Here is a 144,179-nt window from a genome sequence, read left to right as displayed (position 1 = left end):
GAAAGCAAGAGGTGACGGGTGACTTTTCCAAGTACATTTTTACTTCCTTGTGAGGCATATTTTACATTCTACATATAAAACTCAAATGTGAGAACATATAAAATTCTTTTAATACAGTTATCTCAGTTGTTGCAAAGTACTGGCTTCAGTCAAATTTTTAGCATAGTTTTGCAAGTACTGAGAAGGCACTTGCTCACTGAGAATAAAATCACTACGGCAGGGACACCGACAATCTGTAATACAAATCATTTTATAAAGGCAAAGTGGTCCAGCCTCAAGTCTTTGTTACTAAACTCATACATATGCTTTTCAGGCATCTGAGGCTACTTCTTGGGAAAGATGATATTGGATAAATCCATGATTAGAGCCTTTGTAATGTTAACCATCCCTACTGCGCTGGAATTGATTACACCCATTTGGTGAAAGGCAATTTGAATGGTAAGTCACTTAGTCATATTCTTGTTTTCACACACCATTCAGCTTCCTACTGTCCTCCTGCTCATTCCTTTCTCTTTTCTCACAGCAGTATGCACAGCATGTCCCCACCATTGTTCAGCATAGTTTAAGATGGCGTTAAGATAGAAAGATCAGTGTAAACACACGGAAGAAAGTTCCCAGTGAAATATCCAGTCTTCTCTGATGGCCACACTGCCACAGCCTCCTTGTGCCTCCAAGGAAAATGGAGAAATTGGTAGCATTTACTGGCAAGGTGAACTAATCGATGAAAAAAAGATCAAAGCTGGGTCCCACAAGTGGCTGTACTAGTGAATCTGAGGGAACGGAGCACACTCAACAGCTGTATCTTACAATTCACCACTTACCTAAAGAAACTCTGTTTCTTGTTATCTTTGGGGTTGAAAATTAACCTGAAATTACAATTGGACCAAAACAGAAACCAGACTGCAAGTTTAAAGCTATATCAAATTTCTTGTTTTAACCATTAGATTAAATATCTGTGTGAGCAGGGTGAAGTATGAACTTTTCCAGATTGTAGAAAGATTTCATTCTCTTTTCACAAATAGCAGTGTCATAGTAATAATCAAATCTCAACAGATCTTCATCCACTAAATCAAGCTCCATGGTTTTCTCTTGATTCTGGGGGCCTTAACTACGGTTAACAAACACTAGGATTGCTTGGTTTTGTTTAAAATCAGATTCACTGAAATGCATGGCTGCTCTTACACATAGCTGCCCAGAGCCATGGTTGTAGCATCTTTGAGCTCTTTCTGTAATGGTAGAGCTGCACTGTGGAAGATGGGGAAAAACACCTGTAGCTCACAGCTCACAGGTCTTGATTAGAAGTATTTAGCCAGAGTCTGAAGCTGCTAAGTAAGTAATGTATTCCTCAATACATGTGAGGTGTAACAGTGTGGCCCAATGCAGTTCTGAAGTATGAAATGTGAGCTGCTAAGATGCCTTAAGGACCAGCAGTACTACACTAAGCTTTGAACTGGCTTTAAAAACCCGTATTTCTTGTAGAATTAATGCTTGGCCAGCTGAGCTACATGGCCCAGTTTAAAATGCACCTGACGAAGAGCCACTGAAGGTACAAAAACCCAAGGTGATAGCGTGCAGCAAAACGGAGGGGAAGGCAGCACTGCAGAAATATTAGCTCATAACTTTGGCCTTATTAACATGAAACTGGTCCCAGGCCCACACCTGATCCTTGGAGCTGAAGATCTCATTTACAACTACATTGTGTAGTCCTGCTGGTCTCTTAGGCCTGTGGCAGCCAGCAATAAAATTTCAGTTGATTTAACACTGGTTAGTGTTAGTACTGTACTGACGTTTGGGAGCAGAGACACCAAAGAATCTCCAAAACACCTCAGAAAATCAGGATCTTCAGAAGCTGTAACCCTGCAGGAGGTAAAACTGCTGGGATCTTAACAGGCTGCACGTCAGAGAACTGTAGAGAAAAGCTGAAGGGACCTTTGTTTTCTCTTCTTGTACAACACAGGTCAGAATTTCCCCAGTTATCCTGGGTTTATTCCATCTGTCAAGTGGTCAACACATAACATGAGAGGGACAATTGTAAATAATATACTTCCTATGTGATACCCACCAAAGGCCAGATTTCCACAGTATGTGGGGCTCTATATTTGCTGTCTTTTACAGGTATATTTAAAAAGATCTAAACAACCATTGTCCATCCAATGAATCTACCTTTTAGAAATGCCTCAGAAAGGTTTGAAATAACTTCTGTCTAGACTGAAGTGTGTACATTATCTCTTCTTCCCTGCCTCTGTGCTGGGCAGCATTCCCTAGCATTCCTTCTTTCCTGTAAATAAATTCGTGCATAAATAAGACCCTAAAAATAATTTCTCTTTGATAAATATTTTAGTTACTATTCCTGCTTGCACAGGGCTCTCTTTGGTTCCCCTGAAGCCAGATCTGGCCCACATACAGTGAAAATGAGGCTGTCTGATCAACGGGCAAAACTCCTTGATGTGCAAGCTAAACAGTAAGCATCAAGTAAAAGGAAAAGGACTTTTTCTGTCTTTGTCTTCCAGCAGTGTTAGCTTAGACAGCCACCAGCACATGATCATTTACATAAGGAGGGAACTGCAGAGCTGCTGCCAACTGCCCATAGTGCCTGCCAAAAACAGATGTTAGATGCTAATGTGAGAATAATGTCTTCTTCAGCTTGACATGTGAGCACTGCAATCTTTATTTAAAAGGAAGAGGAAAAAATATGGTTGAATTAATGAAAGGAAGCACACAACATACGGTCTGAAAAAATTATATTGTAAGGGAAAGTGCTAATGGTCCAATTGCCTAAGAATGCTAAAACTCAGCTGGGTGGATTTCACACAGATAACTGTAACGGAGGTGGACCTGGTGACCTAGTAGGTTTGTTGTATTTTAACATTTTTACTCCCATGCCTTCCCATCAATTTTTAAATAGTTCCCAAAAGGCAGTAGTTAGAACTGTAAAGCTCTATATTGACCAGGACGGTGCTAAACCCAGAATTCTTTGTTACAAAAAAAATCTACATTTTAGGTATCTGGCAGTCTTATCACAAAACTGTGCTTGGGTTTTTCCTATCACTTTTGCATGAATCCTGGGAGCTCTATAGAATGAAAACTGAGATAAAGCTTTTGTCCCTTATATGTGAGGTATTTTATTTGTATATTTTATAGGAAAAGAATAAATCTGTCTGCAAAGGTGAACAATCTTATAATTTATTACTTTGTTTGCCTGTCTTCCTGTAAGCAAGGAATTAAACTTCTATATAGAGAATTGAAAATCTGACTTATATTTCAGTCAGTCTGATACAGTGTCTTGATGACAACTTATACTGGTGCTGGTTTTATTGGTTCAATAGAACCAATGAACTCTCATTTTTCCATTTGTGTGTTGAGTTTGAGCTTCCACATGGCCTCAGCAATATCTAACAATGCTTAGTTCACCCACCTGCCTTTGGCTAATAGTCACACTGTCTGCTTGCTAGCCAGAGGTTGTGGGAACTTAACATCCCTGAGACATCTGTATCTTGCCTGAATGTCATTGGAAGTGGTTAAAAAAAAAGCAGTAAGAAATACAGATAGATGTGCAGGCACACATACTGCCATGATCCCATCAGCATTATTTCTTTAGGGGAACTGGCTAAAATGGGTTCAGATCCTCAGCTTTCCTGGGTTGTGGCTGCATTGCAGGTCCTGTAGTAAAAGCAGATTGCACTTATGAGGTGTGTGTCCCCAGATGAGTAGGAGATAAGGCAGAGTATCTATCTCTCAGTTCCTCTCCAGGAGTGGCTGATACAAACTGCCTTGCAGGGAATGCTCCTGTAGTATTTAGGACTTAACCTGAAGCTGCTCTATGGAAAAAGCAGCTGCCTTATTGCACAGCTGTTTGCTCTGCAAGGATGGGTGAACAAAGTGCAGACATCTGCTTCTGAAGATAGATGGGACAACAGAGCAAGTGAAAGCTTTATCTCCTCTCTACCTCCCTTTTCTCCTCCTGAGCTGGGAAAGGTGGTTTTCAGGCTGTTCCCTCAGTATGAGGCTCTGGTGGGCAGGTTTGGAGGAGGTGGACTCTGCAGCCAGGTGATGGCTGGCAGGAAGGTTGCATCTGCCAGGTCTGTGGCAAACTCTGGTGCTCCTCTGCTCCTTCAGTGGGCTTTTAACTGATTAACATGACATTGTGGGTCTGTTTTGTTACCTTTTCTGGCTCTGGTGAACAAAGTCACCTCAGTGGAGAGTCACATGCAGACCAGAGCTTCCTCTAGAAAAGGGGAAGAGGGAATGGGATTGCACATTTTGGTAGTACTGGTCTGTAAGTTTGGCTCAGCCACCTTAAGTAAGCACAGACTGCATTGAGATGTGATCACAGTAGGGGTTACACAGACATTTCACTCTCTGATATTGCTTCAAAACTTCAATAATCTTGGCTTTTGGTCATTCTGATCCTTGAAGCATTTTTAATCCCTTTCCTTTTTCAAATTACAGAGTGTTTCTCCAGCCATTGCCTAAGAAACTGGGGGATTACACAATGTGCTGATGCAGCTCTGGAGGTTTAGGTGGATGCAAAATACACTGTGTTCAGCAGTTCAGCCCTTTTTCTCTGCATCATCCTACCCAAAGAAGTATTTACATGAAATGTCAGTCACCCTGTGGAATTATATGAGAACTAATTATCTGTGGAGAATAATTTGGCCCTATTAATTATGGGTCTCACATAAAAAAAAAAGAATAGGCCTAATTTGTCATATGATTTCTTTTTTAGCCAGTGAACTAGGAACTTGTCGGAATCAAATATCAATAATGGTTTTGGTGAACACAGATTGATGACCTGTGACAAAAATTATAGGAGAAACTTGTATAATTTTGTCTTATTATAGCCTACTAAGACCTTAGTCAAGATCAGGGTCTTATTTTCTTCGGCTGTCATGCAAGGGGTTAAAGCTGATATTTATCAGATTATTGTTTGCAGCCAGTCATGAATGAATAAGGCTTTCATGTATGTCGAGCAAGAAATAACTGATGTTAAAATGCAATTGCAAATCAAATACAGTATTTCATGGAGACAGTTAAAACATTATGTCTAATTAAGTCTTCATTTAAACATGTGTGTAATTTTGTTGTTCAGAACTATGTACAGCTTTGTAGACTCCTCCCTGCAGTGAATCATGGTCCCTGTTTGTCTCTTGCCATTTGCTCAAGGAAATACTGACTTTTATGTTTTGCAGATATAGTCAGATATAAATAAAGTCCTAAGAAGTTTTCTGGGTTATTAAAAATCTGTATATTTGAAATGGAGCATTTATCATTATCATATTGTACTTCTAAAATATGCTAAAAATATTTTATTTTCCCTATGCTTTCTTTCTCTGTTCTCACATTGTTCAGAAACTTTTCTGAATGGCTGCAAAGCACAGCAAATTTGCTGGAGTAGGATCCTTTTAAAGGAAATAGCTCCTCAGATGAAGTAGAAAGTCATACTTAAATACCAACAAAATAGGTATCAACACATATATGAATTTCTTACCGTAGAAAGGAGGTTGGTTAAAGGCACCTCATGGTACCTGCCTGTTATGCACATGTGCTGGGTGCATAGCATCAGAACAGCACATCAACAGCAGAGATGATCCTTGCACAGTAGGACTGCTTGAGATAAAGGGTGGTCTAGCAAGAGGGCAAGCTGGTCTGTAGCTGCCTTTTGAAAGCAGGCAGCATGTGCACATTTTACCTTGTCCAGTATGTATACTCTGCTCTGCTACCTGCATTAGGATCTCAGTGTTTGTTGTCTTATTAAGTCTGAAAATATCTATGTCAAGCTGAGGAGAGATGGCGTGAAGGAGTCTCATGGACCGAGCCCTCAGTTGCAGAAGAATTCTGTAGAAGGGGGAGTGCAAAACACACATTTAGTAGGACAAATCTACCAAGAGAGGTTTTTCCTGAAGTAATGCACTACTGTGGAATGATTTTCTCAGGGATAAAATTAGTGCAAGCTTAATTGTTGCTCAGATACTCTGATGATGCAATAACACACCTACTACTGCTTGAAGCAGTAAACCAGTGGTAGAATTTGCTTTTGAGAAACAGTGCTCTGGTGGTGGCAATTGTAAAGCAGATGATTCTCAGTTTTCAGGCAGTGATTTTGAACAGTATGTTAAGGAAAAAAGTTGGCAGATTCATCCTTCACCTGATTCTTTTGAGAGTGGACATTTAATATTAAAAATAAATGGCAAAAGAAGCATAAAGAGAACTCTTTACAACACACAGTTTGTAGTTTATGGTTTAGAAAAATCATTAAACCTACTAGTTTGGCTGGTGAGTTTAAAGCTGCAGTTAAATGAAACTGCCAAATCAGTTGTATGGAAATAGAAGAGAAAGAATATTCTAAAGGAAACTCAGATGATACAAATACTTCTTTGATATAAATTTCATAGCAGTCTGTTCAGAAAGCATATAATGAGAAATGCAGTGAGGGATACTCATAAAAGCACTTAACTAAATAAAAGGTCCTTCTTTGTTCTCTGTATTTTTCTTAAAATTATTTCTGTTGCATTTGTTGTCATCCCCACATCTTAGTCTTTGTTTGCTGTTGTTTTTTGATTTGTTTTGGGAGGATTTTTGTGGGGTTTTTTTTTTTGGTTGGTTGGTTTTTTGTTTGTTTTGAGTTTTTTTCACCAATTTCTTTGTGAAGGATAAATTGAAAAATTAAGTTTTCACATATTTTCAAGACACATGCCATTTTTGCATGCAGATTGGATTCATTCATGACCATTTATTCAGATGCAGATACATCTACATAGAAGTGTAAAATCACAAACAGAAGAATGAAAACAAGAAGGTGGAAATGACAAACAGTAAAAGCCTTTGAAAGGTTTCACTGCAAGTACTTTCCCCAGCTCAGCTGGAGACAAGTGGCCTCGGCACTGATACTTCTCAGCCACCACAGATCTAGCATCAGCCTTTGGCAGGATCTGGGCTGTAGAACTGGACCTGGTCACAGAGAAGAGATCAAACTTAAAAAAGAAGAAGAAGAGATGCATACAACTATTTTTCACACTTGGGTTTTAGGTCATTTTGCTTTGCTCATAGAAGAAAAAGACAAGCATGAACAAGAGAGGCATTTTATTTATTAATGGCAGATCATTGCCTCTGCTTCCAGAGGGAAACTGTAGACTTAATCCCATGGTCACAGGACGGAAGGCCAACTCCACTCTACCTTACACCTCCCTATTCATCCCTCAGACAGATATTTCCTATGAACAGCTGTTTTCTACATCTGTGTTACTTTTTCAGCTGATTAACCATTTACTTAACATAAGAAGGTGGGTAAAACATCATCACATATGGTATAGTTCAGGGACTGACTACTCTGCCAGCTCTAAAGAATGACAAGATATCAGGAGGTCACAGCAAGGTATCTTATCACTACAGTACAATGGCATTTACCTTGCCACAACTTTTATTCTTCGTGCAAGGGCCATTTTCGTGAAATGTATACCAAGCTAATCTATCAGGGTCTTAGTCTGCAATTTCTCTGAAGCTAGCAATGCTCACATTCAAGGTGGTGTTCATTTCTCCTTTTAATTTTTCCTTTCCTCCATTCCTGCTTTTTCCAAAGACAGTCCTAGAACTTGCCATAGCTTCCTGAAGGCACAAAATACCCTCGATCCTGGTAAACTCAGCAATAAATTAATGCTTTTGGATCTTGTGAAGAGGTGACTTGAATTTGTGTGTTTAGTTTCACGCTCAGGGCCCAGAGGAATTGTGTGTGGCTGTAAGATCACACGTGGCATGCATTCACACCAGGGTGATGTTGATATTTACAGAAGCATAGAAGTTTGCAGCTGTCTGTCCTTTCATAGGTAATCAATAAATCATACATCAGCTCTGGTGATTGTGCATGTCAAGTAACAAATCAACTACTAAGCTATTAAAGATGGTGCTCTATTTTTGTGGTGGTTTAAAAACTGTAAATCTGTTCTCACTAAGAGAAGGAAACAGGAGCGAGGGGGAAAAAAGGAACTCCATATATGAACCATCACTTCTTGCCCTTTCTGGCTCCAGTCAGGAATTACAGAAATGTTTGCGAATAAGGAGAGAACCCTCCTCAGTGAAAAAAAAAAAACTAACAAAGAAAAAACCAACAAGCCTGCATGATCTCTAAACGGCCCTTCTTGTCACCAGCTGACAGATCTGAAAAATGAAAACCACTTTTGACATTTACTGATCATGGTCTGGCAGATGGTATGTGGCACTTCCAGACCAGTGTGATGGTGAAGATAGGAATGGACGGAAAGCAACAGGGATTGTAGTTGTAAGCATCTTCTTTTATAATTCTGACCATTTGACACTTCATAAACTAATCAATCTGATTTCTGTTATGTGGTCATAATTCTATTGAAAATCAGACTAGAGTAAATGGATCCTATTTTTGCATCCCAGATGAAAATAAAGATTACAGAAAATAAACATAATTCTGTGAGGCTCTTGCATCAGCTCTTTTGCCTTCACTGGCTCTCTTCTGACACAAAAGTATTCATGGTCTAAATTAGTGTTAATGCTTTGCAAGGCTTAATTCGCATTACTAAGTGGCTTTGGGATAAACAGGTAGAAGTGCAAAACATTACAATTCTGTTTCCCAGACTATAATTTTCTGCAGCAATAGAAACGCATTAGTGCCGTCTTTGACTTCTCTTCTGCTAATAAGGGCATATTCTAATGCATTTTTGAACCTACTGTACCTTATTCTTCTGGGGTTGACTCATTTCCAACTGAAAAACTGCAGGCAAATACTGGTGATCTGAAATCTGGAATTGTACTTATTATTTAGGAGCTTCCCTGAAGATGGCACTACTGAACTGTTTCACATACCTCTGAACCCTTATGTAATCTTGTTTATACAGCATCAGGGTCATTTTAAAGCTAAGACCACACGATGCTAATTTGGCCAATGATTTTCATTTTCATTTTGGCAAAGTGCCTTCTTTATGTCTAGGCACAGACATTTAAATGAAATATTTTTGTGCAGGCTCTGCCAGTAGTCTTGTAGCCAGGGAACAACTGTTAGAAAATAGCCAGGATTATAGTTTTTGATTTGCCTTGGAAACCACAAACCCCTCTGAAATCTGCTACACAGATTCGTGTACATCAGATTTACAGGCCTCTTTTCCTGTTGGGTGAGACTCTGGATCTTTGGTTTAACATGTGAATTTAAAAGGATGATGCATAGCAAAAGGGAGAATGGGAATAATTCATTTTTTTTGCAGAATCTGTGAATTGAGGGAGCCCATGCACACAGCTGTCTATCTCTAGTCTTAATCAGGAAAACTCCTGCCTTTCCACCACCTGCTGGAGCCTCCTGAAACACTGTGTAGCAATCAGTGGTCATACAGCATCTAGAGATGAAGGATCTGGAGAGATGTCATGTCATCACTTCTCTCCTCTTGATCTTTGTAAGAAATCCACCCCAATCTTCCCCCATGCTGTCCTGACCTTTTCAGGAGCAAACAACCTTCCAGGCTGGGAGCTACAGTGCAAAGGCAATCCAGACTATGACCAGTTAAAAGCAGTCCTTGCAAAAGAAATGGGGATTTTTGTGTTTTGTTTCTAAGTTACCGCAGTAGTCCACAAAATCTTGCTTTCTCAGAGGGAAGCTTTCTTCATAATGCTGTAAAGAAATCTTTTTCTGCAGAGAATTCTATAGAGAATTTCTAGATAGTTTGGGATGAGACATCAAGGAAAACCTTGCTGATGGAAGTCGTTGAGTCACCTGTGAAGTCACCTGTGAGTCCCTGAAGGTATTTAAAAGGTGTGTTGTGTGGTGCTTAGGGACATGGTTTTGTGATGGACTTGGCAGTGTTGGATTAATTGTTGGACTTGATGATCTTAAAGGTCTTTTCCAACCTAAATGATTCTTTGATTCTATCTATATTAGTGAACTCTAGGAAGAAACTGAGAATATTGATGAAAGGAGATAATATAATTTGATATTATTATTTATATATCTATATTTATATTATATTATATTATATTCATTACATAATATAATATCATTCGCATTAGCAACCACCTTAGAAACCACCAGGAAGAATCTGGTTATGTTCATTAAAGTGTTGTAGGAGATTAAATGAAATTATCCCCATTGCAGGACTGAAGAACCATGCTATGCTATCCTAAAATTATGCTATGCCTTGAGTAACTGTATCATCAAGGCAAAACCTCATCTGTGTACCTATGAATAATGTGAAATGACTTGAATGATTCAGAACTGGGAAAAAGTTTTTAGACTATGAAAATGCCTAGGAACATAAATGTAGGATCATAAGCACAGGCTCTGTTCAAAATATCTAATGTATTTTTTAAATGTCTCCTCCATGTTTTAAGGGTAGTTGGAATCCTAGATTTTTACACTTAAGAAAGCTGATTCAATTTTTTTTTTTATGTAGCAATCTACAAGGAATCAACTGACCTATTTGAGACCTCCCAGTTCTGTGGCACTGACAAAATTCTGTGGCTTATACAAAATTCTTTCCATGTGTATGAGAATTCTGGGCTCAGGCCCTGTGGGACAACAGGTAGGCTGCTTTTTCTTGAAACTCTCAGTTGGTTCAGCTGCAGAAATCTCAAATCACTATGAAAGGAGCTCCATGACTGTATGTGATGTAGCAACAAAAGAGCCAAAACTCTTCACTGCAGACGAACTGGGGGCAATTTTGTCTAGCTTACCCTGAGCTGAAAAGGCTGACTTAATTAAAGGGTCCTTAGACAAACTCTGGGTATACTTGCAAATGATGTAATTCTCAAAAAACTGTAATTTGGCATGAGGTCTGACAGAACAGTTGAAGGAAGTAATGTGAAGATGACATATGGGATCTGAGCCTTGAACGATGGTGCCTGAGAAAATCCATGGCAAGAAACTGGTGCCTAGGATGCTGGTGGGTTAAGTGCTATACTTACAGAGAATTACTGATTATTACTTCAAATCCCCAAATTAATATAGCAGTTTTCTCTCTCCAGCTATAAAAAGTTGTATTTTCAGAATCTAATTGGGTATTTTTGAGAAAGTAGGTATTACCCATTGCATGTTCAACAGAACAGTTGGTTGGTACATCTAACCCAATTTTGGAGGATGCATATGGTGCTGCATTTGCTTTATAACAAAAGCCTAGGCTTCAAACACATTGTTAAAAATACTTTTTTAATTCCTTTTTTTTCTGGTAAAAGGAGTTACCTGAAGAAATCCTTTTGTCTTCTTCCCTGTGTGGAAAAATAAATTATTTCTGAGTGCTAGTGGTAAGAAACACTATGATTAAAAGCTTTAGCTGAAGTCAATAAAATTTTGCAACTTATTCAACAGCACCAGCCATTTACTCTTGAACTCTTGGAAGCTGCTGAAGTGACAAAAAGAAAGCAAAGCAAAATCCTGGTGTCTTACTACTGGCTGAATGCAATGAGCAGGCTTAAAATAAGGAGTACCCTGTTGCTTACTGAGCCTTAATGCTGAAATCACATATATGTGTAGCACACATCATGGCCATGGGCCTTCTGACTGATTTATGTAAGTCAGCTTTGTGAAAACATTTCCAGAATTAAGACCCTACGTCTACTATGGATGAGATGCAGGACGTATTTTGCTGGTTAGCTGCTCTATGTAAGAATTAATACTGATTGCTTGTGTTATAGGTGTGCTCACAATGTTCTAAATGCTGATCGTAGAAGGCACAGGCCCTCCCACAAAGTGTAATGTTGTGAAAAGGTATGAAACAAGGGATGAAGGGTAAGGGGGGAAGGCAGATGAACTGAGTATGAAAATAAAGCTAGACACAATTCCAGTCTTTCAGTACCTGCTGCTCCTTTTGCTCTGACAGACTAAGGAGATTACTGCAGAACATCTCTGACTGTATGAACAAATAACAATTTTAAGGTATGCAAAAAGAGGCTGAGCACAAAAATTACTTTCTGAAGGCATCATTACTATTTTAGAAAGAACAACAAAATTTTCACTCCCACTGAATTATACCTATTATACGTGTCTCCTTTTTTTCTGGTTTTCTACCCTTCTTCCCACTCTTCATTGCATGGCTAAAGTTTAGTAGCTTACTGACAGGTTCCTCTACTACCCATGCAGTCAGTAAAAGCTATTTAAAATTATTCCCAGGTTTAAGGACAATCAGAAGTAGAAAATCTGAGAAAAAATAAAGTCTAAGTAAATCTTTGTATATCAGCCAGTTCAGGCCCTTGAGTACAGTCTCTGAAAATGACCCTCTCTTAATACATTTAACAGTTCCTTTTGCTTAGAATATAATAGATGCCAGTGAAAGGTGCAAGAAAGTGAATTGCTAAGTCTGTCATATCCATGAATGTATGGAATGCCTCTACTTTCATACTCTGCAACAGTGCAACATGAGGTAACATAGTAGGAATTTCTGGTGAATGAATGGAGTTACAAGAATGGATGTAGGCAACTAATAGATGTGTGATATGTCAGTTTGATTCTGATGAGAAAGCAATATTCACACGTCCAAGCAGAAGCAAGAAAGGAACCACTGAGCTAGGCTTTCACAGCAGAGCAGCCACACTGCTAGATGGAATCTAATCAATGCAAGCCTGCTTACAGGAAGGTTGGCATCAAAACACAACAGCTGAAGTATAGCAGATGGCTAGATCTGAAGGAGATGTAAACAGAGGCTGAATAACTAAGCATTGCATTCTGCACATGTCAAAGTTTCCAGGCTGTAAAAAGTTTAGCCTAAGTGCTCTCCTGAAAGCTCTTTTTGTGTTTGGCCACCTCAGCCCCAAACTCTACCCACACTCCCTCCATGTGATATCTTAAAGGCATCTGAATTGTCTGGTTTCCCAGCATGTGGCTGATGAGTTGTCTGTGAAAGGCCATGAAAAGCAGAGGATTATTGTTTCCCTGTGCATGAATACTGACAGTATGTGCTGCTCTAGGGACTGCATTCTCAGTAACAAGGAGAGATTGTAAAGGTGAGGATAAGACTGACATTTATATGGTTAAAGGACAGAGAAGCACAAGGATGAAGTGGTTAATTCCCATTTCCTGCAGATTGGAAAAGTAACAGAATTCTCTTAATGTCCTTATCCTTTCTTGCACATTCCCAGCTTGTTTATAGGGCCTGTGCATGAAGAAGGAAGTCTACACCTCAGGAATGGCAGAAAACCAGAAAGCAAAGCTGTGTGCAGGAGTCAGTTGTCCACAAGGCAGATTTCTGCGTAGTCCTCCAAAGAAACACTCAGACTTGAATGAGTCAACCTTCATCTGTTCCATGCCTTTTCTGCTGCCTACTTCGTTTGTCATCTTCTCCCACTTACAACTTGCACTTCTTTTCATATCACACCTCTACTTTGAACAGGCCACTACTTTGCAGATTATAAGCACCATTCAACTCTTTCAGTCTTCCCTTAAGCCGCTCTGCCATTGAAAAGCAAAATTGTGAGATCTCTTCACCAACAATAACTGCCCTGTGTATCGCATTCAGCAAGCAGAGTAGTGAGTTGTTCATTCTCTCTGTGCATGCTTGATGCTGTATACACAGCAACATCTTCCAAAGTCAGGTAATTCAAACTGTAAGGGTAGATGTTTTGACTCCCCTGCAAGGAAAGAACAGCAAATGGCAGTGCAGAAGGGAATAAGAGCTCATATGCTGACCACTACCTGGAAACTGATATTAGATACTAAGAAATATCTATTGGGAGAACATTGCTTCCCAGTTTATGAGTATTGGAGATTGAACTTCAATAGAAAAAATACTGTGAGAAAATGAACTCAAATGGAAAGATTGCTTTTAGTCCCTTTCTCTCATCTTCAGCTAACTGCAATTGTTTTTGTTGAGTATGTGTGTTGTAAAGGATTTTTTGCCTCATTTCTACCTTGCTTTGCAGGAATTCCAACTTAATGCCCTCTTAACTTTGGGCTGCTGGCAGCATTGCAGCTTAATTAGTCTAATATGCCTGTCTCCACTCATCTCCACTCAGCAATGCCATACTGACATGCTATGCCTTCTTCTGTTGACTTTGGGAAAGGTCATCAAACAACACCCTGAAGTTGTCTCTCCAGTTCCTGCTCAGCAGCACCTCTGGAACAAGGATTTTTAGGTCTTCCTTTGGCCACTTTTGTCTCTCTGTGGCATATAGGTAAAATGTATTTAATTTACAATTGGATGCCCCTGAAGTTGACTGACAAAAGGATAATTTTAATAGTGACTTCAGCTGGTATAGATGCTATAAGGATATTTATGGTACCAAAAGAGATAGGCTTTATTGAAAGAGCAAAAAATTGCCACACTTCAGCTAGCATTCAGCTTGTAGTATTAATCAGAGTGATTTGTTTTGCCATGGCAATAAAGCTTTAGGTAATCGAATTCAATTTGAGACAGAATGTCATGATAGAAAGTAACCATGAATGACATTGATCAGTTTGATGACTTTGCTGATGAAATTACTATGAAAGCTGACAATTTAGCTCTGGCATGTGGAAAACACTGTGCTTTAGTCTGGGCCACAGCCCACATGGGGAAATGAAAGTCTGCATCCCTGAAAGTGTAATTTTACAGTGTATGCATAGAATAGGGGTTGATGTCAACTATGGTTTTAAATGCAGATCCACCTATAAACATTGTCAGTCGTAAAGGTCTTTCTTCCAGCTAAGTATTTTTAAATGCTAAAGATGATCAGAAGTAAAAATAAGATACAAATTGAAATGAATGTTTTTCAGTAAAATGTGTATGTGTTTGTGTGTTTGTTCAAAATTAGCTCCCAGTTCATATTAATCTCTAGCTAAATATTCCACCTTCTCTTCTTGAAAGCAGGAAGATTAATGAATATTATAATTAAAGAATTAATAGTTAAATAGAGAAAGACAACGACTGTGAGTGGTTTTGAAGTTCTGGCTGTTCTTGAGCAACATGCTTGAAGCCTCTGGTCACTGGCAAACTGAGTACTTTATCCTGAGTGATCCATTCGCCTCCCTTTCCTCAGGCATCTCTGGAGTTAGTTTTATCCTTTTGTACTTGTAACTCCTTGCTTCTTTAGCTGTGCCTTCTACTGCACACTGCAAGCTTTCTGTGGCTTCTGACTGTGGATGAACATTTCAGGTTTTTGGTGCAAATTCAGTCTTCCTCAATGCCAAGGCCCTCACTGTGGGGTGCTGCATGCTCTGGGCTGAGTCTGACACAGGAGAGATGCTGCACCTGGACACTGCCAGTGCCAACATTGGCTTTGTAGGAGTCCACCTTTGAGGATACAGCCAAAGCTGCCCTTCCTTCTGCTGCTGTGAGGTACTCACCATTCAGCACCAGTCAGTTGCTACACTTTTCCTCAGGGTGGGCAGTATTTCAGATTGGGCTTCCTACTTGTATAAATTTATATACATATAGATATATATTTATGTACACACACATCTGCATGTATATGTATATATGTACATCACAGCTTGTTCAGATTCTTGTGGGTAAATCCTCCTAACACACTGTTTTCTAAGCTCCAAGTCTGGCGATTTGCCATATGTAAGGAAAATGACTTTGTTTAATAAAAAAAGGAAGAATTTCCAGGCTGGTCCAAAAAAATGTAGGATCTGACCCTGGCCAATATCAGATGCTTCAGAGAAAAATGTAAGGGATGCTACAGTATGTGTTTCTGGAATAAACTCATTAATTATATAGGATAAACCAAACACAGCTGCCACAGTTACCAAGTGGATATTAACCATGCATCATCAGAACAAAAAACATGAGTGGAGGCAGCCGTTACCACCCGGAGAGATGTATGATGTTTGAGGAGGTCAACACAGTCTCCAGATCACTCCAAACTTTCTGATTCTGCTTCTCACACAGACACATCTTTTGCCTCAGTTATAGCATCAGGAACTGCACATCCCTGTCACTAATTAAGCTGCCAGGTTGTTAATCTCTGCATGATCATGTTATAGCTAACTGTTTACAACTGAACAGTTATATATATGCTCATAAATCTTGTTCTGCTGGTTGCTTTTTTATCTGTGGTGTTTCTCAAACACACCAGTGACAGCCTTTGCTTTCGGTTTCTGAAACTGCAGCAGGGAAGTTTCTGCACACTGACAGTCAGAGACCAATGTGTACAGAGTAGAATGAACTCCAAAATATCCACAGGCTTTTTCTCTGTTGGACAGCTTTGGTCTGATATCCCTTGAAGAAAAAGGAATGGTATGGGGCTTAGCTCAGAAAATGGGGTTTCCTCCCCTTTCCTTCAAAAATGCTCTGGGGTCATGTCTTTTCCCTGGTGGTTCACATAGGCCTGTGGGACTTTCTGTGAGCTTACAGTTTTACACCAGTAATCAAGTTGTGCTGACCAAGCTTTGATCTTTGACAGCTTGTCAGACGTGTCACGGGGCTCAGCTGCCATCCCAAAGTGAACTGGTGTGTTTCTGCCAGGGACCTGCTGCTCATAACGGATAACTGGATCGCCCTTATGCTGCCCACAGCTGAGTTCATTGTCCCACAAACATACCATGCCCTGACCAGAATGGCAGCTCAAAGACACCAAAGTGTGGGGTCAGGCACAGGGAGTGGTGAGGTATGACTGCAACCCTGCTCCATGGGACTCTTCCTCCTTCCCACACCTCTCACACCCTCAGGGAGGGAAGGGTAAAGGGAGAATAACCCAGACAGACCCCTTTGATTTCCCTTAGGACTGGAGTCTCCCTCCCAGTGAGTATCTGCAGGCATGTGCCCAGAAAGGAAAATCCCACTGCAGCCATTGTGTTTTGGGTTATACAATGCTGAGTTGCACAGTTTTCACCCCACGTGCTTCTCCCAGGGGCTGCCAGAGGAGAAAACAAACTCTGCACATTGCTCCTGCAGCTTGGTGCTCAGGCATCCGTGTGGCTGAGAACACACCATGGTAGGAAAGCACCTCTCAGCCATTCAGAATTAATGTTTTTGAATTAGTAACTATGAGTGAGGACTTATTTTTACTGAAGAAATTAAAAAAAAAAAAAGAAAAAGGCCAAATTAAAAGCAAATTAAAAGTGTTTGATTTACATAACAAAAGCCCACAAAACCTGAAAAGCATCCTTGTGAGGTCTGTTTAAATATTGGGAGGCAAATCTGAGGCAAGTATCTAAATTTAGTCAAGTGATTCAGGAGCTACATTAGCCTACCTGATACCAGCACTAGCTTGACTGGCAGACAGCCAGAGCTGCAGGGCCAGAGCATGATCTGCTAGAGAGAAGACTTACTTGTCTCAAGGAGAGCAATGCTAGTTGCTTTTCTACTTTTATGTGAAAATTATATGACTAAAACCCATGGGGAAAGAATATAGGATATAACTAATACCAAATGCTCTGCCACCCAAAGTATTTTAAATGGTCTGCAAACACTGGTCTGTTCAGTTGCAGACTTCATGTAAGGGAAGTAGGATGCTTGTACAAAAAAGTAGTCTATAGCACAGCAAAATAAAGGGACTTTCTCAGTATTTCTGAATAAGTGAATGCATGCATTTTGAAACAGTGGACTTAGGCTTACTGCAAATTAAGTTAGAGATCTCCCCAGAAATGTTTAGTCACAGTGGAAACTTTCTAAGAGACAATTCATTCATGCCTTCCTTCTGTCCTATTCTCCCTCCTTATAAATTAGTATCTTGCATGGAACTGTGGACTGCTGAGAAAGCTCTTTCTGATCAACTTTCTGATCACTTCTGAGAACTGCAAGAACTTCTGAGATGTTCCCCCTTTCTCCTCAGCTGTAAATCAGATTTTTCAGTCTTTCTGAGACACTGGAAGCCTCAGCTCAGATGTTAGGTCTAGTTCTGAATCAACAAATCCTTTCAAAAGCAGGCAGAAAATATTTTCCTTATTGCAACCCTAATCTTCTTGGTGAGAGGCATCAGGAGTGTCAGTGTTGGGAAATGGCTGCAGCAGTCCCACTTCTGGCATTCCTCTAAAAATGTGGGTGATTCTGGGAAGACCTGGATGTGTGGCAAAGCTGGCTCCAAGACTCTGGAGTGACTGAAGTGCAGAGTGGGTTTTGTGGCAGGCCACTGTGCCTGCTGTTATACCAACCCAGTGATCTGTGAGAGAAGCCATTAGCATTTCTAATTCCAGGATTCTTTATCCAGACCCTAGGTGCCTTACCCTATTACATTATTATTTTCTGTCCTAGCTTTGGACGCTTCCACATACTGGAGACTATGCTGGTTTGTAATTGCTTTATTAATAGTGCAGATGAAAATCAGTTAGAGCTGCCCTACTGGCAGCAAATGAATTTCACTTTGGAGATATTACAGTTACCAACCTCAAATTATCCTCATCCCAGCTGGAGTGGTGCCTCAGTCAGCAATTCACCTTTTAAAATGATTTTTGTGTGAATAAGTCAGACAAAAAAGAACCTAATTGGCCTTTGTTGTAATTTTTATTGATGCATTTCCAGTGGATCTTTTTGCTTAATGTTACCATAGAGTAATTCAAAAACCCTGTGTGAATCAAAGTAACCACTTGGATTAACATCACTGCTGCTGAAAATGGAGATAAAACCTCAGGGTGGAGAATCAGCCATTGGCTCGGGCACAATCTGATACAACACCGAGAAAAGTTGCTGACTTTCCTAAATTTCTGACACATTTGTAACTTGGACTTGGACTAGGCCACCAGAGATGTGACCACCACTGGTGAGTGGTGTGAGATACACCAGACGTGTGAACAGCAGTAGAAAAATACCTCATATTCCTCACTCTGCCAGGATGTTTTCCCCATTGCTCCAGGGCTACCTGTTCGTGCTGTTCTTCATATACAGGGGAGTTATCCAGAGGCTGCACAATCCCTGTCCTTGGCTAGTCATGGAGGCTCTTTGAATAGGGAAGGCCATTTATGTCTGAGGAAGCTAAGAAGTGCAGTCCTCAGCCACTAGCTGGGCAGAAGGCAGCTCCATTCCTCCTTCTTTCACATGGGTATGGTGAGGTGTAGATCTCAGTTCCCCAGAGTGGTCACTGGACTGCAGAAATGCAGAGGTCTTACATTTCCAGTGAGTGCTCAGGATGCTCAGCACTTCAGGAGCTGTTGGAAACTTGAAGACTTGGTTGCTCATACAGGACTTCTCAGGCACATGTTCTTTTTCTGTCTGCAAAGATGAGAATAATTTAAAGAGCAAGAAGTGCAAGAGGGAGGACGTTGAGAGTCAGGGACACCCTATAGCACAGTCTGGTGGAACCTGTGCTCTACCAGCATCAGACAGAAAGGCTTCAGAGGTGCTTGGAGCTTGCAGGATCTGTGTCACACTGAGAAAGAGCAGGAAGCACCATTTCACTGGTTTTATTACTTACATGACTTCAGGAGCAAGACATCTCATTCACAAAACAGGACAGTTGTAGAAGGAACAAAAAGGGGGCCAAAAGGCCTAGTAGCTTGCATTTAACTGAGAAACCAACTAATAAGTTTGCTTTCTTTTAAATGAACCATGTATTCCTGGCAAGCCTCTCCACACTCAGTGTGAAGCAAGCCACACAAGCTCTGCTCTTTGCAGGAGGGATAGGAAAGGGGCTTGCAGTATGGAAATGCATCTGTCTGAGCAGGCCAAGAAAATCACCTTTCATGGAGATTTAGTATACGAGACTGAACAAATACAGTCAGAGTTTGGGAGCAGATTTTAATTTCTCTGGAACGTGGTCATCACAGTATAATTTTATTTCTTTGTTAAATGTGTTATGTTCTGCACAGTTGTTTCCTTTTATTTTTCAGTTTAGATCAGTTCTTACAATGAAGTTATTTTCAAAATTATGGTGTTATGTGACCTGTGACTACTAACTTCCATATCTAATTATTCATCTTGCAGCAAAATAAATAGGTTTTCTTTCTGCATAATCTTATAAATTTCATAATAATCAGCATTCATGGCCTGTCTGATCTTCGGAGCCCTCTGAACTTCAACGGTTAAGATATACCAACTTCTGGCACACCAGAGAGCCATGTAGCTAACATCTAATTTAGCTGCTTTTGACTCCTCAGCCCAACTGTGTGGTTACAGTTTTGAGAGGAGACACTCCTTGTAACAATCTAAAACTCACAGAATCACAGAAAGTTAGGGGTTCGAAGAGACCTGGAAAGATCATGAAGTCCAAACCCCCACCAGAGCAGGGTCACCCACAGGAGGTCATGAAGGAACCTGTCCAGGGGGGGGTTTGAGTGTCTCCAGAGAAGGAGACTCCACAACCTCCCTGGGCAGCCTGTGCCAGGGCTCTGTCACCCTCACAGTAAAAAAATTTTCCTCATGTTTATGAGGAACTTCCTAACCTCAAGTTTGTATCTATTGCGTATTGTCCTATCACTGGGCAAAACTGAGTCAAATCATCCTTGTAGCATCCTGGCATTCCATTTTACCCATCCTACCACTGTACTCCTATGTTTTCCTGTTGTCACTTAGCTTAATGTAGCATTTTAAAACCACAGTTTGCTTATATAGCAATCCATCTTTGTGAAATATTTTTTTGCAAAGTGCCAAAGCCACACAGTTGGCAGGAACCTGAAACTGAGAAGCTTATTTAGATACTTAACTTCAGGTATTGGCATTTGTCTTAATAGATAAAGCCTGTGCTGCCTTGGCAGCAATTCTCTCTCCATATAATGAATCCAAAGAGCAGAAAGAGCAGCCCTGACCTTTCTCTTATTAAAGCCCTGTTTTAAAGGCATTACCTGTATTTTTCTGTCACCTGTGAAAGAATTGCATGTTACCCTTTCTAAATATCAATACTAGGAGAACAGGAGGTGCTAGGTACTTTTAGATCCTTTTCTGTCCTTTCACTTATTCCAAAACTACTCTGACTTAGGCAAGGAAGAGCAGATGTTTGTCTTCTTTGGAATGGCTGTTCTACTCCAAACTGCAGAAAAGTAGTCAAATAGATGATGTAAAGAGGTTTTGCATTGCAGAGTATAAATTACAAGTGTTGAAACTCCTCCCTCTATGCAAAAATGGACAGGAACCAAATTCCTAAGAGCAACATGGTTTTATCCCAATTTCATTAGCATGTACTGCTTCTGACTCCACAGGATTCCCTTCTCCTGAATAGTGTTTGCTGTCATTGGATAGGGGCTACTACTGGAACCAGTTTTGCCTCTTGAAAAACCAATACATTTAAAATATAAGAGACTGTGGTTTTTTCAGAGTCACTGGGGAGGTTACCATTGGCACAAGATTTTAGGGATTTCCCATTTCTCTTACAAGAGAGAGAGGATCTATCAGTACTCTCCTCCCAGGTCGAGACCAGTCCCTGAGTGCATGAAAGCCTTCACCAATATCAGCTGGCTCTAGCATTTAGGGAGGTGTTCCATGAGGGACAAGGTCTCACTGGGCTTCTTGTGGGGACCCATGGAGGGAGATCCACACCTTTAGAATATGCATCAAACCTTAAGTGGGCTGACTGACTCCATCAAGCATGACTGACCCTATGCAGACATGAGGGTTACTGCTTTTCTGATCAATCCAATATTTGCCTGCAGCTAAGTGAGATGAATCCAGACCTAAGACAATATTCTGTTATGAAGCACGTAAACTCAGCCCAGCTCTCAGACTCAAGATCTGTCCAACTCTTGTCCTGGCAATGACAACAGAGACTGTCAAATCATTCTTCAGCTGTACCTGTGCATGCGCAGTTTCGGTCTTTGGTGAGACAGATATAAATCCACTGACTCTGCTGGCTAAAAGAGGTTGCAGAAGTGTAACTATATATTTGTTATATATAGTATAAGTAACAGAAACAGAATAGTAATCCTCTTGGTGATACAAAGGAAAACCCAATTTGTTCCTCTCCTACTCCTGGCAGTTTTGTAGAGGTGTTTAAAATTAACAAGTGGTTTTGTAATGAAACAAAATGTTTGTGATACAGAAGACTTAGTTCCCTACAAAATGGTAGCAGTCTTACAAAATAAGTTTCATAACAGAGTTACCCTTTCTTTGTCCAGTAGAAATATTTTTTTGGCTGGCTGAGTTGAAGTGCCATTTTGTTGGAGAAGATGCATACAATTAAATGACAAGGAAGGAAAAGTAAAATTTGCTTTGCTTCCTTCTGATGGGCTAATATTTATATCAAAGCCTTCCAGTTCAGTGCTCAGTATATTTCCACAATCTTCACATTTGTATTTGAAAGAGCAACTGGAATGAGGACATCCTGTTGTACCTAAAATAGACTGAACTACCAAGGGGAGGTGTCGTGAAGTGACATTTCATAAAAACTGTTCACTCTTCTGCAGCCCTCTTCCCTGCCATGTCCTTCATGCCAGTTATTGATCAGACCCTCACTCGATGCAAAAAGCCTCTCTTGGAGCCCATGCTTAAACGTACTAATAAAGTAGGTCATTGATTAACTGCAAGTATGACAGGCAGCTCCTCCAGTCAGGTCCTGACGTACTGTAAATCTTGAGGGAGGAGAGCAAGCGATGAATTGGTGATGTGGAAAGAAATAAAGCCCATAGGTTTTGGTCTTTTGGGAGGACTTTCCTGAGCAACAAAGTTGGTAGCATTACCCTAGGACAAGTCAACAGCTATGCAAATTTACAAAAGAAGCTTTTTGGATTTAAAAAAAAATATAAAAAATAAAAAACGTGTAAGGTGGAATTCACTTATCCTACTGCACTACCTAGGGGATTTTCTACTTTGTAGGCAACTAACTTATATGGGCTACTCCTACTCATTGTTCTCTACATTTAGATATAATATATATAATTCAGCACTGTATAATTAAGCAGTTCTACAGGCACTGGTTTCCACTGCACTGTCTTCTGGCAGCACTTCCTTAAAGCTCTTTTTCCCCAGGTCCAGTTCATGGCTGCCCACTCCATCCTACCCCCCAAGCAAGGCAGCTGTCAGCTGCAGAGGATGTGCATATGCACACTCTGGGGAAGCCTCAGGGTTGCTCAGCCCCAGCAGTGCTGTGCAGGACAGTCCTGCAAGCAGTTCTGCATCCTACACACCTCATTCTCCCAACCTACCCATTGCCCACAAGCAGCACAAACATCCTCTTACCCTGCTTTCCTGTGCCCTTGTGCTTTCCAAGCAAAAACTGCAGGACACAAGCCTTTAATTAGCTGGTATGCACCATTAGTAACATCTAAGAAAGGATGGAACTTATACCACAGAGCAATTCACTGTCAGACTCTCAGTGGGCAAAGAACAGAGATGTGGCTTTGACTAAGCCAGAGCTAGGCTTATCCTGACCATGCTGAGTAGCCAGTATTTTCGCTTTCCCTGCTCCCACTGGATTTTTTTTTGCTCCAAAATTGCTCACCATGTGCCACGACTGACATTGCTAGATGTCAAATCTACTCATCAATCAGTTCAGAGGGCAGAACAATGTTGGCTCAGCACTATGAATTGTGACACCAGCAGCTTTTACACACTTGTGTTTGATGCAATTTTTTCCTAAGTATGTAAAATCTACAATCTCTACCTCTGCCTCCTCACTGCCTCCCACTTTTCCACCCAGTAAAACCTAGCTCAGCCACGTGCTTTTTTTTTTCTGCTTTTTTGTTTTCAGACATTAACACTGCCCACAGTCCATCTACATAAACATATCAGTGTGCAGAAGGAGAAAATGAAACCACTGGCATTTATTTAGCTATTTTTGATTTACAGCTATGCTCTGTGGACCTCATCAGCACCCACACATCTCCAACCTTTCTGTTTCTCATGTCCACATCTCTGGTGCCCTGAAAACTCCAGTCCTTCACTCTGCCTGTAGCTACAGCAGCCTGAGCTAAGCAGTGACTGCTTTCATAGGTTTAAGGGAGAAAATTATGCATGCAAATCAACTCAGGTAGCATCAAGGAGTTTTAAGTCAATTCTATTACATTTATTGTTTACCAGAATTAGAGGGATAAGCACACAGTGAAGATATACATGTACAGACCTGTAAAATAGTGACAGATTCTCCACTGCCCTGCATTTTGTACAATCATCCTATTTGTGCAAAAAATCCTGAAGTTATATTGAATATTGCCAAAATATAAGGGTCACGGTCAATGAACAAGCTTAGTTGGATTCTGACATGTTTCATTTTTACTTCTAGAAATAATTTTACTTTTTTTTCAAACAAGTGTGAAAATTAAACTATGCTGGAAATAATTTAATGTATTTGTGTTATTTTATATAACAAATTAATTAATGGAAAACTCTAGGCCATTCTTTTTCTCCAGATCTTGGTTCCTTCACTCCTTCCTTCCTTTCTTCTGTGTATTCTCTCTCTTTCTTTTTTTTCATTTGAAGTATCAGCACTTTTACCTGATCTTGACATCCAATTTATCAAAGCTGGAAAATGTAGCACTAGGTCTGCATGCTTGATACTATCAACAACTCTTAGACAACCATTATCTAAATGCTACAGGCATGAAAATGATGCTCTAAATTATATTAAATGAAGCAGCACACTGGAAAATGACAAAGATTACTCAGCAGTGTCATCTGAGGAGGTCTGCCTGTTGTATAAAAAGAAAAATTTTACTTGCCCCTTCCCAGCAAGGACACAGAGTACAAAGGTACAGAATGACTCCACATTTTCTTAACTGAATTCACCCACTGTCTATTTAGACAGAGAGTGATATCATAAATGTATTCAGGGATTACTGAAATCAGAAAGACACAACAGGGGCTATACAAAATTTTAAGAACAAATATCCCAAATCCTTGGAGTAAGGCTTCCTGAAGTCTTACAATGTCATCCCATTACCCAGTCACAGGGACTGGAATTTCCTTGTTCAGAGCCTTGTGTGAGGTCTCAAGGGCACGTAGAGACCTCAAGGCTTTCTCAGTACCCATTCAATGCCTGTGGAGCTGAAATGAGAAGTAGCCCAAACTCCAAGAGAAAACAAAGTCCTGGACATGAATCCATCCTGCCCTGCCAGGCAGATGGACAGGAGTGAGCAGAGACTGCCCAGGCACACAGGAGCTTCCCCTGCCCCTTCAGGTGAGATGCTGAGCAAGGACAACAGCTCTTTTATCTGACCCAGGGACTGGCTCTGAAATGCACCTGAAAGCACCTAATGGTGAAAAGGAGGTAAATACACCTCTGGTTTTCCCTTTTTGTTGGCCTACTCAGTGATTTACTCACAAGGTTTCCATCTCTGTAGGTGTGACTGGAAGTTGTTTAGGTGTGACTCTGTGAAGTTAAATTTTGAGGTTTCTTGTGGGAGAACTTGTGGTAAAAATACAGGAAATTCCACGGACCTTCTCCAGGCTCTGATAGCCTCTTCTGGAAAAGAGATCCTCCTTCAAGTTAACTCAGAATTATTGGTTGTTATTTCATCTTCTGCAGCTTTGACAATTCCTTTTTTATATGGCTACCAGAGCAGATTTCCTCTACTCACAGTAAATTTGGGAGTAAACTCCCCCAAAATTACAGACAGTGTTAATTTCAGTAGCTAACAGAAAGCATAAAGAAATGGGGAATTCACCTCAGTTTTCATAACTTAGATGAGGGTTTATTAATTCACCTTAACTGTAAGGAATGCTGAAGAAAAAGCAATGTATCAGGAGAGTGTGTGTTGCTTTCAGCAACTTTTAATAACAAGTTTACTAGAATAGACACTATTTCATATTATTGTATGAAATACAACTTAAAATATACAGAGCATATTGAATATTGACTTTGTGTGGAAAGACTACACTTTGAGAAAATATTCTAAAAAGATAAGTATGTGTATGTACCTATGTGTATATTGCATATATATCTACAATAATGAGTTTCTTTGCAGAAAATGTCTTTTACTGTCTACTGTTTACATTCAATAAATAGCACGTCCCATGATTTCACTTTGAGTAAAATATTTGAAGCTATTACTGAAGAGTTTTATTGAGTAAACACGGTTAAAGAAAAATATTTCTGATTTTCTTCAAGTTAACTGTTGCAACATGCTAGATATTGTTAAACAGAAATGTTGTTAACTGCTCTTATTCACAGCTTGGGTTCAGCACTGAAATCTCTGCTGTGTGTGGGGAGCTGGCAACCCTGATTGCCCAGTGAGTCAACAGGACTGGTGTTTAGTGTGCATGGTTTGGAGTTTGCCCTTGTGGTTTCACTGAGAGACTGAAAGCCTAAATCCAGCCCACAGGTGCCTCTGACATTCCCAAAAAATTTGCACTCAGAGGTTCTTCCAAACCTTCAAGGGGCTTATGCTTTTCTGCAAGGTGTGCATAAGGTTACCTCTCCTAATGATGTTAGTTCACTCCTCAGTTCAAGATTCACAGACTCATGATTCCTACAGCCAAAGTGTCCCCTCCAGCAGATGAGTTCCAGCTATGGTTAATGCCTTACAAAACTAGGAAGAGGCAGCAGCACTGGAAAGTGTGCCCTCTTTACTCAGTGTATAAATGTTAATATGTCATTAACAGAATTTTTAAAATCCCACAAGTTTTCCTAATACTACTAACACAGAGCAATAGCAAACAAAGGGCAGTATTAATTGCCTGAAATACTAAGTAGGTGATAAAGAGACAACTTACCTGGGAAAGGAATTAGTTACCAAACCAAAACATAATAGTGAAGAGCAAATCCAGGAAATGTCCTCCCCTTGAGAATAAGGAGAAAACAAATTCAGAATGCAATTTGCCAAGCTGGGGAGAGCAGGAAACAAGAGTCTGTGCCCTAAAATAAGAAGCTAAGCCCTTTCTATTTACACAGATTTTAACATATCTGATAGAAATGGGGCCTCAGTTTTGTAACTAGATTAGGTGATGTCAACCTGGCTGCCTCTGTGTGGCATCACTGCAGTAAGAGGGATCCAAGTGGATGACGAATTGTAGCAGTGGATTTGGTTTCCAGACTGGGCTGTGAGGTGGTCAGCTGCCCAAATAGCTGTGCATGCACATGCCCCTGGGCAACCCAAGTCCATTCACTAGATTGTAAGTGCAGCCACATTTCCAGTGAAAATTCCCTATTTTCCCTCTAGGGAAACTAAGGAAAAAATGAATAGTAGAGTTCCCTAGATTAATATGAAATGGAGTAAAAAATGCATTTCGTCTCTAGAGGTACATGTTGGGAAATGCTGAGTGTTACACATTTTATATAGAATGACAGGCTGGAAGAGAATGAAATCTGTTTTATAAGAAAATGAAATATAGAGTAAACAATTTAACTTTTCCATGGAAATTAAGAAAAGTGGAAGAGGAGAAATCAGGACTAGTTTCAGCCTTACAAACACTCATCTACTTTGCATTCAGAGTCGTTCAATAAGATGCCACAATTAAAATGTCCTTCAGAACAAAATTGACACTATTTTGCTTATTACATGGTTGATGACGTCAGCTCAGTTACTTCATTTGTGATAGCATTTTATTACCCACTTGAAATTCTGAGTGATGGAAACATTTACAATTGTAAGAGAGAAAAAGAAACTCCTGGTGTTTCAATCAAGTAAACAAAAATCTCCTTGAAAAGGAGATATTGCTCAGTATTTTGTCAGCGTAATGCAACTATATAAATGATTTTATTTACAGCCTGAGGCTTTCCTAACAGCTTTTTGTATTTCTGTTATCTTTAACAAAAGCACCAAAATAGAGGGGGTTTTGTTGTGGGGGTTTTTTTGTTTGTTTTTAAAATTTATTTTAATTTGTTAACTTCGTATGTTGAGTTAAGAACACCTACGATATTTTAGGAAAGCTGGGGCTGTCATTAATGTCATCTGGACACAAAGCAGGAGGACAGCATTATTTTGTTACTGTGAAATCTTTCTAAATGTACCTTGTGGATTCATATAACCGTAGGATGGTATGGCTGCTGGTGACTCATGCTGACTCACACACCAAGCCAGCATTTACTGAGCCTTCTCCATGCCCACACAGTGATATAATTTCCAGGCTGAGTGAATTCTTAAAAATTTAATTTAGTCGACTTTAACTACAGATACACTCTTTAAATGGCTGCCTTAATTTGTATTTATGTCTTATTAAATGTGTGTTCAGATTATGTTTTGCAGAATCCTTTGAAATCAATTTTTGAAATTATATGGATAAGTGCAACTGTACTGTCCAAATAGGAAGGTCTGTCTGAAAACAGTGCAGGTATATAGAAGCAGTGATAATTTACTGATGCTATGGACTTGAAGGCCAAGTACATAAGCACTTCCTTTTTGCTATGGCTTTAGCAGCAGTGCACGTGAGCCTCAGCTGTAATTAGTCCCTAGGCTTAGGTAATGAATAGTTAATAACCAGACAAATTGACCTAATTTTGGTTTTATTTCTAAGACTGAAAATCATACACTACCTCACTGAAATAAACAGAATGAAATGGTATAAAACTAGTTGTGAAAGCAATTTTTTAATGCCACTACAAATATCTTCAGACCAATTTTGCTTTTTCTGAAATAAGTAGGAATTTTATGGCAGACTTCAATGGGAACACGATCAGTCCAATTACTTGTCTCTCTCTGAGTTCTAGTCAAAATCTGGTGTGATGTAGCAGCCTGAAAAGTAATTCTTTTTGTTACAGTTCAAGCTGCAGTGACTGAAGAGACAAATGCCAGTGAGATTCTCTCTTGGAACCAAATAAATGCTTCTCTTCAATCTCATACTCTGATACAGATTCATATTTGTTGAATCAGAATTTATCATAGTCTCATCCTCACTCCAGGATTCTTTTCCTTCCATGCAAAAACTAAGGCAGAGAAAAAATCATTTTGTTTGGACTACTCCTGGACGATTTGCTTTCTAAGCTCTTGCAAATCAGCAATGAACATTCAAGTAACAGAAAATGAGATGCATGTATCTTCACCCAAAAGAAACATGATCAAATGCTTTGGTAAACTGATCAAGGTCTCTAGGCTTATCTACACCTTTCTAATATTCTGAAAGGACAGTTGAGCCCCCCCAAGTCACATACCCATACCTCTTGCTTTGGAAATTTATGTCATTTCTCAAAAGCATGTCAGCTTCAACAGTGTTTTGGGGCTCTGTGTTTTACTTCCCTTGTTCCTGCAGTCAGTCAGGCATGACTCTTCATCTGCATGAGCTCATCTATGATTCTGTCTTCTCATTTCTGGGATTCATCAAACTGCCTTGTCCTCTAAAACTGAAAGTGCTGGATGAGTGGACACTTCATCCCCTGTGGTTTCTGCTTCACTGACTTCCCTGTACTTTGGATGTACAGCCTTTTGTTTTGCTTTTGGGAAACAAAAATACCAGACTTCAATTCTTTAGTCACACCTTCCTGCCTGCATCATTTTTCACCCAGGGCTTCCTTGTAAATCTGTCAATAGAAGTCAGAAGTTGCTGGGTTTTGTGTTTTGAGTTAAACTTGCTTATAAATACAGTATAACTTCTTCTTTTTGTTATTTCAACCATCAGTGGTCATTTTTTCAATAATTGAAAATTCCCAAGCCCCATCTATCAATGCAGCTTATGGTGTTTGATAAGCATATACCATTGCATAGGCTGTATACAAAGGTCCCTCTCTAGCTGAATAAACTGGCCCTGACATTTCCTGTATCTTTAAAGCTTATACACTGCTGGCATCCAGTTTTAAGTGTCCTACTGTGATATGACAGTGCCAGCAGTGTGTTTGGCAGTGTCCACTATGTACTTGCTTTTGCACTTGTTACATTTCAGCTGTGGTGCCTCTATTATTTTTTTTTTCCCAAACACCTTATGGAAAAGCTGAACTTATTACCACTGAAGAGCTAACACTCTCCAGTCTCTGTTGTTATTCTTTCTTTTACAACTTTTGGAATTTTGCTGTCCTTACGCCCCTTTGCAATTGAATGTAATGTTTACATTTCTTGAATCTTTTTCTAGATGTAAGATATTCACTTGGCTTATTCTGGCCAAGGTTCCATGTGGCACTCTTGCTTGACTCTCTTGGTGTTTCACATGTTCTTCTGCATAACCCCTCCTTCCCTGAAACATGTTGCACCCTCGGTAGTGCTAGAGCACTGTGTAACTCCAGAAGATTTAATCTCAGGTGGGCACCTGCAATTGTGCAATCTCATGTATTCAAGAAATGTCCCACTGGAAAGACTCCTCCCCACAGTGTAACACTGACTCTTGCTATTTGGATAAGGAATTACTTGGTTTCTCAAATTTCTCCATGAGGTTGTGGGTGTCCTAAAGATATGTGTGCCAACTCATTTGTTGGGACTCAATACCTCTTCTTTAGCAATAACACAGTTACTTGAAATCACTGTTATTACCAGCAAAGTTTAAGGGAAAAAATACACTAGAAAACAAAAGTTAAGTTTCTGATTATAAAATGAAAACAAAGAGAAACAAAACGCACAGAAACGAGAACATCCAATTTCAATCTATATCTTGTTCTGGCAGCCACGCAGAGCTTGCCTCGGGGAGCCATGTGGAGCCAGTACAACTGCACATTGGGTTGTACTTCTTGGTTGGGTTTTTGCCTGCCTCCACCCCAAGTATGAGGGACTTCCCCATTGCAAGGAGGGTTAACTTCAGAACATTTCCTTGGAATATGTCCCTTCTGTTGCTTCCTTGAATTTAGAGAAAATTCTAACATATTGTAAAGTAGTTTTGATCAACCTGAGCTATTTAGCTGAATGCAAATGAAATCTGTTAAAGCTTGTCTCAAGTTGAATCTTCTCTGATTTGCAGTGATCCTTTGACACACCAGTTTCCAAACTTAGAGTTACCTTCCTGCTTAGAAATTCAGTTGAATTATAATTTGATTTGGGTCTCCATTTCTCAGACAGCATAGCTTCTATTATGAACATTTTTCATGGCTTCTAGAGAGATTCTAAATTGCATATAATAAAACTATCTGCTGTATTTTAGAACCAAACCTCACAGCTTGTGAAAAATGGATCACTTTATTCATAGGGTTCATACAAGAGATGCCAGTAATAATGATGATCAGTTCAGAGTTTAGAGAATTTTCTCAAATAATTTTTACTCCTCTTATTTCCTCACTTGATCATATCAGGGGCTTTACAACTATCATAGTAACTTCTAACTCTAATTCCCTTGGCCACAGTTAATTATAGATATCCTGACAGTTTCTCTCAGTTATTTATTGCAGAGTTTCTTTCTAGTGCACAGACTAATCAGAGGTCTTCTGGGGGGCCTTTCACTTTCAGAAATGCAGCTTTTAAAATGTCAAGTCCTATCACCAAGACTTTGTTGGGTTTGTTTCATTTTGGTACTGCAGAGTGTAAGATTCATGAAACTACTCTCTTCTCTAATGTTGAACATTCACATTTAAAATCCAATGTCCTCTTGCCACTCACTTTAGATTATTTTCTAAATTAGAAAATATCTTCTAATACTTTGAAATATACTTCATTGGGCAACAGGTAGGTTGTTAAAAAGGTAAGCTTTACACATTTCACTGACTTAGTAGTGCTGTTGGAAAAAAGGTTTATTCTAACTGGCAGTTCTTTGATGGAGCGTGGTAACAGAGTTTGTAACACTCACTGTGCAGAAACACAACAACCCTGTGCTTATTTTGTATTTTCTCTTTGCTAGTTGCAACTCCTGGTTTATTTTCATGTTTCAAAGACACCACTAGATTTTATTTTTTCATTGAGGGGCATCAATCATTTATTTCTTACCTGGGTTGTATTCTTACCAGGGTAAGTGGCTCTCTGGCTTGAGCAGAGCTGAACCCAAAGGCTGTGATCATGGTGAAAGTTTCCCTTTGCTGGAAAAGGGAAGGGAGGGACTTGGAGCACTCAGTACCTCACAGGCAGCATACAGCATACTTAATGTTGACACTACTATTCTGGCTGGCATATTTTGATCATCTCATTTTCTCTTTGATACTGACGTACAGTAAAGTGTGAACATTATCTTCAAGCTGCAACCTGATCTTACTGAGCTCTAAGTGCAGCGAGGGGCAGTGGATTTTCTCTTCAGCAACACCATGAACAGCAGGAGCTCTGGAAATTGTAGTGGCAACAGCAGCTTCTGTTGTGACAGTTCTCTCCTAGGTCACCATGGTGAGAATGTATCTGAGTGGTGTTTCTTTTTTTCTCTGTCCAGACACTAATATCATTTCTGGAAGCCAGAAGAGTAGCTTATATAAATAAATACCCTTGTTGTGAATAATCTCCATGTACATACGCTAGTAAGAAACACAGGCATTTTCTTTTTTAGGAAGGACTTAATTATTAGACAAAGAAGGACTTAATACTTTCAAGACTAAATACAACATATTTACCTTAAACAGTTGTTCTGTTTGTTAGTATGTAAATGGGGAAAAAACCCACAGAACTGTTAATTGAAAAAAAAACCCAAAACTTATTAACAATGTGGAACCTGGCCTGTATTCTGCTTCGCTTTCTTTGTGAAGATTCATTACATGCTTATATGTTTTAACATTAAAAAAAAACTTTTGAACTGTGGGTATTGCAAGACAATGTAGGGGATGTACCTGGAGACCTAGCTCTCTGCTCAGAGTTCAAAATTGAAACGGACATGACATGACAAAGTGTATGACACAGACCACTTTGATGGTCAGGGTAGCACTTCACAAGCCACCTAACAGAAATGCAGAAAAGGAGGAATTAACTCCTTTTTGTAACAGCTTAGGGAGGGGCTCCACTTGGAATCAGTGTTATCCCTCCTGCCAATCATGCTTACTGGCTTTGCTCCCCAGCAAGCTGGTGTGCAGCCTTGTTGATCTTACCAGCTGGGTTTGCTGGTGGTGACTCTCTTTATCTGAATCCCCAGCAAATGCTTCCATTGGCAAGTTCACAACAAGTCATATCTGCAGCTCTTATTCTGGGTTACATCACTGGGATGGGTATCAGAAAGTACTGCTTAGACATTACAAGATTTTAGAGAAACAGCAGCCCTTCCCTTGCTGAGGGTTTACTTTTCTTGGTTTGCTTTATTTCTTGCCACCTTTCCTTTCTACTTAAACTTGTATTCATCAGTTGCATGCATCTATAACTTACCCCACAGCCCCTGCTGCAGCTTACTTCTTTAGGAAAAGGTTCTACTGGACAAAATGAAGATTCTACTGGCCTACTGGACAAAATGAAGTTTCTGTCAGAAGATGACCTTTTCCCCCCTCTTCTACTCTTTAAAACTGTAAATTAAAAAAAATCTTCTCAAGACCAGCTTTGCTTATCACTAATGTTTCAAATGTGTATTGGGGCAACCTTTCACACTGAGCAGTTTAGTTACTGGTGAAGGATGAGGAGTCACATCCATTCCAGTTTAACAGCTCAGCAGATCTTAAAAGAATGCCCTCACCAGAAACATCTTCGAATAATACAAACTGCTCACATGGATCAGATGGCTTCTGCCTGATGTGTTGCCTCATTCTAAGCACCTTCTCTTACCCACAGGTAGGCAGAGGAGCGTGTGATACAAGCCCCTCAAGCTGCCTCAAGCTGCTTCTCTCTCAACAGTGGGGAGAAAAAGAGATGATGGTGAATGGAAATGTAGTAAAGTGCTTTAAAAGTATCAGTGATTTTATGATTTGTCACCCTCCTAAGCAATTATATTTCATAGTTATAGGAAGGACAGGTAAAATAGTGAATTAACAGTAATGATGATTCCATATGAATTAGGAAAATATCACAAAGATTAAGTAGGAAGCTGTTAACTCCTCATTAGATTACTATTAGAGACATGTTAAGGACAGAAGTGTAATTGGGCAGGAAAAGGTAGTGATGGAATTGCACTGACAATAATCTCAGTTAAAGTTGCGTATCTTCACGATAACCTCTTCAGATTTAATTTTTTTCCTTTTAAAATATTATGCTTATTTTTGAATTTTCATTAGAATGGTCTGCACTGTATAACATTGTATCTATACAGTACGTGAAAGATGTTTGAAAACTGAGAGTATATTGTAAACCAAAAGTAGTCTCTCTTATGGAACCTAAAATCATGCTTGCTAGCCAGACTTGATTGACTACCTCAATAACATCAGCTTAAAAGATGATAAGAACATAAGTACTTTACAGTTGAGTATACTTAAGCTTTTGAACTCTTTTAAAGCATTTTCAGATCTCTCAAAACATTTTAAGTCCTCTTGTAATACCTCAGTTGAAGGGTAAAAAAAGTATCCCTAAATCCAGATTTGAAAAACACAACAAGGCAGTAATAATAATGAAAATATACATTAGGGATGACAAGTGAGAGCAGTCTAAGCAGAAATTAGTATTCTAACACCAAAGTAAAATGTTTAGCAAGATTTTAGACTGCAAAAGGAGACATGTCAGCAAGAAGCTAACAGAACTGAAACCTCCAGTCTGTCTCCCATGCTACCTACAATACTGCACTGAGCTCTGAGCTTCCCAGTAGCATGGAGGAAAAGTGTAAATGCATGTTCATGAGACTGAGTTCTTATGGCAAATTATTGCTCTATCAGATAGGATCATATAGCAGCATGCAGTAGCTTAAACTAACACATTTTACTTCAGCAGCTAGACAAGCTGGGAGCATGCACACAGGCAGTTATTACAGCTTTTTCTGAGGAGTAGTAACTTATTAAGCCATGCTAAGTCATGGCTTAATTACAAACTGGCTTGACAGCTTGTGGCTGTCTGTCCCTACCCAATTTAACAACAAGAACAAAGCTCAAATGAAGGCAACAGAAATAGTCATGGCACATCAACCCCTTCAGTTTGTTACATCTCAAAGCCAGCTCATGGCTGCCTGTGTGGAGCTCCAAATAAGTACTTCCACACTGCCAATTAAGTGCCTGTGTGAAGGCACTTAACCTGTTGCTCAATCATGCTTATGATTGCATTTGTCATTCTAATGCTGAAGCTGAATGGCATTTCACATCATGCCATGATAAAATTAGAATATTCTGTCCTTCTTTGTTATTTTTTGAAGTGATGAGCTTCTGGTGTCTAGAGGAAATTTCTGGTATTAACCCCCCAAACTCTTGCTTTTATACTTTTGAAGTTAACTGCATTTTTATTTCTGCATCAGTTCTATTATGTATGGTTCCCTAGTTCTCTTCACTGCTGGTACCTCCAAGCACTGGGTCATTTACAAATTTATTTCTCACAACATTTTTCTGCAGTGCCATTAAGGAAACTATCTAGTAGGTTTCAGCCCAAAAACTGTAGGTTTTTTGGGGTGGAGGAGGGAAGGGGCAGGAGAAAAGAGAAAAATTTGTACTCATGTACTTCACTGCTAACCATTAGATTTTGTTTTATCCTCTATGGATAATCCATCACCTCCATTAGTCTCTGATATTGCTTTCCTACTTCCTGTCACTTACTCTTTTACCTCAAAGTTGAATGATACTATCAAAGAAAGATATTAGGTTAATCTGGTATTTTCCACCATTTGTAAACAAACATAACTCTTTCTCATTTCCTGCTATACTTACTTTAAAAAGCTTACTATGAGACAAGTGATTTCATTTGACAATGTTTTCTGATTTCTAGAATGGGCATTATCTGTTCTGCCCAGAGGATGTAGACTGTGCTTTATTCTAATCTTTTATGTGATACTAGCAATTTCCTTTCCCTCCTAGCTATCCTGTCCTCTAAATCTGTGTTCAACATCACCATCTTTACTGAAAACTGAGACAAAATATCCATTTAGTTTTAGAATCACAGGCAGACTATCTCTAAACCCCACATCTTGCTCACTGGAAAGCGAAATCACTTCTATCTTACAAGATTATGTTGCACCTCGCTGATTTTCCAGTTATCATATGCAAGATCTAAATTAACCTGATTTTCTGAATAAATTCTCCCCCCATTCTCACATTTGTTGATGTCTGAGATCTTTTCTTGAACCAGACCTTTTTTTCGGTTTTGCTGTATGCTCTCTACTTGTAATTCTTCCCTCCCTCTTGATGCCACTGCTCTTCCACTTATGCCTTGAAGCCTCTACCTGTAAACTTTTTTGCCTTGTGTGAGAAACAGAATCCTGATGAAATTAGCAGTTTTGGTTTTAAGATACGTAGGGCCTCTTAGACATTCAAATTCCTATTTTCATTATACAAGTTGATCTTATTGTCAAGTGCCTTCAGTTATCACAATTCACCTTTCTGAAACTGAGAAAATTCTACTTTCTTTCACTCCAGCCTTTCATCAGTCAAACTGTGACCTCCCACTCCAGGTTTGCTATCTCCAGCCCAGCCTTTGAGGGCATATTCTTGAATCATTCAAAAGCTTTACCACTTACAGGCTCAACGAGAGTTTGGAGGAAGAATTCATTGACTGCCATAGCCCAGAATCTCTGGCCTCAACCTAAAAGTTACATGGATTCCCCAAAATATTAACTGGGAATCTGAGATCTTGCTGACTGGTTCTTTGTATCCAAATGGTACCACCTCCTCAATAATATGGAATTTTCTAGCTACCTCCAAAACTTCCACCCACTGGTCTGTATCGATCTTGCAACCCTCCTCTCTCAATACACTCTAGTGTAAAACTGGCTTTTCCATAAATAAATTGGAACAAAATCATGAGCTATTTTCTTTGCAGAATATTGCTTCCTTCACATAGAATGTTGCTAGACATCTTTATTTTAACTTCTATGTTTCCTCAGCTTCAAATCTACTCTAATCTATGTATTCCAGATAGGAACTCCCTGAGTTTTATCACAAGTGGAGGTCCTGAACTGTTTTGTAAAAATCCTCCATTTTCCCCCCTAAATGCTGGAAATAGCATATCCACTTTCCAGTTCTTTAATTTTGTCACAGTAACAGTACTTACTTGTTGCATTTGCCTGTGTCTGTGCCTTTTTCTATGCTTCTCATCCCTCCTTCTTCCTAGTCCCCATTACTGTCTTGGCATTTAGTATTCCTCTCTTTGAGCAAAACCAAGGCAACATATTATATGAATCTTCACAAATTTTCTCTACTGATTTCTTAACATAAAGATGGCCTTATTATCTGTGGTGGTTTCCCTCGTTTCTTCACAGATGGTGTAATCTAGGAGTGCACAGGGAAGTGGTGAAGAACTTAACTACTGTTGTCTAGTGAATTAATTTCCATGGGAAGTTACTCAGCTGAAAATGAAAGAGCTTGTTTGCTTTGCACATAAAAATATTCATGTGCTGTGAATATTCTCAGTGTCTGAGAATGCTTTCTTGTGAAACTAGAGCAGTTGACACTTGTGATCAAACCATTGTGAAGGCCAGTTAAAACTCGGGATGGATTTTTGCTTCAGACGGAAAACTAACTTTTTCAAAAGCAGCTGTAGAAGTTGGCATACCAATGTGAAAACACTGTCAGATGGAGTAGCTTCCCAACGTTACTTGTATTTTGTCAAGACCTGTTTTACTGCCCATTCATTCAAACATGAAACAAATTTAATTATTGAGATTCACCAACAACTACTCCTAAAACAACAAATCCGTTCACCAGGAATAACAGAACATTTAAAAAATGGTAAAATTTAAAACTCCAAATGTTAAGAACTCACTTTCCTTCCTCTTAAGTTCAGTATAAAAAGAAGTTGTTTGGAAATTACCTTTATCCTATACAACCTTTTTCCCATTTATTGATTAATATTTCTATAGCTCACAGTTGTTTTCATTACCACTAAGAATCAGATGGACATTGCATGTAATAAAAAAACCTGCACAGGCTTTCAGGCATGCACACATTACTGTTTACCCAACACACACGTATTCTAAAACAAATATCCCACTTTAGTAATGGTACATGAAGCTTAACTGGGGCCAGCCACAAAAAGGCAAAAAATCCCTAGATTAGCCATTAACTCCACATTGCCACATACAACCATTATTTCACCTACTTATTACTTCACCCACCGCCCCTGCTGCCTGTCACTATGCTGCTTGCCTCTTGCCACACACACCTCTTGAGCAATGCCAGCATTCAGTTTTAGCCCACAGAAACCAGCCAGATATGCACATTTTCTAGTGATTAGAAATGTGCTGTTTACCCTTGGTTAAGGACTCATGTGCAGGGCGTTGATTTTTGGTTAACCTCTAACATTTAAGCAGGTCGTGTTTGAGAAGCAATAGGGGATATGATTTATTACATTAGAGATAATGGAGGGTAATATTTATTATTTGGGGAAGTCAGTTCCATAAAGGTTGTACTGGTATTCATATTTCTCTGAACTCGTTATAAAATTATGATATGCAGTGGGAGCTGAAGGTGAAATGAAGAGAATTAGAACAAAAGTGTGGACCCAAGAAGCAAGGAGAAAGGCAGGGTCAGCAGGTTTGAATGACAACTGCAAGACTTTGTTCTGATTTCCTTCAGTGTTTCTGTGCATTTTTGTTAAAGTAGTCACTGTGGGATGCATGGCTGTTACAGTAAATTAGATGGAAGAGTCAGCAGCTGAGTATACCTTGATCTCATTAAGCAAAATTATCTAATGCTACCTATGTTATCTCACTGGCAGGTAGCCAGGAGGCAAAGCAGAGGCTGTAAACAGAGACCAGATAAAATTACAGCTCAGTTCTGTACCTGCTGAAATCTGTGCAAGGCTTACCATTACTTTAAAGGGTCAGAGGCTCTCAAAATACTCTTGGTAAGTCACTTGAGATAAAAAAGTATTTTAAAAGTCCAAGAAGTATCTAGGCTGAATTAATTTTACATTCATCAACCTGAAGACATAGCAATTTTTAGTCAGATTTGTCATCACTTTAATAATACATGAAGTGTTTAAATGACTACGAGATATAAGCCTGGGGAAAGAGGGTAACAATTCTCTAGCTAGATATATAAAAGTATCTTGAGTCCCAGATCATGTGGGCACTGCAAAGCTAACTAGGTTGATTGGCAGCTCTGTCTGGGCACTCAAATTAGCTTGTCTATGAGCAAGTTTTCTATGACAGACACTGACCAGCACGCTCAGTGTTCTTGCTGTCTCTGAACAACCTCACGAGTGCCTGTGCTGAGGAATCTAGATTTCATTCTCTATCAAATGGTAGAGAGATGTGTCAAGCAGCACTGTCACTCTGGAGTGGCCTTTCCCATCTTTTCCTTGAATAGTACATGCACTTGAATCGGTACAAAGCAAAGTTCCAGTGCTAACTTAAGAGCTGCAGTTGCATTAGTTACCTGAGCACCTCCAGAGCTCTGTGTAAGGATTTTCTGATGTGAATGCTAGGACCATGTCCTTAAAGCTAAAAGCTGGCAAATATTTGGAGTTACAGAAAAATAATCCCCATGTGTGCATAGGTTGAACTCTGGGAGAAAACGCCAACTCCAGAAAGGGAAGTTCCCATCTTCTTCAGGGCCAGCTCTTTTGCAAACGCTCCAGGAGACAGATGGGTAAATAAAAATGCTTGTGTAAGCTGTGTTTTTAACTGTGATCTTAAGTCCCACATACAAGAGAATCATAGAATCATAGAATTGGCTGGGTTGGAAGGGACCTGAGAGATCACTGAGTCCAACCCTTGAACCATCGTTGTGGTTACCAGACCATGGCACTGAGTGCCACATCCAGTCTCTTTTTAAATATCTCCAGGGATGGAGAATCCACTACTTCCCTGGGCAGCCCATTCCAATGCCTGATCACTCTCTCCATAAAGAAATTCTTTCTAATATCTAACCTAAACTTTCCCTGGCACAACTTAAGACCGTGCCCTCTTGTCTTGCTGAAAGTCGTCTGGCAAAAGAAGTGTTCGTTCACACTGGTGTATAGTGTGTGGGGAGAAAAAACCTCAGTATAAGAGGACCAGGGCATCTGTAGCCTATTTGTATGCCATTTGCACAAACTGTACTCTCAAATTTGAACACTTGGAAGAATGAGGCAAGGACATCCCACCTCTGCCATAGAGCTTATGAGGAGAGACTTGAGTCTCCCTGACGCCAGCAGAACAGCCATACAGGGCTGCACACCAAGGCAGGAGTTGAGTCTCTCACAAATCAACCCCAACTCGCTCAGCAAACCCATTGATTGAGAAAGACGGCAGACCTAAGGAATTATGAGGCACCAGGCGGATTTTCGTCTTCCTTACTGAATAAACATTTTCGTTCGGAGGCAAAAAAGAAGTTAAAGGTTAGCCGAGCCCCCGCAGGAGGTTAATTAAGGCCTGCAAAGGGGAGGCTCTCGTTGGAGCAGTTGGCACTCGCGCCTTCCCCCAGGCGCCGTTACTTCTCAGGCGGCGCGGAGCCACCGGCCCCGCTCCGGTGTTCGCCTCCCGCCCCCTCAGCCCGCGCACACACGGGGGGTCCGGCGGCAGAGAGGGGCTGTCCGTCCCCTGACGGGAGACGCGGCTCTCGATCCCCACTGGTGGAAAGGAACGCCGAGGACCGAGAAACCTCCAGCCCCCCTCGTTACTGTGGTAAAATCGGCCGCCCCGCTCCCCTCCTCAGCCAGGACCGGGGGTTGGGAGCGAGAGGCCCCGCGAGGCCCCGCCCACCCGCGGCCGGGAAACCGGGCCCCGCGCGTCCTCATTGGCTGGCGGTGATGTAATGGCAGGAACATACGGGTACTCATTACCGCCCCCCCCTCCGCGGGTCGGGGATGGGACCGCGCACCTCCTCCCCTCCCCTCCCTCCCCCTCCCGGGGACCAATCGCCGCGCGGGCCGGGTCTCACTGCGCGGCTCCGCCGGGACTCGCCGGGCCTTTCCCAGCTCCCGCAGGTCCCGCTGTATTGGCAGGGGCGGCAGCCAATCAGGAGGAGGCACCCACCGGTCCGGTCACGCCCATTTCACGCAGCGGCGGCCGCGGAGACGGAGGGTGCGGGACTGGCGGGGCGGAGAACCAATGGCCTGCAGGCAAACCGCGCCGGGAGGGAACAGATGTGGCGGGCGGAGGGAGGCGGGGAAGGGCGAGGGCCCTCGCTGACAGCCGCTTCCGTCAGTCTTGCTCCGGCTACGAGGCCGGATAAAAAGAGTGCGGAGACGGAGTCCGTGCGCTAGAACCTTGATTGACAAGCGCCGCAGCCAATAGTTTTCAGAGCAGAGGGGAACAGTCCAATCAGAAGAAGGCTGTGGGCGGGGCTGGCAGTTGAGCGGCGAACGGATCGGCCACTGACACTGAGGGAGGGTAGAGCCGGCGGGGCGGGCGGCCAATGGTTACCGGGAAAGGGCGGGGAGAGATGAGGGACGGCAGCGGCAGCCAGTAGGCTGGGAAGGACGCCGGGCGGCCCGGGGGGGACAGCAGCGGGTCGGTGGGGGCGGGGCCGGGGACTGTGCACCGCCCGCCCCTCCTGGAGCGCTCTGACGTGGGCGGTGGGGAAGGCGGGCCTAGCGGCGGCCTTTGGGACAGGGGCTCCCAACATGTCCACGCTGCTGGCGGAGCTCGGAGTGCGCGAACGGGCGGCGACTGCGGCCGGCGGCGGCCAGAGCGGGGCGGCCCTTGCCTGAGGCAGAGCCAGACCCCCTCGCATTCGGGCTGGGCCCTGCCGGGCCGCCTGGAGCCCGGACACCGGAGGGCGCCGGTACTCGTCCCTCGACAGGTAGAGGGGTCAGGGCCGGCCGTGGGGCACAGGCGAGCGGGTTGCGTATGCATCGGGCCGGGCCCCGGCGGACAGAGAGGGGTAAGGGGCCGAGAAGGCGGGCCGGGCCTGGGCAGGCGTGTTACTGAACAGCGGGGCCTGCGTGCGTGCTGTGAGAAGCGGGGGCTGGCACGGAGGGGCGGCGGGCAGGGCCCGCTGCGTGTTCGTCCCCGGGGAGAGAGCAGGCGCCGCGTAGGCCCCGGCCTCCGCCTCTTCCCGCCGGGGGAGAGAAGTAGGCTGGGGGCGCATCGATTCGGCTTCCCAGCGGGAGAGCCGGAGTAGGTTCACGGGGGAGGGACGACGGTGAAGTGGCGGGGAATCTAAGCCCACCGGTGTAGCCGGGATTAGGGCCCGCCCTCTCGGTGCGCCCCGGCGGGGCGGCGGCAGGGGGGCTGTCGGCCCAGGCCCCGAGCGCCGGTCGATGAGTGTGAGGTGGGGGAGCCGGCGGGCCGGGCCCGCTGCGTGCGGTGCGGGCGAGGGGCAGAAGGTGGTCGGCGTTCCGGTAAGGGCGATAGAAGTGGGGTTGGGGGAGAGCCGGCGGGCCGGGCCCGGTCCGTGCACGTGCATTGCTTGGGTCCCGGGGAGCGGCGGGCTGGGGCCGGCGGGCCCCGGTGTTTATTGACGGGGTGTGGGGGAGGTAGTGGGAGCTACGGGCTCAGGTGTTGGAGGGAGCTGTCGTTGGGCCTGGGCGTTTGTGAGGGTCTGTGTTGGTGTGAGGAGGGGATGAAGTCGCGGGTGGATAGACCCTGCCGGGGACCCTTTGGCGTAGACGGGGAAAGAAGTTGAAGGCAGTTCTGTTCTGTAGTTGGGAGTTTGCTGGCTCCGTGAACCAGAGGTAATACTTTTATTATAATTTGTTCTTAGTCAAAGGGAGGGAATAATTTTGATGGACTTGGAGGTAGCTGGAAAAATCTGTTTGTATGTTGTGGTAGGTCGAGGGGTGGTGGGTGCAACCACAGGTATTTAGAAATAGAGATACATGAGGGAATATGAATTCAGGAGTGATAGGTAAACAGTCGTGTGTGTTGTTGGAGGTAAGGTGATAAGTTGTCAGGCTTCAAGCGTAGTGGAGGAAGGAGGCTTTGGGTAGTAAGCCTATGTACAACTCACAGGCACAATAGTAACAGGTTGCTGCAAGGTTCTGAACTTGTTTTGCTTGGTGGCCAGTGTGGTTAAACATAATGTTCAAGACCTTCGTGTGTAATGTGAGATGGTATGTGGACAGAGAGGCATTCATTCTCTTACTTCGTGTAAATTGGTTTGTCGGATGCTCACATTGCAAGAGAGATTTGGTTGTCATTAGCTCCTTGAGCCCTGTTTCTTGTGGGTTGAGCAGGGCTAGGGCAGCAAGCAGTTGTGGTCTGTGTCCTGGAAGCATGAGGGAAGCTGTGAGTTGGTGTCTCCCTTATGATGATATCCAAAAGCTGGATAGTTGTAGTTTCAGCCATGGTATACAAACTGGAAAACATGTAGCAAATGCCCTGTGTTGGGGTCATGATACTGCAGTTTGGAGAAAAGTCTGTGCATGACCTGGGGAGTTGTAGGACTGTAGTAATCTGTATTTGTTAGGGGTATTAGGCAGTGTAAATTTCTGTCTATAAAGGCCTCAGCACACTCTTCCTGTGAGTAAATTTCCAGGGATCATCACCGATTATGAGAAAGTGAGAAGGTTTGAGTGGCTATTTAAAATAGACATGAATGGTGGAGTCTTTGAAAGGTTTGTATGCACTTGAAAAGGGGAGGTGGGATGAGTTTGTGGTGATTATACATATGCAGGGTGAACACTATGTTAGGCTATGTATACATGTGTGTATCAGGGGAATGGTATTTGTGCAAAAGGGAAACTGGAGTTTTCATATTGCTGAGTCGGTGGGAAGTGTGTGCATGGAGAGAGGAGGCAGACTTTTTTGGCTGAGGCTATGAAAAGTTGAAATAGTGTGGGGGAGGGATGATGAACTGGGTTCAGGGTTCCAGGTGTGCCCTGAGCAGGTGGGACTCTGCAGGGATTCCTCTTGGTTGGAGGGAATATTTTACAGTTGTGACAGTCAGAGGAAACTAAAAAAGTGAATTAAGATGAGGCCATTTGTGATTATTATGAATATTATTGAATTAAGGGAGGTTTCAGAATAGTCAATAGTGTTTCTGTTAAAGGTGCTTTTTATTTATTTTGTTCTGTTTGTTCCACTGGGTAAACTGTCCATTAACTTTAAGGGTAAACTTCTGCTGAGCCTAGCACTCACAATGACGTTGATAGGTCAGCAGCTAACTAAAAGCTCTTAATGTGGTACAGACAAGCCTCATATGTGTGCAGACTCAGGGACTTGAATGCTTCTGTGCCTGTGTGTTATATATATATAGCTTAATACTGTACCTGAGTGCATGTGTCCACAAGGTATGAAGTCTTCTGTACTGGGCATATGCTTTAAAGAGTCTTTGTGCATAAACATTTGAGGACCAGACTTGTATGACAAGTTGATCTGTTAGAATGGAAAGCTGTTTGGCACAGGTTGAAGTGAGGAAAAATTGCACCTGTGTATTCCATGTTCTGTATATTTGTGATAGTATGTACTACTTGCTTACCCATCCCCTCATGTCTTGTTCTGGACAGGCATTTAGAAGAGGTTGTTATATAGGATATGTGGTAAATTAAGGCATATAGCATCAAGATGAGGGAAACAGAATTAATGTGGCATGGAGAGGGCTGTATTTAGAGTTCATAGAACCTGTTTTTATCTTGCTGTCATAGCTGTGAGGTGATCATTTATTGAGCTAGGGAACTGGAGAAAAAATAACATAACCTCATAGTAGTTATCCTGGATCATCCATTTCCCTTCTTGTCTCTGGTGTGGAATTCTCATTGTTCATTTCGACTTTTCCAATGGTGAGCTTAATGTGTGCTTCTGACTTATTAAACTTGAGACCCTGTCTTGCTGAAATATCAACCTATCACAACTGAAATTAAAGCTTGTGAAATCTCTATGTTGAACATATTGTTTAAAGGTGCTCAGTGTCAGGAACTATCACTAGTGGAGTGAGTGAGAGCAGCAAATATTTCATGAATGTGTTGCCTTTGTATTACAAAAAGGGAAAGGCAATAAAATTTTGTTCTTAATATTGGATGTAAAAATCTGAATGAAGTAGTTGTATTTTAAAAATTAATAGCAACTTTTGGAGTGGGGTTTATTTAGACTGCAGCAAAGGATGGGGTTGTACATAGAACAATATTGTTCAGAAAATCCTCCTGTCTTGAATGAAGCAAACTGCAGCATGCTTGGCTACATGCTACAATAATGTTCTTTGGGGAGATGCACTTCGGTTTTTTGTTGGTTTTGTTCAGCTGCTTTTGGTTTGTGGTGGTTTTCTTGTTTTCTTCCAGACCACAGTGAAAATTGAAATCGATCACTTGTTAGTGTCATGGATCATCCAGTCCATAAGTAATACTTACATCTACTATATAGGCCTGTTGCTGTAGTTAGTAAGTAGTAAATAGCTTCTTTTCTGGTCAGCATTTGGAAGATAGCTGGTTAACCATGGTTTTTTACATGCACAGTCTCTTCCAAGTGAATGGGAAAGCCTTGGTAAAAGAACTGAAGCTCTGAGCTTCTTGTGTGAATTGTGAAGAGTAATCACTGTTCATGCATATCTTTGTGTCTGTAGTTACTTTTTTCCCCTCTAATATGGATTCTTCCTGCTCTCCACCTTAACTGTATCAAGTGTACTCAATTTTGGTTTTGTTTTTTCTTAATTCTTGTCACCTTGTTGCACCAGGTTTTTTTGCTCTCTGAATCTGATCCTGTGCTTGCTTCTCTTCACTTGTCTGTGAAAATGGAGAAGCATCATTCAAAATCTTAAGTCTTTTAGCAACTTAAGTGATTTGATCTAAATATTTGTCTTAGTATATTGGAGAAGAGCAATGGTGATTTATTTGGAAAACTGTTAAAATTTTTTGCTATCTTGACTCCCCCACTATTTATAAGTTTTTTAACTTCCTTTCTTCCATTCTTTATGCTCAATCATCTTCAAGATTTGGCTTATAGATGCGTAGTGTGTGAACTGTGGCTTCTTCTCTCTGTCTGCTAGTCGCATGGATGCAGGATAAACGTTTTATGAAACTTCAAGAGAGGTCTGCTTTAGCCCTTGTCTTCAGCATATCTAGAATGCATATGATCTTTTGGAAATTTAATAGCAAAATCTGGACAAGTCATTGCAAGTTTTTAATTAGAAAAAAAAAGCTGCCCAAATTCAAGTAATATGGGACTATAAAAATCCAATAAAGAGAAATTCAAAAGATAAAAATTGTTTTTCTCTAGCAGACAATGTTGTAAACCCTTTAGGTATTTGTTAAATGCCTTTGAGTCTTGGGTAGATACTGAGCATGGGAGACTTTGGTCAAACTCCTTAAAATTTGGCACAGATCTATATCTGTACCTTACACAAATGTATATCCATCATGTGCTAAAGCCAAATAAAAATTCTGAAACAGTTAAAGAGGGTCACTCTGAAAAAAAGAAATTGGTCTGAAAAGCTTTGCATGGGATGGTAAAAGATAATTGAGATAAGCTATATACCAGCTCAGTTGGGATGAGCAGTTCAGCTCATCTCAGTTTCATGAGGCATTATTGGCACGATGAAACATAAGGGTTGCTGATGAGACCAGATTAAATTAGTCTTCTGGCTTTTAGAATAACTTACACTGAGAGAGAAGGCACAAAGATGTTTCAGTGTAGAAAATTATAGAAGGGAAACCCCTATGTCTCAGCAGACAAAAGACTTTTTTATAATTTCAGAGGAAATTATTCAAGTCTGTGTATTCTTCTGCTAGGAAAAATAATTTATCCACAACACTTTCCCCATGGACCACTAGTTTCTCATTAGCATTATTTAAATGTATAATTTTATTGTGTTACTACATTACTATCTCATGGTGTAGGTTCTCTGTGTCTTTGATGGGAAATAACCTTTTAATTGAGTTTTCTTTCAAATAAAAAGTACAAGTAGGTGCTTAAGTCTATTTTCACAAGGTAACAGGAGCTGAGCTCAGAAAAACTGCCCTGTTTAAGGCTGTTTCAGACTAGGCTACTGAAGAGGTTAAGATGGCTTTTTGGTGCATGGTAATGGCAACTCAATGACCACAAACTTCCAGCTAAATCACAAAGGAAAGCATGGGTGGATCTTTGCAGTTTCCAGGGGATTAGCATGCAACAGAAAATGTTTTCTTCAATAATCTTATTTCTGTGTCTGTACCCTGTGTAGGAATCTAACCTTGAGTGAATGTAGAGCAAACATGTCTCTGCATTGTAAGTATAGGAATTAATTGTTTTTATCGGAGGTAATGAAGTAAGGTGATGATGGTGTGTTGAGTAGAGAACACTTTATTGTAATAATTAATACATGCAATACTGCTTTGCCCTGTTGTAGCCAGTTCATCTGTCCTGCTAAAGCCACATATTATTTGTTCAAAACTCATGATCTTGTATTTAAATTTTTGTGTAGCAAAAGAAAAATTGATGACTGTAGAGAACAAATATCAAATGATGGAACTATTTGTAAAGAACTGATATTTTGATTCAAGTGGAAAACTGAAACAATGAATATTATGTTAGTCAGCTTATTCAAAAACAAAACCCCCTCTTATCTGGGCAGCTTTGTTGGTTAAGCTGATGTGCAAGTAACATAAAGCATCATTGAGCACGTGCTGCTCTTCCTTTCCTATCAGCAGCTACAGTGAAGCCATTGATGCGGGTTATTGTGTTGGGCTTTTTTTGGTGTTATTTAAAAAGTTTTCTGAAATAATTAGTGTAGGTGATACATGAAGTGTGTAGATCTTGGGGTTTTTTTCAACCTGATTTGGTGAACTTTTTTAGTTGTATCCCACTAGGTTTTGATACTCCTAATTGTAGAGTGGAAGCAGAAGTGGGCAAGTGGTTGAAGAGTGCTACTATAGTTACTCCAGGAAAAGAAACACTCATTCATAGTGCAGCCCTCCTTTTTAGAGCTAATGAGGTGTGGGTTGGCAGTTAAAGTCTGTGGGTTTAGTTATTACTGCTCAAGGCTCTTTTAAATGAATGGGCAGTATCTGCCACATTGATAAGCAAGGAATATGCTGCAGTTGAAGATGGTAAAGTGAAGCAGTAAGTTAGATATGCCCAGTGTATGTACTTCATGATACTTTTTTATATTAGTTGTAGTCTGGTTCTGTGGACCAAGGATACTCCAAACTTTACTGTATATTGGGTGTTTTCTTCAGTTTTGGTTGAGGTTAATCTGAGAGATGACCAGATGATGTGTTCAGAAACTTCTCTGAAATACGATGCAAAGCACAGTGAGTGGAGTGACTTGGGTTTACTTAAAAAGCATGCTCCTGATCCAAACTGAAGTGCTAATAAAGACGTATTAACTGGGTCTCTAAAAGGCACCTTAGAACACTGCAGAGGGTGTTAAGCTGGTGGGGGGTAATGAATTCTGCCTTCCCCTGACTTGAGTAGAGTTGTCAGGACTGCAGAAATTGTTCTGCTGCTCTCTGAGTAAGGGTTGTCTGTTTATCTTGTTAGTAACTGAACATGTTTCCAAACTGTTATCCCCAGTTGTGAAATGGTCAGTTAAAACTACAATAAATTCTGGAAAAGTAGGTCTTTCATGGTTTTACTTCAGAATGAAACTAGCTGTGTGAGCAACAGGTTATGAAGCCTGACTTCCTGTGGTTTTGTGTCTTGTGTTTGGATTTTTCTGGGTATGCTGTATTGTAATCTCTGAAAGTATTTTCATGTGTTTGAGGGACTATCTGCCCTGCTGTCCAGTGAAGCTGTTTTTTTAACATAGCTGATCTACTGCTCAACTTGTCCTCATGAGGCACTCGTTTGGATGTCTCTTCTTGATCTGACTATTTCCACAAAACTCATAGGACCTGATTATCTCTCTTTTTTTTTTTTTTTTTTTTTTGCCTTGCGTTAACATACAAATTGTGACCACTTTCAAGAAAACTTGAGGGTTGAGAGAGAGGTGAGGTTGGGAGGATACAGAACACACACCATTGCTTTGCTTCCTTAGGTTGTATTTTATTTTTCATTATTGCTATCTCTTGCCTTACTGTCTTTTTACTTGTATCACCATTTAATTTTTTTTCCAGAAGAGTTAAATGTTTTTCCCTTCCCCTTACATTTCAGGCCGATTGTCTAGAAGTAGGAAATTATGTTCCTAACAGCTTTTTCATTGCTAAAAATCTGTTCTCCGTAGGGTAGATAAAATTTGAGCATCCAACATGCTTACTAAATCACCTCTGAATAAGTATATAAAAAGTTGCCTTTGCTATCTGCTGTAGCCTTTTGTAGTACACACTGTAATACACTGTCTTACCATGTATGATGGTTTTGGACCATGATTCTAGGAGATAAATGAATGAAGGTTCAGAAAATGAATGAGGTATTGAAGCCTGTAGAGTACAGCTAGATCGGATTTTGAGGGTAGTGGATTAGGAATTAAAGGGGGGAGGGACTTCTTTGTGATTGCCCTTGTGACCTTGAAAAGCTGCTGAAACATCAGATGAGAAGTACTGTGCTGAAACTGGGACTGCAGGTAGAGTTCTGAGATTTCTGTCTACAATGTATGCAGCTAAAGAAATGTTCCTTTGTCTTCTACTTTAAGTGGGCCTATACTCAAGCACTGACCTCTGAGAGCTTCTGTAAAGGTACAAAAAACGAATGTAGCACGGTTTTTTCTCAGTTTCTATGTCCTTTCTGCTTCTGCTCTCCATTTCCCTACTCTAGTAATACAACAGCTGTTTCATTTGTTCTGGTTCCAAACAGGAAAATCTCATCCTAGTCAAAAGGTTCTCTGCATACCAGTTTGTGTGCAAAACCTCGCTTTTAGATACAGTGCTAGTTGCAGGCACTGGTTTCTACTGGCCGACATTGAGTTTGATTCTCTGTAGGGCATCTGAGAAAAATTGTAGCTGATCTTTCAAGAAAAGCATCTGCTCTTTAGTGTGTGTGTGTGTGTGTGTTCAAGAGAAACATGAAGTGTTTTTCTTGTTTCTGCTGTTGTAAATCTTGAGACCTAAGGTGAGCCAGTCCATTGACTCCCCTGGGTACTGATCAGGCCTACATTTGGTAGACAAGGGACATGTCACTTTGGGTGTCATCAGGAAGAGCTGAAATGATGACTCCTAGGAGATTATTAACAATGTCTAATTACAGGTGGGATTTACAGGCATCTTTGGCAAATGTTACCAAGAAACTGTGGCCCTACTACCTGTAGGTGTATGAAACTGACTGCTCAGTCAGATGTGACATTTATCCATTTACCACTTTTCCAGGCAACACAAAACAGCAAGGGATTTTTTTGCTTTCACTTTTCCATTTCTCTGCGATTATGTCTTATTTTAATCTTCTTTTATGGAATGGAAGTGTGTACTGTTGTAGTACTTAAGATAATACTAAAATAACCAGTGATTGATCTGAATTGATTTCCTGCTGTTTTCCTTACTGGTTGCTTAGGCTGGTGGATGAATTTATTGGAGTCATCCAAAGTCTAGGTAGGGGCTGATTTGGTTCCTGAAGAGCACTTTTTCTAAACCAGTAGTTTTACATAAAACATGAAATACTATGGGTTTTATACTTAAGCAAAGTGAAAACAATCTGTTTAAACAATAGTTAGAGCTACTACTAGGGACAAGGAGGTGTGTGAAACTTGTTCTGTAAAACTTTTGCAAGTGCACCACAACTGAACTGCTGCTTAGAAGATAACCTAGAAGTTCATAGGCATTCAGTCATTTAAAAGATGGTTTAATGATAGTAATTCTTTGTTTTGTGGGAAGTTTACCAGCCAACACTTGTTTAGATTCTGTGTGTATCTTACAATGTAAAGAAACTGGAAGTAGTTTAAGTTGATTCTCTCTTTCAGCATTAATTTATGGGATCAAGGAAAAGTTCAAGCATACTGCCTTTGTGGTCGATTGCATTGGAAGGAGAATGTTTCACATTTTTGTGTTTGCTAGAGTCAAACAGTGCAGTCTCCTCTGCAGGCAGGCCTTGAGAGCTTATCTGTTTCTTAAAAATGGTGAAGGCTGCAGTTTAACCTTCTCCTGTGTTTTAAAATTGAAATATTAATTAAGACTTGCTTGATGTGTAAGAAAAGCATTGTTAGATCTCTGCCATAGTGACACTAGGATGCATAAACAACTCCAGGCCAAGAACTAATCTAAAATATTTATAATGCCCTCAAAATAGTAGCTGTTGTTAACCAAAGCAGCTTACTGTATGGTTTTAACTACTGTTGCAGTATTGGTTTAATTTCAAGGGGGAAAAAAAAATGCTGTCAACTTAGAATATCTGACTTTTTGAGGGAAGGAGATAAAGCTAGACTGTCAAAACAATTTCTGGTTTTTTCTGTTTGTTTGGTTTGGGTTTTTTGTTTGTTTGGTTGGTTGGTTTTGGTTGGTTGGTTTTGGTTTTGTTTAACATAGGTAGATGCAGGGCTTGACTTACAGAATCAGAGAGGAAGAAATAAAATTCCAGTATAGCTCAGGATACTTCAAATAAGCTTGTGTGCTGCTGTTGCCCATGGCGGGGAACAGAATTTAACATGAGCTGAAATATGTCACTGGGGAAAGTAATCTGAAATTGTATTTTCTAAAGCCTTTATTGATTTATATTTGGAAAATATTTCCCTTGAAAAGTTCTGTATGTTCTCAGATATATTTAATGATTGTACTATTTTCAGTGTAAAGTTTTCACTATTTATGAATCTGTACAGAGGGGATGTAGGGCTCCATTGACGAAAAGCACTACTTGGTTACTACTTGAAGAGACCTTTTTTCACTGTTGTTTTCTTTTGTTTAGTTACCAGATTCAAATGTATTCTGTATAAGCAAAATTTGAGGTAGTAATTCTATAACTGAAGCAACTCATTGTTTTGAAAGATGTCTTAAAGTTTGTCCAGACTTGAAACCTGGTTATGTTGACAGTTTCGCATAGAAATATGAAGCGAATGTGAAAAACTTCTTAATAGGTCATGAAGCACTGATTAAAAGAGAAGCTCTTGCATACAGAGTGGTCATGACTCCTTAGATCTTTCACGAATTGTCAGATTTGTGCTTGAAGTCTTTCTAAAGTAATGGTTTTAGAATTCTGCTTTGCAGTCTCCATCATTCTTTTCTAAGTTCTTTTTAGTAGTCATCTTAAACTATCTCATGTACAAAAAGAACTGTTGAACCTGGGCTACATATGAGCAAACGCAAACTGTCCTCTGCACAGTTTATTTTGTTCCAGTTTTGGAACTGTTAATTCTTACCACTTAGTGCTTATCATCTCCTTTCCTTGGTTCTAAGTCCTAAGTGTTACTTTAGGAAGGAAACGGAAATGAGGCAGGAGAGGAAAAGAAATGGAATGTTCTTACTGGGGAAGAAAATTTCAGTGCTTTCTAAAGAACTGAAGTAATACATTCACTGAGAATTTAGGCTAATCCAGAGAATATTTGAGTAGGCAGAGCAATACTATTCATCAAGGAGTGTTCTTATTTTTTTTATCACAGGGTTCTGTTTTCTGTTAGTTCATCTGTTCATCATGTGAAAGATTTTTATTATCAGATATGCAACCTCTTATTACCAAGTTCTGCTGCCTGCTGGAATTATTTTCATTGCAGAGCTATCATGACTCTGGCATTGGCGTGGATAAAAAACAAGTCCAAGTTGACCACTGACATCTCTATTGCTGGACGGGATGGGAAGAAGTTTCTTTATATTAGTTTTCATTCTCTCTCCTTACTTTTGTTGATAGGTGTTTTCTTTGAGTTCATTTTGTCCTGGTGTGTCCCTTCTCAAAAATGGCTGAAGAAGAATGGGCGTAGCTTTAGACTATAGGACTTTTTCCTGAACTGTGAGAAGTAGGATTTTTTTTTTTCATGCTGAATTATTAAAAAAAAAAAGCCCTGCAGCTAGAGGAAAACTTAATGTTATGATCTGTTCTTATTATGGATTTAAGGTGTCAGAATTGGTAAACTTGCATCGCTGTCTCTGAGGAAATGATTTCTAGAAGGTCTTTGGGTGACTGAAAGGATGTAGTTGGACTAAACTTCCATGTTCAGAAAAAAAAAGGAAAATTAGAGTGGGCAGTAAAGCAATTAAGCTTGTTTGGTTCAACTTCCAAAGGGTAGTGCCTTCAAAACCCTAGATACAGGACACCCAGCACACTTAAAGAAGTATTTCGGTTGTAGCTGAATTTTCAATTCTGAATTTCTTACATGTTGGATTCTCGTCATTAAATCTTACGCTCCCTCAGTGACAGCACTGAGCACTCTATACCTCTGCTTCCTTTGTCAGCCAAACACTGTTGTTACTTTTTTGCAGCTGTTGAAAAAAAATGGATGTACCATCTTGGAAGATGGCTCGCTTGATATACACAATGCAGCTTTGTTCTTATCTCTTCCTTTTGGGGAGTTCATTCGCTCAACCCAAACAGCTTTCTGCTATATGCTACTTAGTTGGTGAACATTTAGTATGCATCTTTTTAGTTAAAGGTCCTCTAGCATAATCTGTTTTTTCACCACTTTTCAGTCAGTGTTGATATGGTACAGAAAAGAGAGGTCTCTGCAGCAAACGTGCTTCTGGAACCACTCACAATCCAATTTTAAGGAAGAGATTCTCATACAATTAGCTAAATATGTTAGTGCTGCTGGATTTCTGCACTCTTCTGTCTGGGACCATGTGCTCATCTTTGCTGTCATGCTGGTACTTGTCTGTGTCTCATCTCATGGTGAGGGAGTTACTTGTTGTGTGAAAGGTCTGGTGAACAAGTCCTATGAGAAGAGGCTGAGAAAACTGGGAGTGTTTAGTTTGGAGGAGACTGAGGAGAGCTTATTGCTCTCTACAACTACCTGAAAGGAGGTTGTAGGGAGGTGGTGCTGGCCTCTTCTCTCAAGTGAACAGTGATAGCACAAGAGGAAATGGCCTGAAGTTGCACCAGGAGAGGTTTAGACTAGATATGAAGAAGAATTTATTTATGGAGAGAGTAGTTAGGCTTTGGAACAGACCACCCAGGGACGTGGTGGAATCACCAGCCCTGGAAGCATTTAAAAAACATGTAGATGAGGCACTTCAGGACATGCTCGTGATACAGGTATTGATATATATTTTACTGGGGAGGATGTTGGCAGTTGTATGTGGTGATCTTAGAGGTATTTTCCAACTGTGACAGTTCTGTGATTCTGTATGTTTGGTATGTATTGCTGAGATTTTCTTTTAGCTTGTTGGATCTGCTCATTGTGTGAGGATATGAGAGCAACTACTGATTGAAAAAGTTGGAGTGGAAAGTGTGTACGATGGGTGGTGGGATTACAACAGTTGCCAGTCTAGCTTACCCTAACTTCTTGTAAGAATGCACCTGGAGATGCTTCAAACTAGGCTCTTTCAGGGTGGGTAGCTATTACCATTGGTTATTAACACTAATGATTTGGATGTTTGATGGCCTATTTTGTTGAATGGAAGTCCTAAATTTACTTTGAACACTGAAGAAAAGATGATACTTGAAGTCATGTAACTTGTGACAGTGTTAGCAGTGTCACCAGCCACCAGTAAAAGAACATGCAATTAAATCTTGATGGTAAAACCTCTGCTATAACTAAATAAAAAATGCCCATCTCTTCCTTCACTTGGATTTTCTCCAAATGTACAGCCTTCCTGTGGATGTTGATATGACTCCCTTCACAGCAGTCATTCGGGTTTTAATTAAGTATCAGTGCTTGCTGACAAGAATATCTTTATTCTGTAGGCATGTGAGAATACAGCAGAAACCAAAACTTTACGTAGCAAAGGTCACAGTGAGGAGTTAGTAAAAAAGTTCCTGAGCCAGTCAAGCTGTTTTTCTGTCATGTTTGCAAATTCCCTTAGGGGATAAGAGATCTGTCTCTATTCATCTGCTATGGTGGTGGCATTGTGGAGCTTAAGTATCATATTTACTCCCTGCTTCAAGCCTAAGTTTGGGGCAACTGCAAAGGGAGTAAAGTATTTAGGGTGAAATATACATTATCTCCTAGCTGGTAGAGACTAGAGTTTGTGGTTGTTTGTCAGGTACCAACTGTTCCTGAATTTGTTCAAGTTTAGAGATTTCAGTAAAGTAGGTTTTCTTTCAATATAGTCTGGGAGAAAATCAAGCCACCTGAAAAGTTGTAAGTGATCTGAATTTCAGAGATTATTTCTGAACACAAGTGACTGGAAATATCTCGCATGACTCTACTAAGGGTCAGTCATGCTTGACCAACCTGATTAACTTCTGTCAAATGACTAGGCCTTCAGCTGAGGGAAGAGCAGTGAATGTTTTTTACTTTAACCTTAGCAAGGCTTTTACAGTGTCCCACAGTATACTCCTATTTGCAGTCTGAATAGGAGGATGACTAGATGAGTGAAAACTTGTGAAGAGTCATATCAAAGGATGGCTGATGGTGGCTGCCTGGATCGTAGTTGCAACTGGAGCTCCTTAAGGGTCTTTTGTGACTTGCTATTTTTTGTCTTTGTACTGCTATAGTCTTGTTGACTTTTTTATATTAAGCAGTAGTTATTCAAAATCTACCTATTGGATAAGCAGAGTATATTCATTGAATAAGCTCTTTTCCTCTAAGAAAAGAATGAAAAATATTATTTCTTGGTGTTGAAAAAGGAGTGTTAGAACTTTATAGTGATGTATGTACGATAGGGTATGTCTTGTTTCCCACTTGCCTTCACCTGTTGTTCTTGTAGTAAAACAAAGCAATTTGTAGAGCATTTGTTGTTTGAATTTACTGAGGAGAGAAAAATATCCTGGGGAAAGAGACTAGATCTCAGTTTCTCTGAGGCCGATTCACCTTCTTCTTTGCCCAGGCCTATGAAGAGAAGCAACTCTCCTGGATGCTGCATGTTGACATCTCCAAAATGGAGAATGCTGTAGTCAGATTCACTCTCCACTAGTTCTCTACTGGTATTCTTTCCTCATGGTGGCTTTCACTGGTAAACCCTCTCATGCCTTTGTGCAAAAAGCAGCCCTGTTTCTTACTCATAACCAAGATAATTTTGTTGGTCAGGTTTGTTACTGCTTTTGCTTTAGAAGAAATTTGTGGTGGCTAGTAACAGGCTTTTTTGTCATGATTTCTGTACTTTAGAATAAGTTTGAATATCTACTCTTAGTCTTTTCCTTTGAGTCTGGGATCTGGATATATTGTAAATGTTTGCATTATTATGCCAGACTTTTCCAACCTGTATGCACAGGCATAAGTGTATGCATCCTGTCTTGTCATGTGGCTGTGCATATTCCTGGTCTGGAAATGGATTTGCTTACACCTCTGTCAAGGTGATACATACTGACAGTAGGGTTTTATTTGCAAGTAATTGCCATTCAGTGGTGTAGCTTATATCACACTATACTTTCATGTCTAACAAGTGAAAGGCATTTACATGAACTTCTGCTGCATTACCTTAGACAAGTAGGAATTTCTTAATTAGCTTGACCACTTCCAGTATTGTGTATGATAAGTTTCAGTCTAGAAGTTGCTGCAAAGCAGTTCTTGACCTACAGATTTTATTGAATATTGTGTTGAATTGGTCAATTCTTCCATCTTTCTACTTTCAGACTCAAAGGCTCTTCTGCTTTATTCACCCCTAATATGCAAGGAAGAGTTTCTAAAGTGAATCTGTATCAGAAGGACAAAAATCTGGAAGAATTTTGACTTTAGTGCTACATTTAAGGTAAGACTGTAAAAATTGTCCATGATCTGATGACAAAAAGCATAAACACTGAAGCTTGCAAAATGGTACTGTTTCTGAATTCTTGGCTTCTTGCTTCTTGGCTTCTTCTGCGTATTATGAATATTTATTATGTATTAAATATTTCTGCATCATTCTATGGAAATACACTAGTGAGCAGAGGTATATAAGATAGCTCTGGCTGTGTTTCTTAACTGCAGTAGTTAAGTAGGTCACTACATGGAGCTCATGTTTACTGTGCAAAGCTGTCTTTTGGGTGGCATTGGTGTTCCCACTTCTAAAACTGGTACACTAAATTGCATGATATAAAATGGCATGTCTTACTAAATTGGCTATGTCTTAGTAACTTTTTCTAGATTGTTTTAAGGTCTTGTGCTGAGCCTTTAGTAATATTTCTATGAATGTAGTATTATAGCTCTTGAGTGACATTTCCAGTCAATTTAAAAATACCAGGAAATAATTGGAAGCCACAGGGCAGGATTGCTGCATTTTGGAAAGAATGGTAGATGCATTTCTTTGAATAAAGCCATAGCTTCAAGCACCTATACAATTGTCATATGTTTGCAGGTTAGAGCACCAGTCCAAGTGGTAGGAACTGTTGCCATTCCCACACTGTCCTCAGGAAAGAGTGGAAGATGTAATGAGGACTAGTGGTATAAAGTCTAGCAGACAAAGTGGAATTCTGTCCAGTGTGAGCAGTTGTGGGGAATGTTGTTGGACTGTCCTGTTGGCTGGGCTCACATCAAGTTCATGGTAATCAAAGGGAGAAATTAAAAAACTGGTTCAGAAGAACAGAGGCACATCGCTATCCATTCCCTGGGTGGTAATGTAAGAAGGGGACACAAGGCCATAAAATGCAGCTACAAAAGAGACATTCTCATGGAGTAACTTGGAAGGATGAAGGAACTGGTTTTGGGCTGAGAAGTACAATTAGGAGTTAGTTTAGGCAGCTGGCTGCCAACTGGTAGATCTTCAATTTTGGGAGGGTGGAGACCTGCTGAAATTGGCATTTCTGCTGAATTCATCACCTGTTTGAAGGCATAGATCAGTCTACTATTCTTATTTTTAATTTGTTGTAACTGTTTGGTTCTGGTTTTAATATAGTATGTTTTACTGAATTATCTGTGTAATCCCCAAGATGCATGTATACTTTCCTTTTTAAACTGCTAAATCTATCAGATTCCTTAAGTTGTCATTCTGCAAAAGCCTGAGTACTTGGGTATTTCTTTGTGAGCCTTGATACTATTTTTCTTTATATGGACATCCAGTTTAGTCCACGTAGTTTGTTAAACCTAGTACAGAATACATGCAGGCTAAGACTTAGATATAGTCAAGTGATAAGATTGAGGTGCACATTTTGGAAGATATAAATTGTTTTAAAATATCTTACCATGTTGCTTTGGAGTCTGAGTAGGGTGTCTGCCCCCTTTCTACAATTAATATGTTCTTTTATGCAGCTTTGTGCTACGATGTCCCCATCACCATTCAGTGCCCAGCAAAGGCATCTCTTGCAGCCAGCAGGGCACAGAAGCAGTGACCTTTGGTGGCTCTCGATGGTGTCTTAATTGGTGTTATCCAAATTTGCCTGCAGCTCGTGTCTGACTTGATGAATAGCATCAAATGAGTGTTGAATTATTAACATGCCTGCTTCCTGGAATCCCTTTTGCTGTCAAGTCTATGTAGACCTCCTATTACTGTACTGACTGCCTGCAATGCCCTTAAGTACTGCCCTTAAGTCTCTAATATTGATCTCTTAAAAACTGGCATGGTCTTATCTGCATGTTAATTTTAACACTATTATTGATAAAATTACTCTTGGAGTAATATCTTTTGCAGGTATAGTTTGGAACATATCGTGATATTTGCATAGTGACAAAATAGAACCAGATTTTACTCAGTAGATAGAAACTTCAACATTGAAATATATATTGCAAATCAAAGGAGTTTGAAAAATTGAGTCGAACTCGTTTAAGTGAAACTGAAGTTGCAGTACTGGTTGGACAAAACTTTGAGATTTAAGCTTGCAAGTTGGCAGATGGCTGCTTCTTGCCAGGTACTCCTCATTGGCAAGTGAAGCAGTTCAGATAGACTCAGTGCAGGCACCTAAAAAGATTCAATGTGTCTAGGAAATTATACTGGAGATGGCTGCCAGAAAAAAAAACAGATGAAATTTGCTTCACTGTGCAGTTCCTAGAGATGATAATTTTTTTAAGACTTCAGAATTTTACTTAAAGCTTCTCTAGTCTGATGGAAAAGTAGAGTATGTTTTATAAAAGTGCAGAGGAGACTAGTGTGTTCACTGAAGTTGTCTGGCAAGTAATCTGTGATCCAAAACCAACTTCTGTAATTTACTGTGGATCAAATAGTGTGTATCATGTTATTACAGGCATATTGATCCTGTTGCAGTATGGCAGCATATCATTACATATCATGTAGGATCAGCTGCTTAAGCATTTGTTTATAGCTTGTTTGAAATGCTTTTAGATATGCCTTATTTGACATGAACCAAATAATTTCAATTGGGTTGATTTGGGAAGATGATAAATCTCTGTTGGCAAAAAGGTAGAGGGTTTCTAAGCAAACAGACCCTCTTAAATTTAAGATGTCTTCACATTTCTAAGTGCTTATTTGCTTCATACTAATGTAGTACTATTACTTTCTTAACTTTTATAATAGGTAGAAAAATATTTTAAGTGTGGAAGAGACTAAGGGGAAAAAAAGTGTTCTAAAACTGTCATAGGCATAAAAAATAACTATCTTAATTCCTGTTTAGGAGTCTTCAGTTCCTATATTTTTTAAAAAAAGATTTCAATTAATGAAATCTTTTTGGAAGACTTCATGTGTGTAGGCTGTTGGCAAAACAGATGCTTGAATTATCTTTCCAAGTTGTGTGCTTTGCAGTGAATGTTAAAATGCTGTAGTGTGGTAAGTGTTAATATTTGGCAGCTTGTAGTACTGGTTTGTTTTTTTTATAGTATTGACTTGAATATACTAGTGATTTTATTGTGGTGTTGAATGACTTTTTTTGCATTTAGTAATTCCTTTTGTGTATAAACATAGGAAGTGGTAAAATGGCTAAAAAACCACAAATAGATCCAAGAGGTTAAATAGCGTGGCATAGAATTCAGCCTCCTGCAAATATCTGCACAGGATCATCAGCAGCATCCAATGTTTTTCATGTCTTCATTTGTCTCTGAAGACTTAGCCTGAGAAGATGAAGGACGAATAAGAACCTTATATTTTTGCAGTGTGGCAGTCCTTCCCCTAATCAGCACTATCATATATAAAGAAATTAAAAAAAAAACCCCTTCTTCCTGTCCTGTATAAATTTGATATAATTTGATTTTTGCCACTGTCAAACATACCAATGTTAAGGAGTTCTTACTGTATTTTCTGTACCTGGTGCTGACCAATGTAATGTTATTTTCATATTTTTGCTCATTTTTTATTCCACTTTGGAGTTTAAATTACTTAAATTTTTTTGATACACACATGGTACCGCGTAACATTGCATGTATTCAAGATGGGGAGAAAAATGTAATTAGTTCATATGCATATATTGTAATGGCTTAATTGCCCTGATAGTCAAAATGGGATACTGTTGTGCCTTTGAGAATCCCTTGTGGGATATTTGCTCCAAATACAAGATCTGTACAGAGCAACATGTTGCAGAAACATGTTGCAGAAGCAGGGTTGTGTTTGCCTTTTTTTTTGTGGGGGGGTTTTGTTTGTTTGTTTTTCCGGAGCAATAGCAATATAGGGTGTGATGTAAAGATAAAAAAACCTACTTATTGGCTTCAATGGTAGTAGCAGGACTTAATTCAAAAGCTGACTTGTTCTGAATTTACTGCTAGCCACTTGGTGCTAGGGTGAGATTCTCCACCCAGATGAAAACTACCTCTTGGGAACTCTAGCTGTTAGCTGTCTTAAAAATGAGTGAACACTATTTTAGAGAAGTAGAAACCAAGGTATCACCCTTCAGTGAATCTGCTCTTCTCCTTTGTGAGCATTTCCTTTGGGAGACTCACTGTGATATCAGTCCTTTGGAAACTATCAAACTTCCTTACTATATCTTGCAGCTAGAGCACCTTAACGTTTGGAGCTCAGTCACCTTTGCTGTCTTAACAATAGAAGTAGAGAATTATGACAGGTTTCTTCTTTATCTTACAATGTTTCGAAGTTCATGACTGTGAAGTTTTTTATTGTCCAAATGCACATACTTGCTACAGAATTAACCAATCTGAAATCTGATGTTTTCCTGATTTTCCTGGCAACTGCTTCTGTAAGAGTTCTTTATGGTTTTAAGAGGGTTTCTTAAAAGGCTCAGCAAGAAAGGGCTAAGCCTCTTCTGCTGCATAATAAAGTTTTTATTTGCAAGCTTACTCCTGAAACATTGCTTGTTAATACCTTTCTGTTCTGGGGAATGACAGACTCTGGATGCTTTTAAGTCAGCTACAGTAGTGGATGAGACAGCTCACTTCTTTGTGAAGTGTGGTCTAGGGACATGCTGTTTCAGCCCAGGGGACTTTCGAATAGATGTGGCCAGTAAAGTTATCAGATGACAGGTGTGGTAGATTCTTTCTCAGAACATTTAACCAGTGTTCAGGTTGTGATTTCTGCTTGTTTCTAGCAAATAGATATTTACAAAATTTAATCCACCTGGAGTGACATTTTTTTAAACATTTATTTGAAGACCAGATGTTTACAGAGGCAACAAATGGACAGATGGCTTCAGATGAACTCATTAGTGGTTGCTGCCTAGATATTCTAACTAGTAAGATGATAGTACATTTATTTCATGGGGAAGCACCACAGGAATGTGCTCAAAATATGGACAGTTCAGTAATAGTTGCCTATTGCCTGTGTCTGAGCTGGAATTTTGAATCCCTGTCAGGAAGATGGATGTTCATAGACCTTGGCCTTTGCATTAAGAAAAAGAAGAAGCAGAAACCCATGCAGAATATGAACACTTTTTTCTCAATCTGCATCTCCTGGACTGTTGTGGAAGCCATAATGCATCACTAGAACTTGGCTTACACTGTAGCTGTAATGTAAGATATGAGTAAAGCTATTCAGAGACTTTCAGAAGCTCTTCTCTGGAAAGTTTGTTTGCTTGTCCAAAGCAGAAGTCCTGTGCTTATAATCCTTCTTTGTAGTTTTGAGATTTTTGGTGAAAGAATGCTAACCTATAAATGGAACAGGTTTTTCACTCCAGAAGATACTTCTTAGTTCAGCTAGAGACCAGATAACTGAAAGTGAAAAAGTTTTGTACTTGTATATTTTTACTGAAGCCTGTTAAGTAGTCTTTCTCTTCAGCTTTCCTGAAACTGGATGTTTGTAAAGGTGTCCAGCATAACTGGTTGTGAGATGATTTCATATTTCTCTTCCTGAGAAGCATAACTGTGATCTGTTACAGAAGAGGGGAAGGAGTAGGTGCTTGCCAGCAATCTCCTAATAGGCAAATGTAGATTGCTTATATGCATTCTGAATTGTACTAAGGCTTGCTTTTGGTGTTCCTTTATCTTCTGCTTGTATAATTCAAGAGAGTTTGAGTTGCTCATCAGCTAGATGAGCAGTCTGTGCTTCAGGCATTCACTTGTACCAGCATAGCGTATCTATGTGGCTGAGCAACAAAACATTAACATGGAAACAGGAACAACTTGCTGAGAGCAAATACTACTTAAAAGACCACTGCTGCCAAGACATCTACATATATAATGTGAATGTACTGATCTAAAACTTACATAAAAGAGAATCACAGAGAACTTAGGAATTAAAGACGTGTATTAAAAAGGTCTGCAGGAAAAGGTTCAGAATAGCTTATGTAACTTCCTTCTATATGTATAAAAAGGCAGTTTTCCAATGTTGTAGTTTTAAGTCTGGCATTTGTGAGGTGATATTTAAAGGTATAGAATTAATAAGAGTGCTAAGCCCATACTATTATCAAGCTTTTTGACTGCTGTAAAATTCAAGTGTTCCTGATGGAAATGCAGCTTTGAATAGTTCAATTTACCACTGGCAATAAAAGTTTGAATGGCAAACTTCAAACTGCTGAACCGTATTTTCACCATGGCCCCATGCAAATTTATTTCAAGCATTTAACTTTTTAAGAAACCTTGATGTTATTTCTAAAAATATGGTGGAAAGATATTACTGTACTTTTTACAAACCCATAATATTAGTTCAGCTGCTGCAGGAAGAATCAAGTACTTAATAAAGTTTTTAGTTTTGAACTTCTGCTCATCATCCTTCCTTTAATTGTTGAAATAATTAACATTTTAATGGAGCTCCCACATTTGAAGAAGGAGAGGGGGGGAACAACAAACAAAAACACACACCCACAAAAATACGAATCAAGATTTAACCTGTTCTTGGTTGATCTGCAATGTTTTTGTATAAAACCAAGAACCATTCAGAAAATGGAGAGAAAGAACCGCTGAGTATCCTTTTATTGCAAAGAACGTCCAACTTTCCCTTTACTTTGTCTTGGGTAACTGCACAGAAATTAACTTGGTTTAGTTTGGGCTTTGTCATATATGTAGACTAGGAAAAACAACTGCATAAACTTGCAGCCCAGCTAGGACACTCCCTTAGTATGTGTTCTTAAGTTCCCAGAAAAACCAGGCAGCCTAATGAATGCCTCTTTTAGGAGCGAGATGTTATCTCATGTTTACTGTATGTTGGGAACATGCAATTGGAGGTTGCAGTGTACTAGTTAACTTGTGGTAAGCTGACATTGTTGCTTTTTTCCTTCTCCCTCCTAGTATCTTTTACTTCTGCAAAATCTTTTCTGTCTTCTGTACGAACCAGTTTACAATTCCGGGGGAGATGATATTGGCAGTGGTGTTATTGTGATGTCATAAGTTCAATCATGACACATTAGATTATAGCTCTTTCTGTTGATGTTCAGGGAGTGGGTTGCTTGGATTGTTCACTTCTTTTAGAGCAGCAGTAATTTGGTTATCTGTAAAAGGTCATAGCTGTAGCTGGTTGTGGAGCAGCATTTTTCTGGTTCTTTGCTGATTGCAGTCTGGAAACTTGCAAGGGAATGGATGATGTGGGGTTTGTCTGGTTTAAACATTAGGATTCAGCTTAAAGCTCATTAGTGTTTTGCCAACAGGGTTATTATTTATGTATTTAATTATCAGGAAGACAAGCACTGGATGCCCAAGTAAATGATGTAAAATGGCACTGTAGGGTTTCTCAGGTTTTTCTTGACTTTCATTTTTTTCATGAGCTTACTTTTGAGTATTGTGTTTAGTTCTTAGGCAGTGATTTACTTATGTTGGCTTTGGCAGCATAGTCCTTCCCTTCTGAAGAAAATGCTGTAAGCATGGTGAAAGTCAAATTCTTAATTAGTCAAGAAATACTTCTGTTTTGCTCAATTAAAAAATGGTTCTACCGTTGGGTACTGGTGTTTTAGTAGCAAAATTTATAAAAGTTCACTGAACTACTTTAGTCTTACTCAAATATTCAGTGTTTATGTACTCCAAAGGTCTAAGGAGCCTGAATAAAATGCTTATCTTATAATTTTGTTAAGCCTTTAATAGGAATCATTCAGCTTTATTCTTGTTATGTAATTTATGATTAACAGTCTGGATAAGTCCATTTCATTTGTGTATGTGAGCATTTTCTGTGCACAGCTTATTGGGGGCTGGATATAGTAGCTTGTTAGCCCAAAGCTTTAAGATGTTTCTGTGGTTTGGGACACTGAAAACTGCATTTCTCTTTTCTGAGAATTAGTGTAGATAGAATTTGTGTACTTAAGAGTATATTGGATAAGATGCTCTTAGCCCAAAATACCTTTCAGTCTGCCCTACTGTAAGCAACCTGTCTATAGGCTAAAAGTTCCCCTTGTCTGATGAATGCTCCCACATCCTTTGTAGAGCAGAAGTATTTGGGATGGGTCAAGCCTCTTGCTTCTGGTGAGCATAATGCTCATCTTCTGATCTGCTTTTCTGAGTCAGCCACTTCTAAAGGCTGCTGGAGTAGCAGCAGCAGAACTGAATCTCTTGAACTTCTACTTGCAAACACCCTGTACCTTTCTAGTTAAGGGGATGTTCTGACATTGAGACAGAGTGCTTAAAAGAAGTTATGCTCTGGTCACACATCCTGTATTCATGCCCTAGTTACTGGTGTGTTGAAGAAGATAGAATTAAGCTCTTTTGTGCAACTTTGTGAATCTGCACTACTTGTGTTTTGTTCTTTTTCCTGAAGTTGTGGAAACAACTTTTTTAGTGATAAACTTTTTAACTTTAGAGGTTTTTGCCATGTATTCCAGTGAGGTGATTTAGGATACTTGCTGTCCAGACCTTTCAAAATACTCCTTCAAAATTCATTAATGATTTAGTGGGTGCTACTTAAGGTGTAGTTTTTCGATATTCTGAGCAAGTCTGAATCCACAGCAGTTGCTGGTTCTGCATTTCTGGCATTGGCACTTGTCTGCTCCTGCATTTCCCAAGCTGATTCAGAGAGCTCGAGTGGCAGAAAGTAATGGACTGCTTCTGGCTTAGTTTGACTCATTTAATGATCCATCCACTTCTAGTGTCTAAGAGTGTTGAGTAAAACACAAGGTTTGCAGCAGTGTAACCATACAGGCATTAAGCTTACTTGTCTGACAGTTCTTCAAAATGTAGCAAAGTTTTCCTTCTTTTGCTTATGACACTTTTTGGTTATTGAAAAACTAGTCAATGTTTATAAGAAGCAAACCATAATGAAATGTCACAGCTCCATTCTTCAATCAGTGGACTTGAAGTCAAGGTCTGCAGGAAGTCCCCTTTCTCACTCATACAGCTCATCAGAGTGCTGTAATCAGTTTTAAATCATCAGTGTTAGACAATAAGTCTTCTCTTTGCCTCATGCCCCAGACAGAGCTGGCCATTGCCCAGAATTCTTCCTTCTACCAGTGTACTGTCCTGGTAACTTTTGCAAGATGTGGTAGTTTAAGATTAAATATGTAGTCTCTGATCCATGAAGGAATTCGGGCATTTGCATCCTGTTCAAAACAATGGGTAGAGCCCCTGGATGCTTTTGTAGATAACTAAATTCAGATGCATGTATATGCTAGATCTGCATTTTAAGCTGAATTTATGGTTAGTTTTATAGAAACTACTTTGAAAGAAACATGATTCCTATTTCAGAGGAGCTGAAATGTTTTTGCAGCTGAAGTTTATTGCTTGTTTTAAACTCTTATGCATTTTTACATCTCAGAAAGCAGAGTGAAGAGCTTTCATATTGTCTTTGCTGGGTTCAGGTCTTGTCAGAGACTCAAGGAGTATAGTCAGTCATTTGATCAGATTATTAAGATTAAACAAATAACACTGTTATGTTAACAGGTATGCAAAAACTATTCTTTCCATTACTGAATTTAGGAACTTGAATGACAGATAGTAAACTTCAATGCTAGTACTGTGAAGAAAATAAGGAGGGGGGAGTCTTGATTCTTTGTTAGTATGAAGATTTAATATAATGTTTAGAGAGTGTAGTGAAAGGTCTTTTGACATCTGAAGGTAGCATTAGTTCAAGCACTTTTATTTAGGAAAAACTTTTTCCTAAGTTTTATGTAGAAATCTGTTGTAAACCCTCTGGAGTAGCTAACTACTTTCTTTGTTTCTTTTTCAGGAAATACCAAAATAAAGCAGATGTTGTGTCCTGTACTGTTATCTCAAGGTTTTGCAAGTCAGTTCTGTTATTTGCAGCAGGAATGTAAACTAATTCTTTCAGCACTGAACTAGAACCTTGACAAGGTTGCAGTTACAGGTAAGAACAAATTCTGCCACTCAGAAATTTGTGGGAAGGTGTAATCGCTTGTGCTTTGACTGTGGTTTGGTTTGCATTATGTAACTGGCCAACAATTTGAGAGAAATTCCAGAACAGATACAGAGGATATATTTGTCTTCTTTAAATGCATTTGAATTTTGCTTAATTGTATTTTTAACAGGGGAAAAAATGTAATATAAAGTACAGCTTATCTCTGGTGTTGGACAAAGCACTGCTAATAATTGGAAAAAATGTAGTAAATTTTTACACACCTAAATGTGTCCTGACCCAGATTTTAAAGGGGTATTTTCTGAAACAAAAGACAATATAGTGTCAGTTAGTAAAAGTCATGAAGTATTTTGCCACCATGTGTTGAGGTCAGCTTACCATCTATGTGTATGGCATTTTTCCTCCTCAAGGTCTGTACTTCCTTAAATGCACTAATAGCCACAGTACTGCTTAAGTTACCTTTTTTAATCAGTTACAGGAAATCTCTAAATTATTGTTACATGTCCACTGTAGCTTCAACTCTTGAATTATCTTTTCAAGGGGAAAGGTTGATGTCTTCCAGGTCAGTGAAAATGTTTTGGCTTCTGGTTTACCATGGTAACTTTACCTGACAGTGATGGCAATAACTCTTGTCCCACTACTTAGTTGCTGTCTTCTCAACTTTTGGGTAGGGAACTAAAAAATCTGTGTTCTTTTACTCAGACTGTTTTTTTTAATTATAAATTCAGTGCTACAGAGCTACATAAATAAAAAAGTCCCTCACATCACCACACCTGTCAGAGATTGCATATTTTGGTTTGAATGTTTCTGAATAATTTATTTATGGTTGGTTGGTTTTTTGTTTAATGAATATTCCTGGTATAGCTTTCTTGCATATGCTGAATCTGTAGTATTATGGTCAAGTTAAGGCTTTTCAGTCTTAATTTCATATTTTACTGTCTTTGACAGGAAGGGTTGCTTGCCTTAGGCTGTTTGTCAGTGGTGGCAGGACAAGTGTCTGGACTGCTGATATCAAGCAGACTAATATGTCTTACTCTGAAGCTGGATAATACATGGGTCAGTGACAGGTGCCTGCCTTAGAGGTAGCGTAGATTGTTCTGCTGCTACAATGAAAGAAAGGTTCAAATGTGTTTGTGTTGTGAGTTAGGTTTTGTTGTCTTTGTCTTGACTGAATGTCTGTATTTAATTTGCAGTGATGGAACAAGATGAAAAAAAAGGCACAATTCTTATATAGTGCAAGTCATTGACTAATTTATGTTGGAATGGACCTTTAGCACTCATGTAGCCCAACCCTTGAGTCTGACTTCCTCAGATTTGTGAATCACCAAGTTACCCCTCAATTATGTAAATCAATGGTTTAGTGGTTTATTGTGGTTATGCAGACCTGCTGCAGAACACTTAATCTGTTTTTTCAGACCTGCTTAGGAACAATTTATTGATATGATGTGGTGATTCATTGCTGCCCTAATCTCACAAAATGCATCTGAAGCTTTTAGTAAACAAACACTGAAAAAGGTAAGAAAAGCAATTGCCTATGTATACATTTAGAATGAGGGAGAACTAATTTTTAGTCATATACTGCTTCATGCTAATGATTAAAATTCTTTGCTTTTAATACCAGTGGTGTATTAGCTAAACATGTGTTCTCTTTCTACAAAATCTTCTTTTATTAAAACCTCATTGCTGGTGGTTAGAGTGATGATTGAAAAGAAGCAAACTAAATTTAACTCAAAATGGTTGGTCTCTTACTGAATTTAGAGAACCAACCCCAAAAAAATTCTTCATATAAATAATTGTAAACTGTATTAGGGAAGGATCAGTTTTATACTAGGTCAGTGCTTTGTATTATACAGATGACACACATGCATTTGTTTTGAATAGCCCAGTAAAGAAGTGAGAGAACATGCTTATTAGCTACAGGAAGTATGAGTGGATACAGGCAAACAAAAGGAATTACAATTAATGTAATAGGATATAAATCTTGTCAGAATGTGAGCAGAAGGGATAAACAAGAGTACAGTGGAGTCTTCTGGGTGGTATAATAAAGCCATGCCTAGTTTCAGAGTTTGAGTTAAGGACAAAATGCAACTGGAACATTATTAGACCTGAATAACCAACTAGTTATTCAGCTAGTCCCTTTTCACTCCTTACATCAAACTCCAAACTTCAAGAAGATGGTACAAGAGCATGAATACTGTCTTACACAGAGCTAAATTGGCACTTACAGACTTCAGTCTTCATTTTGTTCCCATAGAGGTGCTAGAAGCAATAGTCTCTTTGTTTTGCACTGTCTGGGCCCAGTATTGTTGCACTTGGTGAACCAGCTTGGGTATTGCTTTATTTTATATATCACTTTTTGTATGGTTAATGTGTAACTTAGGTAAACTGTTTGTAGATAACAGGGATTTAATTTCCCAGGCTTCATAGTGGTTGGAGGAAATTTTGATAAAGAAAATCTGAAGTTGTTACCTGGAAAACAAAGACAAGTGACATTAATGAAGAGATTTAACTACAGTAGTGTGTTTCATACTGAGAATGACACTGCGTTCTTCTTCAGTAAGTCCCTAGCTGTGGTGCCAAAGTGAACTAAGTGCTGCTTGCTCTCAGAAGTCTCACTGGCAAGCACAGAATTGTGTGTAGCTAAGAAATTTGCATACTCTTTTTTTAAGCTTTCATTTGGCCACAAAACGCTTACTTCTGTAACTTAGGTAGGGGTCATGCTGCATGATAAAGGCTTGATGACTGTAAAGTGCATCAACTTGGGCACTGATGGCTCTAGATAGATTCAGTCCACTTCTATGTTTTCTTTTACGTTCACCTTTAGTATCTGATGTATGATCTCTGACTTGGCACCTACCAAACTCCATTGCAGGAAAAGAAGAACCTACAGCATAGAATAATGCAACTTGTCTATGAGATGTGACCAGCCACAGGTGGTGGCCACATAAGCTGATCTAGAACTTCTGCTGCTACCCAACTTCATTCATGTTTTAGTAAGGTACGAGGAAGCAAAATATGAAAGGAACCTCTGGAAAGACCACTGACATACATGTTTTTTGCTAGTTTTAACTAGGTTGTAACTCCTAAACTAGCTCCTGGTGTTCCTTTCTGTAATGTCCCACTGCCTTCACTGTTGAAGGTTACTGCCTCCTTGAATCTGCTGTATAAGCTGCTGGCTTCCAAACCCACTGCTATCAATGCCACAGTTTCAAAATACTAAAGCTAACTTTGCACTTCTTCCATGAAACTGTTCAAAGAGTAAGGGCAAAAACCATCTCAGCCAGCAGTTCTGAAAGGAAAGAAATTGCTAGCACGATGTAGTGTTGAGTAGCTTAGGCAGAGGAAGACAGAAAATGTTTTTAGGTATTGCTAGTGACACTGAAATAGGTGTGAATCTGCAGTGTTAAATTATGCCTGGGATTGTTTTGTACCTCCAGGCTAGTTTAAAGTAGCAGAAGCACATTCTCAGATCTTCATCTTTTTAACCTGCAAGTTTAAATGTAGAGCCTGTGTGTTGTGTGTTTGGTTTTAATGTTTCTTTTTCTTCGACTGATGTAACAATAGAGATTTGTTGAAAGTTGTAGAAATTTGTTTGAAAGTTACAGCTATAGTTTCATGTTGGCACATTTTGTACCTGATGATAGGGATAACTTGCAATAATCCTTGTTTGAAATTCTATTGTGCTTCTCTTATGTTATCCTGGAGGGAAAAGTTTTTGATGGCACTATATTAGATTTGTATTAATACTTAATTTGTTTGTCAGTATCTTTGGTCAGTTGAGAGGCTTCCTGATAGTGACTCCCATGGCCACATACTTTAAAACCAAACCAAAACAACAACCCTCAAAACAAATGAACCCTGCAGCAAGTGGTAATCACTGTCCTTTTATGTACGTCTTTTTAAAGTGAAAGTTAAATATTCAGATGTCATTCTTACATTCCTTGTGGCTACATAGTAGATGTTATAGTCAAACTTCAAGTAGAGATCTTGCTCAAAAATTCATTAACTATTTACCTAATGTAAATTTATGTAGTCTTATCACTTTTATGGTCTCTAGGTCAAAAGCAATATCAAGTTTTCTGCGGTCAAAAACCACACACAACTTTAAAGCTGATTTCACCCATTAAATGAACTTTTATTTAGTAGATATATAGTATAAATGGTATAATGTAACTATGGTGATAGTATGGTAGTAGTATATTGTAGGTAAACACAAGAATAGTAAAGCATTATTGGCAATATTGTCATTCAGTTTCTTGTGAAAATTGAAGGGTATGGGGAACCTTCACAAATTCCAAACTATCTATGTATGTGTCTTCACGTACAGGTACACTCTAGAGAGAGTGACGGATGGAGACAGAGGAGTTTCCTCCTAATAATACATTTTGAATTTTTTACTTAAACGAGATGTTGTTTTTTCCTGCTCCTTCTATAAGCTTTAATAGTGTTTGTTGCAGGTACTTTTTGTTATTTGTCACTATGTTTTTAATATCTAGTGCAGTTTTCTTTTTTGAAATGTCATTCTTATTTTTTGCAGCAGGAGCACATGCACTTTGTAACAGGAAACTCTTGGCGCTGGTTCTTTTCTTCAGCACTGACTTATTAAAAATGACTGGCCTGTTGAGTGAATCCTTCTGAGGAAGAGACATTTTACAATATGCTTTTATGACCTAAGCCCAAAAGATTGATGTTGGACCTTTCTTATTGTATGAAATGATAGGTTATTGACATTGGGTCTGTCAGCCATCAAGGTAATAGTCTAGTTATAATGTTGTTGTAGAAACTGACATGTGATCTGAAAATTATTTTATAGTAGTTACAAAAATTTTGATTATGGCTTTCAGGCCTTTATAATCTAATTACATTTTGGCTGCCTTCATGACAACCAGCAAATAAATATCTCTGCCTGTTGAATATAAAGCCATATGGAAAGGAGTATAGTTTTTTTTAAAGTAGCTACATATTTCCCCTTTCTGATGCAGTAGAAAATAATGGATATCTGTAACTCAGCAAGAACTGTTTGCCATATTATAAGTAGATCTTGGGAGAAAATCAGTGTGTGTGGCTCTTTTTCTTTTAAGCAGATAGATTAAAACTTACACGTCTGTTTTTAAGACTCTTTACTATTTGCCTTATATTCACTGTATAGCTGTGGGGAAAAGGGTACTTCCTGATCATATTTTTTTTTTTTTTTTCATGCCAGAGGACATGGCTTTGTTCTTTGTACTTCCATACTTCAAAAGGGTAGATGTCTTTGGTTACCTGAGCCTGAATTATTGCTTATGTTTCCCGTTTATGAGATAAGGGCCTCATACAGGATTTGTTTCAGTGAAGAAACATCAAAGAACAATGTTTTAGGATTTCAGAAAAATAGGCCTTGGGTTAGGTTTTTCCACTGGGAAAGGGATGTCAGCTTTTGTTAGAGACTCACAACCCTGAACTCTTGGAAATGGCTTAGCTATTGATTTAAAACCAGAGACAAAAAGTGTACAATAGAGTGGTGGCTAGAGCTGCTGCTTTAGCAGCATATTGATTAGATTCAGTTTCTCCTGTTGTCATGAGGGGTGGGAGTCTGGTTTTTTTCCTCTTGAAAGGTCTTCCAAAAGCCTTTGAGCCTTGGTGATTATTGGCACTTACCAGATGATTGACTTTTTAAAAATTTCATTTTTATTCTTTTATTTTTCTTAGATGTGGGAAGGCTACTGAATGAAGGGCATCATAGGAGCATGACTGATAACTTAAACCTTCTTCATTCCCAAGGAAGTTTTGGGAATTACAGTAGGCATGGTCTTTTAGAGTTTTGAAAGTTTCAGCTAATAGTCTTACGTGGAGTAAATATTTTCACTAGAAGGAAATTACATTGTTTTCTCGAAAGGCAATTAAATTTTATTTAGAATGAGGGTCTTTGAAAATTAAATCTCAAAGGCTGGAGAAGTGCTGAATATTTGAGCTTACACACTTTGATTAAAACTGTAAGTGAATTGTTAGCTGAAAGCAGACACTTCATCAGCTCCTCTGCTGTGTTTTCATTTAAGACTGAGAGATGCTCTACAAAGAGGGTCAGGGCTTAATGATTTAAATCCCTTAAGAAATGTTGAGAAGTTTTGACTGTTGAGAAAGCATAATGTAGCCTTCATTAACAAATGAAACAGTGGAAACTGACTACCCAATCACTCAGAGCACATCTGATACCATGCTGTAGGGAGCAGTCACTAAGAGAAAGGGTTGGCCTTAACACTAGGTAGAAAGATCTTGACAGGCTGCACAAACGATCTAATGATAAACTCAGGAAGTTTAATCAAGTCATGTACCTGCAAGACTGTAACTGTCCCTCAATACAGGCTCAGTGATTGCTCTCTAGGAATGACCTTTGCAGAAAAATAAGTGCAGAGTCCTGGCAGACAACAAAGATAACCGAGTTGCACATTAGGGAGCAGTGTGTTTGTAGATGGAAGTTTGACCATATTAGAAAAGGTTTATCCAGCATGTTGTGATAAGTGATTATTTTGCAACTGATGAGAGTCAATCTGGAATATAGTGTGGTGCATTGGGCCCCCAGTACAAGAAGGACAGACATAGTGGAGCAAGTTGAGCAGAGGAGGATGGAGAGTGTGGTGTGTGAGAAGACATGAGAACTGAGTTTCTTGAGTTTGGAGGAGGAAAAAGCCAACAGGTGGACTGAGATGCTGTCTTCCAACTATATAGTGGGAGGATATAGAGAAAGTAGATGTATAATCTTCCAAGACATTTGTTATGAAAAAATTAGAATGCAAAAATCACATTACATTGCTGTGAGTTGTTTTCATTATGAATGTAGTGAAAATTAACTGATTGCTTAGAGGATATGAAATCCCCATCCTTGGAAATGTTAAACTTGACAAGGATTTGAACATCTTGAGCCATCTTTGGTTTTGGATATCATATTGATTGAACTTTGAATGGAGTTTTGGACTAGGTAAACTTTAGAGGTCTCTTTCTTTCAACATGAATTGTTTCGTGATTCTGTAATTAGTGAATTCTGACCTGACTTAAATGTTATATAGGTGCTTGTGTTAAGATTGACTTATATCTAACCCAGTGTGCTTAAAATTAAGAGAGAAATTGCAGGTTAGACCAGTGGTAGGCTTTGCCTTCTGTAGGGTTTTTTAGGTCAGTTTGGCTGAGTCCCAGTTTTAGGCGCTCGGTTCTGCTTACTGATTAGCTGGAGACATTGAGGAGCAAAACTAGATGTGAGTACCAGGGTGCTGTTTTTCAGTGGAACCTGTTTTCTTTTTGTAACATTTAGTTTTGGAGAAATCAAGTAGTATTTTGTTGTTGTGTTTGGGTTGTTTTTTTGTTTCTGGGGGTTTTCTGTTTGCATTTTGGTGTGTTTGGTTTTTGGGGATATTTTGTTTTAAGCCTGCTTTACTAAAACAATAAAGTTTGGTATGACACCACAAATGTCATTAAAATATCTGATTTAGTTAACTAATTTGTACATAAGTAAATAAACATCTGAGTTTATTGCTAGAGATAGTTGTTTGGCACTGTAGGTATGAAGTTTGAATTACATTTGTTTCTAACACCTGATAGGAGGAGTATGCTGTAATTACAGGTATGCTGTGTTATTTGTTTGTTACCTTTTGTTACTTCCTAGTATTTTTTAAATGATAAATGTTATTACTGTTATAAACTTCATTTTTTAATAGAATGAGCATTCATCCATTTCAGGTCTTTTTTTATGCCTTACTATCACTGATCACTTTGATTAAAAATGTGTTTCAGTGAGTCATTGAAGTTGCTTTTTTTGTCTTTTGTGCCCACTGAAATCTTGAAGTCTTGACTTTTCAGCTGGTCTTTAGTTGCTATTGTATATAGTCTATGTAATACAAATGGTGACAGATTTCTTCTCCGTGTTTGGTGTCTTTTATAGGACCAGCCATAAGTTCATTCCTAATTTTCTTAACAGACTGGGAGTTGATCTCTGCATCCTTCGTTACGGATTTGTAATACTGAAAAGGATATTTGGAATATCAAGAATATAATCTTGAGTAATCTTTATTTTTACTTTTGTACTCCTGTGCTGTAAGGAGCAAAGCTACTTATGAAATAGGTAAAGCTAAGGTGCAGAGCATGTACTTCTGGTGGTTTATTTTAAAAGTACTAATGTGTGTATATGTTTATGTATGTATAAAACAACACTCAATGCTGAGCTCACAGGCTTTTGCAGTTAGGTGATAGGTTTTGATGTTTTTCCATATTCAGTCACATGAGTTCTAACACACTTTTGATTTTAAGAACATAAAGACTTAAAGGACTTGTACATGGAATAAAGTGTTGGAATAAAGGACTTGTCATTTTGGTACCATTTCAGTCCTCTGTTAAACATTACTAGTAAGAATGTTGGTGTGCATTTTAGAAATAACCTTATATTGTGTGTACCTTGTGAACGAGTAGTCATCAACTATTAAAATCCTTCCACGAAATCTCCTTTACTGATGTTATTGAACTATTGAACTATGTGGAACTTGTTCAGCTCTTAACTGAGAACATGTTACTGAGAGCACTTGCTTTGGTTTTATGACATCATTGTGCACAGGTTGGGTTGGTGGCTTTTTTTTTTGTTTGTATGTTCAAAGTGAAAGCAGGTCTTTTGAGGTGAATAGGTTGTGAAAAGCATCTTGTATGCCTTAGTTATGAGTACCTCGTTTCTATAGCAATACGTTGCTTCCACTGATTCACAATGTTGCAAGAAGACTTTTCAGATGAAAAAGGAAAAATAATGCAAATAGTTGTGAGTAGACTGTAGCTTACTACTTTCACTTGCAGATTACATACAGTGTGAAGCTTACAATGCATAACATAAGGTGATGTAGTTATTTTATCTTCATCTTTGCTATGACAGATAATATAGTGAGAAGCCAGTGGATGGTGAATACAGGGATAAAGAATAAGGATAATATTTGTGATTTCTTGTGCACGATACTCTAGGCAATATAAAATTGAACTAATGGGGAAAATGTGGGAAGTTTAGGATGGATAGTTTGTGTTCTAAAGGGCTTAATGAATCTTGAGGTTGTTCAAAGTCAAAGCATTCTGAGAGCGTTAGAGATATGTGTTTGAAGTCATTCTGTAACTTGCTTTCCTGTATTAGATGTGACATTAACTGTGTAAATGCTATTTTTGGTTTTGCTTCTTGAAATCCAGCTTCAGGGCTATTTTGATGTTTATAAGGGAGTAAAATCAAATTGGCAACAACCTTTGAGCATATTTTCTTAATTTTGTGTCACTATAGATTCCACAGCTCAGGATGTGTACCTAGTACATGGAATGTCAATTTTGGAGAGCAAAAAGGTCTCAGGATGCTTTTCTTTTTGTCACACGATTATTTTTTAATGCCTACTTAAGGCAGTTTACTAAACACAAAGCTTGTGTTAAAATATCAGACTTCCTGGTAGCAGAAAATTAGTATATAGAGACAACTGTTAAACAAGCATAGAGCTCCTCAGTAAATGAGAAGTGATTAAAAATCATGATGATACCTCACAGCTGAAGCAGGGGAGTAAATACACAGTGTTAGTGTTTATGCTGTCTGTGCAAAACCTCAATTTCTAGCTGACTGTTTTAAGAAATCTAGACATTTTTCTAAACCTACAATCTTATCAGTGTTTTATTCCATGTCAGAACAGGTACTTCGAAGACTCTTATTTAGAGCATAGTGTAGTACTCAAATGTTTAAGAGCTATTTAAATTCTGGCATTTTTCAGTTAATTTCACTTAACCAGGTTCTTTCTCTCAATTTTTCCTTTTTTTTAAAAGAAGTACATCAAGTTACATGATGTTCAGTTTCTTACTGAACCACATTGCTCCTTTTGCATAATGTTAGTAGCACCTGAATCAAAGGCCATTAAACCTGAATTAAGATGGGCAGTAAAATCAAAGTAAAGCCAACTAGATAAGGAGTTGCTGTGGTATTTGGGAAAGTGTCTAAATTTCTATTAAAGTAAGAATGGGAGATATCCAGTTCAAAAGAGACATAACTGAACAAACTTTCAGGATCTGTAGAATGTTGGAGATTCTTGACACTTCAAGAGGTATAGTGTGAACCTTGAATTATTGGAGAAAAGTCCAGAAGTATACCTTAAAAAGGGAGGATGCAGCATATAACTGTGATCTCTTCCATATTTGATTGCACTGTTCTCATCTGTCCTGTCAGAGTAAGCTGTGTGTGCTGAAAGTGTGTTTGTGTGAGAGGGATGGCAAAGGTAATGATTTCTTAATTTTTTTCTGACTTGGTTTTAAATTCTTAAATCAGAGCTAGATTATCATGACTCTGTAGGCTTGGTGAGTGAGTACTAGAGCGTCAGAGACCTAGTGACTTCTTAGGATCAGTCATAGCAGAATTCCCTCAAATTCTTTCTGGAAGAAAGTTGCTATTAATTTTCACATCCAGTCACTAATTGGGCAGTCATTTTTAGCATGATCAGAGCTTCCAATATCTGAGTTTCTTAAAATCTCAGGAAACTACTGTGGGATCTTTGGATTAACGAATGTGTTTGCTGATGATTTGGTAAATTGTAAGGGAGTCTAGTATAGGAGAAGGGAGTCAGATGTCCACATAGTTTACTCATATGTGAGTCATATTAACATAGTTTACTCACATTTTACCTACAAGCTTGCTCTTTGTAAATGGTTCTTTTTCATGTATTTTGAAGCAAGTTTCCAAATATTGAAGAACTTCTACATTTCAGTGGATTATATTCCTCTCATGCCTCATATCTCCTGTAACTGGATACATTTTCAAATCCAGTTCCAAGAGTCTTTGAGCTTAGAATTGTGTAAACACATAAACGTCTTCTAGAGATGGTAAAAATGGAAATAGTGCTTTATAAAGGACTAAGAATAATTTATGAAGATAATCCTGCGAGGTATTTTCTTGGATTGAATTGGGATTTTCCTTCTTGTTCCCTTTGGCAGATGTTCTGCATTCCCCTATTGTCACTTTTGCTGTGCTGTACAAGAATACAGAAGTAGCACAGTATGCACAAAGCCAGTGAGACCAGTTAGTCTGTATTTATTAAGTATTAGCTTTTCATGCCACAAAAAAAAATGAAAAGAGATTAGCAATCATAGGGTTGTTGTTTTTTCAGCATAAATTAGTTTCTGCAGAGGATGATAAAAGTGTCAGGGCTGCAAAGGTAAGTGAACTACTCTGCCCTGTTATGGAAAGCCTTTTATTTTGATGAAGTGGCTCTTTTAAGAGGCTCAATACACCACTAAAAAATGCAAACAGATCTGTAAGTCCACACTTTATTCGTGTCATGAAATAATTACTTTTCCCCCCCACTACAGTTGTTGACTTTTGCACATACGTATGCTTTATCACTTGTTTCAGAAAGAAGAACCACAGGAAAGGGAGAACAAAGTTTATGTGGAGTGTTGGTCTTATTTATAAGGCTTTTCTTCTCTGTTTTTCAGATTCATTATTGCATAAACATGGGTGCATTTTTGGATAAACCAAAAACTGAAAAGCATAATGATCATGGTGCAGGGAATGGCTTGCGATATGGCCTCAGCAGTATGCAGGGATGGAGAGTGGAAATGGAAGATGCTCACACAGCTGTTGTAGGTATTCCCCATGGCTTAGAGGACTGGTCCTTTTTTGCTGTCTATGATGGGCACGCAGGATCTCGTGTTGCAAATTATTGCTCCACGCACTTATTAGAACACATCACTAACAATGAAGACTTTAGGGCAACAGAAAAACCTGGATCTGCTCTTGAACCTTCAGTGGAAAATGTCAAGAGTGGAATCAGAACTGGCTTTTTGAAAATTGATGAGTATATGCGCAATTTCTCAGACCTCAGAAATGGGATGGACAGAAGTGGCTCAACTGCAGTGGGAGTTATGATTTCACCTGAGCATGTATACTTTATAAATTGTGGTGATTCACGTGCTGTCCTCTATAGGAATGGACAAGTCTGTTTTTCAACACAGGATCACAAACCTTGCAACCCAAGGGAGAAAGAGCGAATCCAGAATGCAGGAGGCAGTGTAATGATTCAGCGTGTTAATGGTTCGTTGGCAGTTTCTCGAGCTCTGGGGGACTATGACTACAAATGCGTTGATGGTAAAGGCCCTACAGAACAACTTGTTTCTCCAGAGCCTGAGGTTTGTGAAATATTAAGGGCAGAAGAAGATGAGTTTATCATCTTGGCTTGTGATGGAATCTGGGATGTAATGAGCAATGAAGAGCTCTGTGAATTTGTTAAGTCTAGACTTGAAGTATCAGATGACCTGGAAAAAGTGTGCAATTGGGTAGTGGACACTTGTTTACATAAGGTATGTAACTGTTTTCTCCAAGCAGCTGTTCTCACATGATCTTCTGTTTAGATTGGTACATTGTTAACAGCAGTTCCTGGCCTACTCTTCCACTTTCCCCTTCTATCTTAATCCTATGTACCCATTTGGCCATATAACCTCAGTGAGGAATATACAGCCTTAGTCTTTGCACCTGGAAAGGTGATAGCAATTGCAAAAATAAGGGTTTATTATTTTCTTAAGTAACACTTGGAGATAGTTCCAACTCTGAACTTTGTTTCCAAATACAGGTTTTTTTCAATTAATAACTTCTGTGCAAGGTACTTTGTTGGGGTTTTTTTGTACTTTCAAGTTGGGCAGTGTTCATACTCTTTCCATAAAACAAGTGTTGGCACCATCTCCTCTTCAAGGTATGATTTGTCTGTCATTTGAAGTGTCCTCAGCAAAATGTACCTTGGATGTAGAAGCTCTACTTCTGCACCCGAGTTTGCTTGTGCTCCTCAAGTTTAGGGTTTATTTGGAGCAATTATAGGATCTCTGCCGTTTGTAACATTACTGGAATGTTGTCCTCTCTCTTCAGGATGTGAACTGCTGAACCACGTAATATTAACATGTAAGAGTGTAAGAGAGGTGTCCCAATATGCTTGGTGTGAAAGAGAACATAACACAACTCCTCAGTATTTCTGAAGGAATTTATTCTAATGTCAGATTCCTTCTTAAATTGTTCAGGAGAAAGTGGTGTTGTGATGCGTGATAGGAACCATCCTGTAGGTTAGGTTTAACTAATGGCACATATTTCTACAAAAAATACTAATTAATGTTGATTTCAAACTAGGAGTTTAAATTACAGTTGTTCTGTGTTTCCTTGTTGCTGAGCATAAGATAGTCTGAAGGTCAGGTTGGCCATACTAAATGAATTAATTTTTTTTACTTATTTTCTTCAAGTTCCTATGTATGACACAGGTGTGTTCAGATAAGACATTAACTATAAATCTGTTTACATGAATGCTTTCTTCTTTTTTAACTTGGTTTAAGGTAACATTAAACAGCAGTCTGATTTCTGACCTCTCTGATATTACTTTTAACTGGTTGACATGTAAATAAGCCCATTAAATATTTTAAACTTTTAAGACTAAGGATGATAATAAAAATCAGTAAAATAATCCGAGTTAGTAGTTTAATTGTGAAACATAGAGGCACTTAACAATCCAAATAGCATTATTGCAGGGTTTCCTTTTTCCCCATGTGTAACTTCAGTACTGTGCTTGGAACACAGTAATAATGTGACTAGAATAGAAAGCTGAAGCTAAAGATCCTAACTCTTTTTTTTTTTTTTTTCATCATATAGGGGAGTCGTGATAACATGAGCATTGTACTAGTTTGTTTTTCAAACGCTCCCAAGGTCTCAGATGAGGCAGTGAAAAAAGATGCTGAGTTGGATAAGTACTTGGAATCACGGGTTGAAGGTAAAAAATTTATTGTTTTTGTTTGTTTGTTTTAGAAATGCTGTCATAACTTGAGCACGAAAATAAAAACACTGCAAGACACAGTGCCATTATATATTGGGTCAGATTCAGGCCTGGCTCCTATCTCAAATTTTTGTGTGTCAGGAAAATGTTCTAAAGCCATGTGATTAGTTGACCTTGCTATTCCACAACAATTTCCTTAATGTGAGCTTTGGGTTTTTAGTTCTGTCTTTACAGGTTAAAATGCAGCCACTCACCCTGCAGAGTGTTACATCAGCTAAGTAAATTGTGATGTTAATATCTTGCTTGTAAAATAACATTAAAAGGTATAATTGCTTCCATTTTTTGTGAAAGTTTTCAACAAAAAGCTATATTGAGTTTTCATGAAGGGACAACTTACTCATCTAAATTTTTAACTACTTCTATGTTCATCACAGCTATGAGTTATTTTCACACCACCAAGGTTTCTTAATGCACTTGTGTGAAAATGTGACAGTATAAATGATCAAAATGCCTTACTTAGAACTTTCATGGGGGACTTGATTCCTAACCAGTTTCACTTGGTCACTGATTTTATAACTCTTTGAACTCTTTGCTTACCCAGAAGGTTGAAGGCAACTTCTTCCCTTAAGCAGAAACAGTGAAAGTTAGCTTGACTAATAATGAAGGACTCGTCTTTGTATATTTTTATTTTCTGCTGTGTTCTTAGGGTCAGAAAAGCTGTTTGAAGCAGGCTTTCATACTGTTGCTTCTAACATTAAACTCTTTTATCACTAAGGTTGTTCTAAGGTCTGATGACACCTATATTTAGAGGCATGCTGAACTCTTCAACCTTAGTTATTCAAATCTGTTTTGGTAGAACAGTGCTGATACAGGAAGTTTGCCTTTTTTGTAAAATTGTATGTTGGCACAGGTGTTTGCAGAAGTAGCTGAGGCATGAAAATAGCCAAGTTCTTGGAACAGTTTGTCTTGCTCTTTTCAAAATGTTGCAAGGATAATATTGTATTATTAGTAATATATGTGTAAATATACACGTGTGTGTGTGTGTGTGTACATACGTAGTAGTACCCAAGTAGCATAACTGGAGAGAAGTTTTGAATCATCAGAAGTTTTGAAAGCCTTGTTAGGATTCTTTAAACTTCTGTGATCTCATCAGAAGAGTACTGAATCTGCATCACTTACTTATGGTGACGCAGCTTATTAACCCATTTGTTGGCATTAACAGTTACAGCAAGAGTATTCAAGGAAAGAAAGGGTTTACTGAAGGCAAAGCTGGGCTAAGATAACTTGTGTTGTTTCTTGACCTGCAACAGAATATAATATAGTTTCAAGTTTAACTGCTTCATGAAGAGGTGGTGCCTTTGGAGATGGATAATGCATCATGTAGCCTTCTTAGATGCTTCCTTTCAGGTGCTGAAACCAGTGGTTTAGCTTTATACTATAGTATTGCTGTCCTGAGGGTGCTTTTCTGTGTTAGTATTGAATAATGTGATACTGGCTGTCTACAGAACTGTTCAGCAGAATTCTGCTAAAGTAATTTTAGTTTTGAGTGCCAAGATGTTTAGGACTGTAGCAGTTCAGAACCAGAATAAGCCACTGTTTTGAGACTGTGATAAGGTCTGGCTCTGGCCACTGGCTACCTTAGCAGGAGCATTTTTTGTGGAAGAAGGTGTGACTGTCCAGATTTTTTTCAGTATGGGTCTGGAAACAAAAACCAAACTGTGGTATGTATAATCTATAGAGGTAAAATACTTAATTTCCTGTCTTGTGACTATATGTTGATAGTCATGTTCCTGGTACAGGAATCCAATACTGTCACATAGGAGATACTGCTTCTCTTGTTCTTCAAGATTTGGTTAATCGGAGTACCAGAGACATCCATTGGATTTTTAAAATGCTGTAATGGATACTGAAGGTACTGGTTGGATGTGTTTTTATTAGGAAGTAGCTGTTAGCCAAATAAGTAGTATTTAGGTATAAGTAAGATGCAGTCTAAGGTTCCTGGGAGTGTACAACAGTAAAAATCACAGAGCCTAATACTTTTCTTAATGCTAATTCTGTATAAAATGCAACAGCATTGTGGAAATGCTCATTCTGCCATTGTACCCTGGTTGCTTTGGACAACTGTGGATTTTGCCATGTTAATATGAAAAATTCTTATATTTATTTTAATTCTAGAAATGCCACTGTTGTTATTTTTAATTCTTCTCTGTGAAAAAGCTGTGAAAATCACTTTTGTTCTTTGTCTAGATTTTTAATCAAATGAGGTAAACTTGGAGGTTTTTTTGTTTGCATTGATGTCCCAGTATTTTAGATAGTTTATGTAACAAACCTTATTTTTTAAAGATATATATATAAGAAGGCCTCTAGGCTAAGGTACAAGTTATCTCTGAATGTGCTGGTGTTGTGTTATGGTGTCTTTCCCTCTTGTTTAAATGGAATCTAAATTGAAATGGCTTGCATGTTTCTAGTTTCTGTTGTGATTAGAGACAACTAATGGTCACTTCAAATGCCAACTCTAAACGTGTTTCTCAGAGCTTGGCTTATGTCCCAGGCTTCCTAGATGACACGAGTGGAGATGAATCCCTATTATCTTCCTATGTAAGAGTAAAGTACATGAGCTGTTAATAGCTCTAAGAGAGAGCCAGGAGCAGTTACCTTCACTGACAGCAGGAAGGTGTGCACACAGTGGTTACCAGTTAGTATTCCCTGCTTCTTGGTGGCTCCTCTCTACTAGAAAATAGGTGAAAAATGTGTGGAACTGCAGTGCATTTTATTACTTTAATAAGTAAATGTTAAGAAGATTAGTAGAAAAGCTGTCTAATAACTTCTGATGAGAGTTACTGGATTAACTGAGAATGACGTAGGAATAACTATTTTCTAGTAACAATGCAGTGTTGTAGCATAATTGAGTTCTTACTTCAATGTACCAGGATAAATTCTAAGCATAAATGTATTTTAGCTGCGTTGTCATGTTTAACAAATACTACATGCAATAAAAATAAATGGAGAGTTTATAGTCAAAACTGATGCTGAGACATTCAAAGTGTAAATAAAAGTGATGGTTAAGCTTATGTGTTCCAGAGGAATGAGTTGCTTCAAAGCTTGGACTTCTATTGCTTCAGGTTTTCTTGGGTTTTTGTTGTTTGTTTTTTTTTAAACATGTTCTTTTTGTCCTTCTCTGTTCTGCTAACCAGACAGAGTACAAGTCCTTTAAATGTCAAGTATTTAGCAAGGAATGAGAGTTAGCATATCTGAGGAAATACTATCCAGAAGCAGAGAAAATAAAGGAAACATACTTCAGAAGAACTTGAAATATCTACCTTTGAACAAATTTTTTGCATTCATAATAAATTCTATAAAATTATAATTTTGACATAGCATCCTTAATTTTTTTTAAAAAAACTGTTGGACTGCAGTTTTTACCTTAGGTTTGTACCTTGAGTATAATTAGTTGAGAAATGCTGCAGGGAATCTTGAACAAAACCACTAGGCAGCATGGGGAGAATGATTTGGAAAAACTATGTTGGTGTCTTTTAAAGAATTAGTTCCATTTGAAGGTTTAAGCAGTGAGCCAAGTGTTGAAATAGTAAGGAAAAATAAATAGTGCAGAAAAGTTTTGGAAGGTCTTGATCAGGAAGTTTTTGATCAGCAGAGGACAGCTGCCATAATGGTTTTTTCTTTTGTTTTTAGATTAAGTATAGTTAGGAAAGTAAAAGCTGTATCTGAAAGTTTTAAGCTGCCCTTAATGCTAAAAACTTGAAGCTTGGTAGGTAAATTTTGACCTGGATAATACGGATTTGATCATCTCTTCTAGCTGTTTTTGAAAGATGGCAGTTGTATTTCTTTAGAAATTGCACCTTAGGATAGTCCTCTTCAGGGAAGTTATATTCGTTATGATTTATTTGTAGTTGTAATGTGTTTTGAGGCTTTAAGCTGGCATGAAGTCCAAGAATCTATGCTGTTACAGCAAGTGTTTGTCTAGAGTGAGCATCTGAAGTAGATTTACTACCATTTAAAATACCACACTAAATTATTGCTGTTCCTTTCAAAAGACAAATAATGGAGCTTGGTCGTTAAATTACTGTGCACAACAATGTTTCTTTCTCTGTTAAAGAACTAAAAGATCAGAAATTATGTGCAGCTGGTTGATAGCCAACAACAATTTTATTTATATGTGTAGTAAAAATATTCTGAAAAAATCAGCTTCTGGACATGTCAAAAATAGAAGTTCTTTTAGATGTTCTCATCTTTCACTAAGTCACTAATTTAAATCTGAACAATATTGGCAATCCAGTATAAAATCCTTTGGGACTTCCTGAAGCAATTTCACTTTGATCAGTGGTATTTTGTTCTTCATGAATGTGCACTGTTCAATATGGAATTTTTTTCTATTCTCTCCTGGAATTGAAATTTCAAACTAATTGGAGTACTCTATCAAACGATATAGATAACAGGTTTGTCCAGAACTATGCTTGAGCTTTTTAATCTTTGGCTTGGAGAGAAAGGAGTTGTTTGAGGCATGCTTTTGTGGTTTTTGTTCATTTGTTTGTTTTTTTGTTTTTGTTTGTTTGTTTCAATAATCTGTGTTCAAAAGCAGTTTAAAACTTCTAACATTTGTTGCTTGTTTTTGTACATTCCAGAGTAGAATGCTGAGGTGCTGTGTATTTCTAGGAGTTCCTATTTCCATAAGATATTTCCTGAGTTATTAAAACAGAGCTATTGTTTTAATACCAAAATAGTGGGTTTTATTTTAAGAGTTACTGAAAAAATAAACTCGGCAAGTGATAGTTTACAGAGATGTCTTATGAAACATTTGAGTAGCAAAGCTCTTTCACTAGCTTGGATGCATGTGTGTAATATTTGGCAGAAAGTGTATAACTGTCCCAGAGCTGCCCATTCAAGAGTATTCTGAAATACTTAAAAGTTACAGCTGACAGCCTGTGATGGGGTCATTTGTGATGGTGAGCACAGCCATGTTACTGTGTTCAATCACTTAGCTTGTGATTTCCAAAGTAATGCAGATGTGTTGGAAATAGTTAAGTTACACTAGGTCAGTCTTTTCTTCCTGCCACTTTGAAATGTTGTTTTTCTTCTCTGATTTTCTGTTTTATTTTGGGGGTTTTTTGTGAGTTTTTTTTAGAGATCTGAAGTTTGATCAGGCACAGGTCAATTCAGTTCTCCAATATGTTTCAGTTTATTTGAAAGGGTGTTTCAGACATGAAAAAAATGCCCAAATCATAAATAGGGGCACCTGTTCTATGTGCACTTAATGGTAGCTGAATAGTCATTAATACAGTGAGTTGAGTAGTGCATTTTACATATGCACAATACATACTGCATATAAAACTGTTCCATCATATTTTTGTAGCTAGGGATCAGAGGAAATGCTGGAACATAAAGTCTCGTTGGGGACTTTGATTATATAAAATTGAAATAAATATTGTCTCAATTTTCAAAACACTTTTATCAGTTAAGTGTTAGGCTTGTAATGAATATTATAGAACTAAAGTAGTATACTACTAGACTGTGTAGTGAACTTTCATACATTTGCATGTATGATAATACCAGGAAATTATTCTTTTGAGTGTGTGAATTATATTGGCAGTGCAAGTATATTCTGCAACTATTTTCCATATTCTGGGAAAAAAACCCTTAATTGTAGTGTTGTGTTTCACATTGTAGAGATGAAGGTGAAAACCTTGTATCACACACACAGAATCACAGAATCCTAGGGGTTGGAAGGGACCTCGAAAGATCATCTAGTCCAACCCCCCCTGCCAGAGCAGGGCCACCTAGAGTACATCACATAGGAACGTGTCCAGACGGGTTTTGAACGTCTCCAGTGAAGGAGACTCCACGACCCCCCTGGGCAGCCTGTTCCAGGGCTCTGTCACCCTTACAGTAAAAAAATTTTTTCGAATATTCAACTTGAACCTCCTATGCTCCAATTTACACCCATTACCCCTTGTCCTATCACTGGTCACTACTGAGAAGAGCCTAACTCCATCTCCCTGACACTCACCCCTTACATATTTGAAAACATTGATGAGGTCACCCCTCAGTCTCCTTTTCTCCAAACTAAAGAGACCCAGCTCCCTCAGCCTTTCCTCATAAGGGAGATGTTCCACTCCCTTAATCATCTTAGTAGCTCTGCGCTGGACTCTTTCAAGCACTTCCCTGTCCTTCTTGAACTGAGGGGCCCAGAACTGGACACAATACTCCAGGTGCGGCCTCCTGAAAAGGCTTGCTTTCTCTAATGGCCTTTGTCAGAGAAATCCACAGTGTGTATCTGCTAACTGATGTGTAATGAAAAAAGGTCATGCTTGGTCATTTGATTTGTTCTCAGATTTTCTATTAGGAAGCTGAGTTTTTTGGTTGGCTGATTTTGTGGGTTTTCTCTAGAATTCCTGGTTTGTCACCTTCTAGAAATAGTGAAGAAGATGCTTGTGTTTCAGTTTAGCACTCCCTGACAAGCAGTTATACAGTAAAAGTTTCTAGCACCTAGAATTATAGAACAGTCCTTAAGATTTTGCTTTAATACTTTTTTTCAGAAAATAGAAAAATCTTATGGATGCATTAATAGATAGTGATAGTTTACTTCTGTTGCTTTTCTTATTTATTGCTCTTTGTCTTCTTTTATCATTAATATAACCAGATGTGTTATTATCATAAAAAAGGAGTATGTGCGTAAGACACCTTTCCTACCTATCGTGACAGAACACAATTAAATTACAGTGGTACAATCTACTTTTACATAGGTAGAACTGCACAAGAGAACTTGTGGCTGATTTGTGAGAATGTATATGGAAAGAAGTGGTCAAAGTTATAAGACTGAAGTTTACATATTCAGCTGTTATTTCCTTTGCTAGTCATGATTCATTCTCAGTGGATGGGTGTATGATAATATGCATAAAGGTTCATGGAAGAATGTTTAATATCTTACAGTAGCAGTATACACAGCTTACTCATTGCAAAGATTGTATGCTGCAGAGTTAAAATCAGGGCTTAAAAGCATAGTGCCTGGTTTGTTACAGAATGATAGGATTATGCTGAAAGTAGAATTGCTTTGGGAGGGCTTTTCTACGGATCTCCCTGATGCATTGTAAGCAAGTAGCTTGTAAGCACTTTATTGATAAAGTTCTGCTCCTGAGAAAAAGCTACATATCACTTTATAGATAGGTTTTTAAATAGGAGTTTTAAATGCCAGGAAATTAGGGATGCAAAGTTTAAATAGGTGATTTGGGTTTTTGTTAACTTCAGAAGCTCAAATTGTAGCTGCTTCTGGCTTGCGATGCAAGCTCTGCATCAGGCATCCAGGATATAATCAATGAATTGCAAGAAATTGAAGTGATTTGTTAAGTGTTTGGGTATTAGCCAAGATACAGACCAAAGGTTTTTCTAGGATGATATTTGAGAGGATTTTTCTTCTTAATTCTTTTTTCCTGTGGCTCTAACAAAGCTTTTTCTATCTAGGACAATATCAACTGGAAATAACAATCCATTCCTTTCTTTACCTGATTTTCAGAAAAAAAGTTCTTAAAGATGTGTGACACATGCAACTACAGTTTGTAGATAAATTAGTGGACCTTTTTTTGCCTGGAATATGTTAGTGTTATACCAGTAGGAATGTCTATCAGAGCAGCTTCGATGAAGAATATGAAGATGGACTTCAGCTTAGGCAGTTCTTTACCAAGGCAGAAGATCTCCTTAGCACTGGAGTTGTGTGATAGTTCTGTTTTGAAAAATGTAATACCATGTTGTTATTTGTTGTCAGTTCTGTATTCTGTTTTGACCACTTGAGTGACAGTGGGCCATTATACATGAATTTTTATTGTATTATAGCCTTAGTATTTATGCACTGGACATTCAGGACTTTGAGAATGCAAGGTATTGCTCTTGATGAAGTATGACAGAATTCCTGGGAGGCATTTGGTGTTATGGTGTCTAACTTCTGCGTATGTGTTGCAATTCAACAGAAAGGTAACCAAAACAGGCTCCCAGCTATCTTTGTTCTGGAAGACAACAGGCTGCTGTCTTTAGGATCTTTCATCCAGTTCACAGTCTACTTCAGAGTTTCTCTTGAGTGAGAGACTGACTAGAAGCATACTGGAAAGGCAGGCTAGGATATTGAGTTGCTCTGCTCTACCATTCAAAAACCTAAAATGTAAATAACGTTTTCCTTTACATACAAGTTTTTCATGTCTGTTAAAAAATGATAGCATTTTTTATTTTAGCATCTTAAGAAATGGGTGTTAATTATTCAGTATTCTAAGGAGTTCTTCTCTTTTAAATTAGAAATTATGGAAAAATCGGGTGAAGAAGGAATGCCTGATCTTGCTCACGTTATTCGTATTTTAACTGCGGAGAATATCCCTAATTTACCACCAGGAGGTGGTTTAGCTGGCAAGTGAGTACAGTTCTGCAATTTCTTAACTCTTTGGTTCACATAATACTTCTATTTAAATGTTTTAAAGCTTTCTTTTTATAAAGAATATGCTCAAAAAAGTTGGGTTTTTTCTTATATTTTAAGATAGTTTATTTCTTTCACTAAAACATTTGTGTCACTGTTCACATTCTGAAACAGTAAGAGGAGACTGATCACATTCTGGTGCTTAACCTATTAGTTTATTATTTCTGTAGAGCCATTTTTAAAAATGGGAAATACTTTTTCTTGGGTTTTTTTACTGTTTTACATTTGTTAAGAACTGTAAGTAATGTAACAGGAATATCAAAATGCCAGCTCAGTTTTCCTGGATCATGTTCCCTCTTCTATCTCATGTCCACTCAACAAACATTCTCATGAAAAAAGTTGGTTTTCTTTGTTTAGTCTTAAACTGAATGTTAGATAAGCAAGAATATTTCATTTGGATTTGCATTTTAAAGCTTAACTGGAGGAGAGACATTCATAAGTTACATTGGTTTTCTGGGGAGGCTAATGATGATATTCTAAGAAGCTGTAATTCACCCATTTTAATAAACAGGATTTAGGATTGCATAAACAATTGTTAATCTAGAATTCCCCAAACAGTGGTACCTATTATTTCACCCTGGCATAAGTTATGTTGCTTCTGGAACCTGTGCATTTTTCAAGAGATGAACTCCTGTCCTCTTGAGCATTTGTGTATACATCTGTTTTCAGTACATGTACTAACTAATGAGCACTGTTTGCTATGATAATTTTTTTCTAGCCTTAAAAGTACGTGTACATTCTGGGCCTTGTTCTCCACTTGTGTGCATTACAGGCATTCAGAGAAGTTGTGCTGTGCCTATTCTTCTTAGTGTCTCCCAACTGATGAATGAGAGGGTGTATTTTGTTGTTGTATTTTGCTCAGTAATTATTGCACCATATACTGTTTCAGTGCTTGGAAGCTTTGCATATTAATTTTGTTTTAATTTGTTGCAATGCAGATTATATTTTTAATGGGTTTAGCTTCAGAGTTTGCCTTTTGATGTCTGTCTTCCCATTTTTCCTTCTGAAGTTGTGTTTTACAGGAAGAATTCACACTTCTTGAAGACCTGGCTCAAACAGGTTACAGAAAGAGCTTGTCTGTGGCTGACATCCTTTGGTTTTAGCACCAGCTATAGTTGCTCCTAGTTTTTAATATACCTGAGCTGGAGAAACACAATGCCATGGTGAAAAGTTTATCTTTACAAATCTCAGGAGCCTCTGTAGTATCTCCACTTGTACTGGCATTCTGTACTCCTTCAAGCTTCTCACTTGTGTAGCCTGTACTGGCTCATTCTTTGAGGCAGATACATTTTATATCTAAAGGTATAAACTCTGCTGTGGTCTTTTGAGGGTGGTATTCTATCCTTCAAAATCTTTGTTTTCAAAGACTGGCTTCTGACTTCACTCAGATTCCTTGTAACTTTGAATGCTGCCAAAAGAATGGTCACTTGTTGAAGAAAAGTCATGTTCTGAGCCACCTTGTCACTTGGGTGTTAGGACTTCCACTCACCATCCTGCTTCTGAATTTTCCCTTCAAAAGCAAGTATAAAGAAATATGCTGGTCCAAGAAAGAAAAGTGAGTTGCAAAGATAGGAAAATTCCCAGTCTCTTGAGGTTTAAGTCTAATTTAAACCCTTTGCCATGGCTAGATGCTCCTTCTGTGGTAGCTTTGCTTAGACTGTCCTGGTGCTGTAAGATGCCATTGCACTCCATGGCACAGGCATTTGATCAAAATTGTTCCGTTCCAGCTTCACTAAAAACAGAACAAAATTGAGACGATTCCTTTATCATATGTATAAGGATTTTTTCTTTAATAAAATCTTCAGTCAGTGCTGATTGGATCTCATGCTAACTTAACCATACAGTCCTTTCAGAATTCTTATAGCATTGACTTTTAACTGATGGACCCTTTGAGAAGTTGAGTTCTTCAGTGGGCTTTTCATATTGGATGTAATTTTTTAATGAGTCACAACCAATTTAATTCTGAACTTCTTTCCAGAAGCTCATTCAGACATAGCAAAAAACCTTCGTGTATGAACAAGCACAAATTCCATATACACCAGTGTCTTCAGACTTAGTTATCAGGTATCTGTTGTGCTTTCTGCTCATCTTGTGTCTAGATAAATGCCTATTTCATTATTTGCACACAATTGCCTCTGAGCATGTGATAGCAAGGTGTCTTTTCAGTATTGTAGATCAGTGGTCATCCTGAGATCTGATGCACTGTCCCTTGTTTTCTCTGGTCTACAAACCATCTCCCAGATTTCTGAGGACTTTAGTAGGTACTGTTTTAATTGCTGGATCATGACTAGAAAAAAGTATTCTGATGCTGGACACTAGATCCTGAGATGATCTGAATTCTTGCTGTCTCATAAGTCCACATACTTGGAACATTCAGAACCCAAACTGTCCTCTTTCAGATGTACTTTTGCTTCTGTGGTAGGAGCATTAGTACTCATCATGCTAGATCAGACCAAGGATCCTTCTGTCTCTGTGTTCTGTCCTTGGGGTATCTGAAAGTAAATGCCTATGGAAGAATATAAAACCAGAAAAGATGTAAAATATTTCCTCTATTACTGTCGTGGTTTTCAGCTTCTTAAAGCTGAGGTGCTTCCTGACTTTCAGATAGTTTGAATACTTAGTGACATTGAATTTCTCTAATATGAATTTGTTCAGAAGCAACCCTCGGTATGGTGGGGCAGAAAAAGCTCTCCTACATAGAGCCCTCACTGCATATTTTTGAAACATTTACTTCTGTCTTCATCTGATGCCCTTGTTCTTTGTTTGAAAGAGTCAATAGTCAGTGCTTATCCACATGGTGTAAGATGTAATTTTTATAGATCTTGGCTGCTCCCAGAAAAGCAGTTCATTTTTATTGAAGCTGTCAATAACTTTGGTCATATTTATTATACTTGTCTGAACTTTTCACACTTCTTAATATGGTTTGGAGATGCAGGGACTTAAACTTTGTTTCTCTGAGAAGTAAGTTTATATTTTGGGTTTTATTTTTTCTTTTTTTAATAGGCTTTTGTACTTATTTTGCCTGCCTGTGCAGGTGTGGCCTTACCTGGCATTGCCAGGAAAAAAAAGTAGCTAATGGCATTTGGATTTTAATACCTACAATGAGCAGATCCTAGACAGCATACCTCAGAGGTTATATACTCTGGGCATCACACTTCTGAAGTTAACAGACAAGTAGTAACCAGTGTATATGTAAATGAGAGATCAGAAAAAACTGTTTTCAAATTCCACATCCAGAAATAAGGCAAGGAAATGAAGAATTTTGTTACAATAAGCAAATCACAGATTTAAATGTTACTCTTGGCAAAGTCTGACTATGCAGGGGGAACTTAAAGTGTAAAGGGGCAAACCGTGGGGAAGGTAACATAAGAAAATGTTTTGCTTTGTTTACTCTTATATTGAAGTTTACTTGTATACTGAAAGTAAGTAAAGACACTGAGAGGAGTCTGAATCTTTTTAACAGGCATTTTAAAGGTAAAGCATCTTAAACACTGAAATTACTACTGTGCTCAGTCTTTTTAAGTTCCCAATGTTTTGAAATATTTTGTACTTAGTTTTTTTTAAATCTTCTAATTTTTTTTCAGGCGTAATATTATCGAAGCTGTGTATAGTAGGCTGAATCCACACAGAGAGAATGAGGGGGTAAGTTTCCATTTTGATCACTATGCCTCTTTATTAATGAGAATGTCAGATTAGTTTCATATAATAAACAAAAGTCTACTTTACTACCAATTAAGTATTAGAAGCACAAAGTATGTATTGTAACATAGCTTGTTTTGGACCTTGTTTTGAATGGTTCTGATACAGAACATCATCCTCAAAGACAGGAAACTGACACTCAATTTGAAAAGATGTTTAATAGACTGTTGCTTTTTCAGTCAAATCTGAGGCACCACAATTTTCGTAAACGCTCTTTTATTATTGCCAAAACTACAGTCAGCATGTTCATTCCTTACCTAAATGTTATATCTAATGTCCAGGCATGTACTGGGAAGGTGGGCAAACACACTTCATATTGACTTCTGTAGGTGTTGAAGACTTCGGTACATTGAAAATAAAAGAGAAGGAGACTACTTTTTTAGAATTTGCTCTACCTTTAAATATCCCTTGTGCAGTGATCTAAGGAAATGTGTAAAGTGAATTTTAACTTAATTCAGTTCTGGTTTCTAAAAAGGCTTACATTCTTCTGTCCAGTTCCTAAAAGTTGAGTTTTAAATAGTATGTTGAAATATGGTTTATTGTAACTTTAAATCTCATTATTATATTCTTCTTAATCTTACTTTAGAGAGTAAATAACTTGTGTTATAAGCCATGATTAAATATATTTTAAAAAAATATTTGAAGAACTGGTGAAAATATCACTGGTTGTACATATATTGTCATTTTCTGTACAGTTTGTGTGAAGTAATCTGTGAAGGGACCATTCACCTTTTAGTAAATGTTTTGGGGTTTTTTTTTCCCTTCTGAGATGACTACAAGGCCCTCAGTCAGGTAGTCACTACAATGAAGTGGAGATTTCAACTTTTATTTTTAATACTTTGAAATAATCAGTTATGTGCCTTGAGATTTTGAATATGCAGTCTCACGACAATTAAGATTGTTCTTCTCACTATCATCTCTTGACTGCTTATATTGAGTTTATTCTGTTAAGTTAGAAACTGTGTAGGTGGAAGGAACCATTGTTCTGTTAAAAATATGAGTAGAGAAGAAATCCCTAACTTAACCTTTAGGATTTGTTCCTCTTTTTAGTTCTAAAATGGTAAGAATATATATTGTTCATTTAACTTTCAACAGATTGTACAACAGTACCCCAAAGAAGGCTAGACAAAATTTTCCTCTTTTCAGCTTCTTTAGTCCTTCAGGAAACTCTGCACCTCTTATCAGCTTGCTAGTATTTTTCATGTTTAACCATAATTGTGTTCCTGCTTTTGGGGTGAAGTCATTGGTGAAAATTGTTTATTTGAAGGTTATGGTCATTGGCTGAGTTGGTTGCTTAGGTTTGGTGGTTTTTTGTTTTTTTAAGGAAAAAAAATTGTCTAATGGTAACTTTCTAGATACATTGTCTTCTATAGTTGCATTTATGATGCCTCTTAGTCCAAATTGACTTTTCAATGGCCATGTAAGCTTGCTGAAAGTCCTTACATGTAGTACAGCATTCTTTTGTGTTTTGGCTAATTCCAGGAATTTTTTGTACATCAGCCATTATAATTTATTAAAATGGGATAACTGAACTAAGTATGCAAGATACTCATTAAAATAACACAGCTTTTACCTTTACTGCCACTAATAGATTTGGCCTTTATTACCTGAATAATTGTTCTGAGTCTTTCTTTGACTTGGTCTTCTTTAACATGAAGTGTGAGCTATACACTCCTATTTTTTTGCCTTCTGTTGCTCTTCAGTGCCAATCTTGATAATGATATGTGTTAAATACACTGGATTAAATTTTAGTTTGATCTTGTGGTAAGATATCATTTGTCAGCCAGTACCTTTTCTTCTTTCCATTCTAAGTGATTCTGACCCAGAGCAGTTTGAGAGGAGGGCACGCCTCAGTGAAGGATGCAATTCCTGTTTGCACTTTCTCAGAAAGTGGGAATTCTTATCTTACCGTCCTTGAGGTGGCTGAATTTAGTGGGTCTCATCTCTGAGGTGATGAAAATGTGACTGCCTTGATAGTCTTACTCAGTTCAAGGTATATATGTGGTGATATTATGGTTTCGAAGTGAATACTTAGGTGCAGGAGTGAATAAAAGGGAAGGAAGCTGTTCAGTTACTCAACACCAGACTCTACAGAATGTCTACACACTGTGACAGTGTTGCTACATGTCTCCCATTTAAACAGGAAGCATAGGTAGGAAGGAAACATACAGTAATCCCAATCAGGACATTCCCAAGTGAGACCAAAATCTTAACTTATGTATGTGGTGTACAGTGAGAGACCAAGGAGTGGAGAAATCCTTACAGCAGCAGTAGTCAGCAGTCACCAGTGCAGCTTCACCATGTAGCAGTCATAGTTGATATTGGGTTTGTTGTTTGTTTTGTTTGTTTTTTGTTTTTTTTTTCCTTAATTTTAGGCATCTCAGCAAAGAACAAGTATTTCATAAATCCAGGGCTGTAGAGAGCCCTGCATTGGGTTTGCAAAGAGCAGCTTCAGTACTAAAGTTGTTGTTTCAGCATAGGCACTTCTGGTCAAAATGTGGTGACCTTTGCCCTTGCAAGTGAAATAGTAGAGATCTTGGGTATTGTGGCTTGGTCCTTTCAGGTCTTTAAAGGGAATTGAAAATGACTTTGTCATAGCTAAGCAATTGTTACTACTGTAACAATACCACTGAGTTGTTCTGGTTAACATTTTAAAATATTACTCTTTCTTTTATGCCTCTAGGGCTTGGACCATTGTAATGTATTCCTACAACTAGGGGGAGGGTACTATCCAATTAGGCTACTACTTGGGTGTATCTTTAAACATAAGGAACAATATTACAATTACACTCTCTGTGTTAATAGTTTCAGTGGCATTTGTTTAAAGCTGGTTTTGAATATCTTGCTTGAAGCTGATCATGTTCTCTTTGCTTTTCCTAATACTATACTGTGGCACTTCACTAAATCAATTCATATGTCATTAAGGGCTACTACAGATAATTTTAGAAATTTAAAAAGTCTATATTCTTACATCCTTAAATATTGTAAATCCTGTCCCTAATATGTATCGGCCCCTTTATACACATAATTTAACAAAGCAGAACTTGTGTAAAAATTGCAAATGTTCATATTAAATATAGCTAGCAAAAAACAATTCTTGTTTCCATGGTCAGTAGCACTAAGCTGAATTGGAACATGAAAGAAGACGAACACTAACTTGCACTAACACAAACTAATAACCATAGTTTTCAGGTAGTCACATATCATTAGAGAGAAATCTGCATTATAATATATAGTGTAGAGAAGAGGCAGTTTCTGTCCTACTCTTGTCTGTGAGGCTTCTTGTCTGCTAGCACTGAGGGAGGCAGAAGCACAGATTGGCCCAGCATCAAATGGTTGCAAAGCAAAGCAGGATGTGAATGTGAATATCAAACACCAACAGCACTGTTGCTTTGGTTCCTACTGCCGTTTGAATTGTTTAGGAGTCTTGGGGCTGCTGTTACATTACTTATTGCTTTTACTCTGTAGTGTTGCATGGGGACAGAAGTGTTCACTTCAGTCTGCCAAGAGAATTTTTAAAGATCTCAATACTGTGAAATGTGGAATTTCAGGATATATGTTTGCTGATGTCAGCCTCAGAGCAAAACTGATGGGATGGAGGGACTACAGGATTCGATATTTTTTCAACTTAAATCCATTGGAATTAAGCCATGCAGTCTTGTTTAATATTAGCTAGATAAATACATAAATAAAAATTGTTTCATCAAAACATAATAGGATAGATATGGAGCTTTCACTGACTTGGTGCTCATGGGTCACTTCATATATTGAAACTATGTCTTTTACCTTGCTTCTTCTCACTGGCCTCTTGAAGAACTATCTAAATAAAGTGCTAGTACATGAGTGTCAAAACATCTCAAACCAAACCAGCAAACCACAGTTAGAGTCTGTATCTATGCAACAGATAAAGTTTAGAGGGATAGCATTATATGCAATAACATTCTTTTTTGTCATAAAATTGTCCCTTTTTAAATTTAGTGCTAATCAGTCTTGGGGCTTCTATTTCAGCAACATTATGTCATGCAATATCTTGCTGAACACAAGATACTGTCTTAATTCTGCTAGGAAGCTCATAAATGAGTGACTGCAATACTTGTAGTTTGTGAAGCTTTTGGACTAGACAATAAAAATAGGTCAGCATGAGAAAAAAGACAGTCTGGATTTTGCCTCTAATGTATTGCAAAATCTGCCAGCTTCCAGAGGCAGTTCCATTTGTCTAGCTTGATAACTTGCTACATACTAATTTTAAATTTTAAAGCAACAGCACTGCTTTAGCACTTTAAAGTTAAAATACCTACTATTGGTGTCAGAGACTGTAACAGATGGGCAAGTCAGTTGCAAAAAAACCCTGAAAAAACACCCACAAAAACACCCCAACCCAAACAACTAAAAATCAACCCCCCCAAAAAAAAACTCTCCAACTTTTTTTTTTTCAACTGAAGGTTTTCAGTCAAATATAGATGTTTTGCAGAGGAGACCTCCATTCCTTTATCAGGGCTTGCTACTTTGGGCTTCATGCTTTTGATTGTTAGATTAGGCTTTGAATAGCTGCTCTACCTGTTAATTTCTGTATGGCAATACACACATCTATGTCCAAAATAGCCTCTTTGTTCAAGCACCAGTGTATTTCTTTCATGGCAGCCTCATGCATGCAAAAATCAGTCTCCAATGTAGAGTTAGTGCTTTCTGCAGTGCTTTGACCATTGATTTTGATGTGATGCTTCAACTAAACTGCTAGTGGTAGTGTTAGCTGTTCACTGAGTATTTCACAGACTTCTCTTGGTATTGGTGGTGCAGAAATTCACAATTACAAATATTGACCTGATGGCTAAAGAAGCTAAAATTTTCAAATTGCTCAGACTTGTGGGGAGGAGCAGCCGTCTTCCTTGTAAGACAGTTTGAACCATGGTGGAGTTAATTGGAAGGAGATACCATGTTCACACTGTTTGGCTCAAAACAAATTTATATGATTGCAATTGCTGTTGTAATAGGTATAATTTGTTAAATTATTATGTTACATAAAATAAACATAGATCATGCTTTTCTAGGATGTTGGTAATAAGTTGTTTGAGATTCCATAGAGCACAGCAGATGTTTTCTCAGTCTGAAAAATTGTCATGTTTCTTAATGGTGCTTAGAAAATATCCCAGTTTAACTACTGATTTTTTTGGGGTCTTGAATCTTAAAAAAAGGACCCTGGCGAAGCCGAGGAAAGTGGAACGCAGGGAAAGTTGGTGGAAGCGCTGAGGCAAATGAGAATTAATCATAGGGGGAACTACCGCCACCTGCTGGAGGAGATGCTGGTTAGTTACAGGCTAGCTAAGATGCAGGGCGAAGAGAGCACTGCTGAATCAGCTGCAGCATCTGCTTCTTCAGATACTCACGCTGGACCCAGTCACCTCGTACCAGACCCCCACGCAGAATCTGAGAATCACCTTGCTGAAGGACAGAGCTCAAACGAAGATTCAGGGATGAATAAGATGAGTGAGAAACAGACATAACATTTTACGTAGTGGATTTAAGGCTTGGCTTCACTTGGCATACTTTCCTTTGTTTATATCTCAACATTTGTCACATCTATCTCAAGAAGTCTGTTTTTACTCTAGTTGTTTGTACAGATTGTTTATACAAAGCTCTTTTTTCCTTAGAAGTTCAACTACTATGGCATATTCTAGTAATTGCATCATATGTCGTGTAGCAAGCAATTAAATCTCCCATTTGAGATTTTGGTGTTTTGTTTTTTTTTAAATACTGTGACACCAACAACAAGAATCTAACATGCTAATGCAAAATTAAGTTCTAAAACATTTTCTTTCAAGTACATTCTTAAGTAATAAATTTGCTGGTATATGGTTGCTAATTGTAAAGTAATTCACGTTAATTGTATCTTTTGTGCAAAATAATTGAATTATACAAATTTTGGTTTTTTTCCCTTAGCATCATATATTGCATGTTGATTTTAAATTGTGTATAATTTATATTATAACAATTACAAAAGCTATTTCATTTTAGATTGCCACTTATTCTTCATGAAATGTGTTTTGGTTTTTTTTCAATTTAGAATGTATCTACTGTTCATCATAAACATCTATTTTCTAGACAACTGTATTATTATTTCCCAGTTGTAGCATAACATATATCCAGAAATGGAAATGTACTTAGACTTAGTACCTAGTGTCAGGTTCTAAGGATTTGTGTTGAAGTGAAAATAAAGAATATGTTGTGGAATCATATCTGTATGCATATTGACTCTTTTAAGCAAGTAATAAACTTCCTTTGAAATGCTGTCATTCTCACATGAAACTTTTCATAGCTTCTGATATTAACTTGTGATGTCAATTAGTTTCTCCAGATATTTAATTAATTTTGGGTTTGGCAGATTCAACATAATCTTCTATTTGGGCAACATTTCTCAAGTTAAACATCAGCCTTATAAAGGAATAAACTGGTTATTCTACCTAAATTGTACCTTCTACCAAGTCTTTGTGTCTTTTGGTGTCAGTCAGTGGTAATACTAGGAATTTACAGTGATGGTAACTAATCTGCTAATAAGTTAAGTTCGGAATTCTTGTGTCAGTGGTCAGTTTGTAATGCAACATTTGCACAAAAATGTCATTGTTCAAAATGGATATGAATTTAGAAGTTCCTGCAGTCTCTTTTGGATTAAGTCAGTGGGCAAGGAATCCCTGAAGAGCTGAGCTCCTTAGTATTGTTTGAATATCTTTTTTTGTAGTCCATGGATGCAGTATCTACTGATAGCTGTGATTTAGTGCAATTTTGGATAATACTTGTTTTTAAGCCTTTATGCTGTGGTATCTTTACGGGGTTCATGTTTTAGAAAAGTAAATTCCCTCATGAAGTTAAAGAAGAGAGAACGTTTGTGTGCGGAAATGGGCAAGTATGAAAAAAAAAAATAAACGTCTGTTACACTGGTATTCTACTTAATTATGCCACTTAAATCCAAAGTGCAACAAAATGTTTTAATTTGCATTGGTGAGTAGTAATCTTTCTCCTCTTCTTTTTCTGTAGGGTGCTGGAGATCTAGAAGATCCGTGGTAGCCTTACAAATCTACTAAAATGCTTTTGATTCTGAAAGGGGGAAAAAACTTTTAAATCTGTTTTCTTCAATACAAGGGAAAAATTCTGGTGGATTTCCAACATTTTGTGAAATGGGCAGAAAGATATTAGAATTTTCCATCATTTGTTCATTTTTGTGTTTTCTGATATTGCCACTCTTAGCATTGCCTGTACTACAGTATTTTTACCAGCCTCAGGCATACTGATTACATCTGTAATGAACTTTGGCCCTAAGATGGAAGGAAGGAAGGAATGATTCTGTCTGCAGGTTGATATATGTACCTGAGGTGCACGGGATTGTAGATGTACTCTGAAGATACACTATGGCTAAATGCTTGTGCAACACACAAGCCATAAGAGTACAAGTAATTGTTTGAAACGTGACTTATTTCACTTTACCGAATTGGAAGGCTTTGCAGCTCTGTGGCTTGGAAGTAATTTCAGTTGGGCAATATGCTATCAGATGTGTTTTTTGTTTTGGTTTTTTTTTTAATTTTCCAGTTTTACCTGTATTACCAGACCGTTAGGTTTCCCTGCGGTGTCCAAATTGTGATATGTTGCCTACTGCTTGCTTGAAGATAAGTGTATTTGGCAATAATATATGAAGATTCTAGGCATCTAAAAACAGTAAGGATTTTACGCATGTGTACAACACACCCTTAAACTCTTGCTAGAGAAAATCTTTTAAAACCAAACTGATTAATTTATAGTTAGTAGTGACTTGCTTTGACATCTCTCACAGCTGCAGGTTTTTAAAAAGAAATGCTGAAAATTTGCCTTTATTATAATGTAAATTGTGATTATTTTTTTGTTCTATATGTGGTTTTTCTATAGTTTTTGATTTTTTCAGCTTAAGATACAGACAGAAGTCTTGTGTAATATGGGTATAATTTTTAATTGTTTGCATTATTTTCAAAGTTCAAATTATCACTTTGAGATTACTATAAATACACTTAAAATTATCTATTTTAAATTAAGAAAATATTAGAGATATTTTCATGGGTTCAATGACCTTTCATTTTATAAGCAATGGGCATGGTACAGAGTGGCTGTCATGTAAGGTACTTGAAGATTCTTAGTTTAATTCTATTTTTGCAATAACCTTGACTTTTTTTCTGACTTCTTTGAGTTGTGCATGTAATGAGTCCAGTAAATGCTGAAAATGGGGAAGAGTAAAGTATTTATCTAAAATAAAAGCTATTGGGGAGGGGAAACAATGAATGTATCCATCTGTACATGATTTACATGCTGTGGATGCCTTGTAAACATTTTCCTATTTGTTTAAACTGTGTTTCAGCAAGGATGTAATTGCCCTTGTGTGTAGTTTTAAGCTAATGACAGTCATCAACTGGTTTTGTGTGAAATTGAATTCATGGTATTTTTCTGTAACTTTATCCCCATGGTGAGTCTGTAAAAACCACACGCTCTTTCATACTGGTGATAAGGCCAGCTTTCCCAGTCATTTTGATTCACTGTGTATCTGATTTATTTTTTTGTTTTTAATTTTTTTTTTTTTGTCTAGAGAGGATTATTGCCACAGTATATTTTATTTATTCATTAGATTTTAGCCTTGTAAGTTAAAGTGTTCTAAATGATGATGTTAACAGGTATTTGTCCCTTTACTGTTTTTTTGGGGGTTGTTAAAAGATAGGGAATGAAGAATGCAAAATGGTTTATTGTTCAGACTGTCCGCTCTGGTCCAACCCTGTACTGATAGTACCTTCCCAGTATGATATTGTGATGTTTCATACAATACAGTGAACATAACCAACTTGTTATCTTCAATAAAGGATTGCTAAAACAGTGTGATATGCTTTATATTTTCTTGAGAAGGGTTTATTGAGATGAGAAGATGCAAGTGTTCTGTATTAAAAGATAATCAAATGAGATTTGTGAGCTGTCTCTCAGTGATGGATTTATGTTGGATCTATAGCAAGTGTGGCTCTTTGTTAAAGTAAGCCAGAAGTCTCTTGAGTGGCCTCCTCTCTGGGAGATAAAAGAGCACAATCATCATTTCGAGCTCCTAGAGAAAATCCATCCCAACTTCAGTTGGAATGAGTCTCGTTGCAGTTACAAAAGAGCATTAATTTATGATCTAAAAGTTCAGATTAAACTTGACTTTTTTTGTCAACTCATTTCTTAAAGTTTCCTGAAGATAGATGTGCAAAGTTTTACTTCTCTAGTGTTTTGATAAAATTTTCTCTAATTTTATCACTCTCACATAATCTTTACTGATACTTTTTTTTCTTTTTTTAAATTCAAGTGGTTCATCTGGTTGGGATGGGAGATTAACACCCTCTGTTATTTATAGTGCAGGGTAATAACTTGTCTGAATACTTAGTGTGGAGTGCATGTATTTATGAACAACCTGTAGAGTTTTGAATCTTCAAGCTTTAAGTTTGTAAGCTTTCGGAATTTTCTGCTGGATCTGCTTGTATGGCATAACATGGGCATAGTTTCCTCATGAAGTGCAATTTTAATACCCTTTTCCACTGGTAAGAGTTCTTGTACTTTATAGGCTCCAATCCTATGAACACTTCCATATGTAGGCTTTTTACATCATATGGATAATCTCCCTTTTATTAAAGGGTTTATGATTTTAAAAAAAAGCAAAGCATGCAAATAGGTTTTTCAGAGAGAACACAGCTTGCACAGCTACAGAAGATGTAAGTCAAGAGATCTTTTTCCTCCCCTCTAAATTAGTGCTACTTTCCATTCATACATCTGCTAGGTTCCAGATTCTAAGCAAGTTTTCAGTTTAATCAAAAGACCTCAGATTTCAGCCTGGAGAAAAAAAAATGCTTTTTTGACTCTCCTTAGTCTGAGAAGTCTGAATATTTGATAGAATTTGTTCATATATTTGACATTAATTTTTAAATTGTTCTAATTATATTGCTGCCTGGTGATTCATGTAATGGTACTTCTGTAGAATGCCAAGAGTCGGGAGTGTCTCGTTCACCTGAAATGTTTCTGACATATCAATCCCCTTCATTTTTTTGACTTCTGTAGCAGAGACAAAGTCTGTCAGTTCTCAAATCTGCTTTGATAATTTTTAGCAAAATCTAAGTTTGTTTTCACTGATCCTCATTAAAATGTTAAATGGAATAGGGAGTGGATGCAAATATGTGGTGTCATCCTGACCTTCAGGCTTATATGAGAGGTTAATCTCTTCTTAGACTGGATCTTCATGTGCTTATTTGAGGCTCTCTGCAAACCTTTGCAGGCCTTGGCCAAAATCTCCTTACTTTTCATGGCTGTTATGTGAAACTGATGCTGATGTTGGTACTTGGGAGAAGGAATGGGGAAAAAAGAAAGTGTACACTCAAAATAGGTAAGATGTCAGCTCTGTTTACACATCACAGGCTAGCTGTTACTAGGTAGGTAGCTTCTTGGTACCATGTGTAAAGTGGTGTTAAATCAGCCACTCCATCTACGAGCTTTTTTTATATTAACAGCCCTAAATGCAAAGTAAAATTAGCTCCATAAAGTGCCAAAGGGCCCCTTAAGGACTGGTACTGGGGTCAGTGCTGTTTACCATCTTTGGTGACACTGGCACCATCAGTGGAATTGAGGGCACCATCAACAGGTTTGCTGATAGCACGAAGCTGTGTGCTGTGGCTGACATGCTGGAGGGAAGGAAGGTGATCCAGAGGGATCTTGAGAGGTAGACCTGTGCTAACCTCATGGAGTTCCACAAGGCCAGGAATAAAGTCCTGCACTTGGGGCAGAGCAGACCCAAGCACAAACACAGTTGGGGCAGAGAATGAATTGAGAGCAGTCCTGGGGAGAAGGACTTGGGGGTGTTGGTTGGTAAGGAGCTCAACATGAGCCAGCACCTTGTGCTTGCAGCCCAGAAAGGCAACTGTACCCTGGGGTGTATTAAAAGAAGTGTTTGCCAGCAGATGGAGAGAGGTGATCCTTGCCCTCTGCTCTCATGAGGTTTTACCTGGAGTATTTTGTCCAATTCTGGAGTTGAGAGTCGTGGATGCCTCCTCCCTGGAAGTGTTCAAGGCTGGGTTGGATGGGGTTTTGAGCAACCTGGTCCAGTGGGAGGTGCCCAAGCAAATGGGGTTGGAACTGGTTGGACTTTAGGATCCCCTCCAACCAAAGCTATTCTGTGATTCTATGGACTTTAATGATGGAACTCTAAATTAACAGGAACTTGGGATTAGTGACATTGAACCAATGTTTTAGTGAGTAATTTTTACTTGTGGAAGACAAAGCAAAACACAGAGCTGCCTAACATTAGGCTAAAAAAGCCACAGTGCCACACAGCTTTAAGTCTATCTAGTAATTTGGGTCATTGGGCTAAAAAGCAAATTTTAGATTTAAGGACTGTCTATTGGAGGAATAATGCTTTTTGTTGTTTAAAACTTTTTTTTTAAAGCTCTAAACAAAAATAAAGTCAGAGGTAATCACTGATGCAGGTGGGCGGCTACATGGGATGTTCCCAGAGATGAAGGCAAATAATGAAGGCAAATTGACAAAAATCACAAGAAAATACCCAAGTCACTGAGCTTTTACAGTATAACCCAGGTAAGGTTGCAGTTTATGCAGTTGAAACTCCAGCTGGTGTCTCGTGCACCCTTATAACACCTTTATGTGCCAGTCTGATCTTGTCTTCCCTGTGTTATTTGTAGTGTTGCTGTATAGAGCTGACTTAGCCATGCTTTGCTGTACCATCTTATATTCCTACCTGCCTGCTTCTCTTGATTCAGACAAGCAGCTTTTGCATTTGAGCATGACTACACTTCTTTTTTGTTTAGCTCACTGCTTGAGGTCGTCTCTCATAATAATTTGCTTTGTTACATGCTTAATCAGTGCTGCTGTGCTTTGCTTTTTTTACAGTTGAAAGGTCATGTTCCCTCTAGTACTTTGGTTTTTGTGCTTCAAAAACCTTAAAGCTCTTCTTCTTGTGGTGCTTAGATTTGAAGACTTACTGGATTTTTGACAACTTCTTCTCCATTGATCCTTCCAGCTTCTGTCCTTGGCCTTGTTTGTTTGTCCACATGCAACTTGACTAGGATTTTCCAACAGAAAAAGCTTTACTGTGCCAGTATTACAACTAACAACTCTGAGTTAACATCAACTAATGACTGCCTCAGTACCTGCTTTTAGAACTTACCAAGGTTGATAAGGATACAAATCATGGGCCCAAGCCTCAACCTCATTGCTGGTCTCCATCCCTTTAGTAGTCTTTCTGTGGAAGCAGATGACCTTGCTAATAAAGGCTGATAAACCCTGTGTTTTGGAGACTTGCAGCAATTAGAGGAAACAGTGCTGTTTGGAAGTAATGTTTTTTTAACCTGTTGTGTCAGTTCAGTTTTGGAAATGACTGTAAACCTTCTGTTTTCCCAGACTTTTGGCATTTCAAGTGAACTGTAGGGAAGTTGAGGTTATGTTGTACTAGTGTTTGGTGATGTAGGGAACTTGCCTTTGACCTTTGAAAAGTTGGTAACAATCCAATTCATAGATTCTGTCTTGGAAGTTCATCTGGACTGTAAATATAGAAATACCTATTTTTCTCACCTTTTTCTGGTGACTTCTGCATTCTGTTGAGTAGCTTTGGGATGTTTTCAATCAAATCAGGGTTTGTGTGTGTGTATGTGTTTGGGTTTTGGTTGGTTTTGTTTTTTTTTTCCCAGAAATTATGTGCAAAGTTACGTCAGAAAATTACCAAAGGAGATTTGCTTTTACTACTTTGAAAGAGCTTACAGACCTTTAATGAAAGAAACTTGACGGAAATTTGTGAATATTTTGTCTTGTGATATAAAGCACTACTTTCAGAAGTTTGTGTCCAGAACTTAGAAAGGGTACCCAGGAATGTTTGGGTATGTTATGTTCCTTGCAAGAGTATTAATTGTTCCTTGGAAATTCTGAAGTGTCTTTAAAGAGATTGGGTTGTCAAAACACATCTCTCCACATTTGTGTGTTTTAGCTACTTTTCTGGGCAGAGGGAGCATGAATATCCATCACTTAGAAGTTATTTGGAAACATGCATGTTAAAGTCTGTTTGCATTAATGAAAATATATTTCCCATTATTTTTGTAAGGAAGCTTCTTAAGACCATCCCCGTCAAGTTCAATCTGTGAATGTTGGTTTTGTTTTGTCAAATTATATGCAAAAAAAGGTGGATGTCTGCTTATTTTTGGACAGATACTCTACAGTAATTTGTTCTTTTAATGAGAAACTGGAGAATGTGCTCCAAGATTTAAGATTTTTTTAAAATCTTTATTCAGTGGTCATCGCCAGTTCATAAGAATATTCAAGTTTAATGGTGCAACAAGGATTTTGGGTATGTAAAGCAGATGCATTTTTCCACTGTGTTTTAAAATAATGATGTTTCCATTTTGGAAAACACACATCTCAGCAGAAAATGTGTTTAAATCCAACCATAATATTTTTTCCATCCCTTCTAAATCTTAATTTAATTTGGTAGGAAATAGTTGTAGGAAATACTCTGCTAATGCAAATGATGTGTGAGGTGATTTGAAGTGTGGTATTTTACAGCTCCTCAGTGTCAACTATTAGCTATGGACAGCTTTTTGCATTGTACTGGGTGACAAATTTAAAGTCGTGTCTTCATTCCTACTCATCCTCACCTTAAAAACATGTAGCAAGTTACACACTGTTGCTTCAGAGAATATACAATTATTGCGTTTAACTTCCCACTCAATTTATTAGAGGGGAAAAAATGCAGTGATCCATGTGTGTGAGTAATTGCAGCAACTTTTAATGTTCTATTACTGTATATAAAGTGCTGCTTCTGTGAACTGAAGGAAAACAAAAGTTGTGTCTTGTAGATAAAACTTGTACTATGTTCTTAGTAGTCCCTGTGCTTTGAACTGCATTTTAAAAATTGTGTAAAATTAAGGAAAAGGAGAAAAAAAATGTATGAAGTGGGTGTTGTATTATCACTGACTTAACAGATGTTGTAGACATCTTTCCTTTTCTGTTTAGCCTTCAGTACTGAAACCTGTGGAAAACCTGCCTTTGAATTGCAAACTCATTTTATTCTGAGTGGGTTATAGTTCTACTATACTTGGTGCTACAGATTCCTAGGCAGCAGTGCAGAGCTTAAAAGCATGAAAATCATTGACCGTCCTCAAGGACTTTTCCAACCCAAATGACTCCATGAGATGTCAAGCACCTTTGCTTGAATGATCCTCAGGGTGGGGTTGTGGGGAATGGGTACCTGTGGCAGGTGTCACTCCACAGTTTGGCAGGGACAGGGGGGATTTAACTGCACAATGCAAATACTTATTATGGAATTACATTTTTTCTCTGGCTCAGTAGTATAGAAGAACTAGGTGCCTGAAACTATTTTTGGAGATACATAATGTGAGATTAAGCACCTGAAGCACCCACGCACTTCAGTGGATTCATTAAGTTGAAAACTGGAAAGCCTGGTGTTTGCTGCAGGCACTGCTTTCTTCACCTTTCACCCAGCTGCTCTCACCCTGATAACTGGATCCTTGAATGCCAGGTGATTTTGAAATAAAACATTATACTGTTGGGACTTATGCATTCAAATGACATCTATCTCACTGCTCTGTTGTCTTGCTGTAGGAAAACTGGCACTAGCAATAATTAAAAAAAACAAAAAAAACATTGAAAAACCCCATCCTGCCCTTCCCCCGCTCAAAAAAAGCACCAAACCCCACCCTTGAAAAATAACCTGCTTCAATACATTTGTTTATCACTCTTTTCAGAAGAGTTCCTTCAAGCCAGGGTAGGAAGAGGTAGGAAATGTTACATGAATGAGACTTGACCTTGAGCCACTTCTAAATAAAAATAATGGTAACTGAGAAGTAGTCAGCATGGCTTGGGTTAAGTGCATACAGTTGTCCAGGGGAAGGGTATTCTGTTTTCAAATAAAAAATCAGGAATGTTTCTGTGAGTACTTCTGTCTCCTGGGCTTCCCTTCAATGTGTTATTCAGAACTGGTGCCTTACTACTTTTCAAAAGCAGTAGGGAGAAATACTTCAAAATCTTCAATATCTTGGTGTTCTCTTCCAGTAGAAGTAGTATCTGTGACCATGTTGGAAAGCTGCAGAGGATTACACTTATGGCATTGCAGCACTGCAGATTCATCTTGGCCTTGCTGAAATGAAGTGGTTTGCCTTGCAAAAGGCAAGGGGATAGGATGGCAGAGGCATCTGAGGTGGACTGGGTTGTTTAGCAAGAAGTGTGCTATTCATAAAGGGAGACAGATCTAGGGACAACTGTAGTGTTATCTGGAAATAAAAATCTGCCCTGAGTTTTGTGACTGATTAGGCAATTTGTTGTATTTGGGGGGGAAAAAAAACAATTAACCTTCTCATGCAAAGCATAATAAATTCAGTAATTTTTTTTAGTCCATACATAGTATAATGAAGAAGAATACACACACTCCCCAAATTAATATTAAAGAAGACTATAGAAACTTATGTATGGCTAGTGACTGTCTCAATATAGCAAGAATAATTTTTAAAATTAACTAAACCCAGCTTTTAATGGCATTAAAACCCTGAAATGTATGGATCACTTCGGAGATGCCTCTTGAAAGGTTTTTTTTTTTGAGCTGCTGTCTAGTGCTTTTTGAACACAGTTCACCACAGAACACTCCTTGCTCACATACTGCATGCATTTACAGTATTTTCCTAGTGGTGGAGAAGTGCACTTCTTTTATTCCCATTGGGTTTGGACTTCAGTACAATAAATGTACAGTTGAGAGGTGCCTCATGCACCTATAGCAGAGCAGCTGTGGGACAGTACAGAAACTGGAGTTAATGTCTGTGAGGTTGTGTGGGAGCAAGAGGAAAGAAAGGCTGCAAATAAGAGGTGTGCATGTGCTGAGGTGTCTGTAAGAGGAAAGCAGCATGGCTGGTTGGGAACTAGGGAGAACTTGGGCTGAAGAAGGGGCCATGGGGAGATTTGGAGGGCTGTGTTTAGAGGTTAATCTTTAAATTAGTTTTTTAGTGGTTCTTCTAACTTGTAAGGATTGTCTTTAATTTTAGTCTGTGCATTCTCTGGCTAATATGAAATTTTAGTTTTTAAAATATTTGGAAATTACTTCTTGTAGCTATGAAATGTTTGATGCAGAGGTCTAGTTTGCCCTGGCCCAAGAGCATCTTCTTTGGATGCAGAACTTCGTATGTACTAACTCTTGCCATGCAGGATGCTAAGTCAGTCCAGCTCAGTTGGAGAAACACGGTTTGTTTTGTTTGCTTTACCAAAATGTGTACTTCTTATTCTTTGTTTTCACTCTCTGTGTTCACATTAGTTTTACACATTCACATTTTTGTTGCTGAAGCCAGTTAACTGTTGGTCACAGACAACCACTGGAAATCCTTGGGATGCAATTCAGTAGTACAGAGTGAAACTTTCCGTACAAAGGTTTCTGATCTAAACTGAGCTCTTTCAGCAGGAAATTATCTCAGAGAAGCACCGAGTAGGTATCACCAATTTGATTTCTGTAAAAAAAGCAAATGAGTTGGTGTGAGATATGTCTGGATGCACTGGTAGAGACAGGGAAGGATTAAACTTATTCCACTCCACAAGGCTGAGTGGAGTGCGGTATAGAACTGTGATACTGCCCGTGTAATGCCTGCAGGTGGGGAAGCTGATTCACTGAAAAGCAGCACAGCTTAGATAGTATAGTGATGGTCATGTAGTGTAAGCCCTGCAGAACACAGAATTCCTCACTTGACAGCTCTTCCCTGAAAATCCTTTCATCCTTTCACATGAGGAAGTGCTTTGCTCTTCAGTTACTATTTGGTGAAGGTAAATAATTGTCTTTTAGTGGCACAAGGGATATAGATGTGGTAATGATGCAGTGCAATGCCACATCTGGTTCTTGAGCTGCTTGGCTGTATTATGAATTTTCCATTTCAGGGGTCTTTCAGTAACGCCAAGCTGATGTCAGAATCCTTATGAATGTAATTTTTAACGAACTTAAGAAACAAAAATAAGTAAATTATTTAAATCACCTTTTGACAGGACAGTGGAATAGAAGGAACATAGAGACCTAAAACCAGGTACTAGTTACATTAGTAGGCTTATTGGGCTCACAGCTTTTTCAGGAGGATGCTGTGGGAGACGGTGTCAAAGGCCTTGCTAAAGTCCAGGCAGACCACATCCACAGCCTTCCCCTCATCCACCAGGTGGGTTACCCGATCATAAAAGGAGATCAGGTTGGTCAGACAGGACCTGCCCTTCCTAAACCTGTGCTGGCTGGGTCTAATCCCTTGCCCATCCTGCAGGTGCTGTGTGATTGCACTGAGGATGATCTGCTCCATAACCCTGCCAGGTACTGAGGTCAGGCTGATGGGCCTGTAGTTTCCCGGGTCCTCCTTCCAGCCCTTTGTGTGGATTGGTGTAACATTTGCCAATTTCCAATTGTATGGGATGTCCCCAGTGAGCCAGGACTGTTGGTAGATGATAGAGGCTTGGTGAGCTCTTCTGCCAGCTCCCTCATCACCCTTGGGTGGATCCCATCTGGTCCCATAGACCTGTGGGGATCCAAGCATCTCAGTAGGTCACTGACTGTGTCCTTCTGGATTACAGGGGGGCTGTTTAGATTCTTGTCACCTTCTACAAGCTCCAGAAGCCATCTGTCCTCAGGGTAACCTATCTTACTATTGAAAACTGAGGTGAAGGTATTAAATACCTAAGCCTTTTCTTCATCTTTTACAACTATATTCCCGCCCATGTCCAGTTGGCAGCCGCTCACCGGTGGTGTCCCTCAGGGATCAGTGTTGGGCCCAGTTCTGTTTAATATCTTAATGATGATTTAGATGAGGGGATTGAGTCCATCATCAGCAAATTTGCTGATGACACTAAGCTGGGGAGGGAGTGTGGATCAGCTGGAAGGCAGGAGGGCTCTGCAGAGGGACCTGGACAGATGGGAGAGTTGGGCTTATTCCAAGGGGATGAGGTTCAACAAGACCAAGTGCCGGGTCCTGCACTTAGGCCACAACAACCCCATGCAGCGCTACAGGATGGGGACAGAGTGGCTGAGAGCAGCCAGTCAGAAAGGGACCTGGGAGTCTGGATTGACAGGAAGCTGAACATGAGCCAGCAGTGTGCCCAGGTAGCCAAGAAGGCCAATGGCATCCTGGCCTGGATCAGGAACAGCGTGGCCAGCAGGTCCAAGGAAGTGATTCTGCCCTTGTACTCGGCGCTGGTGAGGTCACACCTCGACTACTGTGTCCAGTTCTGGGTCCCTCAGTTTAGGAAGGATATCGAGGTCCTGGAGCGGGTTCAAAGGAGGGCAACCAGGCTGGTGAAGGGACTCGAGCACAGACCCTATGAGGAGAGGCTGAGGGAGCTGGGGCTGTTCAGCCTGGAGAAGAGGAGGCTCAGAGGAGACCTCATCACTCTCTACAACTCCCTGAAAGGAGGTAGTAGCCAGGTGGGGGTCGGTCTCTTTTCCTAGGCAGCTCTCAGCAAGACAACAGGGCATGGTCTCAAGTTGTGCTGGGGGAAGTTTAGGTTGGATATTAGAAAGAATTTCTTTACCGAGCGGGTGATCAAGCTTTGGAATGGGCTGCCCAGGGAAGTAGTGGATTCTCCGTCCCTGGAGATATTTAAAAAGAGACTGGATGTGGCACTCAGTGCCATGGTCTGGTAACTGCAGCAGTAGTGGATCAGGGGTTGGACTTGATGATCTCTGAGGTCCCTTCCAACCCAGCCAATTCTATGATTCTATGATACTGCATGAATTAGCTAAAAATGTGTCCTTTAGGTGAACTTGACAAAACATAATGTGAAAACCATACCTCCATCAGTTAAGATACCTGCCTCTGTTTGAAGACCCCCACCCACTGAGTTTACCTGGTAAGATTAAAAGACAATGTACCTTTAAATGAAGGATACACTACATCAATCAGCTTTAAGATAAGGGATTGTAAACAACAGTAAAAACCTAGAGTACAATGAATATGGTAAACAGGTTAATTTACAAAGTATAAATATGACTGTTCCATATGTTGTGTGTGTGTGTTCCATGTGTTGTGTGTGCAAGCTTTGTGGGAATACCCCTAGAGCCCTTTCTGTGCAGAACTGCTAGTAAACTGCTGATACCTTGGTTCTGTGTGCTATCAGCCTACACATTGGGTAGATGAACCCTGGTTTGGGATTGAAAAGTCACTTCTGAGTTTGTAGCCATCAAAACTTCAGAAACAGTCTTTCCAGGCTTTAATTACTATGCTGAGACACCCCCAGTTCATCCAAAGGTAAACCTGAGGTTTGCATCTCTCGCTGTAACAGTTTTTAAGGACTAGACTGGAAAAGACAGTTCTTTAAAAGTTGTCACCATCTAGGGTACAAGTGCTATAGACAAATGGTGTAAAGGTAAGAGTGGTAACAGTGTAGCTTGGGAAGGATGCAGTTATATGAGGTACCTTCTGCAGAGGCAGCAAACCTGGAGTTTGAAGTTTTTCTATAGATGTGTTTCGGTACAGTGTTTGACCCCCTGTAGGGAAGTGCATCCAGGAGGAGTCAGCTCTTAGTGCTGCTGTTCTTGCAGCTATGCTAACAGCAAGAATTGAAGGATAATTGTTATGGTTAAAAACGGTGTGAAAAGCCAGCCATGCTGATCACCCATGGGGTCAGGGGCCAGGTGCCTTCTTCCCCTGAAACCCATCCCTGAAACATCACATGTGCCAAGCAGTGGCTAATTACAGTGTTTATAGTGCCATTAACCTTTAATCGGAAAGTCCATTAGTGGGCTAAGAGCATTAAAAAAAAACCAAACAAACCCAAAAAGATACCAAACAAACCATGTCACAGTATCCCACACAATTACATTTTACCCCCCTCCAGGACTTCAGGCTCCAAGGTGGATGGCAGGAACCTCCTCACAGATGCTGATGGATCCACAGGGATCCGCATCAGAAACTTGTTCCTTGAGAGCTTCTCAATTTACAGAATCTTCACGGTTGAAAAAGACCTCTAAGGTCACCAAGTCCAATGGTCAACCTAGAAAAAAACCACCATGCTCACTAGACCATGTCCTGAAGTGCCACATCTACATGTTTTTAAATACTTCCCAGGGGTGGTGGTTCCACCACCTCCCTGGGCAGCCCATTCCAGCATCTAATTATTCTCTCAGTAAATAAATTATTTCTCATATCTAAACCTATGTTTAACCATAGTCTAAACCTTCCCTGGCACATGTCCTTTGGCCTTACCATTATTTACTTGAGAGAAGAGGCCAACACCCACCTCCCTACAGCCTCCCTTCAGATAGTTGGAGAGAGTGATGAGGTCTCCTCTCAGCTTCCTGTTCTCCAAACTAAACAATCCCAATTCCCTCAGCCTCTCCTCACAGGGCTTGTTCTCCAGACCCTTCACCAGCTTGCTTGCCCTTTTCTGGACTTGCTCCAGCACCTCAATGTCCTTCTTGTAGTGAGGGGCCCAGAACTGAACACAGCACTCAAGGTGCAACATCGCCGATGCTGAGAACAGGGACACGGTCACTTCTACTGGCCACGCTGTTCCTGATACAGGCCAGGATGCTGTTGGCCTCCTTGGCCACCTGGGCACACTGCTGGCTCATGTGCAGCTGAGTGTTGCCCAGCACCCCCAGGTCTTGATGGGTGCCCTCAGCATCGAGGGAGGATGTGGAGTCCATCCGTCTTGTGGGGGCTGCAGAGGAAAAAATGACAACCATGGGTGTAAAGCTGGCCCTCCTCCTGTAAATAATGAAGTTATATTTAGAGGTAAAGTGCACTATGTCAAGTTGGTTCCAGTGGTAACAAACCATTTAATGAAAAAGCATTAAGCAAGAGAAGTTTTTAACAATAAACATCTTCCTACACTTAGCACATTAGGGTGCTTAATCACTCCTCTGTGGTTTTCCTTGTAATATGTATGGCATCAAATAACTGGCAAGCTACTTGCAGTTGTATAGCATCAAACAGCAGACTACTTAGTCAGCCTGTGCATCTAAATAATTATATATAAGAAATACTTGTGGAAATTAATCCCTCCATCTTATAGAAATAACCATGGCAATCTGTGTGGAGATAGCAGCTATTACTGCCCACATACTGATTGGTTTTGTTTCCCTATCTAACCCTGAGGTAAACAGAATAACTGGCACAGAATGTGAAGTGTTTTCTTTACTATTTAATGCTTTTCAGTGGATTCTGCTAACGCAGTTGCATTGGCTAGTTACTCCTGCTAAACTATAAAATTGCTCAGGAGGGAACCGTTTCAGAATTGCTTGAGAGGAAGCCAGAAACATAATGCCTGCATATGTAAAATATATTTTAAAAGGTAAAAGTTAAAGCTCAGTGGGAGTTGCTGGTGATCTGCCTCTCTTAAGATGAAGTTTTCAGTTTCCCTTTATCAAATAATTTTAAGGGGAACAACTCGAGTTGAGAAGGGTTATGGAAAGTCAATAATAAAAAGAAAATATCTGTGTAGTTTTATTTTTAGTGTATGAGGAAAAAGCTACAGGGGTACCAGATTCTTGAGCTTGTACTCCAGGGTAGGTGCATCCAGCCCTCTCTTTAGGTCTGGATGTAGTGGCTGTCTTTTCCCTCCAAGTTTTCTAGAATAATTTTTAATATTCTGGTCTAGATATCCAGCCTGAGCATAGCTGCTTGTGCTGCAGCTATTGTACCTAGCAATCTGGAGCAGATCTAAAGTCTTGGCTGTAAAAACCAGCTGTTCACCAAGACAGCACCCTGGTTATTACCAGAATGGTTGAAGTAACTCCCTCTGTCCCTGTATCTTTGGGTGCATCATAACCATCAGAGGGAGGTTGAGCTGGTGCATCAGGGATTCACCTACAGATGGCCTTTGGTTCCTGCACGCTGCCTTCAGCTGCCTCAGCACTGTAATTCTCCTCTCTGCACCTGGATGCTTGGCAATTAAGATGTGATCTGTTCTACTTAAGGTATAAATAAACCTTTAGTGTTGCTTAGGGATTAATTAGGACAAGAGGGTCTCTTTCAACGTGGTTCCTGTGCAGCAGGGTCAGCAGAGCAGGCCCTGGCCCTTGCATCATCCCTTGCAAGGGGAAATTCATGGTTTCTCAGCCACCTGCACGGAGAGAGCAGTGGTAGCTTCTGACTAACAAAATATTAAATTGTATTGTAACAAAAAATGAAATTTTTCAGCTGTTAGAAGTATGCATACAAAGGTTAACCTGGCTATATGTTGAGATCAAAGGCACACATCCATGCAGGTCATTATCACCCTTAAGTTTAGTGCTTAAGTAATGAAAGGCGGGGGGGGGGGGGGGGGGGGGGGGGGGAGCAGAAGGGCTGAAATACTCATTTGGAACCAGAGATTCAGCAGTGTTTTGGGTGGCAGTGCTGTAGTAGTCGGGTGCAGGGTTAGGTCCCTGATTTTCTGCAGTTTTCATGCTGGTGAGGAGAGGCATTGGCAGAATTTAAACCTTCTCCAAGTTTTTTATTCCAGCAGCGTTTGTCTGAGTGAGACTTAACTGCTTTCTACTCCCTGACTTATCACTAAGGGATGGACAGGAATGAGCTAAGCCAAATGTTAGACCTGGAGGCTATGATTTTGCCCGAGCTGCTCAGTCAAGTAGTTGTAATTTACGTCCTAGTCCCTCTCCCTGCCTCTCCACCCTGTCCCCTGGTCCCTCCTCCCTGTGCTGGGCTGGCAGAAGCATTTGTGTAGTCTCATGGGGACCAGGTGGATTAGTAATAGAGCTGTCTGAAGAATGAAATTACTGTGTTTTTTTTTTTTCAGCAAAATCCGTTTCCCAGTCTGGTTCACTGTGCAGCTGCCTGAACACTTCACCTGGAACGAGGCAGGGGGCAATGCAAGGCAGAACAAACAGTCAGGGTAAGAGTTGATTAAATTGATGTTAAATGCTGGAGAATTACAGTTAAAGTTGCAGCTGCATTTTAAGTTGTAGTCATGTAGCATTGTCCGTGGAGCAGCCATTTGTTATAATAAAATATGTCTGTGTCCCACTGACATGCCAGAAATGCTTTTATTTTAAAATGAACAAAAAGCAAGCAAAAAAACCCAACACAGTTACTTACATAACTAGTTCACAGTCTGCTTCTCAGTGTTACTCCTAGCTGACTTTTTTCAGTGAATGTCTTTAACTTGCTTTACATAATACTTACCTCTTTCTTTCTAAATATCACAGCAGGAGCCAAGCCTTGGTATATAGGCCTTGGCTTTGCAGAATGTTGTGATCTGGTAGACTTGGCTTTGTTCCTCTGGTGGGCAATAAGGCTTTTGGAGGGTAATATGCATCGTGTGTGTGTGTGGCATATACATAGATATTCTGTGACTGGTTTTATATCTGTTAAAATATAAATCTGTATTCTCAGTTCTGTTTGTGTATTATGGTAGCTGCACTGTTTAGAAACATGATTATGGTTAAGAAAACCAAACCAAACAAAAAATACAAACAAAACTAACAAATACCCAAGGAACAACAACAAAAAGACCCTAACACCCACAACTGTGGGTGCTTTGAGTGAATTCCTGGACTTCTCTGGCCTGGAGCCCTTTCTGTGCACCTGACCATCCTGAGCCCTGCTGCCTTGGCTGACCCACATGTCTGAGGACAAATTTCAGTTGTCCTTTGCTCTTGCCTCTGACTCTTTGGTTCTCATTTCTCTTCAGTGCTTGAAGGAGCTTTTGGGAAGGAAGCTACAGACTTGTTTAGAACTCCTTAGTTTGGGTAAAAAGCAAGGGGAGGGAGTGTACTAAGATCTTGAGGTATATATGGTGCAATCTAAAAACTCTTTATATTTCCCCATTTGCTATTTTTATCTGAATTGAAATCACTGAAATGAAGTGATTTGAAGGGGGGAGGGAGAACTGGTTTGTGTTATGGAAAAGATGACTGAAGTATACAGCAAACTGAGAGCAACACATTGAGTAAGAGCTTTAAGCCCCCAGTGCCTGCACCTGTTGGGCAACCTTTATAAGGTACTGATACCAGGATGTTAAAACTGCAGAATCATTCCACAGAAGGGAGATACTTTCAAATAGTTTCCCAGCGCTGCTGAATGACAGGCACTGAAACTTCTGCACAGTCTGAGGTTGCTGCCAGGCACTGCTGTGAGGAAGGGGAAGAAAAGGATTATATCTGTGAGAGAAAAAGACCTCTTCTTAGCTCACCTATGGAAGAAATAACATGTTCTTGCATCAGTTGAATATTTCATGCTGTATTGTTGTCAGTTGTTAGGTTATAAACATCTTTTGTGATTGGAGACAAATCAATAAATACTTTTTTGAGGCCAAAACAACCTTTCCTCCACTGCAGTTGCTCTTGGGAGTGTCCCTGGTACACTGACCCTAAGGGTCATGGGCATGTCTTACATGTGATAAGGCAGCTCCTTGGCAAATGTTTATGTCTTTGTGATTCCTTTGGTTTGCCTGGGCAGAGGCTGGAAAATTCTGTTCTGGGGATGTTTCTACGCTGGCTTCAGGGCAGCTGGGGCTTAGTCTGTACACACTTACGAAGGTGATGCTTTTTCCTGACTATAGTAGTAGAAAAGGGAGAAAGGGAAGGTCGCTCTCCTTCTAACAACTTTTTTAAGAAAAATGTTTTGGTTTGGGTTTATTTTTTTTCCTGGAAAAAAACAAAAAGAGTGAGCAGTTGAGTTTTCCCTCTGGAGTCCTGCTTGTGCCTGTGCAGAGCTCTCCACCCTGACCCAGCACAGATCTAGAAGCAGCAACCTTTTGCCTGCAGTGAATCAAATGACTGGTATGTGCTTATCTTTTTTACTGCTTAAGGGTTGTGGATGGGCTGGGCTGGGTTAGTTTGGGGGGCTTTGTTTTTCCAAGTTGTGAGAAATGAAGTGCAACCAGCTTTTGTTTTTTGTTTCTTAGTTTGTATTGTGTGTTGCTTTTGGGCCAGAAGTTGTCAACACCTCGTTTTCTCACTGTCTGTGTTTAAATTACTCATTAATGCTCAGACTGCTTGAGGCAGGGGAGACAACAACCAGTCTGGAAAGCTGCTTGTTTACTAGATTTTATCTAGTAAATCTTTATCTATTAGATTTTACCCCATATTTTCCTCTGCTGTCAAAAGGGCTAGAAGTTTGAGGTAGTGGATAGAAAACAATAAATATAACTGCTTGGCTGATACAAACAATAAGTTTGTCCTTGAAAGATTTCACTTTCTTGTAGCATTTTATTATCTTGCAGAAGATGCCCATTACACTGAGCAGTGGGAGCACTTTGCCCTCTTTGTCTTTTTGCACTTTAACCAGTTAGTCAGGGTTGACCATAAACCCAGATGGTAATTAGACTGCATCTATTTCACAGAAGGAAGGTGTGTTGGAACTCTTCCTTGCTGTGGTCAGTCTCCAGGACAAGACCCATCAAGTAAAGTGGTCTAGGAGGAGGCTAAGAGCTCACCTATGGAGCTGAGTGAGAAGGGAGGTGTGGAAAACAACGGATTTGTTCAAAATGAGGCTTTTGATGACAAGGACACAGGTACCAGTAGCCAAGAAGAAATTCCAAAAACCTGCAGTATTCCTGTGGACCCAGTGGCTACGGAGGAGCTGGTGTTGAAGCCCTATGCAGGGATGCCAAAGGAAGTCTTGCTGAAGTTTTCCAGCCAAGCCCGATATAGAGTGACCAGGGAGATTCTCTTCTGGCTCATAATTGCTGCTTCTGTTGTGCTTGTGTGTGCTACGATTGCAATTATTGCTCTCTCTCCAAAGTGCCTGGACTGGTGGCAGGCCAGTCCTATTTACCAGATCTACCCTCGTTCTTTCAAGGACAGCAACATGGATGGGAATGGGGATCTGAAAGGTGAGTGAATTTCCATTCTTGGTATCCAGAAAGCTGCATAGCAGTTGTCTGTGTATAAATGTGTGTGCCTGATAACACACGTATACATATAGATATATTAAAAAAAAGTAAATTGCCATAGAGTCCAATATTGAAAGCCACCTTATTGGAAGGGAAGAAAATCTGTTTGACTTATTGCTAATGGGTGTGAATTGGTGAATTCACATTGGTGTGAATAAATCTAGGAGTTTCTTGCTGAAGTTGCTAAATCTAAGCCTGGATTTAGAATGGATGTATAGAAACAAAACTGAGGTCAGCCAGGAGGATGGGTGGTGCTGAGCACTTTGCTGTGGTAGATTGGCTGCCTCACCAGAAGGAAAAGTGAGAAAAAATAAAACTAACAAAGAAGGAAGAAAGTTGTGATACTTTTTTTGTTCGCTGTCTGGGTGTGTTTGAGCTCTTATGAATGCTTTAATAAGGAATACCTGATACCAAATGGCAATGTCACTTATCAGTAGCTTAGCTGACACCTTTCAGAAAGGGAAGACTCAACAGCACAGTGGACAATAGATTTTGAAAAAAGTATTGGTTGCTATAGCATACTCTACTGGCATGTGAAGAAACTGTTTCTTTAGTTGCATGCCAGTAGATGGGTAAAATTTGGGTTTAAGAATACTAGAGGAGGCTGGAGTTAAGATGTCTTTACAGAAAACAACAGAAAAACCCCACAAGAGACTTTTCCTAAGGAAAGAGAATGTATGATCTTTGCATTAAAGCTGTGCTTTCCTTTGGGTGGTCTGGGGACTAATTGAAGTTCATTGAAATCAGAAAGCTTTTTTTCAGAAGTGAGTGTTAAATTTAGTAAATCAAATATTTTTATAATACAGAATATTAATGGATTTTTGTCTAATTTTTTTTTTAATTCCTACTTTGTCTTCCTTGTAAAAGTGGCTTTCATTGGTTCCTGTTCTGTGATCTCATGCTGTCCCTGAAGAGATGTCAGGGTTGCTGTGCTACCTGAGATCAGTGAAAATGGGATGCTTATGTATCAAAGGGGCCTGTGTACCACCTTTGAGTGACAGCCCATGGCAAACCTACTTAAATAAAAAGATTTCGTTTTTTAAAAACAGATTATGCCTTTTTCTTTTAAATAGGTATCCAGGAAAAACTCGACCATATCATGTATTTGAATATAAAAACCATCTGGATCACCTCTTTCTATAAGTCCCCATTAAAAGACCTGGGATATGGAGTTGAAGACTTCTATGATATTGATCCCATGTTTGGATCAATGGGTGATTTTGAGGATCTGCTTGCAGCCATACATGACAGAGGTAAGCTGCAATGGGCAAGGGGGAACTGTACCAGCAAGATGCATTGTAGCTACTTGCAGACTCTCATTAGACCAACTGCATCAGTCATCTAGAGATTCTTGTTAGTGCTTGTGCATTCCCATATCAGCAGCAAAACGGGCTGTGCCAGTGCAAAATGTCATGTACTCACCAGTACCTTGAGTCTAAACCCTTCCAGCAGGAGCCACTCTCTTTTGACAGACCTGGGAAAGAAGAAGTCCAAACACTTCTGGTAGTGCCTTAAGCACAAATGTGACCCTTGTCTTAGGAGGCTGAAAGTAATGTTGTGAATTTTTTTATTATTATTATTTTTAAGGGTTAAAGGTGATAATGGATTTAATACCAAACCACACCAGTGACAAACACCCATGGTTTCAGCTGAGTCGCAACCGGACTGGGAAGTACACAGACTACTACATCTGGGAGGACTGTGGAGCAGCTGCTGCTTCAGTCAAACCTCCAAACAACTGGGTAAGCATGGAAAAGGACACGTGGAAATCCCAAGCAGGATGCAAGCTGCCAGATAGCCAGGGCAGCTGTAACAGAACTGTCCCAATGTACACTGAGTTATAACTGGCTGTTGGAGGTACAAACTGATGTTACTAAACAAACTAGTGCAGATTAAGACTTAAACCAGATCAAATAGAATTTTAAAGTTGCTTTTGTTTCTTTTCTTCAGTGTTAAATCATCACTCATTAAACAACAAAAAAAGGGCATAGTTGTACACAAGTTGTTCACACATTCTCCATCCCGTGTCTGGGTGCTGCACTCTAGAAACTTCATCTCAGCTCCTCTGAAATCATAGTTGACGGGGAGGGAAACAAAGGAGTGTGTTCTTGGGTTTTTTGCCTTTTTCTGAAAGGTGATCAGGCCAGAAAGTGGGTTGCCTATTTCAAATGTATTTATTTGATGTTTGAACTGATAGTTGCGTGATTAGTGAGTTGTATATTCTAAAAACTCAAGTTGGAATAATATTTTGTACCAGTTAGTGTAATTTGAAAACATTTTTAATTTAAACCTTTGAGTCTTAAGACCTGTCTTTTCTTTTTGAATCTTTTATTACAGAGGTTAAGTTAGCATATTAACATGTTGACTGTTGTTGGCACTTCAAGAGAGAATACCAGATTGCAGAAAGCACGAAGTTAACCAAAGTTATTTTTAATAAGCTTTCAGAAAAACTATTAAACAAAAAAAGTTTCCACCAATGTCTTCCACTCTGTTCTAAACAATTCCCAGTCAAAGTCTACTCAAAAAAACCCCAATGAAGCAGAACATTGAACAAGAAATACACCTGGTGAAGCATGGCTAAAGGGAGAGCAACTAGCAGGAGAAGGGAATGTGAAACAAGAGTACCAAAATCTACTCAAAATGTAATAAATTGATTTTTATGCTTTATTATATGTTTGTAATGCACCACATCTTGAAGTATGCACTGGAGTAAATGTTGGTCAAATTAAGGGTTCTGATTATATCCCCCTTATATGAGCAGGTTAGTATCTTTGGCAATTCCAGCTGGCAGTTTGATGATGTCAGAAAGCAATGTTATTTTCACCAGTTTGGGAAAGAACAGCCAGACTTAAACTTCCGCAACCTCGCTGTCCAACAAGAAATCCATGTAAGTATGAAACCCATCTCTGCTGCACCAACCCCAAAACTGCTATTTCTATACTTAATTTCTGTGATTATTTGTGCTACACAAGTTATAGTCTAGTTGGAAGTATTTCAAGGATTGCAGCTTGTGTAAACTATTGGAGTGAAAGGTGTCTAGACAAACATTAAGTTTATAAGCAAAAATCAGACTTTATCATGTAACACTCCCAGTACACAGTCTACTACTACTACTTTGTTCAATTATTTTTAAATTAAATTCAAGCCACTAAAAAAAAAATTAAAAAAAAATTCGAGTGAAACTGTCCTTGAGTGGAAGTTGTGACAGTGGTGCTGATCTCTGGATTTTAAGTTGTGATTATTATTTCTTTTTGCTGGCTTAAGTCCCCTGCTCTGACAAGTTCTTGGCAGGATCCTGATGGGTTTTTGGAGCATAGTATTGCACTTTTAAAGGACCTTCCTTTTGCTTTCTCTTCCCACTGAAGTCTTAACTTCATTTTTTTGGTCACAGATACTTCAGGAGCCCTCTGCTTTTTGGCCCAACCTTATTTGCAAACTGTTTGTACTTCCCCAAACCTGTCCTTCAGCTGAAATAGGTTTTCCCACCCTTGTTTATGTTGCTTTGTTTTTCAGCTCTGACAACATCCCCCTTCAGCTTTTGTTAAGATAGATTAAGTGGGGTAGGCTTTTCCACTCATCCCTGAAGCAAGAGACTCTCCATCCCTTTCCTTAGCCACTACTTACTCCTCACAGGGCTTCCAGCCTGAGGTTTTTTCTGAAATGTAGATGCCCAGAATTAAACAAATTTAATGGGAAAGATGTCTGGGGACAATTTTGTACAGGAGCACAGGGCACTTGCCCTCTGTGTCCTGTTGCTGTCACTTGGTTTCAAGTTAATGCTAGTAATCAAATAACCCAAGATGACTGCTGTCTTGAAGCACTTAAATGCTTCCAGCTCTAGTCCCCATCAGGAGCCAAGGATAGAGGCACTTTGCAGGTTTGGATGTTGTGTTAAGGACAACAGCTACTGGCAGAATTCACATGGAAGATAAAGCAGCTCTTGCACTGAGATCTGTGCTGAAACAGCTGAATCACCCAACTGGAGAGAAGTTTTAATCTCTGTTGATACAAGGAGCTGTTAATTAGCCAAAGGTGGGGATGACACCTTGCTTTAGCACAAAGTTGTTTGCATGTTCAAGAGCTCTTCCGATGCTGATTTGAATGACAAGGAGTGTCTGGGATGGTGGATAAGGGGGAGATAGGGAGTTTCGATCTGACTACATCCCTGAGGACTTGACAGGAGAGAGAGCTGGCCCCACAGCCACAGAGCCTGCCTCAGCTGGCAGGGTGCTGCTCTGATGAACATCGTCCTGGTCTGCATCACATCCCCCAGCACACAACGTAGAATTCAGGAAAATACAGGGAAATGGGCCTTAACACGGGGAACCTGGGAGCTGCTTCCTTTGCCTTCCCCCTCACCTTTAAGTTTTATATCCCATCGGGTAGCACAGCTACCTCGGGTATTTTGATTTAGTCTTTAAGTGTTTGCTACTTTGTGCTGTTGAATTTTGTTGCATTTGTGGAAGTCCTCACAGCTGCCCAATTCTACTGTGATGGTCTCACTGCCTCTCTGAGACCTTTCCCCTCACTGTGGGTACTGCATGTGCATGAAGAAACAAAGCTTTTCTGGTCATACTTTTTAATTTTAAGTATCAAATGAGACTGCTTTTGAGAATGATCATTGAAGAACTCCGCTAGTAACCTCTCTATGTCTTGATACTTGCTGTAAGGCCACATCTTGCCGCTTGCACCTTTTTTCATTGAATGGTCACATACTTTTGAATGGTCTGGCTAATTTATTTTTTTATTTTTTAATGGTACCTGATATATTACTGCAGCTTCAGTAGCAAATAGATACTATATTTCCTATGCAAAGAAATAAAAAGAAAGCAAGTAAGTTTGGCCTGGTAACACCAACCTTTAGCATCACCAAATGGTGCTTATAAGCATCATTTTATGAACAACATGTTTAATAATTACTATTTAATAATTTATCAACATGTTTAATAATTTTTGCCTAGTATTTGAATTAAAAATCTTGTTTCAGAAGGTTAGGAGGACTGTGCAGGAAGCAAAAGGACTCTTGTGAGAAGCTGAAGTCTGATTTATCCACAGGGCGTGCAAGAGCAATGAAACCTCGCAGCCAGCATGTTGTGGCTTTCTTGCATGTATAAAAGTAGATCCTTCTCCTCAAGTACCTCATCAGTGCAAGCACTGACAGTACCTGTGTGGCTTTTCTGATGAGCACATGCATAAGCATGAATTAATTTTTAGTGGATTCAGTGTTTGACAGAAAATATATCAAGAGCTGCTACTTTCAGAATGGCCCAACAAAGAAAGTACAGCTCAGTAAGGAGGAGTCTTACCTTGCCAAACAAAAATCTGTAAAGCTTCAGTGTGGACTAGTTCTACTCCAGCCTATTAAGATAAGTGCACTTCACACATTTTTTAAAAAGGCAATTCAATAGCTGTCTTTAAAAAAAAAAAAAAAAAAAAGTTTTTGTTCTCAGATGAAGAAAAGTATCTGGTCTAAAACATCTGCAGAATTTGCAGAAACCACTCAAGTGACTGAACTGTGTTGTTTGTTAAAACTACAGCAGTTAAAACTGTGGCAATATAATAGCTACTGCAGTATAATTTTATTAATAGTGACTGAGTTTGATAGTGAAATTACAAATTGATAGTTAACTTGGATAATAGTTTTTCATTTTCCTGCAAATCAACAAATATTCCTCAAAATAAATAATTTCACATCCATCAAATAAAAGAGACCAAATGTTTTAAGAGCTCTAATGTGTAAAAGGAAGACTGGAGGCTCAAGGGGTGTACAGATCAACATTTTCTTGCATATTTGAATCAATGTGTTCTAATTGTGGACAGCCACGAGTGTTCAAGAGCAGTGCTTAGCACGAGCCCAAGCCCCGAGATAAGAAATGGCCTTTAGTGAGCCAAGCCATGGCTTTGGTTATGTGAATTACAGGAGAAGTTACAAAGCAGTCTTCTTTTTTTTTTTTTTTTACTGGATGAAATAATATGACATACTTTATTTAGATCTTGATTTGACCTTAGATCAACATGATCAACACTTCAACTTGTAATAAAATTTGAAGTACAAATTAAAAAATAAACTGTTATATATTAAATGCTTACTAACAGGTTCAGCTATCTTTTTAAGTGTGGGTTATTTTGAATGGGATAGATTCACTTGAAATTCTCAATTTTTACTTTTGTCTAGGATATTATCAAATTCTGGCTCGGCAAAGGCATCGATGGGTTTAGTTTCAGTGCTGTTAAATATCTTCTAGAAGCAACGCATCTACGTGATGAGCCTCAAGTGAACAAGTCCCAGAATCCAGTAATGTATATATGTTCTGTCGTTGTCTTTTTCCTGTATTTCCCACTGGAGCAAGGCAGTGCTTGTCTCTACTCCTTTTGGTCCTAATAGTGGCTTTAGGAAGACTGAGTCAGTCATGTTCTTTGGAAGGCAGGTGGCTTCTGTGCTCTCTGCAGAACATACAAGAAAGGAGCCCCTGGGCTGAGGGTGTAGGTGCAAGCAGGAGCACTGCTTGTGGGAGGAGAATTGTCCACAGAGCCTTTGTATTTCTGTTCCAACACAGTAGCTTTGAATTTTCTGCTTAAAGTAATGTGCTTTTGAACTTACATTGTAAAAAGACCAGTCTTGTGATTTTAATTGTTGGTTGATTGTCTTTGCCCACTAATGGAGGTAAGCTCAGAGCTCTTTCTTGCTTGGGATAACATGGAAGTCACTAGTATGTATTTTGTCTACACTGTTAGCAGCAATTGGAGTAAAACAAGCTCCCCTCATGCTGGCTGTGTGTCACAGTGGGAGGTGGTCGGACACATTCAGGAACATGGTTTTGCTGAGGCAGTGAACTCAGGGATTCTCATACACAGTGCTGGTACCAAGACACTGTTCCCCTGTGAAGGTGGGGATTGTGTAAAACTGGTCAACTCCACAAGTGTCCTTGTCTTTGTAAGTTACGACCACATTGTCCATCTTTTCAGCTTGTTGCCTGGCTGTTGCACCTTCTGGTTTTGCACCTTCTGGTTTTGCTACTCCAGGTGGACTCAGTGGGTTAGTGCTGTGGGTGGACTCTCCCTTTTAACAGACAGGATCCCAAATAATCATCCCTCTGCTGTTACACCTCCAGAGGTGCCCAGGTGCAGTTCACATCTGTGCTGTTAGCATTGGTGTGCCAAACGCATCTCAGTTACACTGCTGCGTTGCCTCAGGGAAGGATGGGAAGAATTTGGAGAGCTCTGGGATCTAAAATATTGTTTAACTAATGGGAAATACTGCATTCTTTTTTAAGGAAAGTATCACAGACTATTCCCAGCTCTACCATGACTACACTACCACACAAGTTGGTATGCACGATATCATCCGTAGCTTCCGTCAAACCATGAATAAGTTCAGCAGTGAGCCTGGACGATACAGGTAATCTTTGGTACAGCTACTGAATTTTTCTCTAGTGTTTTTTACCCTCTTGCTAACAAGAAAATGGTTTATTTATTAACATAGTATGACATTAAAAGTTTTCTTCTTCCAGTGCAAATAGTGGTTTGTATGCTATATTATCTCTTTCCCGATGTGCAAGGGAAAGGAAATTAATTGGCCCTGGTAGCTCTGCTGTATCTATAAACTGTACAAAAGTAAGGAAAATGGGCAATCATTTGGACCACACAGAGACTGTAATTAATCAGCACTGTCTGATTTATTATATAGTATTAATAGTGTCATCTGTGTCAGACACATACTCAGAGACTGTTAAAACCACAGAATGGTTGAGTTTGGAAAAGACCTCTGGAGGTTAACTGGCCCAAATGCCCTGCTCATCACAGCCACCAAGAGCTGATTCTCATGAGCAGGTGGCTTTTGAGCATCTCCAAGGAGGGTGCCTCCACAAGTGCCAGGTTACCCTCACAGTGAAAAAATGTATCCTGATGTTTGAGAGGAACCTCCTGTATTTCTGTTTGTGCCTCTTGCCTTTGGTCCTGGCACTGGGCACCACTGTAAAGAACCTGGGTCTGTCATCTGTGCACCCTCCCTTCAGATATTGTTGTATGTTGATGAAATCCCCGCATTGAAACTTCTCCAGTCTGACCTCTCTCAGCCTTTCCTCATAGGAGAGATGCTCCAGTCCCTTAATTGTCTTAGTAGATTTTTTCTGAACTCTTTCCAATATGGCTCTATCTCTTTTGTATGTGGGAGCTGAGAGGTGGACACAGCACTCCATGTGTGGCCTCACCAGTGCTGAGTAGAAAGGAGGGATCACCTCCCTTGACCTGCCGATAACACTCCCAGCCCTGGGTGCTGTTATCTGTCTTTTTTGCTGCAAGGGCATCTTGCTGGCTCGTGTTCAACTTGGGGGACCCCAGGTCCTTTTCTGAGAAAGCATGGAGGTTGCTGGAATGAAGTGATGTGGGTGTGAGCTCATAGAATATTCTTAGAGTTCAGAAAGCTAAGACTTGAGTCGGATACTTACAGCCAGAAGTTGACTACTGTAGATTTTCCCCAGAAATTTCCAAGAAATATTTCTTCTTGTCTCATCTGCTGTAGTCATCTTTTTTGATGGGGAGGAGAGAAGTGAGCAGAGTTCTTAATGCTGTGTTGTTTCCTAAGTATGTCCAACTCCATCCCTAACTTCCTTCTGCTCTGTAAGAATGAGCTGAACATTGTACTTTGTGCACTTCTTTTTAGGTTTATGGGTTCCGATAGTGATGAAAAGGAAGACATTGAAGCAACAATGATGTTTTATGGAACAACTTTTATTCAAGAAGTAGATTTCCCCTTCAATTTCAACCTAATTAACATGAAAAATCTATCAGGCAACAGTATTTTTGAGGCTGTCAACCTATGGATGAAAAACATGCCTGCAGGAAAATGGCCAAACTGGGTGGTAAGAGATCCAGATCAGCTCTTAGAGGAAGGGCTTCTTTCTACAGGTGATAGAAACCCATAGGTGATGGTTCCTTTTCTGGTGACAGAAACCTCCCCCAACCCTGCCCACTGATTTCAGTGGGATCAGCAGCAGCCTGAGCCCATGGCTGAGCCGTGGTAGGTACCACCTGAAACTCTGCTGTTGTGGTCCCAGTTGTTAGCACTGGCCAAAGGGCTGGTGGCTGTCCTGTCCTTCAGTAAGTTACAGTCCCTGTGTATGGGTGACAGAAAGGGGCTTAGGACCATGTCAGGCCTCCAGTGTAGTATGGGGGGTTGGCTTAGACCACCAGTGGGGACAGGATTGGTGCAGTTTGCTTTGGGTGTGAAGCTGGCTCAGTGCAATGGGTTCTGGAAACCTCCCAGCACCAGGGAAGGGCAGAGCAAGCAGCTGAGGGCAGTTAACTTAAAACCTTGCTGGTCTTTGATGGGAAGCATGTTTGGGATGCACAACAGATCTTTTCAAAGCAAGCACTGCATTAACACAGCAGAATAAATAGCAGAAATCCGAGGGAACTGTGATCACGGGGATTTATTTGTCATTTCTCCTCACTTCTGCCTCATGTGCTGCTGGCAGGGCTGCTGTGTGCTCAATTATTTTGCTCAGAAGTTTTTACTGGCACCAAGATAAAACATATTTGCCCTCACAGGTCTGGAGGGGAAAGTAAAAAGGAAACTCCCCCAATATCTTGTAAGATTAGTTAACTAATTTCACATATGCATGAAAATTTATAGTTTGTGTTTAACAATGTTTTTTTTCAGGTTGGAAGCCCTAACTCTGCTCGGGTTTCATCTCGGCTTGGAAAGGAGTATGTCAATGTGATAAACATGCTGCTTTTAACCCTCCCTGGTACTCCTGTGACCTATTACGGGGAAGAAATAGGCATGGAGAACATTGCATCAGAAAACGTAAGTGAAGAGCATACAAAGTTTGACCCTGTTGTCTAGTTTTGAGTAACAGAACTTTAAAAAAAGACAAGAACTTCAGTTAACCAGACCCAGCCCTCATACAAGCAGATGGTTTTCATTGTTCCTCATTGCAAAACCATTGGGCAGCACAGGGAAATGGGCAGGGCAGAGAGCAAAACCAAAGCTTTGGTGCATGTCTGAACTGCTAGACTGCCATCATGGTTCCTAAATTTCTGGTTTCTGCCAGATCAGTTTTCCTTTGGTTTGCAGCAGTGTTGCTTTGCTTTGCTTCAGCAGAAAGGGCAGTAAGTGCCAACACCATGCCTGGCCTTGTAGTTAAGAGAGGTGTGTTGCAGTCATCCAAGGAAAGAGGAATGAAGCCACTACCTCCTCCTTCCCACAGGGATACCCTAATTGCTATGTCAAAGTCCTGCCTGGTCTTTGAAAGAAATCAGAGCTCAAGTTTGAGACTGCAGCTCCAGTCACTGTCTCCTGCAGACTGTTTTGCTCAGACTGTGCACAGGCACCTAAGCCATAGCAGTGGCTCTGTGCCCAGGCTCTGAAGAAGGGGCCTCCAGAAAGGGGTGGGTGGGTGGGTGTCCAGAGCAGCCCCTGCCCAGCATTGCCTGGCGGCAAACGGAAATGGCTTTTGCTTCTCATGCAGGTTTTTTGATTTGTCTTTTAGATCCCTTTTTAGAAAAGATTTTGGTACTTGAGCCTGGGAACCAGGTGCCTCGCTCACTTGATCACAGCTACAAGTGGCACATGATAGGATTTTGTGTTTGTTAGAGTACAGAAATTTTCAGAAGTTTATCCAAGGTTAGGGGATTAAAGCAGAGTGTCTGTGCCTTTCACACTGTGCTGACCTGTGTAATTTAAAAGTTTTCATGTTCAGTCCCTGTAATTTCTTGTCTCTTCTATAATCATACCTGGCTTCTGATGTGTCTCGTTGTCCAAGATGACTGGAAAAAGTCATGCCCAAAACAGCAGAACTCAGCTCTGCCTCTTATGGCAGCTTTTGAGTACCATGGGTCCTATGGCAGATGCTGCTTTCAGTGTTGGAAGCCTCTGTTAGGCAATGAGACAGCCTCTGATGCTGCTGCCATCCGTGCTGGCTATCTTTGTGCCAAAGGTAAAGAGGTACAATGGGAAGAAGCACAGGATCATCACCAGGTTTGTCTGATTCAGTTGTGAGGAAATGATTCTCTGATTTAAAAGGAAATCTCATTTCCTCTGAGAAACACCTAGGTCAAAATACCTCCTGCAGTTTCTTCCTGCTGCTAATTACTGCTGACAGCATGATACTCTTCAAAAAAGTGGCTCGCCCTTGGCTCCTCAGGGGTTTTTCTCTTTTAGTGAGAAAACTCCCAAAGCTCATGGCTTTGTAACACTCTTCAGACTGGAGAGGAAGATTTCCTGATTAGTGGGTGTCTTAGAAAGATGGAGAGTATTTGGTTAGGATAGCTTTTAGCCTCAGTGTCTGAAACACTTCAGGAGAAGCTGAAAGAGGTAAAGATGAAAGGTAGTATTAACAGTGTTGAAAATTTAGGATTTCTCCCCCCCTGCTCTTCAGAACATGCTAAAAGGAGAAACCCATTATTTAAAATGTCACAAAGCAAAGTGACAATTTCTTTTGTTGAGCTGTTGTTCTGAAAGATTGCATTGAAAAGTGCCCTTCATATGAAAAACAGTTTTCATGGAAAACAAACACTCAAAGTATGTGCAAAATATTTTATGCCCTCTTATATAATTAAATTTAAGTGTCAGATCTTTTGGCAAGCTCTTCAGTAACAATGAGAGAGCTTTTTCAGAATTTTTCTGAATTCTTGAAAATGAGACTGTTTTAGAGTTTCTACACTAACAGTTTCTAATCAGCTAAAACCTGGTTTTCAATAGTTTTTGCACTTGGAAATAATTTTATCTTTCTAACACAATCCTGTCAAATTGTACCCCTTGCAAATGTAAGCTTGAAGAATTCTAAGGTGAAAAATATGATGGTTACAAAAGAAAAGACACTGAATAGCCTTTATGAGTTGTTTACTGTTATTTCAACAGCATTTCCTCTTAGAACTCATTACCTCATATATTCACTCACTGCATGTTAAGATATTAATCAGAATATCCTACCTGTCATTAGAAAACTTTTATCCAACCAACAGGTTATGAGGGGACACAACTCTATTAGAATCTCTTTGGAATTCCACATTTTACCCAGTGATGCTGTATCCCTGTGCCCATTCATTATCCTCCACTTCAGGAACTGTCTTAAGTCTTATTTTCTCTTTGGATTTGGAGCAGAATTCTATCCTTTTATATTTTAACTTAAACCAAAGCAAGCAATACTGAAATGGTGATCATTTGGAAGACATGAGAACACACTATTCATGGAATAACTTTTTTTATATACTAATTAAGACAAGTAGCTTCTTGGTAGTAGCCCTGACACCAGTTTATTTTTTAGGTGGTCGTTCCAGAGAAATCACCTATGCAGTGGGATGGCAAAGTTAATTCTGGTTTTACTGAAGGCAACAGTAGCTGGTTACCTGTTAACTCCAACTACCAAAGTGTAAATGTTGAAGTAGGTATCTCTGCGCATGGTTTAGAAGTATTTTAATGTATGTATTTTGCCTTGGCTTTTTTTACTTCATGGGAATTGGTAGTGTAGCTACTAAGAACAAACTTAAGGGAAGAAAATAAAAAGGCACTGAATCCTAACAAATTTTACTAGAAAAGGAAATCCTTGCATGAGTAAGGGGTCTATTCAGAGCAAGGAGTCTACTTCACCTATGATCAGTTAAGCAGGGCAATTGCAATAATAATGCAGATGTGACAATTTGACTCTCTCAAAATAATTAAAAGGATATTAATATTGAATTGAAATTGGTCTTTTTTTTACTTCTCTTGCTATAGCAAGGACTCTGCTGGTAACATTAACTGAATGTAGACCCTATCCTAACATAAGCATGTATGATTTTCTTGTCAAGGCAGTTAAGCAGTGAATCAACAGATTGTGCTGACCAGAATCATATTCAGGAAAAATAAAACACAAAACAAATTATGTGACTTCAGTGGAATAGACTCAGTGAAAAAAGTTCAGTATCTAGCTTTGAATGGCTGTCACTTTCTCCTGGATAAATGATACTATAAGAACACTGCAGGAGGAAAACATAGTATTAGTGCTGGGGAAATTCTGTCCTGCCTAATAACCTCTGACAGTCTTCCAGTGCCAAGGAAATGCACAAGAAAAAGAAGTTTTTCAGTGGAATTTGCAGGCAAATCTGAAGAGAGATAATTGTCAAAATGGAATTTTAATAGCCGTGTTTTCAGCAGACTGTGTGGGTGTGAGGCAAGTAATATTTCCTACATTCTGTACATTTCAGAGGAAATGACCTTGTTAATGTTCCCTGTTGCAGATCCAGATGACCTGGTCCAACTCCACTCTGAATCTGTACAGAGAGCTGACTTTGCTCCGCAGCAATGAGCTCCCCATCAGCCGGGGGTGGATGTGCTACATCTGGAATGACAGGAATGTTTTTGTGTACGTCAGGGAACTGGATGGGTTAGACAGAATCTTTATGATGGTTCTCAATTTTGGAGAGGAATCAACAATAGACCTGCAAGCTATAGTTCCTGGCCTTCCATCTGAAGCTACTGTAAGACTAAGTACTAATTTTAGCAATGCTGGTAAAGCTGTCAGTACCAAACAAATTAAAACTGAAATGGGAGAAGGCCTGATCCTTGTATACAAAACAGCAAAGCCTGTTCATACTATGGAAGCTTTTCAAGGAAAGTGTTTTGTAGCAGAAAAAGCTTGTTATTCCAGTGCCTTCAATTTACTCTACATGAGCTGTTAAATGCAGGAGTAGTACAACCAAACTTTTATGTTCATTTAGAAAATGCTGGTTTCAGGGAATTGCTAAAAATTTTCAGGGTTTTTTTGCTTTAAAAAAATTGTGTACAAAATAAATGCCCTGAAAAACGAAACAGATACCTCATTATTTTGCATCTGTATTGGTGATGGAAAGGAAAAAGTGTAGTATAAACTCCCCCTCAAAGTCTGTAGAGAAGGTAAGCAAATCTGTCCTTAAAAATATGTCCTATTTAAGTGTGCTATTTTTGTGAGGAAAGAACAGCTGCTTTCCAGGTGCTGCCCCTTACAGTTGCTGGCCATCAGTTCTCTTCTGGAATCCAAAGCCTGTGACAATTCATAACTTCTTAAAAGTCTGCAGATTTGTAAAACTTATTCTGAAGGGGTGGCCCTGTATTTGTTAAACAGGTAAAAGCAAGCAAGACTAAATATAAAGTTGTGATGTCTCACCTCTTCTCAACTCAGAAAGAAGCTGAGATTATCCTCAAAGTTACAAAATACAGCTAATATGTGTCATTCTACATTCAGGACTGTATTTTCAATTTATTCCCCCTGCCCACCTCCACAAGTTAGAATACATTTGCATTCTCTTATTTCTTTTCCTGCCCTAACACTGAGGTGAGGTGTGCAAACCTCAGTGCAGCATAAGCACCAAAACAGCTTCTGAATGTCACACTTGCTCTTGTTCGTGTGTTTTGGTTTGCATTTGGAGGACCCCCAGTGCCTCACATTAACAGAAAGGAAAGGTAAGGCAATTTTACTTGCTGCAGTCTGTTCTGGACATGGAGTTTTTGGTTTGAGGATCTCATGGGGTTTGGTTTGAGGATCTTATGGCTACATACTGTATTTTCCACCAACTGCCTGTACCAGTTTCTGGCCCTATGTGTGCACTGTGCATCTATGTTAATGAGCAATCTGTAGCAGTTTTGTGCTTTGCTCAGAGGTCAGCTAAGCTATGAACCAGGCTGCTTTTGTGGGTACATGATTTTTCTCTGGAGACTCTAGCTAATCTCCTGGACATTTTTCTTCCAGATGGATTTGGGCACCTCCTGTTTAAAATTACCATGCTAGTTAAGGGAACTACAAGACTTTGAAAGCACTCAGATGAAACAATTTCACTAAAATCCCTGTTCCTGAGAGACTGTTTCTTCTTTGCAGCTTGTTCAGTCCCACCATATGATCAGTACAATGTGGGTGCTGTGTATCTAGGAAGGGCAATAATCATCATCACCTACATATGGAGGTTTAGTTTTAGTAGATCATAGTGAGCTTTTTAAGTCGGGTATCTTTTGTGAGTTTTACAGCCTGGTGTAAAATTTGGCCTTGGAAGAGAGGTCTTAGACTGGCAAGGCTGCTTGTACAGAGTGCAGTTCCTGTCAGGCTTTAAGCACCAAGTGTTGTGTTTCAGTTCCAGTTGCACAGTGCTGCACAGTTTGCTTATGTGAACAGAACTGCACTGAGCATACAGATGAATGCAGCTGACTACTGCTGTCCTGTCTGGCAGGGGAGAAATTCAGATCTTTGTATATTTATTAAGCCAATGCCACACCCAGCTTTGAATCTCTTGTCTGCTTGTGCCTATAGAGCAGAGATCCAAGAAGAGAGATTCTCTGGAGAAGCTGTTTGCTTTTCATATAGAAAAAAATCTGACCCAAAGTTCTTCAGATGGTTGATGTGTTTATGAGCTACTTGCACAATTTGACATCATGTTGGAGGTGGCATACTTCGAGTTCTTCGTTCAGAAAAGCAAGGTGTCTTGCAACCTAAAATAAAGAAAAGATTTAATTACAAAAATAAATTAATTGTTTGCACTATAGACCTTCAAGTTCTTGCACAGCTCTTATCTTCTCCCTTTCTCAAACTGTTGCTAAGCAATACCTTGCCAAAGACAGAATGAGGCTGTCTCTGAAACAATTAATTTTGGAAATAACTGCCACAACAGCGAAATATTTGCTAGGATTTGTTGAAATTAACAAAAATTTGTATTCAAGTGTTACAGTAGGAGACATCAATAACAATATGGCAGGTCTTGGTGGTGGTACAGATCATACATTGCAAAATGTGAAGATCAACCCCATCATACATGTTTTACTCAGGAGGAAAATGGAAGTTAATAGCCAGTAAGTACTTAATACTCTACAGTGAAAGATTATTTCTGCTGGAATTGTGTTTTGTACCGCTTTGAATCTTTAGTTCAAAGCTCTCAGCACATTACAACGGGAGTTTAAAACTATTTGGAGGCTCAAGACACAATGAGGTGCAATAATCTGGTTCTGTCAGTGGCTCTTCTGTGTATATTTAGATATATATACACAAATGTGTATTTTGTTATTTAGATAATGATATAAATTAAAAAAAACAGCAGTTGTTCTTGCAATGTCTGTAACAGGTTGCAAGAACAGTCTTAATGCCAGCAGGTTTGTTTTTTTTTTCTTTTAATACTTCAAACATATATTCAATCATAGAATCACAGACTGTTTGGGTTGGAAGGACCTTTAAGATCATCCAGTTCCAACCCTCCTGCCAGGGGCGGGGACACCTCCCTCAAAGCTCTGTCTAGCCTGGCCTTGAACACTGCCAGGGCGAGGGCAGCCACAACATCCATAAGCAACTTATGCCAGTGTCTCACCACCCTCACACTAAGGAATTTCTTCCTAGGATCTAATCTTAAACCTACCCTCTTGCAGTTTAAAGCCATTACTCCTTGTCCTATTACTACATGCCCTTGTAAGAAGTCACTCCCAACCTTCTATGTATGGCTCCTGCAGATACTGGAAAGCTGCTATAAGGTCTCCCCAGAGCCTTCTCTTCTCCAAGGTGAAAAACTCCAACTCTCTCAGCCTGTCCTAGCAGGAGAGGTGCTCCAGATCTCTGATCATCTTTGTGGCCCTCCTCTGGACTCACTTCTATAGCTCCATGGCCTTCTTGTGTTGGGGCCTCCAGAACTGGACACAGTAGTCCAGGTGGGGCCTCACAAGGGTGGGGTAGGAGGGGAGAATCACTTCCCCTGTCCTGTGGCAACACTCTTGATGCAGCCCAGGATGCAACTGGCTTTCTGGGCTACAAGCACATATTGCTGGCTCATGTTATGCTTCTCATCAACCAACACTCTCAAGTCCTCCCCAGGGCTGCTCTCCATCCACTCTCCACCTAGACCGTGTTTTTGCTTGGGATTGCCCTAACCCTAGGTGCAGGACCTTGCACTTTGCTGAACACCATGAGGTTGGCACAGGCCCAACTCTAAAGCCTCTCAAGGTTCTTCTGCATGGCACCCCTTCGCTCCAGCATGTCAACCACCCCACACAGCGTGGTGAGTGTACACTGAATTCCACTGTCCATGTCACTGATGAAGATGTGATTGGCTGCATCAACTACTGAGACTGAAGTATCGGTCAAGGGGACACCTCCCTCCAAGCTGTTAAGGATGTGTGCCATAAAGGACACATACCTCATCCACTGAATCCTCCCAAGATGAATCACAATGACTGCCAGTTGCCTGGATGTCTAAGATGATATTAGGGATCCAATTTCCTGGAACAATGAAGCCAGTGATCACTTGACATGGAATGAACAAGAGCAAAAGGTAAATGGAGATGTGACCTGTTTACACATAGATAATTCTGCCTTCTGTCCTGACAATTTCTGTTATTTCTTAAAAAAAAAAAAAAAAAAAAAAAAAAAAAGAATCAAACAGGGTCTTGCTGGGTTAACTGTTTGTGTTTCTATTAGCTGTATGTCTGTACATTTAGAGTTTTTGTTCTCCGAGTCCTTTTGGAAAAACATGCTCTTTTCTTTCTTTCTGAGTAACAGTGATTGCAGCATCTGCTATTTTTTCAACCACTGCATTTGGGCTGCTAGCAGAGAAGCAGCATAATGAATTTCAGAAAAGCTAATTCAAGATCATTTGGTAGTGGTGGTAAAAGCCTCTCCCCAGATTAGATGGTACTGGAAAATAATAAGGCCTGGATGTACCATTTACTGACAACAGTCCCCAGACTAGTGTCAAAGTGTTTATACTTTCAGGTATAAAAGTGTTTCTGCTTCGGAACTGTTGCCATTCTAACTTGGACTAACACCTGCTGTTTTAGCAAACTGTGAAAAGTAAGTTTTTATGAAGCAGCAAAAATATGGTTTTTACCTATGTGTTGTTGAGAACTGCAATCTGACTGTACCAGTAGCTGGGCTAGACAGTATGGGTTCACCTAGCCCTGTCCAACAGTCACCATATGTTGAGGCCTAGGAAGAAGTGAGTCCAACTCACATTCTCCCATCTACTTGTTTTTTTGATTTTTCACTTCAGAGGGTTTCCTGAACCTGTTGTGGTTGGTCACTAGTAGTATTTAACATGTATGTCTTTAACTATTTTTAAGCAGCTCTACAATACAAAGATACCTGGTCCCTCCTAAGGCTCCAGAGAGTGCCTCTCAGGAGCTGAGGTTTCTCTCTTATCAGCCTGACTGCACACCTCATCTTTCCAGATAATGGAAATTACTGTAGAGCTTTAGATACTGGATCGTAAAATAATGCATTTAAGGGGAGGGGTTAACATCTGTGGTGCTTAATTATATAGCTACTAATACTCTGCTTTAGTTAACTCCATGTACTTTTCTTACTTGTTGTGCTGGCATGATCTACTGCAGCCTTCCTCAGTTTCTGAACGTAGCGTAGGATTCCCATTAGTGGCACCCGTTGGTCGTTCTCATACGCTGTGATAAAAACTGAAGGATAGCACTGAGATGAAAGAAGAAAAGCAGTTAAAGACTTGACAACTTGATTTTTCTCAAAGTTACAAATCCTTTTGTATTTATCTTGCTGTACTGCTTGTGACAGTTTATCTAAAAACCCATCTATGATGTCACTACTTGCTCTAAACGCTAAACTGCAGAAGTATTTTGGTCTGAAAAATGACTCCCTACTGGGGATCATCTGCTTGCCAAAGTTAGTAAGAAACGTTCTTTCCCCACTGGTACAGGGCATGTGTCTGCTCACTGATGATTACAAAAAAAGGGGTGGTAAGTAATAATCATGTAATGGGTCTCCTCAGAACAGCAGAGTTTTACTTTTGCAATTTTTCTACACATAAAAAATAGCTGTTTCTATACAGTAAGATTTCACTTGATAAAACTATGCATCACAGCTAACAAGTTACTTCAAATAAAGATTTCTTTTGACAATGTCCAGCTATAGGTCCTTTCCTATTTCTTTGTTTGCCTCTGTAAAGGTATTTAATCAGATGAAATGCCTCCTCCCTCCTGTGACAAATACTGCAAAACCCAGTAGAACAACAGAAACCCCCCACAAAAGGAGAAGGTATTCTACATGCTTGTTACATGATAGAATAATGCAATACTTCCTGGCAGTCCTATAACAAAGACAGTTTTTGAGATCTATTAATTATTTGAGAGAAGGTATTTGGTTAGTTACAATAGTCACTTATGACTCCAAATATTGCTAATATTATTACTGAAATACTTTGTATTGATTCATTTTAACACAAAGCAGCAGCTAAGACAATTTTAAAATACTGAGGTTTAAAGTATTGAAAACGTAAAGTAGACTATTAAAAAAAAATTCCACTTATCTGCTTTTGTTTTCTTATAAACTATTACTTTTTATTACCACAGTATACCATTCAGAAAAACAGTTTTACCTGTGTCTTAATATTCTGGTATGGACAATAGCTTTTTATATACTTCATACATTTTTCATCTGCTAATGGATTTCCCCATTCTTCCTGTTCTTCAATTGTCAGTGGGAGATGAGTTTTCATCATTGTATTTAGAACATCTACAAAAGGAGCCTTAGAAGTTGAAACAAAAAAAAAAGGCAATTAGGACATAGAATCTCAAATGCTTAGGTCAAGGTTTTCTCAAATGAGGAAAGTGAGTTCTTAATTGGAATGTTTCCAGTTCTGAGACTGGAATGAAACAGAAAATAGAGTTTAATCTCATAACCTGTAAAAAGCCTGCAGCACCTCACCTGTAAAACCACGGCTCTGATGAGTTCTGGATCAGTGTTGCACAGGGCTCCTGCAAGAACTCCTCCTGCACTGGCAGCTGCCAGCGCTGTGTGTTTGGGCTGAGAAAATCCTAGTTTGTGCAGCAGCATGATGCAAGCCTTAAGGTCATGGAGACCTTTGAGTTTATTGTGCTGACATCCATCTTTGTGCCAGCGAAGGCCTAGCTCTCCTCCACCCCTGAAATGTAAAGCAATTCAAGTTGGAATCTCTTTGGAAAATGTTGCATGGCAAAGCTTCAGACTATGGAAGGACAGCAGCAAACACAGAACTGCAAAACCATAGTTTGCCTTAGCTATTAATGTTTCTTGATTCTTGTCCTTTATGGTTAAAACACACAATGTGCAAACAAAAAAAAACCAAAACCAATCATGCATGATGATTGGTTAAACTCCTAACTGTATTGTGTGTGCATGGGAACTCTGGAAAAGCAGTTGTCATTACCTTAGGAAATGACAGTCATTCTAGGTAATACAAAATCAAACACTGATTTCATTTTTGTATACAGGGAATTTATTATAAAAAAGATAAGCAAAACATTTTCAATACTTACCACTAACACCAGCATTTATTAAAAACATTAAAATAGGATTTCTGAGCTCCACACTCAAACTGTCAGGATGTCTTCTAATTAGCTTACATTTTGTGACTGTCAGTGTTTTGGTTATTTTCTCTAGAATTTCAAATACTACTTGAAGTATTACATTTTGTAATACAGAATTTTAAAATTTTTTATATTCCTTTTCATGTAACTATGATTTGGGTTCTAAGTCACCTGAAGCTTCCTTATTTAGGCTTTGAGTTTAAAATTAATTAACTGCTTAGTCTGCCAAAATTCTTCATTTGTGGATGAAAAATCTATTTTCATCTAGGACTGACTATCATCTTAAGATACTAAAAGGGGTGTGAGGAAAACCATCAGAATGCATTGGCAGACTGAGTACATTTGTAGGGTGAATTTGTTTTGGAGCTGGTATTTCAAACAATTGCTCATTCTCCCTCTTCTTTCCCCTCCCTGAAGTGGTTCTTTTGTTATCTTTACCTACTGAATTAGTATCTCAATAAGGACATGGAGCCTATTGTGGCTGTATAAAATCAGAACATTGGTAGCTAAACTGGAGGCAGAGAATTTAGCCAACAAAAGAACGAGGTTAAATGCTCAGTTGTTGCTGTAGAAGGCAAATGGCTTTCGGAAGCTGTAGCCTGAGCATTAGCACACAATGCCCTTGGAAGAGAGGGAGGTGGCATGTCACTGCAACTTGAACAGGTCATCAAAATTTTTCTTGAGCAAAAATGAGGCAAGAAGTAAGGGACTTCAAAAGATTAAAAGTTCCATACAGCCATCCTGTTGATTTAAGAAACCTAAATGCAATATGTGGTCTTGAAAGTGTAATGTTTTTTTCCCTTGAGGTAATTTTTTTTGTTAGAAGTGACTTTTAAAAAAATCTAAAAAGAGATGGAAATTGAGAGCATGAAAACTTAAGTATAGCCACATGAAAAATTATTTTGTACCACTTCAGTTGCATATCAAGAAATACCTGCATAACCCAGTGTAAAATCTTAATTCCATTTTGTATTTGACTTACCTAACATGGCAATATGCTAATATCCAACCCTCTTCAATTAACATCAGCTTCTCTTCTTTAAAGCTCATGTTCAAATCTATGCCATACGCTCCATATACATGAACCAGAAGTGGTTTCCTGTGTAGCTCTTTAGAAATTCATATTATGAAAACTGTAATTGCACTAAAGCTTCATCCTGGAAATGAAGGAGTATTTTACAATAAAGGACATTTCAGAAATCTCAATGACATATGGCAATGAAAACTTCAATTATTTATTTTAAAATGTGGGTTTTTTGATTACAGTAATTTTTTTCACTTAGAATGTACAAAGCACTCTTGAAAAATAAAGCGAGAGACTGAGCCTCTGCTGTGTAGGCTTAGGGATGCAGAGTATAAAATTCATTTAAGTGCAACACCTGAGGAGTTTTTAAACTACCAAAACACCAAAGTCTTCCTTCCTGCTTGAACACCAAGAATACCTATTATTAACAAAATAGTTTACCACTTACTGCAGCCACAAACTCTTTATTAACATCTCCAATTTTTTAAACTCGGGCTGTTAAAACTTTCTTTCTTGATCTACAACTGTGCAGCTGGGTGTGGGGTATTCTTTTCAACACATGGAATCTTTTCCATTTATCATGGACTGTATGATACCTATACTCAACTAGCAATTCTAAGTTATCCTATACTAATATTCTTGACTCATTGTGTACTGTTCTCTCCTAGCTACCCAGGATAATGGGGGAAAAAAAAATCATCTTATCACGACTCTTTCTGGTTCTTCTCTATAGGACTGAAGAAAACACCTACTGTTTAGTAACTATAGCACCAACTGCTCTTTACATTTTTTTAATCTGTATTCCCTGCCAAATGCATTTGCTTTAAATGGGTGGGGAGGAAGAGAAGAATAAAGGAAATGGGAAAAGGACTGAAAAATCTTACCTTGCTTTTAGCTAGTAAACGTGTAGTGTGACAATTCGTAATAATTGGTACCTCTTGCACAGCTTGTTCAATGAGATTATTTTCTTTAAATGAATATGCAAAACACTTAGGGGGGTGTACTGGGGAGGTGAGCTGAAAATAGCAAGTGCTGGTGGTATGTTCAGGATGAGATTCCAATTCAAATTCACAGGCCCACGTAGGTAGCTGAAAGAACACAGCATTTCAAGTGAGACCCTGACGCTGCTTCTGTAAATTTTGCCTAGTGTGTCCTTCAGGAGGAAAAGATTTTGAATACCAGGGTAATTATCTTCTGCTTTTATATAGCAAAATCTGTATTGCTTTTTAAATTCTGTGATAAAATAGTAAAAAAGTGAAAGACTTTGGCAAACTTTTCCCCTAAGGCCACTGGATAAATTTCAAAAGGGAAAAAAAAATTAAATTCAGTTTAAAATGGCCATTATCACAGGTTTGGTTTTTTTTTTTACATTAATGCATTCCTTGAAATTATTCTGCATTGGTTTTGGTTTTTTAGATCCTATTTCTCCTCTGATTTCCAGTCCTACTTCACCATGTTATCCAGCTAAGACCATGTCAGTTGTTATGCTTTTTCTGCGAGTTAGTTCAGTGATGCTGAGCCACTGAAAACTGCTGCCTTTTAACTTTGTTCCTAGTGCCAGCCATTGTGAAGAACAAAACCTTTTCCTGGCACATTCACCCTCAGACACTTAGTGCTATTATATTTAAGATTTTTAACTCTGCTAAGAATAAAAGAAATCAAGATTCATTCTTTGAGAGCAGCAGGGACATAGTCAAACCCTCTGCCAGGCCACTGCTTACTTGGGTTAGGCTGCTAGAGACTTCTGAAACAGCAGATGAAGTCCAAGTTCTCCAGAGTAACTGCTGACCCTTTCTGAATAAATCAACTTAGACCTTTTTAAAAAATGAGGGGTTTCAGAGACCATACAGTGTGCTTAAAAAGCCTTTTTATAGAATGCAGCATTGGTAGCTTGTCACAATAAACTTGCGAGTTCTTCAGATTGTATTTTTCAGGCAAACAAATCAATTAACTACTTCTTCTGAATGGTCTCCAGAAATCATGGGTTTTAATTGAGTCACTGTGTTTTTAATCCACATGTATTTAGCAACAACTAGAGAAGGGAAGAAATACTTTGCACAAATTGTACTGCAGTGTCTGTATTTGTCTTCTGAATATTCTATTCTTTCTTCTGTGGGAGGCTTATTTCCTTGCTTACACTGATGAGTGTAACCAAAACTAGGCCCAGTAAAACAAAGTAAAATGTTTAAGGAATCAGGTCTTATTTTTCATTAGCAATCAGCTGTATTGTAAAGAGCTTGACAGTAGTGACTGGAAGAACTGACTCTTAAGAACTGACTCTGTAAGATGCCAAGTGCTACAAGAAGCCACCATATGAAATACTGAAGAACAGCCACAAGTAATACATTTACTCATAATGGCAAACCTCTTAGTATTATAACCACTTCCAGTCTGGAAATTTATCTTTGCTTTCATTATAATCTTAAACTGCAAAAAAAAACCCAAAACAAAGAAAGAGTGATGGAAAAATACAATGTTGCTTATGAAGCAACAATGTAGAAACTGCAGAAATACGTTTTTGCTTAATACAATGTTGCTAAAACATACCTTTACTGACTGAACTGAATGTGAAACCAAAGAGAGCACATTTAAGTAAAGATGACCAGCATTCTTCAGAAACATAATACAGTGATCACTGAACATCTCCAAGTCTACCAGCTTGGTTTTATCTTCCAGTGCATAAACCAGCTGCCAGTTCTCCATGCCACTGGAAGCTACTGGTGCCTTCATCAACTGTAACAACAACAAACAACCTTGCATTACTAAGATGTAGTAGGAGTTACATATGAGATGTACAGACATACAGGTGGTCTCAAGCAACATTTTTATTGCAAAAAAAATGCTTTGTACTCTAGGGTTTTGGCTGACTAAAACTGGAGAATGTTAAACTCCCTCAGGTAAAATGAAAGAACAATTTAGTAGCAGGTAGGTTCAACTCATAGATTAATTTATAGAAGACTAATGCAATAAGTACTTCAAGTGTGGCCAGCAGAACTGTAGGTGCTTTGGTTATACAGACTGAGATCACCAATTTAAATTTTAATACAAGGGAAATGGCTGTTAAAGCACAGTCATTTCCTGATCTTGCCAAAGAGTTAGAATCAAATGATGTGCTACAGGCAAGACTCTATGTACTACTACTACCTGTCTTTAAATGCATGTGGCTCTCTGTGTAATTCTCTTAATTATCTCAGTAAGCTGTGAAGCACAGAATAAAAGGCCAGCCTTACAGGTATCTGAATGCATCCTATGCTTCTTGTAAGTTAAAATTACCTTATATTCTGCAGGTTCTCCATATGTAGTAAGAATATATAACTCATCATTTCTGTGCTCAATGTGGTAAATGACCCCTTTTGTTCGTGCTTGTACAAGGGTAGGTAACTTAAAAGGGTGTCTACAGTCAACCAGCCAAACTTCTGAGGTTGTCTTGCTGTTGCTGTTGATAGTAAGAAAACGCCTGTCTTTTGTGCAACATATGTCCACAAAGAATCTGGAAGAAATACTGTATATTAATAAAAAAAAATACTTTAACCTTTAAGTATTTTTAAAATACATGAGTTGTTTTAGAGTCATGGGCGTTCATCATCAAAGTAAGCAGCAGTCTGGTGAAACTCTAGACTGCTTGGTTACCAAATCCTCTCCTACTGCATTTATCCTGGGATTCAAAAACCCAGAGTCTTGTGTGTGGAACCTGAAATCTGCAAAGCAAGCAGTTCAGTTGTTGCCCAACTGAATCCAGGTTTTGCCATCACTGTGACTGGAGGCTCATTGATATATACAGGCTTTAAAAATCAGTAAAAATGTAGAACTTCTTATTGAGCTTGTAAACATATTTAAAGAAAGAAAAAAGTAGTAACAGATAATTTAATTAAGGTAATCATGTGGCAACAGCAATAAAAAAAGTAGGAACTACTATAAATTGATAAAAAGCCTAAGTGTTACTGATGTAAATTTGTCTTAAGTGAGCAAGACAAAAAAAGAGACTTTTTTTAAAAAAGTACCAAGGCCTAGATTAGACAAGATGGACAGCGTTGAACTGATAAAGCTGGAATATAGAAACTAGTAATGGAAATATCTAAGAAACTAGGAACTATCTAATGGTTTTAAATGCTTCTAGAAAGAGGAAAAATCTAGAAAGAGAAAACAGAACGATTAAGTGGCTGGATGCTAATATTAGATAAGTTCAGGCTCAAAGTAAAATTCAAATTTCTGATAAGTTACCCTAATTAATTAGAATGTCACATCTTGAGATAGATTCTTTACTGTTTTGTTTTTAAGACTGGATGTCTCTAAAAGCAAACCTATGTCCAACACAAAGATCCAGAAGATTTCATCGAGAAGTTGCAGGGTTGAGTTCCATAATCTGCATTATAGAGATCATACATTTGACTGCAATAACAATCCCTTTAGACCTCAAAATATTAGGCTGGTGAAGGAAAGGATGGTTTAGATAGCATTTTCAGTGCCTTTAATTATTTGCAGGTGGAAGAACTCAAATTCTTTTTATACTATTGTTTTTTTTTATTGTACCCTCCTGACATCTTTAGGTGGACAGGCCCAGTGGGGGATCTGAAGTCTGAAAGGAATCAGCCTCCTGCCTCTCTAGTGCACACAGATGTGGCAAGAGCATGGCACTGCATTCAGTAGAGTCCAACAGTTCAGCTCTGCTGTCCTTACTTCTAGGACAGTCAAGCTGAAATGCAGGTTACACTTACTTCAAAGACTGTAACCTTAATATTACTTTTTTTTTCTGTCTTTATTTAAGGAAGTCAAGAAATTTTCAGCTCCTAAAAAAAATATATTTGATTGCACCTAAAAGAGCTAGTGAGATGTGTAATGGAACTGCCCAGTGACAATACAAAAGAATGTCTGGCCATCTCCTATGAACAAGTGAGGTCAGCTTTGAGCTGCAACAGCACATGAACCTTTAGAGTAAGTTTCTAGCAGATCTACTGTAATGACCATGACTTTCAGAATTATGCCAACAGTTTCCCCATGGGGAAGTGTCAGGTTAGTGTAACTTGATTTTTCCAAAAGTATGCATCAAATGGAGCTTGAATAAAAGGATCTTATTTACTCCACCTCAACTGTAGATTTTTTTAGGCTTTTTAGATGAAAGTATAATTGAAAATTCTTTACTGAATGTGTAACTTGAATTAAGAATAATCACAAGCATTTATGGAATGCTGTACAAATCTACCATGTTATATGGCTGAAAAAACAGTTCTGCACTCAATTTAGCAAGAGCC

General features: G+C 39.1%; 3 protein-coding genes and 1 long non-coding RNA gene across 13 annotated transcripts in view; 2 read left to right on the top strand and 2 right to left on the bottom strand.

Annotated features, from left to right (window-relative positions):
• Positions 1-31,514: 31,514 nt before the first annotated feature.
• Positions 31,515-40,615, bottom strand: LOC115598019. Its single transcript, XR_003987324.1, has 3 exons — positions 40,485-40,615; positions 33,171-33,287; positions 31,515-31,578 (listed from the first exon to the last, which is right to left on the bottom strand). It is a non-coding gene; the product is annotated as an uncharacterized LOC115598019 (long non-coding RNA).
• On the top strand, positions 39,950-100,606 carry PPM1B (protein phosphatase, Mg2+/Mn2+ dependent 1B). Of its 10 annotated transcripts, none has more exons than XM_030446756.1 (8): positions 39,950-40,133; positions 55,884-55,999; positions 65,639-65,776; positions 77,243-78,106; positions 79,434-79,551; positions 87,850-87,961; positions 91,609-91,666; positions 96,916-98,168. In XM_030446756.1, the coding sequence occupies exons 4-8, from the start codon at positions 77,261-77,263 to the stop codon at positions 97,222-97,224; spliced, it is 1,443 nt and encodes a 480-aa protein (XP_030302616.1). In that variant the 5' UTR covers positions 39,950-40,133; positions 55,884-55,999; positions 65,639-65,776; positions 77,243-77,260; the 3' UTR covers positions 97,225-98,168. The 10 variants fall into 10 exon arrangements, with proteins under 10 accessions (XP_030302616.1, XP_030302623.1, XP_030302617.1 ...); XM_030446763.1 differs by lacking the exons at positions 39,950-40,133; positions 96,916-98,168 and adding exons at positions 40,386-40,532; positions 98,753-100,606; XM_030446757.1 differs by lacking the exon at positions 39,950-40,133 and adding an exon at positions 40,393-40,532.
• An 11,773-nt stretch (positions 100,607-112,379) lies between these two features.
• SLC3A1 (solute carrier family 3 member 1) lies at positions 112,380-131,284 on the top strand. The gene is given in 11 exon segments (XM_030446844.1): positions 112,380-112,506; positions 117,059-117,550; positions 118,684-118,863; positions 119,198-119,352; positions 120,372-120,497; positions 123,786-123,905; positions 124,885-125,009; positions 126,273-126,471; positions 127,272-127,418; positions 129,880-129,996; positions 130,832-131,284. Coding segments are annotated over 11 exon segments (2,229 nt in total). The 3' UTR covers positions 131,273-131,284.
• A 568-nt stretch (positions 131,285-131,852) lies between these two features.
• The window catches only part of PREPL (prolyl endopeptidase like), a 19,546-nt gene continuing 7,219 nt past the window's right edge, over positions 131,853-144,179 (bottom strand). Inside the window, 10 exon segments of the mRNA XM_030447274.1 lie at positions 131,853-133,049; positions 134,735-134,817; positions 135,891-136,017; positions 136,937-137,086; positions 137,266-137,482; positions 138,889-139,048; positions 139,051-139,063; positions 139,815-140,018; positions 141,478-141,663; positions 142,204-142,420. Coding sequence (XP_030303134.1) covers positions 132,972-133,049; positions 134,735-134,817; positions 135,891-136,017; positions 136,937-137,086; positions 137,266-137,482; positions 138,889-139,048; positions 139,051-139,063; positions 139,815-140,018; positions 141,478-141,663; positions 142,204-142,420 — 1,435 coding nt within the window. The 3' untranslated portion in view covers positions 131,853-132,971.

Source organism: Calypte anna, chromosome 3 (assembly GCF_003957555.1).
Source record: "Calypte anna isolate BGI_N300 chromosome 3, bCalAnn1_v1.p, whole genome shotgun sequence".
In the NCBI taxonomy this organism is placed as follows: domain Eukaryota; kingdom Metazoa; phylum Chordata; class Aves; order Apodiformes; family Trochilidae; genus Calypte; species Calypte anna.
This window is presented reverse-complemented; position numbering and strand designations above follow the sequence as displayed.

Coding starts and splice junctions, on each gene's coding strand:
- PPM1B (XM_030446758.1), top strand. CDS start 77,261: ATGGGTGCATTTTTGGATAAACCAAAAACTGAAAAGCATAATGATCAT. Junction 79,552..87,849: donor CTTGGAATCACGGGTTGAAG/GTAAAAAATTTA, acceptor CTTTTAAATTAG/AAATTATGGAAAAATCGGGT. Junction 87,962..91,608: donor GGAGGTGGTTTAGCTGGCAA/GTGAGTACAGTT, acceptor ATTTTTTTTCAG/GCGTAATATTATCGAAGCTG.